At 42.8% G+C, this 144179-nt stretch overlaps 1 protein-coding gene across 1 annotated transcript; it reads left to right on the top strand.

Moving 5' to 3' along the window:
* Positions 1 to 61786: 61786 nt before the first annotated feature.
* On the top strand, positions 61787 to 126671 carry LOC143774474 (zinc metalloproteinase-disintegrin-like VLAIP-B). Its single transcript, XM_077262101.1, has 25 exons — positions 61787 to 61932; positions 68310 to 68389; positions 73536 to 73612; positions 100152 to 100230; positions 100630 to 100706; positions 102304 to 102478; positions 104183 to 104245; positions 106076 to 106147; positions 106364 to 106533; positions 106700 to 106784; positions 108372 to 108502; positions 108714 to 108891; positions 109823 to 109915; positions 110260 to 110455; positions 112286 to 112388; positions 112577 to 112721; positions 115747 to 115827; positions 119220 to 119295; positions 119900 to 119993; positions 120498 to 120585; positions 121461 to 121529; positions 123931 to 123972; positions 124389 to 124421; positions 124521 to 124595; positions 126047 to 126671. The coding sequence occupies exons 1-25, from the start codon at positions 61881 to 61883 to the stop codon at positions 126071 to 126073; spliced, it is 2361 nt and encodes a 786-aa protein (XP_077118216.1). The 5' UTR covers positions 61787 to 61880; the 3' UTR covers positions 126074 to 126671.
* The last annotated feature ends 17508 nt before the right edge of the window (positions 126672 to 144179 follow it).

Below are 144179 nucleotides of genomic sequence, written 5' to 3'. Positions count from 1 at the left end.
GTCCAATCTCGAACTGATTTATATGGCTATCTGACTGCACCCCTAGAAGGATTCACGATCCTATCCAGTAAAAATTGGTAACAAAGTACATAGGGGTAATTCTAACATTTGTCAGTTCTTTATGGAGTTTATGCATTCATTCACTGCTGAGAATATGGAGCGCCCCCACTGCCGCAGGGCCGAGGGGTACCCGGTACCGGGCCTCTGAGTCTCTGTTCTGGGGTTGTCACGGTGGCTAGACCCGGTCCGTGACCCTGCTGGTCAGTGGGAGACGTCCGGTGAGTGAGTGGTGGTGAATGATGGTGTAGTTGTGAAGTGCCGGTCGCAGTAAATAACGAGGACACAGGGGTGCAGTCTCTTTACCTCTTTACTGAAGATCTCTGGGTCCTCAGTCTGGAATCCGGATAACCAGGCTGCGCAAGTCCGGCCGGTCCAATGGCACCTCCAGAGTTCTCTTTGCAGGTGGAAATTTGTGCCTTCCTGCTAGCGCTGTGTGTGTTGTGGTCCTTCCCTGCAGTGCTTACGGAAAGTATCCCACAACTGTTGTGTCTGTTTCTGATGTTCCCTCACAACTCGATTAGATGATGTTCTGCTAATCCTCCGTCCCTCCCGGTGTTATGGTTAGGACGGCACCCGTATGACGGGTAGGCTCGGAGCTCTTCCGGGACCCTAGAGTCGCCCCTCTCCACAGGTTGCCCCCTATGTCTTCTTAGGTGATTGGTGTGAGACAGCCCGCCTATGACTGACTGTCCTGCCGTTGGTTTGAAGTATTGCTTGAAGCTAGATGTATAAATACTTCCTCGGCGTTCCGGCCACCGGTTGTGCGCCTCAGTAGGATGTTGCCTCGGTCTTACAGCACGACTCCTACTGGAATTCTCCTATTTGCTTTGATCTCGTTTCTCACTCAGCACAATCTATCTCGCTTCTTATCCTTTCTTAGGGCACCGCCGCTATACTGCGCAGGCACGGTCCCGTAACCTTCTTCCTTGTTGCTGCACTCCCCCCTGGTTAAATCCAGTACTCTGGGACTGGGAAGAAAACGACAATACAGGTTAGCAAAAAGACATACAATATTTGTGAGTGCAAAACAATAGGCATATTTGAACAGAGCTTCCCTTTATGGGAGGTGAGGACACTTGAACGTTACAAAACATGGTTAAATATCATAGCAACAGGCTATAAATAACTTTTCTTACCCAACCGGGTATTCTACTCAGTGCAAATTCTTGAACAATAATTTAACATTACCTTTAAGGACGTACACTCTAAATCCACTAAAGACCTTCTTATAAGAACATTATAAGGCTAATTAACTTTTCTCTTTCATTCCCCTTCTTTAAGTCTGCAGGACCGCCTGTCCTAACGGCACCAGACCTTCTGCCTCTCTTTTCTATACAGGACCGCCCCTTTCAGCCCGGGCCTACTGCCTTTTCAACTACTATACACAGTATAGAACATAACATTACTTTCAGTTTAAGAGCACTGAGCCATCTCTATATGGCTCCTAGGAGGACTCACTGACTAACCCCATCCGGGTTCACTTTCTGTCCTCGTTCTGTAACACATTATTAAACACTTTCTTTACAATTAACTAACTGGTTACATTTAACGTTTACATATTAACATTATTACTTTCTTTCTTTTCAGACATTATTGCCCTCTAGCGGTCTTAAGGCAATACCACTCTTTAAATGTAACAAGTGAATGTCCCCTTTAAGAGAGGACCAAGTCTTTACGTGGTAGAACATCTTCTCACGCTACCAGTCCGTACTCAGCAAAGGCTCAGGTGCGGTATCTTCGCAAAGAGTCCTTCTTTAAGTAAAACCAGTAGGGAGCACCTTTAAGAAGGTGCAACTATTTACAAGAAGTTTGTATCATGCATTGTTCATGATCCAGCAGTTCTGAGTAACTTGTGCAAAAAGTAGAAAAACAAACAAAAACAATAGGGATCCCGGGTCAGCAAAGGGATCCCTTTAAGAGTTAACCCTAGTCGGGCTGTAGTAGCAGAAACACATGGAGAGACAAACAGTTAACTATATACATTCTCGTGGTTCCGAGGTTTATTCTTGTAGTAGGTTGCAAGGCATCAGTTGGTAGCGAACACTTCCTGGCCTGGGAAGATCTGGGTTCGACTTCTCATTCAATGCGGTATCAATGTCACTAATCGGTCTTTCAGGTATATTCTGGGTTCGAATGTCAATTTTGGTAGTAAGTTCAGTGGTAGAGATAATGCACTCTGTAGTAGTAGTGCTGGGACTCGTCGGTTCAGAGGTAGTCTTAGTCAGGGCAGCAGGTAGCGCTGCTGCAAGATCAGTCACTGGAACGGAGTCAGTAGCGGTGGCACTAGCAGTCACTGGAGTGGTGTCAATCATCAGGGCAGGGTCGTTCTTCCTACCTGCTTCAGATGCGGTTCCTCCGGTGCCGGTCTGCTCCGTCTCCGCTGGGGTCTGGAGCACTAGTTGCGGGGCCTTGTGCTGCGACGCTGTCATCTCTGCTTGCAGCACCTCGCTTTCCGGCAGGGCCTTGCTTTCTGGCTTCGGAGCGCTGGAACTTCTTTCTTGCTCCGGACCAGACGAGGCTGCCGACAGACGTCTGGCGAGGCTCCCGATGATGGTCTTCTTCCACCCGGCCCCAGTGCTCAGCTGCATCCGCCGGGGTTGGTGGATCAGCTCGTCCGCTCCGGTCTGCAGGAGGTCAGCGTCAACTGTGGAAGTCTGGCTGCGGTGCCTCTCCGGGTAGCTGGGGGAGTCCTCGGCTCCCACCCCACGCTCCGGCTCCGGGCGGCTGGCCATGGCGTCCTCCATGTTGCTCGCTCCTTCTTCCTGGTCTCTTTCCCACTCTCTCCTTCGTGGGCGGTGTCGTTTTCTCGGTCTCCGCCCTCCATTGAGGATCAGGAGGCGGATCTCTGCTGCTGACGGACACGTCCTCACAGTGCAGAAATATTTAGACTGGGCGGCCATTATCTTTCGCGCTCTCCAGCTTGTCTACGCCCACTCCACGCCCCTCTTCTTCTCCTGCGCTTCTTCTCAGCGCTGCAATGGCGGCGGTTTTGGCGGTAACTTCTGGCGGCAAGTCGCAACACACAGTTCTCTCAATAAAGCACAGTCTTTGCAATAAGTTACAGTCCAAGTACAATAAATCACCGTTCCAAGGCACACATGACCTGACTCTTCAGGCTTAAGTAGATCCTGTTCGTGACGCCAAGTTGGAGCGCCCCCACTGCCGCAGGGCCGAGGGGTACCTGGTACCGGGCCTCTGAGTCTCTGTTCTTGGGTTGTCACGGTGGCTAGACCCGGTCCGTGACCCTGCTGGTCAGTGGGAGACGTCCGGTGAGTGAGTGGTGGTGAATGATGGTGTAGTTGTGAAGTGCTGGTCGCAGTAAATAACGAGGACACAGGGGTGCAGTCTCTTTACTGAAGATCTCTGGGTCCTCAGTCTGGAATCCGGATAACCAGGCTGCGCAAGTCCGGCCGGTCCAATGGCACCTCCAGAGTTCTCTTTGCAGGTGGAAATCTGTGCCTTCCTGCTAGCGCTGTGTGTGTTGTGGTCCTTCCCTGCAGTGCTTACGGAAAGTACCCCACAACTGTTGTGTCTGTTTCTGATGTTCCCTCACAACTCGATTAGATGATGTTCTGCTAATCCTCCGTCCCTCCCGGTGTTATGGTTAGGACGGCACCCGTATGACGGGTAGGCTCGGAGCTCTTCCGGGACCCTAGAGTCGCCCCTCTCCACAGGTTGCCCCCTATGTCTTCTTAGGTGATTGGTGTGAGACAGCCCGCCTATGACTGACTGTCCTGCCGTTGGTTTGAAGTATTGCTTGAAGCTAGATGTATAAATACTTCCTCGGCGTTCCGGCCACCGGTTGTGCGCCTCAGTAGGATGTTGCCTCGGTCTTACAGCACGACTCCTACTGGAATTCTCCTATTTGCTTTGATCTCGTTTCTCACTCAGCACAATCTATCTCGCTTCTTATCCTTTCTTAGGGCACCGCTGCTATACTGCGCAGGCACGGTCCCGTAACCTTCTTCCTTGTTGCTAGGCCTCCATCAGGGTCCCAAACCTGACAGAGACCCTACCGAATCTTCCCCTGCAACACCCTCTGCCACAAGGTGTTGCCTGGTTCCCATCCAGTCAGCTTTCTCATCTAACTTCCTGCCTGACCCCCAGTCTTACCAGTATGTGAGGAGTGGCCTAATGAATAGAACCCTTAGCTCCCCCTGGAGGCCCGACTGTGAAATGTATTGGTGTCTGTGATACCTGGTCAGATGAACTCCTTCAGTGCCATCAGACGTACCATAGCTCCCCTTAGTGGCGGAGCCACAGTACTGCAACGACCAGGACTCTGGGGCGCTGCAAATATATTGTAAAGGCGCGCTGAACATCATTTGAACCCAGTCTTTGACCTCCTTCACACGTCCAAATAAAACCGGTACTGGAAAAAACAGTGCCGGTGTCATCAGTGTTTTGGATAAGTATGCGGACAACATCTGCAAGGAGTTTGTATGTTCTCCCCGTGTTGGCATGGGTTTCCTCCGAGTTCTCCGGTTTCCTCCCACACTCCAAAGACATACTGATAGGGAATCTAGATTGTGAGCCCCAATGGGGACAGAGATGATAATGTGTGCAAACTGTAAAGCGCTGCGGAATATGTTAGCACTATATAAAAATAAAGATTATTATTAGTATGCCATCAGTGTGCCATCAGTGTTTTTCCAGTATGGATAAAGAAAGAATGAAATTACAAATACTTTCCAATGTTAAAGGGGGTATCTGGGACTTTACAAAAAAGTGTATATAAGCCCTAACAGACAGGTAATTGCAACTTACCTGCCTGTTGTGCACCGAGACGTTCTTCCTCGTCACACACCGCTCCTGCCAGGGATTCCGCTGACTCTGTCGATGTGACAGGGCGGGGCTTCCCAGGTCACATTGATTGACAGCCAGCTCCCCCAGTTAGGCATCGGCGATCCATCTGTCAATCAGAATGACCTTGGAAGTCCTGCCCCATCTAGAGTGGATCGGAAAAGAAGCCTCCACAAAGAATCTCGCACATGTAAACAGCTCACAGAACATGTGAAAAATGGCTACGTCAATGAGTGAACGAGGCCTTTGGCTACATTCACACACGTGCATTTTGGTGCTGTCCAGATTGCACACGGACCAAAGGTAATCAATGTGTTAGCTCGCATGATTATTTTTCCACACGCACCATTGCATGTTTTAGATGAGACTCACCTGTACATTTTGATGGGTGTGCAGACAAAAAAGAAGATGCCATATAAACACCATCCATACGACATCTGGTTTTAAATGATCCACTGCAATTAATAGCATAGAAAACCGTATTTGGCCTAGTAAAAAAATCTAATTATTGGTGTATAAATGTATAAAAAAGAGGACATATGGATGAAAATTTAGATGAAAAATTTTCCTTTTTCTTCCAGATGAAAGACAGACGATATTTGATACCGTACACTTCTGTGAAATAAGATATATATATATATTTATTTAGTGAAAAAGTGAACTAACCAGATCCTCACAGACTTACGGTGAATGAAGCGGCTCCTGTATTGCAAATCACAGGAAACGTTTGTAAGGGGTTATGAAATCTGCTTTCCCACAAGTAGTAGGTGAAGTGGGTAATAGATCTGTTAGTATATACTACATGGCTTCAGAGCTGAATAAGACATACTTGCAGAGATATCAGCTTGTAAAGTTTAGGTTATAATTCATTCTAAGTCCAAGGATGCATTACTAGAGATTTTTCCCTGAGAGTTTGTATATTGTCCCCTTTATTACATTAACCAATCCTAAGCCAAAGGCCTCAGCCACCAATGACCCCGCTACACCTCACCACCACCGGAGCTGCTGCAACCCCTAACCTACTGTCTCCTACCCAATTACCCTGTTGACTGTAGGCCCATGAGAGCAGGATCCTTTCCCCTCTGTCCCAGTCTTTCACTGTTTTTTTGTTTGTTGTAATTTATATTTGTATTTTGTATGTAAACCTTTATCACATTTACAGCACCATGGAATCAGTAGTGCTCAAAAAATAATAACAATTTTGGCAGTTTATTTTTTCATTTTTAGTTCTTACTAGCTCACCCTAGATTGTGATTTCAAAATGACAAGAAAGGTCACACTGTCTGGGTTCATTACATGTCTTGTGAGTGAGTGAAGAATTGCAGAGCATTGAGCACAAGCTCTCTGACTTACAAACACATGTGGTTTGGCAGCTATTGTCGGGCCACAGGTCCTCTTTGGTGACTCCGTGACATTATGTTGTGAGAGGAAAAATGTTCTTGCAAAATAACTTTGTGTTCCTTTTTCTAATAAACCACAGCGTGAAGAAATCGGATTTACGAGGTGAGAAACAGAATACTGTTCATAGGAACCGTACTTTGGGCATAATATGATAACATCAAGATAAGAAGACAGATGGTCTATTATTCTGGAGCAATGTTCACTACTTACTGCGTATATAGGTTTTAGTTTTCTGTCCTCCAAATCATTCATGAAAGTGACAGGTGTAATTCTCCAGGAAATTACATTACTTTTTGTGTTCAACTTATCCTAACACACATATAAAAACTCCTTTATATATTGTTTTATGCGCAGATAAAAACATTATCCCCTATTCCTGAAGGTCAGCAGAAGAAGCAGGGGGATCAGGAGTGCCTAAGGGTACCGTCACACATTGAAATTTTCATCGCTGCGACGGCACGATTCGTGACGTCGCAGCGTCGTATAATCATCGCTCCAGCGTCGTAGACTGCGGTCACACGTTGCAATCACGGCGCTGCGCTCTGCTCTCACTTTCCGGCCGGCACTCAGAGCAGGAAGCAGACGGCAAGGGACCTGAAGGACACCGACGGGTGAGTATGTACGGTTTGTTTTTTTACGTTTACGCTTGTAACCAGGGTAAACATCGGGTTACTAAGCGCGGCCCTGCGCTTAGTTACCCGATGTTTACCCTGGTTACAAGCGAAGACATCGCTGGATCGCTGTCACACACAACGATCCAGCGATGTCAGCGGGTGATCAAGCGACGAAAGAAAGTTCCAAACGATCTGCTACGACGTACGATTCTCAGCAGGATCCCTGATCGCAGTAGCGTGTCAGACACAGCGATATCGTAACGATATCGCTAGAACGTCACGAATCGTAACGTCGTAGCGATGGAAATTTCAATGTGTGACGGTACCCTAAGATCCCTAACTAATCTAAACTTGACATCAGGTCTGCTCCATTAAACATTTTATGGAGCCACCCCCCAGAGTGCCCTACAGGAAAGCATTGGTCACCTTTCTAGATAAACCTTTTCAAGGTGACATCCAACTGGACCGCAGTGTCAGAATTGTGTCCTACCTCTTCAGTGGGGCAGTTGAAGTCCACAACCATCATTATAGTCCTGATCATGTCAAACTGTAGCTGCACAGCGTGGAGTAGCTTCAAGTGCTCACCCTTGTCAGGAGAAGCATACATTGATATGTTTAGCAATCTTCCAAAGACTAGCTGCTGGACAGCGTCAAGTGGAAAAGGACTATCCTTGATCAGAATTGGAACCTCTACGGACCTGTAATCACCACCACTAAAGATGTAGGACTGGACATGAGAATACCTTCTGACCAGATGGGGTAGCGCTATGCAAATCTTCTAATCCGGTCTGGCTGGTTGAATTTCCTTGCCGGTAGACCCTCGGAGGGTATGTCGTACAATATTGGTCTTCAAAGTTCTTTGAAGATGGAGGTCCTTGTTGAAGGCTTAGCATCAAAACTTTATTAATTGCTGACTCAAGAAGTTCTTCCTGAAGTAGGTCTTCATTTTCAAGGTTGAAGTAGTAATATTGAAACAACACTGCAAAGAACTTTTAAGCAACAGACCAAGAGGTGGTCAAGGATCAGGTCTTCCTTGATTCCAACATCGCCTATTATAAAGGTCATGATGCATTTCTTAGTTGCTACTTTTATCTATAAGTGCTCTGTAAAAACTAATGCTAGCTGCTGGAGTTTTGGTAAGGAAATGATTATCAATTAGTGGGAAGCTCAGGGAGAAACTTCAGCTACATAAAGGGCTGTAGAGGCCTACAAGGATGCCTGTAGTTACAGCACAGTGAGCCTCACCCAGACAAAAGGCAAATTATGCCAGAACAGGAATCCAGAAAGAGTGTCAGAAGTATTGTCCTAGAAGTGAGTACAGCTTATTGGGAAGCTGGGAGAGGCCCAATTGGGAACATAGTTGGTAACAAAAGCAGAGCAGAACTATTGGTAGTCGTGAGACTGCACTGGGCTCTACAAGGTCACCCTGATATAGTGGTGGATTGCGAGGTGCCAATCTAGCGTGGAAGATTTAGAGAAAGAAATCTGTTTCTTACCTCACGGGAGCATCTGGAAATATAGCTGCTGCAGCCGCTTTAAAGAAAGTAGCACAGGCTTCTGCTAATATGGAACTGTATGACAGTGAGATTGTTTTGAAGATGAAATGTAAAGTACTGCCATATATACTATTAGAGCAGAGTGAGGTATGACATGGTTATGTTCTAGTTCCTCGGGATTTCATTAGATGCACCTGACTAGCTTTTCAGTACAACCAAGGCCTGTGTTCACTAGGTGTGTCAGTCTGCTGGATAGAGCAGTGTCAAGTGTGTTGCTGAGGAGTGACCAGCCAAAATGCGAGCTATAGCTGACAGAGAGATATGTCTGGGTCACTCTATGAATGGAGACTGCATGGGTTAGCTAGGAAAGCTGAGCAGTCTGTTTGTGGGAGCTGCTAAGAACGGTGTGGGCTGAAGGGGATACCGAGAATAGGAGGATCGCGCCTCTTCTGTTTCTGAAATTTTCACCAGTAAACTGGACTGTAATCTGGGTAAGCCCCACTATGACACATGTGTCCTGCTAAATGAACTGTTTATTTGCTGCGATACCTTTGTGCCTAGAAGAAGCTGTTTTGGGTTTTGAATCCCTTGGAATTTTATGAAAGCAATAAACTGCATGCTAGGACCAAAGCGCATTGCCTGTGTGAACGCTACCTAATGCTTACCTGAGAGCGTGAATCCCTACACTATCTATATGAAAACTGTCAAATGCAAATGTGAGTACTACATAATGTCTGTTATGTCTTTTCAACTTCTACCTCAGTAAAAGACTTTCTGTTGTTAACTTTAATGGTCTCTCCTACTTCCTTGTTCATCTCCTCCATCACACTACAATGCAGGCCATTGCCACCGGCCTCCAAGGAAGCAGTACCGTTAGTGTGAGGGAAGACATTGTCACTGGGTCAAGTGTTTCACAGTTGTTCACGGTTTCCAAATCACCTTCGGCCAAGCAAAACCTTACATGAGCATTCTCATGTATTTAATGGGGAGAGAGGAGAAAGCCACTGCCAGACACATCTGGCAGTTACTTATCTCTTCTGAAAACAAAAAAATCAAATATAAAAATTCCTACTGCCAGATCTTTCTCCCCTGATATCTGTCAAAGGAGAGTTTGGAGGACCCCATACAGATCATTTAGTCAATCAGTGGGATTGCTGTCATGAATCCCCAATGGCTAGGGATAGCACAGGATAAGCAAAGTATAATAAATATCGGACGAGCTCTAGGGTGATGGAACCTGGGCTGACCGCTGCCCTACGCCTGACAAACGCAGCTAGAGATAGCCAGGGAGCGTGCCTACGTTGGTTCTAGACGCCACGCACCAGCCTAAGAGCTAACTAGTACTGCAGAGAAAACAAAGACCTCACTTGCCTCCAGAGGAATTAACCCCAAAGATATAGTTGCCCCCCACATGTATTGACGGTGAAATGAGAGGAAGGCACATACATAGAGATGATGTATATAGCTTTAGCAAATAGAGGCCCGCTGAAAACTAGAAAGCAGAATGACACAAAAGGGGACTGAGCGGTCAGCAAAAAACCCTAATCAAAAAAAACATCCTGAGATTACAAGAACCCATGTGCCAACTCATGGCACATGGGGAGAACCTCAGTCCACTAGAGCAACCAGCTAACAAAGAGACATTCTAAGCAAGCTGGACAAAAAAACAAACAACTGAAAATCAGCACTTAGCTTATCCTGAAAGATCTGGGAGCAGGTAGGCAGGAACCAAACAGAGCACATCTGAACACATTGATAGCCGGCAAGGGAAATGACAGAGAGGCCAGGTAAAATAGGAAACACCCAGCCTCTGATGGACAGATGGAAACCAAAGGCCGCAACCCACCAAAGTCACCCAGTACCAGCAGTAACCACCAGAGGGAGCCCGCAAACAGAATCCACAACAGTACCCCCCCCTTGAGGAGGGGTCACCGAACCCTCACGAGAACCCCCAGGGCGATCAGGGTGAGCTCTATGGAAGGCGCGGACCAAATCAGTCGCATGAACATTGGAGGCGACCACCCAGGAATTGTCCTCCTGACCATAACCCTTCCACTTAACCAAATACTGGAGTTTGCGTCTGGAAACACGAGAATCCAAGATCTTTTCAACAACATACTCCAATTCTCCCTCCACCAGCACCGGAGCAGGAGGCTCGACCGAAAGAACAACAGGCACCTCATACCTCCGCAACAACGACCGATGGAACACATTATGAATAGCGAACGATGCTGGGAGATCCAAACGGAAAGATACAGGGTTAAGAATCTCCGAGATCCTATAAGGACCGATGAACCGAGGCTTGAACTTAGGAGAAGAGACCTTCATAGGGACAAAACGAGAAGACAACCACACCAAGTCCCCAACAAGAAGTCGGGGACCCACGCGGCGACGGCGATTAGCAAACTGCTGAGTCTTCTCCTGAGATAACTTCAAATTGTCCACCACCTGATTCCAAATGTGATGTAGCCTGTCCACCACCACGTCCACTCCAGGACAATCCGAAGACTCCACCTGACCAGAGGAAAAACGAGGATGAAACCCCGAATTACAAAAAAAAGGAGAGACCAACGTGGCCGAACTAGCCCGATTATTAAGAGCAAATTCGGCCAGTGGCAAAAAAGCAACCCAGTCATCCTGATCAGCAGAAACAAAACACCTCAAATAAGTTTCCAAGGTCTGATTAGTTCGCTCCGTCTGGCCATTCGTCTGAGGATGGAATGCAGACGAGAAAGACAAATCAATGCCCATCTTGGCACAAAACGTCCGCCAAAATCTAGACACAAACTGGGATCCCCTGTCAGAAACGATATTCTCCGGAATCCCATGCAAACGAACCACGTTCTGAAAAAACAAAGGAACCAACTCAGAGGAGGAGGGCAACTTAGGCAAGGGCACCAAATGAACCATCTTAGAAAAGCGGTCACACACAACCCAGATAACGGACATTTTCTGTGAAACCGGGAGATCAGAAATAAAATCCATGGAAATGTGCGTCCAAGGCCTCTTCGGGATGGGCAAGGATAACAACAACCCACTAGCCCGTGAACAGCAAGGCTTAGCTCGAGCACACACTTCACAAGACTGCACAAAGGTACGCACATCCCTAGATAAGGAAGGCCACCAAAAAGACCTGGCCACCAAGTCTCTTGTACCAAATATTCCAGGATGACCAGCCAACACAGAAGAATGGACCTCGGAGATGACTCTACTGGTCCAATCATCCGGAACAAACAGTCTTTCTGGTGGACATCAATCCGGTTTATCCACCTGAAACTCCTGCAATGCGCGTCGCAAGTCTGGGGATACGGCGGACAATATTACTCCATCCCTAAGGATACCAGCAGGCCCAGTGTCTCCAGGAGAGTCAGGCACAAAACTCCTGGAAAGAGCATCTGCCTTCACATTCTTTGAACCTGGCAGGTATGAAACCACGAAATTGAAACGAGAAAAAAATAACGACCAACGAGCCTGTCTAGGATTCAAACGCCTGGCAGACTCAAGGTAAATGAGATTCTTGTGATCAGTCAAGACCACCACGCGATGTTTAGCACCCTCAAGCCAATGACGCCACTCCTCAAATGCCCACTTCATGGCCAAAAGCTCCCGATTACCCACATCATAATTGCGCTCGGCGGGCGAGAATTTTCTAGAGAAGAAAGCACATGGCTTCATCACCGAGCCATTAGAACTTCTCTGTGACAAAATCGCCCCCGCTCCAATCTCGGAAGCATCAACCTCCACCTGGAAAGGAAGTGAAACATCTGGTTGACACAACACAGGAGCAGAAGAAAACCGGCGCTTAAGTTCCCGAAAGGCCTCCACGGCCGCAGGAGACCAATCAGCAACATCAGCACCCTTTTTAGTCAAATCAGTCAAAGGTTTAACAATACTAGAAAAATTAGCAATGAACCGACGATAAAAATTAGCAAAGCCCAAGAACTTCTGAAGGCTCTTAACAGATGTAGGTTGTGTCCAGTCACAAATAGCCTGAACCTTAACGGGATCCATCTCAATAGTAGAAGGAGAAAAAATGTACCCCAAAAAAGAAATCTTCTGGACTCCGAAGAGACACTTTGAGCCCTTCACAAACAGAGAATTGGCCTGCAAAACCTGAAACACCTTCCTGACCTGTAGAACATGAGACTCCCAGTCATCAGAAAACACCAAAATATCATCCAAATACACAATCATAAACTTATCCAGATATTCACGGAAAATATTGTGCATAAAGGACTGAAAGACTGACGGAGCATTGGAGAGTCCAAAAGGCATTACCAAATACTCAAAATGGCCCTCAGGCGTATTAAATGCGGTTTTCCACTCATCACCCTGTCTTATCCGCACCAGATTATACGCACCACGAAGATCTATTTTAGTGAACCACCTAGCCCCCTTAATGCGAGCAAACAAATCAGTAAATAATGGCAATGGATACTGGTATTTGACTGTAATCTTATTCAGAAGGCGATAATCTATACAAGGCCTCAGGGAACCATCTTTTTTTGCCACGAAAAAAAAACCTGCTCCCAGAGGGGACGAAGATGGACGAATATGTCCCTTTTCCAAGGACTCCTTAATATAATTCCGCATAGCAGTATGCTCTGGCAGTGACAGATTAAATAAACGACCCTTAGGGAACTTACTGCCAGGAATCAATTCTATAGCACAGTCACACTCTCTATGGGGAGGGAGCGAATTGAGCTTAGGCTCCTCAAAAACATCCCTATAATCCGACAAAAACGCAGGGATCTCCGAAGGAGTAGATGAAGCTATAGAAATCGGAGGTGCATCATCATGAACCCCGTGACATCCCCAGCTTAGCACAGACATTGTTTTCCAGTCCAGGACAGGATTATGAGTTTGTAACCATGGCAGACCAAGCACTAGTACATCATGTAAATTATACAGTACAAGGAAGCGAATCACCTCCTGATGAACGGGAGTCATGCGCATGGTCACTTGTGTCCAATACTGCGGTTTATTCATAGCCAATGGTGTAGAATCAATTCCTTTCAGAGGAATAGGAACTTCCAGAGGCTCTAGACTAAAACCGCAGCGTTTAGCAAATGACCAATCCATAATACTTAGGGCAGCGCCTGAATCCACATAGGCATCGACGGAAATGGAAGACAGTGAAAAAATCAGAGTCACAGACAAAATGAACTTAGACTGCAGAGTATCAATGGCAAAAGATTTATCAACCCTTTTTGTGCGTTTAGAGCATGCTGATATAACATGAGCTGAATCACCACAATAAAAACACAAACCATTTTTCCGCCTATAATTTTGCCGTTCACTTCTGGACTGAATTCTATCACATTGCATAGTCTCAGGTGCCTGTTCAGAAGACACCGCCAACTGGTGCACGGGTTTGCGCTCCCGTAAACGCCGATCAATCTGAATGGCCATAGCCATAGACTCATTCAGACCTGTAGGCGCAGGGAACCCCACCATAATATCCTTAATGGCCTCAGAAAGACCATTTCTGAAGTTTGCAGCCAGGGCGCACTCATTCCACTGAGTAAGCACCGACCATTTCCGAAATTTCTGACAATATATTTCCGCTTCATCATGCCCCTGAGAGAGGGCCAATAAAGCCTTTTCAGCCTGAATCTCTAGGTTAGGTTCCTCATAGAGCAATCCCAATGCCAGAAAAAACGCATCCACACTGAGCAATGCAGGATCCCCTGGTGCCAATGCAAATGCCCAATTCTGAGGGTCGCCCCGTAGGAACGATATAACAATCTTGACCTGTTGAGCAGGGTCTCCAGAGGAGCGAGATTTCAAAGAGAGAAACAATTTACAATTGTTCCTGAAATTCAGGAAGGTAGATCTATCTCCAGAAAAAAACTCTGGAATAGGAATTCTAGGTTCAGACATGGGAGTGTGAACAACGAAATCCTGTATGTTTTGAACCTTTGCTGCGAGATTACTCAGGCTGGAAGCCAAACTCTGGACATCCATGATAAACAGCTAAGATCAGAGCCATTCAAGGGTTAAGAGGAGGTAAGAAGCAGCTAGACAGCAATTAAGGGCTAGGCAGCAAAACTCTGAAGGAAAAAAAAAAAAAAAAAATTTTCCTTGAACACTTCTTTTCCTCCTGCTTCAGCCCAAACAATTAACACTTTGTTGGCCGGCTATACTGTCATGAATCCCCAATGGCTAGGGATAGCACAGGATAAGCAAAGTATAATAAATATCGGACGAGCTCTAGGGTGATGGAACCTGGGCTGACCGCTGCCCTACGCCTGACAAACGCAGCTAGAGATAGCCAGGGAGCGTGCCTACGTTGGTTCTAGACGCCACGCACTAGCCTAAGAGCTAACTAGTACTGCAGAGAAAACAAAGACCTCACTTGCCTCCAGAGGAATTAACCCCAAAGATATAGTTGCCCCCCACATGTATTGACGGTGAAATGAGAGGAAGGCACATACATAGAGATGATGTATATAGCTTTAGCAAATAGAGGCCCGCTGAAAACTAGAAAGCAGAATGACACAAAAGGGGACTGAGCGGTCAGCAAAAAACCCTAATCAAAAAAACCATCCTGAGATTACAAGAACCCATGTGCCAACTCATGGCACATGGGGAGAACCTCAGTCCACTAGAGCAACCAGCTAACAAAGAGACATTCTAAGCAAGCTGGACAAAAAACCAAACAACTGAAAATCAGCACTTAGCTTATCCTGAAAGATCTGGGAGCAGGTAGGCAGGAACCAAACAGAGCACATCTGAACACATTGATAGCCGGCAAGGGAAATGACAGAGAGGCCAGGTAAAATAGGAAACACCCAGCCTCTGATGGACAGATGGAAACCAAAGGCCGCAACCCACCAAAGTCACCCAGTACCAGCAGTAACCACCAGAGGGAGCCCGCAAACAGAATCCACAACAGATCGCCCAACTTTCTCCGAATGTCTAAAGGGGCCTATTTTGGTAGTATTTAGGGATGAGCAAACATGCTCAGTGATTCTCGGATATCACATGACTATATGGATGCTCGGATGTGCTCGGTGAGTATTAGCCAGTGTTCCAATTTGAAACTCAGATTTCTGCCCCGCATGTTTAGCACCTGTTACCCAACCAATAACCATGCAGAGATTTCCGGCCAATGACTGTATTGTCAAAGACATCTTGGTAGTGGCATTACTGTGATTTGCTGTCCGTATTACATCATCAGCGGTATAAAAGGGCAGGCACCGCCATGCTTAGCACACTGATTCCATTGCATAGCTCAGGGACAGTTCTTACTGAAGGGAAAGACTGCTTGTCGAGGGCGGTGTTTGCATAGTTGAATGAACCAGAGTCCTGTAGCGTTGATACTGGTGCTGATTCTGAACCATCATACTAAGGGCTCATTTCCACTGGCGATGAAATCGGACAAATTCAATCTGATAAAAAATCAGATTTAATTCAGACCAATGTTAGTCTATGATTGTTTCTTCATCTGCATTTTTTTTTTCCAGCTCAGATGGGATCACGATCGAGCTGGAAAAAAATCGCAGCATGATAGATAGATTAGCCGGTAATTCATTTGTCTGCTTCTGTAAACTCAATGCAGGAGCCTACAGGATAGAAGACATGGATTACATACAGTAAATACATATAGAATCAGTAGATATATAGATGTCAGTGACCAATCCAATTAGTAGTGTATGTGTGCAAATTATGGGACATGTATGTAATTAATAAAAGATTCTTTTTGGGGGAAAAAATGGCTTGGGTTCCGCCCAATTTTTAAAATCAGAAAAGGGAAAGCTAGCGACTGGGGGCAGATATTAATAGCCTAGGAAAGGACCGTGGTTATTGGCCTCCCCCTGGCTAAAAACATCTACCCCCAGCCGCCCCAGAAATGGTGCATCTCTAAGGCTAGGTTCACATTGCGTTAGGGCAATCCGTTTAGCGCTAGCGCTAGCGGATTGCGCTAACGCAATGTATTTGTAGTGGCTGCGTTAGGGGTCGCGCTAACGTCCCCGCTCTCGCAGATCCCCGATCTGCGAGAGCGGGGAACGGACCTCGGGCGCGCCGCGGACGCTGCAAGCAGCGTCCGAGGCGCGCTACAAAACAACGGCACATCGCTAGCGCGAGCCAAAAAAGGCACGCGCTAGCGATGCGCTGCAGGCGAAATTTACATTGCTGTCAATGGGTGTGCTAACGGACCCATTGCACGGCGTTAATTGTGACATTTTCGCCGTGCAACGCTGTCCGTTAGCGACCACCCACTAACGCAATGTGAACCTAGCCTTAGATGCGAAAATTGCGGCACTTACCGTATATACTCATGTTTTATGCCGAGATTTTCAGCACTTTTTTTGTGCTGAAGACACCCCCTCGGGTTATACATGAGTCATTGTCCAGAAAGCCAGCAGGGGAGGGGGAGCGGGGAGCCAGCGGCTGTAGCGCAGTGACAGCTGTGGCCACTGGCTTCCAGAAGATATCAATACTCACCCTCCGTCTTTTTATCTCCGTGCCTGCATCACTGTCCCGGCGCCAGCAGCTCTTACTGTTCCTGTGATCAGCGGTCACGTGGTACCACTCATTAAGGTAATGAATAAGCACGCGTTTCCACTCCCATAGGCGTGGAGTGCATATTCATTACCTTAATGAGTGTTACCAAGTGACCGCTGAGCACAGGAACAGGAAGCGCTGTCGTCACAAGGACAGAGATGCATGGATGCACGAGGAGGGTGAGTAGGATGGGGGATGTGAGCCATGTGAGACCGTGGGAGTCATGCGGGACCATGAAGCCATGCATTCAACAGGGGGAGCCGCACATACCAGGACAAAACGGGGGAGCCACATGCTAGGACAAGATGGGGTTGCCACACATACTAGGAAAAAATGGGGGAGTCACATACCAGGACAAAATGGGGGAGCCACATACCAGGACAAAATGAGGGAGCCAAACACACCAGGACAAAGCGGGGAGCCACATTCCAGGACAAGACGGGGGAAGCCACACATAGCAAGACAGGATGGGGGAGCTACATACCAGAACAGGACGGGGGAGTCACACATAGCAGGACAGGGATGAGGGGACAATGCATACCCGGCTTATACTCGAGTCAATAAGCTTATCCAGTTTTCTGTGGAAAAATTAGGTGCCTCAGCTTATATGGTAGGCTCTCTCATCTCACTTGCCCTGTAGTGGTGGCAAGTTGGGTAATAGTTGTGGGGTTGATGTCACCTTTGCATTGTAAGGTGACATCAAGCCCGGCTTAGTAATGGAGAGCTGTCAATTAGACACCTATCCATTACTAATCCAATAGTTGTTAAGGGGTTAAATAAAGACACAGCCAGAATAAAATATTTTAATGAAATCAAACACAACACAGTTTCCCATCTTTATTGTACTCCTAATTCTTGCAACGCCCTCGATCTCCAGTAATAAACATAAAATAATAAGCCAACAATATACCATACCTCTCCGTCGATGTGTCCCACGCCGTAAACCATATCTGGGGTATATACAGTTTTCAACCTGGTCGGTGTCAAGATGCAGCATTGGCTGAAAACTACTTGTGAATGAGTAGATGCTGCGATCAGAGCTTCAGTGACTAGTGGTGTCATCACTGAAGCTGCGGTCCCTTACAGCCTGGCCTGGGCTGAATTCTGGAGCATGGGAAAATGCCAAAATGAAGAGCGAGGCTAAGTGCCGGAATTGGCTTATCTTAGAGATGCGCCTTTTCTGGGGCGGCTGATTTTTTAGCCGTGGGGGCAATAAAAATGTCCCCTTCCTTGGCTATTAATATCAGCACACAGTTGTCTGCATAGCCTTTGCTGGTTACTAATTATGGGGGGACCCACGTCATATTTTTTGGGGGGTCCTCCATTTTAATAGGCAGTTAAAGCTAAGTATACAGTTGTGAGCTGATAATAATAGCCTGGGAAGCTCCATGAGTATTACCCCCTTCCCAGGCTATAAACATCCCACGCCATTTTTTCCCATAACAAAATAATTTAATACATGTACAGTAATTTGCACACACACTGTACTAATTGTATTTGTCACATACATCTAGATATCTACCTATTCTATATATATTTACTGTATGTAATCCATCTCTTCCATCCTGTTGGCTCCTGCAGTGAATATACAGAACCCGATAGATGTATTACCGGCTTTTCTTCTATCTATCTATCGCTCTATGCAATATAAATACATATACAGCTCTGGCAAAAAATAAGAGACCACTGAAAAATGTTCAGTGTGTCTGATTTTTCTCTTCATAGGTATATTTTTGAGTAAAATGTAAATTGTTATTTTATTCTATTAACTTGTGACAACATGTCTCCGAATTTCAAAGCAATACATTTTTTTTATATTAGCCCTCAGAAGGGCTGTTAGGCTGGAGACACACTAGCGATTTTAAAATCGGTCCTATTTTGATGCTGGAGAGTCAGACGAGTGTCATGCGGTGTCATGCGTTTTTTCATGTGAGTACAATCCGATTTTTCACACCTAGCACATTATTTTCAAAGGAAATATTCTTCAAAAACCAGTCGTCAGAGTTGGGGAACATTGCCTGAGTAGAAGGAATCAACTGTTTTTTACAGGATAATCTTGTATGCGGCTTGATTCATACGTCCTTAGCAAAGATTAAGCTGCCCAATTCCAGCCTTGCTTAAGCATCCCCAGATCAACACCTGGTCATCTAATGGTTAGACGGAGACCTGGAGAGGCGTACAATTTCACAGTGTCTTGCACCCACTGTGAAATTTGGAGGAGGATCGGTGATGATCTGGGGATGCTTCAGCAAGGCTGGAATTGGGCAGGTTGTTCTTTGCGAAGGACGTATGAATCCAGCCACATACCAGGTTCTCCTGGAAAAACAGTTGATTCCTTCTGCTCAGGCAATGTTCCCCAACTCTGACGACTGGTTTTTGAAGAATATTTTATTTATTGTGAAAATAATGTGTAAATAATTTCTCTATGTAAAAGCTCATGTGAAAATCATATTGCAGTCTGATAGCAATCGCACTGCATTCGGATGTGATTTGCTCCTATCCTCTTGAGTCGAGCACTGAGAGGACACAGATTTCCGTCATCGGATGCCGACACCGGTAATGTGGATCACTGAGGCTGCGGTCGTGTAGAGAGAACCACATATTGTTCACTGTCCTCTTCAGCCATATTTGCAGATCATTGTATCATCTCACCCTTCTGATACACAAGCCTTCCACAAACATCCATCCACATCTCTGTGTAACCAGATCACATTCTTCCATTGTGGTTCTGAAATGTTGCTACACCATGAGTAAACATATGAGTGTTACCTGTAAGGTATCTCTCCTCTCCGAGTGTTTACTGGTATCCAAAACCCATTACTGAAATGATTGTGTTTCCCCATACAAAGGACCCATAATGCACTGCAACAAGCACTTAGTACAGTGATAGGTGCGGGTCCTCGCCATATGCAACGGTGCGTTGTGTGCCGGGAATATCGTTAGCCACGTGTTTCTGTAATGATCACCTAGAAGCAAACAAACATAACTCTCCGTAGAAGAATACTTACATTTTCTTTACCAAACCAAAATGTATTGGGATCCACTGAATTCAGGTTTTTCATTCAGCCCCATTGCCCCCGGTGTATAACCTCCGACCTTTCGTCACCGATGTATAACATCTGGCCACATTGCCCCAAATGTATTCCATCTGGCCCCTCGCTCCCTGGTGTATAACATTTTGCCCCTCGTCCTCCTGTGTATAACATCCAGCCTCTCACCCCCCTGGTGTGTAACACCTGGCCACTCGCCTGCCGTGTATAACATTTGGTCCTTTACCCTATGGTATATAACTTCAGGCCTCTCATCCCCAGGGTACAACATCTGGCTATATTGCCCCAATGTATAACATTTGACCCTCCCTGGTGTATAACATCTTGCCACTTGCCCTCGGTGTATAACACCCGGCCCTTCACCCCCAGTATATAACATCCAGCCCCTTGCCCCCCATGGATAAAATCTGGCCCCATCATCCCCTGGTGTATAACATCCGGCCCATCAGCACCCATTGTATAACATCCAGCCCCTCGCCCAAGGATGTATAAGATCAGGCCACTCGCCCTGAGGTGTATAACATCCAGGCCCTCGCCCAAGGATGTATGACATCTGGCCTCTCACCCCGATGTATAACATCAGGCCACTCGCCCTGAGGTGTATAATATCCAGCCCCCTCGCCATGCCATCTGCCTTTACTAGCATGTGACAAAACGACTGTCAGTAAAGAGTTCACTGAGTTCCAGCTTCAGTCACATCGCTCACACCCGGCACTGACAGCTCGCTCAGCAGTGCATCAGTGCAAAGTCGGCTGTCAGTCAAATTCCTGGGATGTGCTCACAGTATACTGAGCAGCGTCACTATAGCTACAACAGCACACCTGCATGACTGAAAACCGGTGGCTCACAGAAAAAATAAAGTTAATTTTCTCCCTGTAGCTGCACTTTCAGTACTGCTGATGTGCACCTTCATAATGCCATTAAACTGAAGATTAACCCTATATCTGCAGGGTAATAGCAATGTCCGACCTGACAGGTTCCCTTTAAGTCAGTTCTTTGTGTTGGATGTGTTTAATTATTTTATTTTATTTTTTTGCAATGTTTTTTTTTCCTTATCAGAATCCACTGTTGGCTTTTTTAGACTCATACTTCCTGTCGCTACAGACAATTAACACGGGTATACTCATTTGATAAAACAGGTTCCACCATTCCCCTTCACAAATCTCCCTTCAGGATGACCTTTGCACACGCTCATTAGATGCTTCAATACTAAAGGTGGGGTGAGAGTCTGTTCATTGCTGCTAATGCACATGTTAATTTCCTGAAACAACAGGAAGTTAGAGTCTAAAAATGCCCCAGTGGTCAGTGTGAAAATTGCTAAATTTCTAATGTTTATTTTTTCATAAAGATTGTGATATGTTAGTAAAATGGCGAAAATAAAGAAACAATAAATTTAGTATAAAACCAAATTTAAACATAAATGTCATTTTCTATTGATAACAGAGATTTGAATGCTCGTTCCCATTGGATGAGATCACGGAGTCTCTACCTATGACAGCTGCCACAAGATGGCAGAAGTAGGATTTCCTTTTAAGTAATATGTACTTGAATCAAATCATCTGATGAAAAGACTTTATTGCTGACTTCAAGCTTTTATACGAAGTCATACGTCAAGGACAAATGACTTCCTAAAAAGTCTGGAAAGTTAGAAATTCTTGACTGAGGTTAGTGAAGATCTGTGCAGATCTCCAACTTGTTGACTTTGAATAAATACGATAATACAATGACCTTTCCTGGCTTTTATTAAAATGGTTAATTAGTTTAGATAACCCATTTCCCTCTATCCAATTGCAGGAACACCTTAATTTCTGCCTTTATTTACCTTGTAAACTTACTGTGACGCGAGTCACTATAGTAATAATTAGTCCCAAAGTGGAGCGAAAGACGAGTATAACATATAGTAATATAATACTACTTACTGGATAAGTAAAGGGAGGTCAAACGGTCCGAGGTCTGGTCCAGCAAATGGCGCAGTACAACAAAGGGTAGTCAGAGATGAAATCCAATTCATGAGCCGGGGTCAGGAAAACCAGAAAGGCAATATAGTTTACAGGGAGCAGGCAAAATCAAAGTCAGGTCACAAGCAAAGAGTCTAAGTCCAGGAAGGGAATAAAGTCAGGCTGGGTCTGACACAGAGCACAGAGGGATCAGACTTACACAGGCAGCAGCAAGTGTACGATTCACACTGGATGGAGGAGCTAGCATGCTTAAGTAGAGGACTAATCAAGAGAAGAGATTGCAGCCCAGACCCAGCACAACCAAAACAGACTGACAGCCTCCACAGAATAGTAACATAGCAGACAAGGATGGTGTGGAGATCATGACACTTACACTTTAGAAGCTGTTTAATCAGAACGTTAAAATTAGGACAGGCCACCGATTTTTGGTATGAGACTGAGACCCCCGTCTATTAGCATTGCACAGAGCATGCAGCACTTTCATGGGTGCGGCATTATCTTCATTGACTATATCAGAGACTCATATGGAAGAGCAGTTGCACCTCCAATTTACTTCAATGGCAAAAGTGGCAGTACCAGGCTCATTTGTTAGGCCCATTCATGGTGCTGTCAATCAAACATCACTGATCACAAATTTTGTTTTATTTGCTTCCTAAAAGCAAAGTCAATTAAGAATTTTTCAAGTGTTTTACTTCTGTAGAGTCTGTACATCTTTTAACTGGTGGAGGGCTATCCAAAAATGTTACAACTCTATCAGGTCCTGGTTCTGACAGCTCTCACTTTCCCTTCTATCAGTGTTAAAGATAGCAGCTGAAAGAGAGAGGAGGTTATACACGGAACTCCGCAAAGTGGACAGGCACAAAGTATCTCGGAGGACACGGACTATTGACATAAAGATAAAAGCACATGCAGAGGAGGAAAGAACGGTATTGGAGCTGTGCTGATACATGAAGTGAAGACAGCAGATACACACAGAGATCACATCCTGCCTGTATTGCAGAGAGAGACACTCCTGCAAGAGGAAACTGTGAAACATATACCTTGTTGCAATAAATATATTAGGGAGTCTAAAAATTAAGCTTGAAAATTATTACTAAAGGTAATCACTATTATGTGTCCAAATCTATGTCAAAAGTGAACCTCTTAAAGCTTTCCAATTTTTGCCTATGACAGTTCCTTACAATGACCCTCTCCTAAATTATCGAAAGAGGTTGTTTAATTTTTACATATTGATTAACCATTCTTAGGATAACATCCTATACCCATGGCCATCTGTATGGAGCCAGACCACCCAGCTCGGCACACTGTGTAGTGACTGATTTCTACAGCAATGTCCTAGCCCTGGACAACCTGTTTAAATTAAGCTGTCAGATCCTACACGTGCCGTCCCCTTCCATTTCTATGTTGTGCTTCTGTGTTAATCTGCAATCATGGATTTTCTTGTTTGTTTGGAGGGTGTGGGGGGAGACGTGTCTACATGGGGAACACTGGTGGCCCGCCAAGTGCAATATGTTGTACATAAAATGTTATTGTATTTGGAAAAGTAACACAGGTAATTGCTTTAATCTTTCTCTAATTAAGCTGTATGCCTGAAATAGATGCAATTAACATTATTATTTTTATGCTCATCTTGTACAAGTGGGAAATGTGGAATACAATGCGGTTCTCTGAATTGTCCACAGGAATTTAGTAAATGATACATTTGAATGTCATCCATTTATTATTATTATTATTATTATTATGCATTCTCATAGGGTCAATTTTGTGTTCCATGGACATCAGTTGTGATGAGAAACTTCTTCCTGAACCAAGACACCAAGACATTGGACAGGTAAATACATCTCCTCTTATGCTCAGCTTGCACAAAAAGAAAAAAACCTGAATACAAACCCCGAACATGGACTTTTTACTGTACGTCCGGTTTCCTGTTCTGATTCACCAGTCTAATATAAAGGCCAGAACATGAGTACCGCCGCCATTCTGCTCTTATTAGCATAGGGATAGGAAGTAGGTGGAGTGAGGGACAGATTTTGACTGCGCACTGTGCAAAAAAGCCGTATGTGTGCTCTGCAACCCAAACCTGTGGGAGTACTGTGTCAAGAAGCCTCTGAATGTTCTGTGCAACCCATATCTGTGTGAGTATTGTGCCAAAAGCCACTGTGTGTACTCTGCAACCCATATCTGTGGGAGTACTGTGCCTTTTAGCCGCTGTATGTACTCTGCACAGGACCTCCGTGTGTTTTGTTAGTAGCCTGATAAATAAATATTTGGCATCAAATCTTTTTGCCATTTCTAGGCCAAAGAAATAATTATTCTCAACCGGTATGTGTTTTCTTGTAATCTTGGAAATAAATAATTGGCATCAGCCATCTCCTTGCCATTAGTAGGCCAAATAAATATTTTTTCAGGACTGCTGTGTGTTTTCTAGTAGTGTTGAAAATATATAATTGGTATCAGCCATCTTGTTGCCATTTCTAGGACAAAGAACATTTTTCTGAACCGGTGTGTATTTTCTAGAAGTTTGAGAAATAAATAATTGGCATCAGCCATCGCATTGCCAGTAGTAGAGCAAAGAAATAATTTTTCAGGACCGCTGTTTGTTTTTTAGTAGTGTTGCAGATAAACAATTGACCTAAACCATCTCGTTGCCATTTCTAGGCCAAAGAAATATTTTTATGGACAGGTGTGTGTTTTTTAGTAGTCAGGGAAATAAATAATTGGCATCAGCCATCTCGTTGCCATTTCTAATCCTAAGAAATAATTTTTCAGGATGGCTGTGTGTTTTCTAGTACTGTTGCAAATAAATCTACTCTTCCTCCAACTCTTTGCAAGTAGTATGCACAAAAACAACTGCCAAAAATCAGGAGAGCATCAAACTAGGGCTGTGGACGTGGCCTGTTGTGAATTAGACTTTTTTGGCTCCCTCTAGTGGTTACTAGTTATATGACTCTGGGATTTCCTTCCCTCTGTTTGCACCCAGCTGGGTCGTTACTTCAGGGGTGTTGCTATATAAACCTCCTGGAACCTTAGTCCAGTGCCTGGCATCGGTGTTATCAGACACATTCTGTTTGCTCCTGTTTGCTGGTCCTGGTTCGTGCTAAATTAAGCTAAGTCTTGCTTCTTTGTTTTTTGGGTTATTTGTTTGCTATCATTTTTGTCCAGCTTGTACTAAATGTGATTCCTGACCTTGCTGGAAGCTCTAGGGGGCTGGTGTTCTCCCCCCGGGCCGTTAGACGGTTCGGGGGTTCTTGAATTTCCAGTGTGGATATTTTTGATAGGATTTTTTGCTGACCATATAAGTTATCTTTCTATATTCTGCTATTAGCTAGTGGGCCTCTCTTTGCTAAATTCCTAGCTCATTCTTATGTTTGTCTTTTCCTCTTACCTCACCGTTATTATTTGTGGGGGGCTTCTATCCAACTTTTTGGGGTATTTCCTCTGGAGGCAAGAAAGGTCTTTCTTTTCCCTTCTAGGGGTAGTTAGCTCTCCGGCTGGCGCGAGACGTCTAGGATCAACGTAGGAACGTTCCCCGGCTGCTGGTATTTGTGGTGCTAGGATTAGTTATATGGTCAGCCCAGTTACCACTGCCCTATGAGCTGGTTTTCTGTATTTACTGACTTAGCATTATTCCTGAGACCCTCTGCCATTGGGGTCATAACAGTATGCCAGGCCAATATTGAATGTTTAAAGCATTGCAGAAGTGGGATAATAAGAAAGGAAATTCTGAGGTTTTTTTTTTCTTTCCTTCTCTTCCTCCCCTTTACCTTTGAGTGGCGTGTGCTTGCTGCAGACATGAATGTGCAGACCTTGATTACAAGTGTTGACCAGCTGGCAGCTCGTGTGCAGGGTATACAAGATTTTGTTACCAGTAGTCCTATGTCTGAACGTAAAATACCTATTCCGGAATTGTTTTCTGGAGATCGATTTAGGTTTAGGAATTTCAAGAATAATTGTAAATTGTTTCTTTCTCTGAGACCCCGTTCATCTGGAGATTCTGCTCAGCAAGTTAAAATTGTTATTTCTTTTTTGCGGGGCGACCCTCACGATTGGGCTTTCTCGCTAGCGCCAGGAGATCCGGCATTGGCGAATATTGATGCGTTTTTTCTGGCGCTCGGATTGCTTTACGAGGAACCCAATCTTGAAATTCAGGCAGAAAAAGCCTTGCTGGCTATTTCTCAGGGTCAGGATGAAGCTGAAGTGTATTGCCAAAAATTTCGGAAATGGTCCGTGCTTACTCAGTGGAATGAGTGTGCTCTGGCCGCAAATTTCAGAAATGGCCTTTCTGAAACCATTAAGAATGTGATGGTGGGTTTCCCCATTCCTACAAGTCTGAATGATTCTATGGCGCTTGCTATTCAAATTGACCGGCGTTTGCGGGAGCGCAAAACCGCTAATCCTCTGGTGGTGTTGTCTGAACAAACACCTGATTTAATGCAATGTGATAGAATTCAGACTAGAAATGAACGGAAAAATCATAGACGTCAGAATGGGTTGTGTTTTTACTGTGGTGATTCTACACATGTTATATCAGCATGCTCTAGACGTCTAACAAGGGTTGTTAGTCCTGTCGCCATTGGTAATTTGCAACCTAAATTTATTTTGTCTGTGACTTTAATTTGCTCTTTGTCTTCTTACCCTGTTATGGCGTTTGTGGATTCAGGTGCCGCCCTGAGTCTTATGGATCTGTCATTTGCCAAGCGCTGTGGTTTTGTTCTTGAACCGTTAGTAAATCCTATTCCTCTTAGAGGTATTGATGCTACGCCATTGGCGGAAAATAAACCGCAGTTTTGGACGCAGGTGACCATGTGCATGACTCCTGAACATCGGGAGGTGATTCGTTTTCTTGTTCTGCATAAAATGCATGATTTGGTCGTTTTGGGTTTGCCATGGTTACAGACCCACAATCCAGTCTTGGATTGGAAGGCAATGTCTGTGTCAAGTTGGGGCTGTCAGGGAATTCATGCTGATTCCCCGCCGGTGTCTATTGCTTCCTCTACTCCTTGGGAAGTTCCTGAGTATTTGTCTGATTATCAGGATGTATTCAGCGAGTCCAGATCCAGTGCTCTGCCTCCTCATAGGGACTGTGACTGCGCCATAGATTTGATTCCAGGTAGTAAATTTCCTAAGGGAAGATTATTTAATCTGTCAGTACCTGAGCATGCCGCAATGCGTTCATATATCAAGGAGTCTCTGGAGAAGGGGCATATCCGTCCATCCTCTTCCCCTCTTGGTGCGGGATTCTTTTTTGTGGCTAAGAAGGACGGATCTTTGAGACCTTGTATTGACTACTGGCTACTGAATAAAATCACTGTAAAATTTCAGTATCCTTTGCCTCTCTTGTCGGACTTGTTTGCCCGGATTAAGGGTGCCAAGTGGTTCACCAAGATAGATCTTCGTGGTGCATACAACCTTGTGCGCATTAAAGGGAACCTGTCACCACGTTTTTGGAAGATGGGATAAAAATAGAGTTAAATAGGGGCAGAGGTGGGCGTTACATTAGTGTGTGTGTTATGCGTTTATTACCAACCTAAGTTGCCGAAATAACTTTGCAAAGTCTCCGTTTTCGCCTGTCAATCAGGCTGGTCAGGTCGCATGGGCGTTGTCTTCCCCCAGATTTGGCGTAGTTTTCCGTTGGTGGCGTAGTGGTGTGCGCATGCCCAAAGTCCGGAATCCTCTTCCAGGGGATTTAAAATAGCGCGGTGTTCGTTATTGCATTGGTGATCGGTGGGCGCGGCCATCTTCCTTTGGCCGCGCGTGCGCAGAAGCGGCGCTCTGCTGGCCGCGGCTTCAGGAAAATGGCCGCCGCGATATCCATCTGCGCACGCGCGGCATCCCGCGGCCATTTTCCTGAAGCCGCGGCCAGCAGAGCGCCGCTTCTGCGCACGCGCGGCCAAAGGAAGATGGCCGCGCCCACCGATCACCAATGCAATAACGAACACCGCGCTATTTTAAATCCCCTGGAAGAGGATTCCGGACTTTGGGCATGCGCACACCACTACGCCACCAACGGAAAACTACGCCAAATCTGGGTGAAGACACCACGCCCATGTGACCTGACCAGCCTGATTGACAGGCGAAAACGGAGACTTTGCAAAGTTATTTCGGCAACTTAGGTGGGTAATAAACGCATAACACACACACTAATGTAACGCCCACCTCTGCCCCTATTTAACGCTATTTTTATCCCATCTTCCAAAAACGTGGTGACAGGTTCCCTTTAAGCAAGGTGATGAATGGAAGACTGCATTTAATACGCCCGAAGGTCATTTTGAGTACTTGGTGATGCCTTTTGGGCTTTCTAATGCTCCCTCAGTATTTCAGTCCTTTATGCATGATATTTTCCGGAAGTATCTGGATAAATTTATGATTGTTTATCTGGACGATATTCTGGTTTTCTCTGAAGATTGGGACTCACATGTGGAGCAGGTCAGGATGGTGTTTCAGGTTTTGCGTGAGAATGCCTTGTTTGTTAAAGGCTCAAAGTGTCTCTTTGGAGTACAGAAAGTTCCCTTTTTGGGGTTTATTTTTTCCCCTTCTGCTGTGGAGATGGACCCAGTCAAGGTCCGAGCTATTCATGAGTGGACTCAACCCACGTCAGTTAAGAGTCTTCAGAAGTTCTTGGGTTTTGCTAACTTCTACCGTCGTTTTATCGCTAATTTTTCTAACCTTTGACGGATATGACCAAGAAAGGTTCTGATGTTGCTAATTGGGCTCCTGCAGCCGTGGAGGCGTTCCAGGAGTTGAAGCGCCAGTTTACTTTGGCGCCTGTTTTGTGCCAGCCTGATGTCTCACTTCCCTTTCAGGTCGAGGTGGATGCTTCTGAGATTGGGGCAGGGGCCGTTTTGTCACAGAGAGGCCCTGGTTGCTCGGTAATGAGACCATGTGCTTTCTTCTCTAGGAAGTTTTCGCCTGCTGAGCGGAATTATGATGTGGGCAATCGGGAATTACTGGCCATGAAGTGGGCATTTGAGGAGTGGCGTCATTGGCTCGAGGGTGCTAAGCATCGTGTGGTGGTCTTGACTGATCACAAAAATTTGATGTATCTCGAGTCTGCTAAACGCTTGAATCCTGGACAGGCCCGCTGGTCATTGTTTTTCTCCCGTTTTGACTTTGTGGTCTCGTATTTACCAGGTTCAAAGAATGTGAAAGCTGATGCTCTTTCAAGGAGCTTTGTGCCTGACTCTCCTGGAGTCACAGAACCTGTTGGTATTCTTAAAGAAGGAGTTATTTTGTCAGCCATTTCTCCTGATTTGCGACGTGTGTTGCAGAGATTTCAAGCTGGTAGACCTGACTCTTGTCCACCTGACAGACTGTTTGTTCCTGATAAGTGGACCAGCAGAGACATTTCCGAGGTTCATTCCTCGGTGTTGGCAGGTCATCCGGGAATTTTTGGCACCAGAGATCTGGTGGCTAGGTCATTTTGGTGGCCTTCCTTGTCACGGGATGTACTGTCATTTGTGCAGTCCTGTGGGACTTGTGCTCGAGCTAAGCCTTGCTGTTCCCGTGCCAGCGGGTTGCTCTTGCCCTTGCCTGTCCCGAAGAGGCCTTGGACACATATTTCCATGGATTTCATTTCTGATCTCCCGGTGTCTCGGGGTATGTCTGTCATCTGGGTGGTATGTGATCGCTTTTCAAAAATGGTCCATTTGGTGCCTTTGCCTAAGCTGCCTTCCTCTTCCGATCTGGTTCCTGTGTTCCTTCAGAATGTGGTTCGTTTACACGGCATTCCTGAGAATATTGTGTCTGACAGAGGATCCCAGTTTGTTTCCAGGTTCTGGCGATCCTTTTGTGCTAGGATGGGCATTGATTTATCGTTCTCGTCTGCCTTTCATCCTCAGACTAATGGACAAACTGAGCGAACTAATCAGACTCTGGAAGCTTACTTGAGGTGTTTTGTTTCAGCAGATCAGGATGATTGGGTGACCTTCTTGCCGTTGGCTGAGTTTGCCCTAAATAATCGGGCTAGTTCCGCTACTTTGGTTTCGCCATTTTTCTGCAACTCTGGTTTCCATCCTCGTTTTTCCTCGGGACATGTGGAGCCTTCTGACTGTCCTGGAGTAGATTCTGTGGTGGATAGGTTGCAGCAGATCTGGAATCATGTGGTGGACAACTTGAAGTTGTCACAGGAGAAGGCTCAGCGTTTTGCCAACCGCCGCCGCGGTGTGGGTCCCCGACTTCGTGTTGGGGATTTGGTGTGGCTGTCTTCTCTATTTGTTCCTATGAAGGTCTCCTCTCCTAAATTTAAGCCTCGCTTCATCGGTCCTTACAAGATATTGGAAATCCTTAATCCTGTGTCCTTTCGCTTGGATCTTCCGGTTTCGTTTGCCATTCACAACGTGTTCCATAGGTCTTTGTTACGACGCTACGTTGTGCCTGTGGTTCCTTCTGCTGAGCCTCCTGCTCCGGTGTTGGTTGAGGGCGAGTTGGAGTACGTGGTGAAGATCTTGGATTCTCGTCTCTCCAGGCGGAGGCTTCAGTATTTGGTCAAGTGGAAGGGTTATGGTCAGGAGGATAATTCCTGGGTGGTTGCCTCTGATGTGCATGCGGCCGATTTGGTTCGTGCCTTTCACGCTGCTCATCCTGATCGCCCTGGTGGTCTTGGTGAGGGTTCGGTGACCCCTCCTTAAGGGGGGGGTACTGTTGTGAATTAGACTTTTTTGGCTCCCTCTAGTGGTTACTAGTGATATGACTCTGGGATTTCCTTCCCTCTGTTTGCACCCAGCTGGGTCGTTACTTCAGGGGTGTTGCTATATAAACCTCCTGGAACCTTAGTCCAGTGCCTGGCATCGGTGTTATCAGACACATTCTGTTTGCTCCTGTTTGCTGGTCCTGGTTCATGCTAAATTAAGCTAAGTCTTGCTTCTTTGTTTTTTGGGTTATTTGTTTGCTATCATTTTTGTCCAGCTTGTACTAAATGTGATTCCTGACCTTTCTGGAAGCTCTAGGGGGCTGGTGTTCTCCCCCCGGGCCGTTAGACGGTTCGGGGGTTCTTGAATTTCCAGTGTGGATATTTTTGATAGGATTTTTTGCTGACCATATAAGTTATCTTTCTATATTCTGCTATTAGCTAGTGGGCCTCTCTTTGCTAAATTCCTAGCTCATTCTTATGTTTGTCTTTTCCTCTTACCTCACCGTTATTATTTGTGGGGGGCTTCTATCCAACTTTTTGGGGTATTTCCTCTGGAGGCAAGAAAGGTCTTTCTTTTCCCTTCTAGGGGTAGTTAGCTCTCCGGCTGGCGCGAGACGTCTAGGATCAACGTAGGAACGTTCCCCGGCTGCTGGTATTTGTGGTGCTAGGATTAGTTATATGGTCAGCCCAGTTACCACTGCCCTATGAGCTGGTTTTCTGTATTTACTGACTTAGCATTATTCCTGAGACCCTCTGCCATTGGGGTCATAACAGTGGCCATTGTGCTGTTAGCGTAGTTGCTGATGGTTGTGGTGTAGCTGATGCAGGGAGAGGATGTGGTCATTCTGTACCTGCTACGTGACCAAATATAACATCTCCTTCTGGTGTACGCGGACGACATGATGTTATGCGTCCTTTCGTAGGCCCGAATACTGCTGCACGAATGGTGAGGCCACAAGCTGTTGAAAGGTTGTTAGATTGGATGGCTGACAGTGCAAGTAGTTTGAACATTAAGTCATGCAGCAGTCTCTTCTGCTTTTTGATGACTCTGGCTGTGGATTCCATGGGCCATTCACTTGACCCTGATCCAAAAGTGGAAGAGGCTGATATGCACTGATGCTCAACCACTTGTTATGTCAGAAGATGAGTACATGGGAGGGCTAGTGCACATGGTCAGTTGAACACCGTAGGATATGTCAGATGATGACGAAACTCATCAGCAAACTGCAGAGTCTTTCTTAGTGTGCAGACCGGCAAGGAGGGCATTGTTGGGGAGTCGGTGGAAGATGATGCAGGGGATAATAGGGCCCTAGACTCACATGGAGCAGAGGCCATCCTACTGAGTTTGGAGAAGGAGGAGGAGGCAGCCATGCTGCCATGGCAGAACAGCAAAAGAGAAAGCAGGGTGCAAAGGCACTTGGGTGGGCCCTGGCCAATACATCGGCTGCTTCTTCCCACCGCATCGCTGAAATCAGCACACCAAAGACAACTCAAAAGAGCTCAAAGGCATGCCATTTCTTTAGGGAATGTGCTGCTGATGCGCATCTAGTGATTTACATAGTGTGCTGTCAGACCATGAAGTGAGGCATAAATATTCTGAATGTGAGCACCACCTGTATGATGAGGCATCTGAATTTCAAGCACAAGATGCAGTGGAGGACACACCTTCAAAATCATGACATATCTGAAGCTCCTCTTGCTTCCTCTTCTACTGTGGTCTCGGTCTGTGCTTCCCAGCAAAGAGGATGTAACAGCATCACTACCACCACCACTACCAATGTCACATGGAATTGTTCAGCTTTCAATCCTCCAAACCCTTGAGAGAAAGAGGAGATAGCCCCCTAGCCACCCACAAGCAATGATCCTGAATGACAACATTTCCAAGTAGCTGGTCTTTGAAATGCTGCCTTTCTGGCTGGTTGACACAGCCAGTTTTTTAAAAAATGTTGTAACGACTTTTCCGCAGGACGTTGTTCCCAGCCATCACTATCATTCCAGGCGGGCCATCCCTGTCCAAACATGTTGCGGACCAAATCAGGTGTGCACTGCCAATGCCATCAGTGCTAAGATCCACTTTTGTGACTTTTGATGTGATTAACCTATATTCTTAAATCCCTCATATTCTTGCCAGAATTACCATACAACATCATATCAATATATACAGCAATTATACTTCCAATCTAAAAAAAAGTTATTCTTTTGTCCTTGGAGAATATGTTAAAAAAACAATTTCTTCATGTTTGATAGCAGTAATAATAATAATTTTTATTTATATAGCGCCAACATATTCTGCAGCACTTTACAATTAGTGGGGACATGTACAGACAATAAATTCAATACAAGTTAAGACAATTTAAACAGTGAGATTAGGAGTGAGGTCCCTGCTAGCAAACTTACTGACAGAAAATTTTACTTACAGATACTCGGTATCTTGGGTTCAAAATTCTCACCCACCCTTGCAATTTTATTTATAGCATGGTGGGAAAAAACCCATATATTCACTCATGGTAATCCACTTTTTTCTAATATATTCTGGTATGGTCGTTATGTAGACGACCTTCTCCTGGTATGAATAGGGGATGAGCAATCAGTACCAATGTTTCTGATCTATTTAAATTACATAGTTACATAGTTACATAGTTATTAAGGTTGAAGGAAGACTTTAAGTCCATCTAGTTCAACCCATAGCCTAACCTAACATGCCCTAACATGTTGATCAAGAGGAAGGCAAAAAAAAACCATGTGGCAAAGAGTAAGCTCCACATTGGGGAAAAAAATTCCTTCCCGACTCCACAATCAGACTAGTTCCCTGGATCAACACCCTATCAAGGAATCTAGTATATATACCCTGTAACATTATACTTTTCCAGAAAGGTATCCAGTCCCCTCTTAAATTTAAGTAATGAATCACTCATTACAACATCATACGGCAGAGAGTTCCATAGTCTCACTGCTCTTACAGTAAAGAATCCGCGTCTATTATTATGCTTAAACCTTCTTTCCTCCAGACGTAGAGGATGCCCCCTTGCCCCTGTCTCAGGTCTATGATTAAAAAGATCATCAGAAAGGTCTTTGTACTGTCCCCTCATATATTTATACATTAAAATAAGATCACCCCTTAGTCTTCGTTTTTCCAAACTAAACAGCCCCAAGTGTAATAACCTATCTTGGCATTGCAGACCCCCCGGTCCTCTAATAACCTTGGTCGCTCTTCTCTGCACCCGCTCCAGTTCAGCTATGTCTTTCTTATACACCGGAGACCAGAACTGTGCACAGTATTCTAAGTGTGGTCGAACTAGTGACTTGTATAGAGGTAAAATTATGTTCTCCTCATGAGCATCTATGCCTCTTTTAATACATCCCATTATTTTATTTGCCTTTGTAGCAGCTGCCTGACACTGGCCACTGAATATGAGTTTGTCATCCACCCATACACCCAGGTCTTTTTCATTGACGGTTTTGCCCAGAGTTTTAGAATTAAGCACATAGTTATACATCTTATTACTTCTACCCAAGTGCATGACCTTACATTTATCCCCATTAAAGCTCATTTGCCATTTATCAGCCCAAGCTTCTAGTTTACATAAATCATCCTGTAATATAAGATTGTCCTCCCCTGTATTGATTACCCTGCAGACTTTAGTGTCATCTGCAAATATTGAAATTCTACTCTGAATGCCCCCTACAAGGTCATTAATAAATATGTTAAAAAGAAGAGGGCCCAATACTGACCCTTGTGGTACCCCACTGCTAACCGCAACCCAGTCCGAGTGTGCTCCATTAATAACTACCCTTTGTTTCCTATCCCTGAGCCAGCTCTCAACCCACTTACACATATTTTCCCCTATCCCCATTATTCTCATTTTATGTATCAACCTTTTGTGTGGTACCGCATCAAAAGCTTTTGAAAAGTCCATATACACTACATCTACTGGATTCCCTTGGTCCAGTCCGGAACTTACCTATTCATAGAAGCTGATCAAATTAGTCTGACATGAACGGTCCCTAGTAAACCCGTGCTGATACTGGGTCATGAGGTTATTCCTCTTCAGATACTCCAGTACAGCATCCCTTAGAATGCCCTCCAGGATTTTACCCACAGTAGAGGTTAAGCTTACTGGCCTATAATTTCCGAGTTCAGTTTTTGTCCTCTTTTTGAATATTGGCACCACATTTGCTATATGCCAGTCCTGTGGTACAAACCCTGTTATTATGGAGTCTTTAAAGATTAAAAATAATGGTCTATCAATGACTGTACTTAATTCCTGCAGTACTCGGGGGTGTATCCCATCTGGGCCCGGAGATTTGTCAATTTTAGTGATTTTTAGACGCCACCGTACTTCCTGCTGGGTTAGGGTACCGTCACACAGTGGCATTTTTATCGCTACGACGGTACGATCCGTGACGTTCTAGCAATATCGTTACGATCTTGCAGTGTCTGACACGCTACTGCGATCAGACACCCTGCTGAGAATCGTACGTCGTAGCAGATCGTTTGAAACTTTCTTTCGTCGCTGGATCTCCCGCTGTCATCGCTGGATCGTTGTGTGTGACAGCGATCCAGCAATGCGTTCGCTTGTAACCAGGGTAAACATCGAGTTACTAAGCGCAGGGCCGCGCTTAGTAACCTGATGTTTACCCTGGTTACCAGCGTAAACGTAAAAAAAAAAAACAGTACATACTCACCATCTGATGTCCGTCAGGTCCCTTGCCGTCTGCTTCCCGCTCTGACTGTCTGCCGGCCGGAAAGTGAGAGCAGATCACAGCGGTGACGTCACTGCTGTGCTGTGCTCTCACTGTACGGCGGCGCTCAGTCAGAGCGGGAAGCAGACGGCAAGGGACCTGACGGACATCAGATGGTGAGTATGTACTGTTTGGTTTTTTTTACGTTTACGCTGGTAACCAGGGTAAACATCGGGTTACTAAGCGCGGCCCTGCGCTTAGTAACCCGATGTTTACCCTGGTTACCAGCGAACCTCGGCATCGTTGGTCGCTGGAGAGCGGTTTGTGTGACAGCTCCCCAGCGACCACACAACGACTTACCAACGATCACGGCCAGGTCGTATCGCAGGTCGTGATCGTTGGTAAATCGTATAGTGAGACGGTACCCTTAAGCAGGTGACACTTAATGGGGAATTTTTGTTATCACTGATCATATTGTCTGCCATGAAATTCTCTTGTGTAAATACTGATGAAAAAAATTCATTTAGCATATTGGCTTTTTCCTCATCCTCATCCACCATTTCCCGCAGACTATTTTTAAGGGGGCCAACACTATCATTTTTTAGTTTCTTACTATTTATGTAGTTAAAGAATATTTTGGGATTATTTTTACTCTCTCTGGCAATGAGTCTCTCTGTCTCAATTTTTGCTGCCTTGATTTGCTTTTTACAGAATTTATTTAATTTTCTGTATTTATGTAATGCCTCATCACTACCTACTTCCTTTAATTCTCTAAATGCTTTATTTTTGTCACTTATTGCGCCCCTTACAGCTCTATTTAGCCATATTGGTTTCCTCCTATTTCTAGTATGTTTATTCCCATATGGTATATACTGTGCACATGTCCTATCCAGGATGCTAATAAATGTCTCCCATTTTCTTTGTGTATTTTTATGTCTCAGGATATCGTCCCAGTTAATTGCACCAAGATCCTCTCTCATCCGTTGGAAATTTGCCCTCCTGAAGTTTAGTGTCCTTGTCACCCCTCTACTACACATCTTATTAAAGGATACACGAAAACTCATTATTTTGTGATCACTATTCCCCAAGTGACCCCCAACCCTTATATTTGCTATGCGGTCTGGCCTGTTGGTTAATATTAGGTCTAGCAGTGCCCCCCTTCTTGTTGGGTCCTGAACCAGTTGTGAAAGGTAATTGTCTCTCATAGTTGTCAAAAACCGATTACCTTTGCTGGAATTGCAGGTTTCTGTTCCCCAATCTATTTCAGGGTAGTTGAAGTCCCCCATAATAATGCCTTCTCCTTGAGTCGCAGCTTCATCTATTTGCTTTACGAGGATATTCTCCATTGCTTCCATTATTTTTGGAGATTTATAACAAACCCCTATCAGTAATTTATTATTTTTTCCCCCTCCCCTTATCTCCACCCACAGGGACTCTACATTTTCATTAAATTCACCTATATTATTGTAGAGATCAGACTGAAAGAATCCATTGTGTCTTTTCTCCTGAGACATCTGGCTTCTTATCAGGAAACTTAAGTAAGGTTGACATTTCTTTTTATGGACGCATTCCTTCTTGACTGATGTAACCTCTTACCTAAATACCAGAAGCTGTGCCTTATCTCTAATATAGACTGTTTTTGTAAGTGAAATATGAGCGCTTGTGCGCATGTCTGTAAAATGTCTAACTTATTGCTATAAAGGAGGGGTGAGCGCCCAGTGAGGCAGAGATGTGCTCCTGGGCTTTCCCTGTATATGATCACACAACCTTTAGTGCTGCGTGTCATTTCACTTGGATGCCTACTTCTAGTAAGCCAGGGACTGAGAAGGACTTAACATTTCTCTGGCGCACCGAACAGGGACCTGAGGAGAAGAGTATTTACTCGAGATTTACCTGCGGATACGGACAACGGAGATCTGGGATAATGGACGGCAAATGAACTGAAAAACCTGGCCAGGTAAGAGACATTATTAGTTCTCTTTTATCTGCCCTGTATTATCCGAAAGATCTCTATGAGCCGTGTCACGCTGGGTTAGTCTAGTAGTGAGTAGATACCTATAAAACTCGGGTTACCATATTGTATAGACTTATGAGTCCTGTCCCTGGCAGTGTGTGAACAGTGTGAAGGTTGTGGTATGTTGTGAAAGAAGAGCAAAAGTGCGTAGAAAAATAAGCCGAAATAGTTGGGGTATAAGCCTTATACACGGAAGTCAGCCTAACTGGGTCATGTGGTTGCGTTCTTCTTCTCCGCCCATGCTTGACTCTTATTAAGTGCTTAAACCTCCTTCATTTCTGGATAAGGTTTGATAGAATGAGCCCAGGACGCGGAATCATGAGCCTGGGACAAGTATGCTAACTGACACAGAAAGTTTTGTGATCTGTATGGTGTTGCTGGGTCTGTTTGCGTGCATAATAGCACTTAAGTACGTCCTGCATATTAGAAGAAATGGAGCAGACGAGCCTTTCAATATTTTAGCTCCCTAGGAGAGAAGGCAACGAGACATCACCATAGAGTAAGTGATTGTCCAAACGTCACCTAGGGTAGTCATAGCTAATATTGAAAAGAAAAATGGGAAATAAACAGACCAAAACTGTCTTAGGACAAGTGGAAGCAGCAGATATCATACAGGAAAGATGTGGAAAGACAGTCAGAAGGCAGATTAGAAGGGTAAGAGGAAAATTGGGAATTTCAGAAGCACTTATGTTTAGTACAGAATGGGAAAGAGTAAATAAAGAACGAGGTGGAATTATCAAAGAAAATGGGTGGGAAGAAATCATACACTGTATGATAGAGGTCTCAAAAACAGCTAAAGAGGAGAATTGGAAGTACGATCCAGACACTTCCAAATGGATCATGGGGAAGGGAAAAAGTTGTGACATAATCCCGCCACCTTACCTAGATCCAAAAGCCCAATCATTTGTACCATCTGGAAGAGCAGAAGGAGGAAAACAATTTCCAGCCTTGTATCCCAATCTTGGTGGGGTAGGAGGATGGGAATGTTCACACTGTGGACAACAAAATCCAGATTGGAGAAATGATTGCCTAGCCTGTGGTACACCTAGATATGGCGCTGTACTTGCCCCTGTTAGGATAGTGCCAAGACCTTTTAGAGAAGCTGGTGAAGGAGGAGTAATGAACACCAGATATCATCAGACCAGACAATACTTTCCTTGGTCCCCTGCTGAGGGTATGTCCCTCCTGCATAATGCGCCTGATCCCACTCAATACCCCATAAGGTTTGCGCAGTATATACAACAAATCATGCAGACTCATGCTGGGGTCTGGGCGGATGGGGAAGAATTATGTAGAATGAAAATGTCCCCCGGACTTTTTCAGGAATTATTGACACACCTACAGCCCAATAGACCAGTGGCAGAAGGGGGTGCCTTACAGACAGAAGCATCAGGTACCCAGTTCACAGAGGCATTAATAATTTTCATGAGAGGAAAACAGAGGGAAAGGGGGTCTACAGGTGTGATTATGCAGAAATTTGGGCAAAGTATTGAAGAATATAGTCAAGAACTAGAAAATAGCTTTAGGGATGAAGGATTGGATTTGACTGATGCTTCAGTAAGGAGACTTTTTACAAAACAATTAATAGAGGGGCTAGATCCGAAAATCAGAGAAAAATTTAAATCCTCTACTCCAGATTGGAGAACAATTGAACAACCAAATATTGTGAAACAACGATGTTTAGGAATAGCCATGGATATGAGAGAGAATCGTAAGCCTGTTAGAATAGCACAAGCTAATACAGGAGGAAGAGTGAGACACAATTTTCCTTGCCACTACTGTAAAAAGCCAGGTCATTTCCAAAGAGAGTGCAGGAAGAAGTTGGCAGATATAAAGTCAGGCAAATTTGTTCCCAGAAATAACCCTTCCCAAACGGACAACCAGCAGAAATCTACCATCATAGATGGTTCCATACCAGATTCAGATTGACTCGATGTGTTACAAACTTCCCTACCAGCTAGAAGACCTATGATACAGGTGAATGTGGGGGGGAGAGAGATTCCATTTTTGATAGATACAGGTGCAACTTCCTCAATTTTGAATCAAGATTTTCTTCCGAATCCGGAAGATATTTCAGAACAAACAACTTTTGCTGAGGGTTATGATGGGGTAATTCGAACACTGCCATATACTGTGCCCCTAGAGGTCTCATTAGGACCTAAATGTTTTGCATCCAGATTTTTGTATGCCAGAGGTGCCCCAACATGTCTGTTAGGAACTGATGTACTAAAGAAATTAGAAGCTAACATCAAATTTAGGGAAGATGGCACAGTTATGCTGACTATCCCTGATGATGCAGAAACATTAGAACAATATGTCAGAATTCAGGCTTTTGAGGATTATACTGAAGAAAAAGAGTACATCACAGATCTAGACCTCTCAACGGTCCCAGAAACACTGTGGGCACAGGGTGACACTGATGTGGGATTATTGCATATTTCTCCTGTAAAATTATCTGTGCAGCCAGGAGCTGTTCTCCCACAGCTCAGACAATACCCTGTGAGTGCCCAGCAGGAACTAGCGATTACAAAACAGATAGAGGGATATAGAGAGAAAGGAGTTTTGGTAGAGATACAATCACCTGCTAACACTCCTCTGTATCCAGTCAAGAAGAGAACTCTTGATAAGAGTTCTATGCCCAAATATCGTATGGTACATGATCTAAGAGAAATAAACAAAGTTCTAGATCCAATCACCCCAGTTGTACCCAATCCTCATACGTTACTATCACAGATACCAGCCAGTTCTCAAGTGTTTACTGTAATAGATCTTTCAAATGCATTTTTCTCGGTTCCTTTACACCAAGATAGTTGGCATTTGTTTGCATTTACATTTAAGGGCAAACAGTTGGCGTGGACACGCCTTCCACAGGGAATGATACACTCCCCTACTCTTTATTCAAATGCCCTTCAAACAGTCCTTCAGAGGTTTGAACCTGATCCACAGGTAGTAATTTTGCAGTATGTGGATGACCTACTACTTTGCTGCCCAGATCTAGAAACTGCAGAAAGGTCCACTGTGAGTTTACTATGTTTTCTAGAAAAAGAAGGGTGTAAAGTGAATAGACAAAAGCTACAAGTTTGTCAGATCAAAGTGGTCTTTCTAGGTCATTGCATTTCTCAAGGTAAAAAGCATCTTACACCTCAAAGAACTGAAGCAATAAGACAGATGAATGAGCCTAGAAATCATAAACAGCTACGAGCATTTTTAGGAATAGTGTCTCATTGTAGACAATGGATTATACATGCCAGTCAACTAATGCAACCACTGTATGACTGTGTAAAAAGTGAACCTTACCTGTTGACAAAAGAAGGTCAGATTTCGTTCCAACAATTAAAAGATGCCCTTGTTTCAGCTCCAGCGTTAGGGCTACCAGACTACACCAAACCATTTCAGCTTATGGCTGCAGAAGTTGATTCTCATGCTACAGGAGTTCTTACCCAGAAGCATGCAGGGAAACAAAGACCAATTGCATATCTTTCAGCAAGGTTAGATCCAGTAGCTAGAGCAGCGCCAACCTGTGTACGTGTAGTTGTTGCTGTCTCACTATTGTTGGACAAAGCATCAGAAATTGTCCTAGAGTATCCACTCACAGTTCAAACTACGCATGATGTTTATGGGATATTAAACCAGGTCCAACCAAAACACATTTCCATGGCCAGACATTTGCGGCTACAGTGTTCTTTGCTGCTCCCCTCTACTATCACATTTGCAAGGCTTCAGACTCTCAATTTAGCTACACTGCTACCTCTCGAGTCTGAAGGGGGGAATAAGGACACTGATCCACATGCAAATTTTTTCCCTACAGACACACATGATTGTACAGAGCTCATTTTACAAGAAACAGCAGGCTTACCCAATGTATCCGAAACACCACTTCAAAACCCAGATTTAGAGCTGTTTATAGATGGTAGTAGGTTTGCAGATGACACAGGTAACTTCCATACAGGGTATGCAGTTGTGTCAGAATCTGAAACTCTCAAAGCAGAACCACTTCCACCAAAACAGTCTGCACAAGAAGCAGAACTAACAGCATTGATTGAAGCGCTAAAAATAGCTGAGAATCAGACAGCTAATATATACACTGATTCTAGGTATGCACATGGTATTGTGTTTGACTTTGGAGTAATCTGGAGAGCTAGAGGTTACATGACAGCGTCAGGACAACCTGTAAAACATGCTTCTCTGATCAAACAGATCTTAGAGGCTGCACAAGAAACAAAAGAAGTAGCAGTAATTAAGGTAGCTGCACATGTGAGACTCGACACTAGGGAATCTAGGGGAAATGATAGGGCTGATAAAGCAGCCAAAGCAGCAGCAGTCAAACCCTTACAGCAGGTTCATACTGTAAACCCCACAGAAAATACTGAAGATAGACTGAGACAAGCACAGGAAGATGCAGGAGAAGAGGAGAGGGACAGGTGGAAAAAGGAAGGGGCAGAAGAACAAGCAGGAATTTGGAAGAAAGATGGACTAATATGTCTACCTAGAGCCTGGTACCCGATTGTAGTTGGTGGACTACACCACCCTACTCATGTGTCTGCAAATGCAATGACACTACTGGCAAAGCAAGTCTGGTTGGCTCCAGGTTTTGGCAACTACGCAAGAGACTATTGTGCTGCATGCGTTATATGCCTGGCACATAATCCCGGACAGACGACAAAGACCCCTATGAAGCACCACGTCCGACCTCTCTATCCGTTTCAGCAATTACAAATAGACTTTATCCAGCTGCCAAAAAGTAATGGGTATGAGTATGTGTTGGTGTGTGTGGACATGTTCTCAGGGTGGCCAGAGGCCTATCCAGTTCGGAAGGCTTCAGCTAAAAACACTGCTGTAAAGCTAGTTGCCGAACTGATACCCCGTTACGGTCTCCCTGAAGTGATCGAGTCAGATAGGGGTACTCATTTCACTGGAGAAATATTTCAAAATGTACTGAAAATGTTGGGTGTTGAAAGTCAGTTACACACTCCGTACCATCCTCAAAGTTCTGGTAAGGTGGAACGCATGAATGGAACTTTAAAATTAAAAATACAGAAAGCCATGGCTGAAACAGGAAAGCCTTGGACAGAATGCCTTCCACTGGCCCTTTACTCAATACGCAATACCCCAAGGGGTAAGACTAAACTGTCTCCATATGAAATTTTGTTTGGCAGGACTGCCAATTTAGGATGTTATTTTCCACAACAACTTGTGTTAAATATTGAGTCATTGACTTCTTATGTGCAAAATCTTCAGAAACAATTAACTAAGGTGCATGCACAAGTTTTTGCTTCCCTTCCAGATCCTGACAACATTGAAGGAAGTCACAAGTTGGAACCAGGTGATCAAGTCTATGTAAAAAGACACACCAGAAAGGCTCTTGAACCAAGATTTGACGGACCCTTCCAAGTCCTGTTGACAACACCTACATCAGTCAAGCTTGAAGGAAAGGCATCATGGATACATGCAAGCCACTGCAAAAAAGCAGTACAAAACTCATGATATTGATGTTAATAGTATTAACCACGACAAAGGCATGGGAAAGACTAAATTCTCTAACCCCTTTGAACAATAGATTCGTACAACATCATAGAAAATTAGTGCATGACTTGTTAAACAATACACAAACCCTGACAGATTGTTGGATCTGTACCCATTCACCGGTATCAGCCACAAGTATACCTTTTCTAGCAGTCCCCGTGTCAGCAGAAGAAATATTCGCTTGGCCTAATTGTTCAGACAACCTGGCCAACAACCAAACTGGTAATGCTAGGCTGTGGAATACTACAATCGCCATACCAATTGTGGGATGGGTAGAATTTCCTTGGTGGCAGGGTAATCTCTCAGGGAGTAATACACATCTACAATATTTAGCATTCAGGGGAGGAAAATGGGTACCTAGGAATAAGACTGGATTAACTGATCTAGGACAGGTCCCCACTGAAAATCTACAGCTCAGTTTCAGTACAACCGTCCCTTCCTCTGATGCCTTCAAACCTGTAGTATTGGAAAGATACATACACAATAGAAATTGGGAACATTCTGAGTTGTTCCCTCAAGGTAATGAAAGAGATTGTACAAGCAAACCGGGGAACCTGGTTTGTAATGAATCTGATGAGTATGTCAATGGAATGCCTGTATGTGGAAATCCCGCAGCCGGGTACTGTAGCCCTTTGGGACAAAAACCCTCTTGGTGTATGCTTCAGAATGTATCTAGATTTGTGGATTTGGCTCACAGATTGGTATTGCAGCACTCAGCTCTATGGGATCTGCCTGAAGGTACATTTTGGATATGCGGAGAAGGAGCATATAAATGGCTTCCCGTAGGTATAAAGGGTACTTGTACATTAGGACGCCTAACTCCGGCTACTTTCATAATTTCAAATAAACAAGTGAATATGCAAGCCGTGCCCAAGCACACACTGTATAAAAGAGCTGCAGATAACTCACCACGCCCCTCGGGGAGACCACACATAGTGCAAATGGGTATAGCCAATAAAATTGTCAGTTCTATTTTTATTTACCCTATGATTACACAAATGTGGGATAAATTAGTTAGAGCCACGGATTATCTAGATGATCAGATCTGGGATATATTGGATATACTAAACACTAGTATAGCTGTACAGAATCAGCTTATAATAGTCATCAACCAACATACTCTGGTATTGGATTACCTAACTGCCTCACAAGGGGGTATGTGTCAAATCATCGGACCCACCTGCTGTCATTATATAGACCCGAATAGTACTATGAGTATGACATTTAAATTAAAGGACGTACAACGACTCAGAGATCAGTATGACAAAGATAATGACCAGAATAAGGATAACTGGTGGTCAGATACCTTTTCTTTTCTTAACCCAGCCAACTGGTTCAGAGGAATCGGTGGGTGGGTTGCTGGGATTATGCAGAGCATAATACATATAGTTATGATTATTGTAGTCATATACGTACTATTCCAGATTGTGCTCAAGGGTATCTCAGTATGCACAGATAAACTTTGTGTAATAGATGCAAGAGTATAAAGTTTTTTTTTCCTTTATTCTTATGTTATCCTCTAGTGATTCTAATTAATATTACTGTACTAATTTTTGTTTTTATATTTTAGTATACTGCTAAAGAAGAAAATAATTTGCGATAGAAGAATTAATACTAGATTTGATTCTCTTATTAATAATATAAGTGTGTACATGTGTAATACCAAAAATAAAGGCTTTGTCTTTGGCCCTATGGTAATAAAAAAAGAATATGTCAAAGGGGGGAATTGTAGAGATCAGACTGAAAGAATCCATTGTGTCTTTTCTCCTGAGACATCTGGCTTCTTATCAGGAAACTTAAGTAAGGTTGACATTTCTTTTTATGGACGCATTCCTTCTTGACTGATGTAACCTCTTACCTAAATACCAGAAGCTGTGCCTTATCTCTAATATAGACTGTTTTTGTAAGTGAAATATGAGCGCTTGTGCGCATGTCTGTAAAATGTCTAACTTATTGCTATAAAGGAGGGGTGAGCGCGCAGTGAGGCAGAGATGTGCTCCTGGGCTTTCCCTGTATATGATCACACAACCTTTAGTGCTGCGTGTCATTTCACTTGGATGCCTACTTCTAGTAAGCCAGGGACTGAGAAGGACTTAACAATTATCACGCCGGATGGGTTTTAAGGACGATTTTACATACAGACACACCCCACCCCCTCGCTTATCTGTACGGTCATTTCTGAAAAGGCTATAGCCCTGCAAGTTAACAGCCCAGTCATGGCTCTCATCCAGCCATGTTTCAGATATCCCCACCATGTCGTAATTATGCTCCAACAACATTAATTCTAATTCGTCCATTTTGTTGGCGAGGCTTGTCATTAGTATACATGCACTTGATGTTCCTCTCTGTACCTCTATTCTTTCTTAAATTATTAACTGTTCTAACCCCACCCCCCATGCCACCGCCACCCCCAACTTCCTTATTTGTGCCCAGGTCTCTATCTGCACTATCTTCCCCTCCTATAAATTGAATACCCTCCCCCCAATCCCTAGTTTAAACACTCCTCCAACCTTCTAGTCATTTTCTCCCCCAGCACAGCTGCACCTTCCCCATTGAGGTGCAGCCCGTCCCTAGCATAGACCCTGTAGCCCACTGAGAATAGAAATATGAAAAATGAGAGCGTTTAGCGCATAAAAATGGCCAATTTTATGTGTACCTGGTAGCCACTTTACGGCATCTCTCTTATACCAGTTGCAATTAAAACACCTGTGGCTAGGAGGCGGAGTGCTCGGTTAGAAGGCTAAATAATACATTTGAAAAAACTGACCATCACATCCAAACATAGACTAAGTGTGAACAGGTGCTGAACCTAGAGTCACCAACTCTTATATAGTCAAGCAAATAAGGCAGCACACTGCAGCGCTGAAACATGCAAACATGAAATACGAAAATTAAACTGCATTACTGCACTAGAAATATGAAAAATGAGAGCGTTTAGCGCATAAAAATGGCCAATTTTATGTGTAACTGGTAGCCACTTTACGGCATCTCTCTTATACCAGGTCCTAAGCTTTCCTTTCCTCGCTGAGAATAAACATCTCCATCTGAATGGGTACCTATGAAAACCTCTTCTTAGACTAACATTCTCTCTCTCTGTGGAGGGGTAATGGACCTGTTGCAATTAAAACACCTGTGGTTTTTTCAAATGTATTATTTAGCCTTCTGACCGAGCACTGTTTGCATGTTTCAGTGCTGCAGTGTGCTGCCTTATTTGCTTGACTGTATAAGAGTTGGTGACTCTAGGTTCAGCACCTGTTCACACTTAGTCTATGTTTGGATGTGACGGTCAATTTTTTCAAATGTATTATTTATCCTTCTGACCGAGCACTCCCCCTCCTAGCCACAGGTGTTTTAATTGCAACAGGTCCATTACCCCTCCACAGAGAGAGAGAATGTTAGTCTAAGAAGAGGTTTTCATAGGTACCAATTCAGATGGAGACGTTTATTCTCAGCGAGGAAAGGAAAGTGTAGGACCTGGTATAAGAGAGATGCCGTAAAGTGGCTACCAGGTACACATAAAATTGGCCATTTTTATGCGCTAAACGCTCTCAATTTTCATATTTCTAGTGCAGTAATGCAGTTTAATTTTTGTGTTTCATGTTTGCATGTTTCAGCGCTGCAGTGTGCTGCCTTATTTGCTTGACTGTATAAGAGTTGGTGACTCTAGGTTCAGCACCTGTTCACACTTAGTCTATGTTTGGATGTGACAGTCAGTTTTTGCAAATTGCAGTCCAAGGCACAGGTTGCAGGTGATCTTGAAATCTGGGCAGCCTGAAAGCGATTCAGAATCCCCCTAGCCAGGTGGGGTCGGATGCCTTCCTTTCTGCGCTGAATTCTAGGTTCTTGATGCATTAGCTTTCCTCAAGTCTCTCTCTCAGTCTGTCCCTCAGATGGAACACTACCCGCATTGCAGGCATCTTGAGCCTTTTTACAGGTGTCCCTCTTTTGTGGTGACTCTGGGCTCTAATCTGTTGCTCTGCCTTTGGGCATAGTTGTGGCTAGGAGAACTGCAATCTCCTGCCCTCCGGTTTCTGCTGTGGGGCATACAGTTCCCACACAACCTCGGACCCTGATGTCCGGTTTCTTGCACTCAAACCTGGAGTGAGCCCAATCGCAGCTCCGCTCTAGTTTCTCTCTCCTCATGTGCTACCCCTCCCTTCACTGTCTCACACAGACTGACAGTAACTCCTCCTCCAGACCAGAACTTATAGGGAAGCTACCCTGAAGATGGGTCTAGAGCTCCACCTTCTGACCTGGAGTCAGAAAAGAGTTGTATGTAAGTGTTACCTGTTAAAGGGATCCCTTCTCTCTTCCAGGCATGGCATCACCCTTCCCGAGAGGCAGGCAATACCACTGTGACAACCGGATTACTGGTGTGTCACACACTCTCCACTTCTAATAGTTTACAATTCAATTAAATAATTACAAAAAATACTAAAATACTTACTTGTAGTGAATAAAGATAACGTCTTACGACAAGTCCCTATAATGGAGTTAGATGTGTAACTAGAAAGTGTGTGTCGCTCTGCAGTATACATTATGTATGTGAATATGCAGACAATAAGAAAAAGTCTTTTACCCTTCCTCGAGGTTCCATGTATAGCATCAATTCCTTTATAAACTGTGACTCCGATCACATAGTTTATTGTATAGAGTTCCGCAATTGCCATATGAAATATATTGGCTGCACAATAAGAAAATTAAAAAAAAAGAATTACAGAGCATGTTGCTAACATCAAAAGTAGTAACAGTACATATTCAGGTGCGGTGAAATATTTTACTTTAATACATTAGAGTGATTTATCTAGTTTTTCATTCTTTGGAGTAAAAAAAGTAAAAAATTAAAACCGTGGAGGGAATTGACAAAAAGAGTTAACCCTGCAGGAAGCGTATTGGATCCTCCATTTGGATACTAAGTATCCAATGGTATGAATTACAAAAATGATTAGTTTTACATATATTAAATTAATTCAGTAATAATTATCACTTCATGTATGTCAAATAAGTATTTTTTTAGTAAGATATAGCTAAGTCATGTAGTGTTTAAAAATTTCATTTAGCTTCACAGCTTGACACATTTACACATGCACCGAGCTGCACACCAAGTTGCATTACTTTATTTCATTCTTTGTTACCATCAGGTTTGTGGGTCGTTTCTATTGCACATATATATTCCCATTTATGTGTCATTATTTCATCCTATGGCTAAGGGAACTGACGTCTAAAAAATCTAAACTGAGGCCTCCCACACCGACCGGTAAACATCACATCAATAGAGTTTGTTTTGGTTATATTCATTTTTAGAATCAGATGATATGACCAAAATGTCATCCACATAGCGAAAAAACAATCTGATGAATTTCAAATAAAGATTATTAATATTAAATACATATTTTTCATCAAAACCGGCAAAGTACAAATTTGAGAGGGTACATGCAACTGGCGTACCCATCGCAGTGTCTACCTTTTCTAGGTACCGTTTGTCCAAAAAACAGAAAGAGTTGTGGATTAGAATAAAATCCAAACTACTGCATGTCTTAGTGTTCCCTCCCTGTTTTTGGACCTCTTGGCATATGACCCGGGTTGTCTTCTGACCTGTTTTACTGTCTCTCTTCTCGGTTATATCTGCTCCCGTCTGGCTCTGACTTCTGGCTTGTATTTGACCACGTATATTGCTGTGACCTCTGGTACTTCTTGTCCTGACAGTTTCTGACTCGGCTCGTCTGACCACTCTTTCGCCACTTGGTGGCACTTGTGCGGCTGCTCAGTGGTGTCACGCTGTTTGTGCAATCTCTCTTCCCTTACCAGCATCCCCTGGTGGAGGTTGCGCTATACTGCACTGCAGCAGCATTACACTGCAGACGTAGTCCGCGCCCTTGGCAACATAGCCTGAATTTAGGATAGTGCCTCTAACAGCATCAACCCAGAGATCCTGTGGGATCCTCATGTATGAACGTTCTACATCTATAAATACCCATAACGAAGTCTTCCTGCCAATAAACTCCCTTGAGTGCTTGTAAAAATTCTCTTGTGTCTTTGAGATAAGAAGATATATCCTTCAGCAAAGGTCCCAAGAGACAATCTAAGTATTGTGATAGTGGTTCTAAGGAATGTATGCCTGTCACGATTGGGCTGCCCAGGGGGCTGTCAAAGATTTCTGAACTTTTGGGATAAGGTACCAGTTGACTTTTTGGGGGTGAAGGGCGTTTTTTTGGAGATTGTACCTGACTCTACAAAATGATGCAAAAAGGATTGTAGTTTATTCCTGAATTTAACATTTGGATCACAATTGGTTACAGTATCTGTCAACTGTCTAAAGGTCTCAGATGCATGTAGTGTGAGTGTATGGATATACCCACCTACCGCTGCTTTCTCCGATATCCAGCGTCTCTCTTCTGTGTTTCTCTGTGACGTCTCCGGAATTCCGACTAGCCAGCTCGTTTTAGGCGCTATGCGTGACCCGTCTCTTCTAAAGTGAACCTCATTCTGATGCTCCATAGGCTTTCATTGTAAAAGAAACTTCAGGGTCACGTAGAGCGGTGACGTTACAAAGAAGAACGGTGCTGGACACCGGAGAAAACAGCAGTAGATGAGTATATTCATACTTTCATACTACATTACATGCATGTACATACACATTTAATGAAAAAAAAAGTTAGTGGGAGTGCTTCTTTAAGTTGGTTGAAGACCAAGTAATTGCTTAGGACTCCATGCTCCCGTAGTTGGGATCCCAGTTGTGAGACCACCATTACTGAAGCTAACCACATGTCTGGATGACTCTTGTGGCAATGCTCCGTGTCTGGCTATAATGTCACCACACTACAATGTATTTTAATCTCATGTGTCACGCTAACAAAGCTCCAGCTATCATCATGTGTCTCTATTAGCGTGGTGACATTTCGTTATCTTCCATGAAAATCATAAGGATTTATACATGGGATCTCTGCCAGGGCTCAAATTTCAAGGTGGGGAAAAAAAATCATAAGTGCCTGCAGTAAAAAATAGGACTTTCACTGTTCTAGGTGTTCCTGTGTTTATCAATGGTCCAAATTCAAGTACCTCCTCCAGTACTAAAGCATCGTACAAGTCTATGATCATACACTGGTCTTCAACTTTGGAGAGCTCTTCATGAAGACACATCACAAGCTGAGAACCTGTTCAGATCACAGCCTACATGGTGTGACCCCACCTCACCACGGCGATGTGCCATTATTCTGACCTTTGTTGTTGGACCCCATTATTTCTAGCTATACCCCTGTCTAATGGCAATAGATGTCTGTGATTCTTAAAAGACAAGTTGTACTGAGAATTAAATACTGAAATATTAGAGATAGGGCTCATGCACCTAATTCCATTTTGAGCGGTTCCATAACAGTGCTTCAATAGTGGTCCACAAACTCTATTCTAAACCTCTGTAACATACAGAATGACTTGAGATACGCTCTAGTTACACAGTTGTGGATAACTTCTTCACTGGGGTTGGTTAGGTCGTTGGTACACCAGGTGCCCTCCCAAGGCCATGTGACTCTTCTGCGGTTGCATTGCTGTGCTCTATGCCGGAAGAGAGGTAGGCACGGGAAGCACCCGCCTAGGGCGCTATCACCTGCCTCTCGAGGGGGGTGAACTTAAGGGAAAAAAGTGACATTGCTGAATGCTTGCAGCCGCCCGGCACCTTCTGCCTGTCACAGGCATTCGGCACACTGATGGCTGGTGCGCAGGCACGCAAGTGAGCAATATCAGTCACTGACACCGCTCACCCCTCTCTCTGCCTAAATTCAGGCTGTTGCTCCCTCCCAGCACACAATTGTATTCTGCGTCTATCAGATGCGAATACATTTGACATGAACACTGCCTGGGACAGGAAAGATGAGCCATAAGCAACTCCGTGCTCTGCCGGGAACTCCATCAGAATGCAGGCCACTTGCAGCCCGCGCACGCACAATACAGTGGCATCATCGCGCCGTCCAGCGCCCACTGCTGTACCTGATAGAAGAGGAGACAGAGGGTGCACTGGACAGGGAGCCTGGATTAGGTGAGTATAAGCTTTTTTTTGTAAAGGATTGGGGGTTATGGGGAATGGGGGCTATCAAAAGAGCTGGCTGCGGTGTATATGAAGCTGTTGGCCCATATACCCATACTGTGTATAGGGTAGCTGTGGGCCCATCATACTGTTTACAGAGAACTTGTGGGGGCATTATTTTATGTATAGACACCGTATAATGCCCTCACAGCTCCCATATACACAGTATGATGGGCCCACAGCTCCTCTATACACCGTATGATGACCTACAGCTCTACTATATACAGAATAATTGCCCCACAGCTCCCTAAATACAGTATGATGTCCCCAATGCTCCTCCAAAACACAGTCTAATGACCCCCACAGTAGCCCTTACACTGCATTTTGGCCCACACAGTAGTCCTCACACTGTATGATTGCCCCCACAGTACGCCCAAAACTATATAATGTCACTCAAATTGGCCTCCATGCTGTATAATGGCCCCCACACTTTATGAGAACCCCCTTACAATGCATGAGGGGCCCACCCACAATATGAGAGCAGTCCACACTGTATGAGGGCCCCCTACAGTAGTCCTCACACTGTATGATTTCCCCCATAGTAAGTCCCAAACTTTGTAATGGCCCACACATTAGCTAGCACACTGTATACTGTCCCCTACATTAGCCCCTAAACTGTATAATGGCCCCCCCCGCATTAGCCCCCAAACTGTATAATAGATTAGCTCCCAAACTATATAACGGTCCTGTATTAGTCATCAAACTATAGGATTGCCTCTGCATTAGCCCACAAACTATATAATAGGCCTACATTAGCTCCCAACTGTATAACTGCCCTGCATTAGCCCCCAAACTGTATAATGGCCCCCACATTGACTCCCACACTGTCTAATGGACCATACACTTTATTAGGGCCCCCCACATACTGTTTCAGGGTCCCCCACACTGTATGCGGGTCCCCCATTGTTTATGATGCTCCAACAGTCACACCACAAGTTTTAGTAAAAATAAAAGCATCCTATACTCACCTAATCAAGGATTCTGATGCGCCCATAGGCGAGACTTGGGCGGACCAATGCGCTGATGTCATAGTGCTGACTGCTGACGCATACACAAAACATCAGAGTCCTGCGCTGGTGCCTCCGCCACTGTATTACCAAAAGAGAGTGGTAGCGTAGGGGAATCGTGTCTCCCTTCACTACCACACAGCTTAACTATATCTGTGTGCTTTTCTCGCCGTAGTGTAGTTTTGGGTGGGCCCCCCTGAGCACTGGACCTCTGCCTCCCATTAGCTGTTTAAAATGTTATATTACTCTGGAAATAATATTTAAAATGAATGACTGTGGGAAGCTTTACACAGTCACACTAGGGAAAGTAATTGGTCTACGGTTGTGCTGATCTTTTGAAATTATACCTGTTTTGTTGAAAGTTTCCAAGTTTTTTGCATGAATTGCTAAACTCCAAAATTACCAATTGCTCTTTAACACAAGCATAGGCTTATTAGTACCCAAGTGTCCTCATTATATATGGCTATGGGTAATCATAAGGTAACTGTTGGTAACCAACAGCCTGTTTAATAACACACTGCACTGATAGACTATTTGTGTTCTTTAAAATGTAGAAATGGTCCAAAAATTATCCCGGTTTGGAGAGTAGCCAAGTTTAAAAGTGGCCCATGTTTTCCTGCATGTGGAAGCATACAGCAGACACCATTTTCGGAGATAAATAATGGTGGATGGCTATCTTCCAGCATGACCGGATACATGTCATCATTTTTCTAAAGACAGTGGCATCTACTATGTGATATGCCAACGACTGCACCATCAGAAATTTGACCAGGTGGGAATTGAGTTTCCACACAGAGACAGATAACTGATGGCACGACGGAGAAGAAGGAGGAGTAGTCTGAGTAACAGTAGTATTCGAGGATTGCGATAATGATACCGACAGGGTCAAACTGGCCCACCGGGGAACCGGAGTATTCTCCAGTGGGCCCAGGCACTTACACCAGCTGCTGCCTAGGACCCCTGATGCTCCAGGGCCCCCAGCCAGTGGCGTGTCGCTAAAAGAAGCACACCCAGCTGCTATGGGGTCTGTGAGCCTGAAGACAGGAGCCTGTCCCTGCTACTAAAGAGAAATGAATATTCACGCTTCTCCACGCCCACATGGGCATGGAGAGGAGTGAATATTCATTTCAATCGGCGAGTGTGGAGCGATCCCTGCAGGGATCTGAAGCCGTCCTGCTTCCTGCCCGGCGCTACTACTGTCTGGAATATTTGATCAAAGTTTTATGGCTTTCTCTTCCTATCTCTGTTGCTGAGCTGTGAGATCTGGCATCCTCTCACTATCCTGAATCACCCTAAAATGGCACACTGCAAACTCTGGTAAGTATATTACTAGGAGCAGGGAACGTGCATAATTGATGCGTGTAAGCAGTGAAATAAAAGAAAACAAAAACACTGGAGTGGTGCTTTAACTAAGGCTGTTTGTAGCCCGACACTAAAAATGACCTTCACCTAGCATCCAAATGGTAGGAAATGCACTACCAATGTTTCCTGTGCTATAATATTACACAGTAATGTCATTCTGACCACATACACACAGTTTTGTTGTAATGAAAGTTCATCATGGGTCATCCTGTCTGATTTTTTTATTTCCATTTTATATATATATATATATATATATATATATATATATATATATTTTAACTAAATATACTCATCATGTGAACATTCCATCATCCCAGATCAAAGCGCAAACGTCTCACACACCCACACAGTCTATTCTTGATATGGATGTGAAAAACCGTTTTATGACTTACCGTACTATTGACATGTGTTTTCTCTATTGCATAAGAACATCCTGATTTTCTGACTGTCTTACAAAAAGTGGTTTTCATCTTTTATTCAAATTTTATTAAATATTTCACAGCAAAAAAGAAGACATAAAACAAATAATATATTTTTAATACTTACATAAGGTATGCAGATTCGCACTGTCGGACATTGCAAATGAATGTCCAGCTGGGGCCACATGTATGTCACATAATTAATAACGCTTATTCGCCGAGTGCAAGGTGTGCAACAAAATGTGCATGGTCGTCCCTTTCTATGGTCCTGAAATCTCCATGTCATTTAAGACTAGCTAAATATTCAGCAGTTTTTTTATATGTTGCTGGTCTGACAACTTTTGGCCAATCATCGGGGGTCTCAGAATGTGAACCCCAACCAATTACAACGCCTGCTGCAACATCTAAAAAAATTCTGAAGATTTAATTTTTCTTTAACTTCATGTTAGTAAGAATGGACTTCCAATATTTAGTCATATTATGTGTTGCAGTAAGCTGGTCTAATGTTATGTGCCGCAGTAAGCTGATGTAATGCTATGTTACATATCACAGTGAGCTGAAATAATATTAGATGCCTCAGTAAGTTGATATACTATGTGCAGCAATTAACTGATATATTCTTATGTGCCACAGTAAGCTGTCATGGTACTCACCAGAGTAAGACGATATAATGTTATGTGCTGCAGTAAGCTGATATAATGTGTTAGGGCTCCACTGGAGAGATGGATTTACAAAGCTGCAGATCAGGGTGAAGAAACTGGACAAGGGTGATGGACAGATTCTGGAGAGCTATGTGCAAACTTTTGAATGTGGTCCTGGACTTCTCTTCTGCATCCTCAATTCGGCCAGTCTCACACGTCCAGATAATTCCGGTACCGGAAAAATCGGTACCGGAGTTATCCGTGTGTCTGTGTGCTCACGTGGCACATCAGTGTGGCACACGTGTGGCAGCCGTGTGCCGCCCGTGTGCCGGCTGGGTACCACACGGACCATGCAGGAGACAGCGCTAGAGATAAGCGCTGTCCCCTGCATCTGGTGCTGAAGCCGGAATTCATTCCTTCTTCCCAGCAGCGTTCGCTGGAGAGAAGGAATGAAAAATCATTGTTTTTTTATTTTTTTTGTGTTTAAAATAAAGATCCTTGTCACCACCCCCCTCCCACCCCCTGTGAGCCCATAGGGGTGGAGCCGCATATTCATCACTGTAATGAGCGGCACCACGTGACTGCTCACACAGGACAAGCTGCGGCGCTGAGAGGAAGCATCGAGGGAGCCGGGTGAGTATTTTATTTCCAGCGGGCGGACCCATTGGGGGTGGGAGGGGGGTGGTGACAAGGATCTTTATTTTAAACACAAAAAAAATAAAAAAACAATGATTTTTCATTCCTTCTCTCCAGCGAACGCTGCTGGAGAGAAGAAATGAATGGCGGCTTCAGCACCACAAGCTGGGGGGACAGCACTTACTGTAGCGCTGTCTCCTGCACGGCACACGAACGGCACAAGGACAGCATCCGTGTGCGGTACGTGTTTTACAGGGACCCATTGACTTTAATGGGTCCGTGTGATACGTGCGCTCCCACGAACACTGACATGTCTCCGTGTTTTTCAAACGGACACACGGTCCGTGAAAACACGCTGACATGTGCAGAGACACATTGATTTTAATGTGTCTACGTGAGTCAGTGTCTCCGGTACGTGAGAAAACGGTCACCACACGTACCGGAGCCACTGACGTGTGAAACAGGCCTTCAACAGTCAGGTGGATTCAGTCAACCAGGCTCTGTCTATTTTCCTGTGGCATTTCACGAATGTGCACCATGACGACTGGGTCAAGCTTTTGCCCTTGGCGGATTTCTCCTATAATAATCATGTAAGCGAGTCTTCTTCATTGTCTTTGGTCAACAGCCTGGTATCCCTCTTTCGGTATCTCCCACTTCTGGCATTCTTGTGTAAGGGGAAGAAACCAACTAGGCATGTCTCCTCCGTAACAGGTCCAGAATCGTCGGGGCTGTCACTTAAATTATAGGGGGGAAATTTTGTGCGGGATCGTTCCCTGTACTTGAGAGAAGGGGGTGTGGTCAAGCTAAGAGGACGTTCACGCGTGAGGAATCAAACATCTTGGGCGGGAACATCGAGCGTGTGAGACGCCTGTGAGGTAAAATCATCTGTGAGGCAACTGGGCAGAGTAGAGTAGAGCCTGGGACGGCAAAGCGCTTTGACAGGAGACTACCAACTGGGTACCGCTCAGACACCGCTGTCCCCGCTGACATCGCTGCCCTCGTTGAGACCGCTGCCACAGCTGCCCCCGCTGACAGCATTGACCGTGAGAGACAAGGTCTGTGAACGGAACTTATGCACGCATCAATACGGCATGGTGAACTGGGCTGCCCATTGTAAACTGTGTTTGGGCCGTGCTGCACGATTCCGTAGTGTTTGGACACTCATCGCTGAGGATAAGGACGTTTCCCTCTTCATCGCCTCATCGGCTGGACCCAATACTCGCGTCAGGATCCCGAGGAGTCGCCGCAATTGTCAGGACCATGAGAGGACACGCCAATGTCAGGATATACTACCCCATGTTCCTCAGGACTGTGACAGACTCCCACTGCGACGCAATCTAAGCAGCCCCAGTCACAGACAGGAGTTCGATTGTGACTGGCGTCTGAGTGATAAGTTAAATTTAATTGAATTGTCCTTGTTCCTTAAGTTATCTCTGTTAGCCATTTGCTGTATTAGGGAATATTATCCCTCCGTTTTCTCCCTGCATGGAGTCTCGGCTGCATAATAAACCCCTATCAACCTTGGTATGTGTACAGTCCATTACTGCATCCTACCTGCCTGCAGTCTCCTCACACTTGTAGCCAATGCTATCAGTAAGGATTTCTCAAAGATCTGGGAGGACACTAGAGTCACTCTTAAGAAGAACGGATGAAGAAGCATGCATACAAAAGGTGCTTGGACCAACGCTGTTTTCGGCGTAGGGATAAGGTGTGGCTGTCCTCAAAATACATCCACCTCACTATTACATCTGACAAGTTGGGTCCTCACTTTATTAGTCCCTTCAAGGCTGTCAAGCAGATCAATGCCGTATCATACAAGTTGAGGCCTCCTGCTTTGTAACGCGAGCCTTACTCCTTCCACTTTTTCAAGGATCCTGGTACCACACCTTCTTCAGTCTACTCTGACGATGTCTTTGAGCTAAGACTCATTTTGACAATGAAGAGAGGTGAGAGGTAAAACTTTTTTCCATGTGGATTGGAAGGGATTTGAGCCCGAATAGAGATCTTGGTAGCCCAGGCAGAATATTAATGCCCCAATTCTTCTGCAGAAACTCCTTGTGGGCTTGAAGAATGGGGGCACAAGCAGGAGTGTACTGTAACGCCAGCATCCCTACATGATCTCTCTCCCTTCTGACAGAGATGCCGACATATTCACCATCATGGTCGCTTTGTTCCGATCACTGCGTTGCGCAGGTCTCCCGACAACCTATGTTCTCTGCACTCCGGAAATGTCCCCAGCCTATTGCTGGGAGGCATCAGGTACTTACGGTAATTGCCTGAGAAACATCAGTGCTTAGTTATTCCTCAAGCCGCTAAGTCCATTTTCAGGTCCCTGTTCCTGCTCCCGTCCAGTTACTTAGAACCTGAATCTGTTCCTAGTCCATCCTGCCTGAAGCTGATCCTGAGTTCTGAACCCATCCTGTCTGAACCTGCACCATTGTCTGTCCTGTCTAGTGTTCCAGCAATTGCATTGTCTGATCCAGAACCAGTGTACATCCCGTCTAATGTTACAGAATTTGCATTGTCTGAGCCAGCACCAGTGTGTGTCCTATCTAGTGTTGAAGTATTAGCATTGTCTAAACTAACACTAGTATCCTGTCCTGCCAGAGACTCCGAGTCCATGTCTTCGCTCCCGATCCTTGGGGTCAGCTGGTGCAGTGCCGCGGATTGCCTTGGAGTAGTACCTGGTGGCTAACTGCAACTCAAGCCTAATTCCACCATCAGGGGCTGTAAGTAAAACCAGGTAGCCGCTTAGTCATACCCCTCCAGGGTAAGCCGGGCCCGTGGCGCAGTAGGTCCATGATATCAGTAAAGGGATTATCCACTACTGAATACCCCGAGTGTGCTAAATAAAATAAGAAAATAACATACTTACCTTCCAGACTAGCACTGCTCATCTGCTCCCAATTGGTTGTAATGCGGCCTTCACAGTTCTTTCAAAGTTGATGTCCAATCTTATTGGCTGCAGTGCTCACAAGACCTAATGTCACAAGACTGAACAGGGACAAAGAGCTCTGAGCATGGGTTGGGGGGGGGGGGTGCCGGTCCAGGAGGTAAGTATTTAATTATTTTATGTAGTACATTGGGGTTCATTTAAAAAGGGGTTGTCCACTACCAGATTTTGGAGTCTTTGAGAGGTTTGCGTAAAGAGTTATTTCTACTATAGACATTTAATAATAATAATAATAATAATAATAATAATCTGAATTGTGTCTCAACCACTACTGATTCTAGAACCTTCACCTTGTAGGCCACGGTCAGATGAAAATATTTCGGTCAGTGTGTTATCTGCAATGGGCCACACATGGACAGTGCTCTGACTAATGCACGTAATTGTGGTTAGACCCTCCATACTAATTATACTAGTGCTTGACGAACCCACCGATTTTGATGAGTTCGGCCAACAGTCCAATGTGCATGGAGGGTCCGGCGACTGATGGTCAGGGAAAATGTCTATCATGTATGTACAATTTTGGACGACTGTTTGCTTTATTCACCTGGAGATAAGGCGCCGGCAGATGTGTCAGCCAACAGTTTTCTCATAGACAACATAGGAGCGCTCGGCCGGGCGAATCCTCCTGTGTATGGGAGAGTTGGCCAAATGAAAAGCTCAAGTATAGTTTGGCGGACAGCCATCTAATGTGCATGGCCAGCCCTAGGTCATTTGCAAAAAAAATGTACACTAACTCTTTATTTTGTCCATTTTGCAAACAACACAAGTGAATACGGACAAGCACAAGGGACAGCACAAGGATGCAGCAACAACGGCAATTTGGGGAAGTCACTGGCCTGTGAATTAGCACATTTGTCTGGACGTAGCCTAAAGAAGACACAAAAAATGAATTGATTTAAGTTTCTCCTATAGAATTAAATGGGTTTTCCCAAACCGCAAGTTATCCCCTATCACAAAAGATTTCAAGCTGTCATTGATGTTAGAGGGGGCAATACACGGTAACTGTATATTCAACTGATACCCGTACTGATAGCAATACTCCCATCAGCCGCCCCCTGAGCTATAAATAAATAAATGGAAAAAAAACAGCGTGGGTTCCCCTGTATTTTTGAAAACCAGTCATGCAAAACAGACAGCTGGAATCTTCAGCTGTCTGCTTCAGCAAGGTTGGTTATCAAGAAAAGAAGGGTCTCCACACTTTTTTTTTTAAATTATTTAAATAAATAATTTAAAAAAACTGATTGGGGTCCCCCCAATTTTTGACATCAAGCCTTGCTATAGCTCACAGCTGGAGGCAGGTAAAGGGCCATGGATATTGATCCCCCCAGCCTAAAAATAGCAGTCCACAGTCGCCCAGAAAAGGTGCATCTATTAGATTAGATGCTACTATTAAATTTCTCATGATCTGCAGTTAACTCACTGAGCTGAACTGTAGTGAACTCACTAAATTTTTCTCACGGTGCTGAGCTGGGAACGCAGCTTCAGTGACCCGCGGTAACCTCGATGAAGTCACCGATAGTCACTGACGCTGTGATCACAGCAGCTCATCCATCAGTGGTTCTCAGCCTGGACGGTCGCATCTTGGCACCATCCAGACATGGATTACGGCGTGGGACAGAGCGTCGGACAGGGGAGGGATATTGTTGTTTTTTATTTTCTATTTATTACAGGAGACAAAGGATTCAATGGAATTGGTATTAGGTGAGTATAACTGTGTTTGTTATTTTTAAATAAAAATGGAAAAGTGTGTTTTGTTTTTATTTCAAATAAAAGACTTTATTCTGGCTGTGTCTTTATTTACCATACAACTATAGGATTAGTAATGGATAGGTGTCTTAGGCCGGCGTCACACTCGCGTATTGCATCTGATGCGAGAGCATCGGATGCGATATGCTAATGACACTTGGCTCCTGCTCGCAGCAGAGCAGGAGCCGAGTGTCATGCGTCTGTGCTCCGATTCTCTCGCACAGGGAGGATCGGAGCACATCTGCGGAGGAGGCGGAGAAATGAATTTCTCCATCTCCTCCATTGTTGGGGTCCGCTTATAACACACAGCACTCGGATGATATCCGAGTGGTGTGCGCTGTCTCACACGCACCCATAGGCTCATATGGGTGCGAGTGAGCTGAGAGTTTTCCTCGGTCCGAGACAATCGCAGCATGCTGCGATTGTCTCGGATCTAAGAAAACGGCCGACAAAAAGTCGGCTGCTGGGAGCTGCCCCATATGTTAATATTGGTCCGAGTGCAATGCGATTTTTTATCGCATTGCACTCGGCCGTTTAAAACGCCAGTGTGACGCCGGCCTTATAGTCTTCTCTCCATTACTTATGGGTGGGATTGATGTCACCTGATAATACAAAGGTGACATCAACTCCACAAATATGAACCCCACTTGCCACCGCTACAGGGCAAGTGGGATGAGCCGGGCAAAGCACCAGAACTGGGGCATCTAATAGATGTGCCTTTTTTGGGTGGCTGTGGGCTGCTATTTTTAGGCTGGGGGGGCTAATATCCATGGCTTCTTACCAGCCTGAGAATACCAGTCCCCAGCTGTCTGCTTTAGCTTGGCTGGTTGTCAAAAATAAGGGAACCCCACGCCGTTTTTTAAAATTATTTATTTACTGTACCGCTGCTTCCCGGGTGCCAGTACATGACACACTGGTGACACTTGGATGTCCTCTGTGTGTTATTGGTATACATGTTAGCAGGATGTTTTGCTGCCCATTCTGCTGTTAAAAAATGGACGTCAGAGTGTTTTGCCCATGGACACATGGTCCATGGAAACACACTGCCATGTGCACAGATCCATTTACTTGAAGGGGTCTACGTGTGTAAGTGTCTCTGGTACGTGAGGAAACAGTCACCACATATACCGGAGACTTTGACGTTTGAAAGACCCTTAGGCTGTGTGCCCATAATGAGTTTTTGGTGAGTTTTTTTATGCTGTGTATTTTCACTGTGGCAAAACAGTTCCAGCAATGTGGATGGGATTTATAGACATCTCCGGCCCACTGTACATTTTTTTCCCTCAGTGTAATCTGACCTGCAGTGGGAGTTTCAAATCATCAGTCTCTCTTGCACTGAGTTTTATGCGCGGATTTTCCCCACAGACTTACATTAGATGCGTAAACGCATAAAAAAACACATGTAATCCTCACCTCATTGTTTCAATAAAGTTTTGTCAAAACAAAAAATCAGGAAGTATAAAGAACAGAGCAGCTTTATTTAAAGCATGACACACCAAACAGAGACAAAAAGTGCGATAACAAGGCAATGAGCAAACACAAGTAATCTAATTTAAATAAGTGCAGAAAATGTGCAACATCAAAAGCTCATTGTGGGAACGTAGCCAAAATATAACATTCTAAAGACCTCCGCTCTGCAGCAAATACTCAACTCCCTGATTTATCCACGTAGTGGTATCCTGACAATTTTGCAAACATGTCACGTGTGTCACCCAGCTTTCCTGACAATGCTCTCTAGCTTTGCAGAGATCGAGTTTTAGAACATTTAGTTTTGCTAGAAAAGCTGTAATAGAGCTGTCACCCAGCTTTCCTATAGTCCTGAATGGCAAAAAAATCCATGCAGGACTCTAGGAAAGCTGGATTAAAGTTATATTACAGCTTTTCTAACAAAATTAAATGTTCTAAAACTAGATCTCTTCAAAGCTAGAGAGTATTGTCAGGACTCCAGGAAAGCTGGGTGACACACCTGACATGTTTGCAGAATTGCCAGGCTGTATATTGGAGTCCTCTGGATACCACTACCCCCAATATCCCCTACATGGAGCACTGTATAAATACCAATAACACGGGATTGTTTTCTAGGGAGCGGAGTCTATGCTGCTCACATCACCTGAACATGACAATGTAACAGGGCAGGACTGGGATAGAAAGTACAGTAGGGGCAGCTACAAGCAGAAAGCTGTCACTTCCGTCTGGGCAGAGCTGAGTAACCTGTTTGCTCTTGTGAGTCTATAAATTCCTGATCCAGTGCACACAATGCTCAGTGTCTACTGGAAGGTGTGAGATCTAGGACCATGCTGAGGACTGGGCTGCTCCTGCTGGCACTGCTGCACTGCCAGCTACTAGGTGAGTCCTGGCACTGGGGGGCCAGTCATGGTAGGATCTATAGGAGGGGGCTCGGCGGTGGACACTCTGCACTTCTCCTTTAAGGGCTGATACTAAGTAACTAGGATTGCTTTCAATAGTTTTGTAAAGTTTCTAAGCCCAGATGTTACTTCTGGTGGAATGGGACACAGTCCTGTACTGAGCCAGGTGACTGGGCTCATCTAGTCCAGGCGGACAAAAGAATGAGCTCCTGTCCCCATGTACAATGGTGGCTTTTTCAGGTGGACAGAAATGACAGCTTGGAGCGCTGCGCCTGCGTCTGATCAGAGTGTGACCATAATGTTATAATGCAATTCTCCTGAATGATGAGATGATGGAATAGAAAATGTCTCCATTCTGCCGGTCTGTGAAAGTCGGACTGCACTCAGATGTCATCCGAGTGCAGTCCGATGTGTTCCACGGATTCATTAACATGCATGGCCCAATAATCAGATCCAAGTCGGGCATGCTGCGATTTTTATTTTTCCTCTGACCCGGCTCGATCCAAAGAAAAAAATCGGACATGTGCACGACCCCATAGATTAACATGAGTGCGATACAATGTTTTCTCGGATCACACATGGACCAAAAATACGGTCATCAGAATGAGCCCTAATGATGATTAGTCTGTATCATTGATTGCAAGCTCTTGGGAAACAAACTTATCACTATACAGACCGGTCTGTGAATCGATGCTTAACTCAGCGAGTTCATCTGCCCGTTCTACTAATATTGGGCACAATAACTAATGCTCGCTTATGTGCCACCACCATATAAGCCATAATATCAATAACTAATGCTCGCTTATGTGCCACCACCATATAAGCCATAATATCAATAACTAATGCTCGCTTATGTGCCACCACCATATAAGCCATAATATCAATAACTAATGCTCGCTTATGTGCCACCATATAAGCCGTAATATCAATAACTAATGCTCGCTTATGTGCCACCACCATATAAGCCATAATATCAATAACTAATGCTCGCTTATGTGCCACCATATAAGCCGTAATATCAATAACTAATGCTCGCTTATGTGCCACCATATAAGCCGTAATATCAATAACTAATGCTCGCTTATGTGCCACCATATAAGCCATAATATCAATAACTAATGCTCGCTTATGTGCCACCATATAAGCCATAATATCAATAACTAATGCTCGCTTATGTGCCACCACCATATAAGCCATAATATCAATAACTAATGCTCGCTTATGTGCCACCATATAAGCCGTAATATCAATAACTAATGCTCGCTTATGTGCCACCATATAAGCCGTAATATCAATAACTAATGCTCGCTTATGTGCCACCACCATATAAGCCGTAATATCAATAACTAATGCTCGCTTATGTGCCGCCATATAAGCCGTAATATCAATAACTAATGCTCGCTTATGTGCCACCATATAAGCCGTAATATCAATAACTAATGCTCGCTTATGTGCCACCATATAAGCCGTAATATCAATAACTAATGCTCGCTTATGTGCCACCATATAAGCCGTAATATCAATAACTAATGCTCGCTTATGTGCCGCCATATAAGCCGTAATATCAATAACTAATGCTCGCTTATGTGCCACCACCATATAAGCCGTAATATCAATAACTAATGCTCGCTTATGTGCCGCCATATAAGCCGTAATATCAATAACTAATGCTCGCTTATGTGCCACCATATAAGCCGTAATATCAATAACTAATGCTCGCTTATGTGCCACCATATAAGCCGTAATATCAATAACTAATGCTCGCTTATGTGCCGCCATATAAGCCGTAATATCAATAACTAATGCTCGCTTATGTGCCACCATATAAGCCGTAATATCAATGCTTCTATATGTCTGTAATACAGCAGGCAGCGCCCCTCACCAGCCTTTGTATAATATTACAGGTCCACAACCAAAAATCAGTCATTTTTGTGGTTCTGTTCCAAAATCATCTCCTGTCCTGCAGTCACCATCAGACCTAATTATCATTCCAGGAATAATTGGGATTTTTGTAACGAGCCCGAAAATTAAGAAACCTGTGATCCTCAGAGCTTCCAATCTAAGTTCCCCTCGGCTGGATGTGTCGGTGTACGTCTGCCCGGTACTGCCCCCTGTACGGCGCTCTCACCTGTGCACAGAGTAGTGTCCCCAGGATGACGGAGCCTCGTACTAATACTGATTCATGGGCAGCGGTGGCACAGAAATAGCTGGCAGGCGAGTCATGGCAAGCGCTAGATTGGGACGCTCTTCTATTCTGTGGGATTGGGGCTTTCCTTACAATCAGGATTCACTGCCCAGGAATGAAGAATGACTGGGATTTAGGATGTGATTGGGAGATGCAGTGCTGAGCGCTGGGAATATGGGCCCTCGGGGGCCACTGGGAATATGGGCCCTCGGGGGCCGCTGGGAATATGGGCCCTCGGGGGCCACTCGGAATATGGGCCCTCGGGGGCCGCTGGGAATATGGGCCCTCGGGGGCCACTCGGAATATGGGCCCTCGGGGGCCGCTGGGAATATGGGCCCTCGGGGGCCACTGGGAATATGGGCCCTCGGGGGCCACTGGGAATATGGGCCCTCGGGGGCCACTGGGAATATGGGCCCTCGGGGGCCACTCGGAATATGGGCCCTCGGGGGCCGCTGGGAATATGGGCCCTCGGGGGCCGCTGGGAATATGGGCCCTCGGGGGCTACTGGGAATATGGGCCTTCAGGAGGACCACTGGGAATATGGGCCCTCGGGGGCCGCTGGGAATATGGGCCTTCAGGAGGACCACTGGGAATATGCGTCCACTGGGAATATGGGCCCTCGGGAGCCACTGGGAATATGGGCCCTCGGGGGCCGCTGGGAATATGGGCCTTCAGGAGGACCACTGGGAATATGTGTCCACTGGGAATATGGGCCCTCGGGGGCTACTGGGAATATGGGCCCTTGGGAGCTACTGGGAATATGGGCCCTTGGGGGCCACTGGGAATATGGGCCCTCGGGGACGGCTGCTTGTAGATACAGTCTGAGTACATGCAGGAATGCCGTACATACATCAGGGTCCTGTAAGGAGGATGGGGGCAGATACTATCAGTATGTGAAGTGTCATTTTACCGGTCGGCGGAGAAGGAATTTCTTGTACATTGCTATATAGGAAGATGTTGCAATATTTACAGCAAATGTTGCTGCTCCGATCAGCATCGCTCCAGGCGATGTCACATCATTACAGAGCTTGTATGACTGGAAAAAAAGGCACATGTCACTCAGGTTCATCCGAGGGAGGGGAGAGGATGAAAGGGGATGGGGTATAGGTGCAGAAAAACTCATGATCCAGGCTGCTCTGTAAGAGCAAATTGTTCCTTCCGTCAACTGGATCGACGATCAGAACAAGAACGTTGGTCATGAAAATATCATAAATATTTATGTACTTCTAAATAAGCATCTATGCCTTTCCTGAACCCACGGACGGTTCCCGCTGTGATCAGCTCCTGTGTATTTATTACACAGACTATTAGTTTTTATGGTAAAGAAGCCTTGTCTCCTCTACAGTGAAGTGTGGACAGAGTGTCCTCTTTGTCTTTTGAGTTTGGAAGAAACATCTTCTGACTATATTTTTGTATGGGCCGTTTATCTACATCTACAAGTTAATCCTGTCCCCCTTTTCAAGACTAAATCTATTTAATTATTGTAATCTTTCAATATGTGACGCTCTCCATGCCCTTTGTCTGTTTTGTGGCTCTTCTTTGTACCTTTCCCTATCTCCAGGGCATCCTTTCTATAAACTTGTTCTCAGAACTGAACTACATGTTCCAGATGACGTCGCACTAGCGCTTTATAAATTGGTAGTGTTGCATTCCTGTCCTTCATGTCCATATACATAATAATATCCTGCTGGCTTTACAAGGCCGCTGATTGACATTGTGCTTTTATTTAGTTTGTGATCTACAGGGACACCCAGATACTTCTCTACAACGGACTCTCCTTGTTTTACTCCCCCAAGAACATATGGCGCCTGCAATTTATTAGGAGTCACATTACAATTTAGTAATTTTTGGCAGCCATCAAGGGGTACATTGTGGCTAACAAATCTGCAAAATAAGTTGATCTGTTGGTAAAATATGTCCATACATTATAAAGGTCAATAATAACCTTTAATAAGTGTTTTTTTTCTTGGTTTTTACATCCAGTTGTATTGCTGTACTATGAGCTCAGCGATGACTATGAAAATGTGAGTTTGCCGATAAGTTTTTCATCTTTTTTTGATAGTTTCCTGCTCCATTAGCTTTATACTCACTTTTATCTGACTGATATCACGAGAAACTGATGATCTATCATGTTGTCATAATGGAAGCAGGGGTCATATCTTGTCAGACTGGTGATGTAATAGATGTATCAAGGTCAGGGTGCAGAACATCATATATTCATAGCCATAGTATGAGGGATTGGCGTACGGCCATATGGTGTAGATAATATGGTGAATGAGAAATCTTTATATAGTTGCAATACAAAATTATTCACTTCTTTTGAATATTAGGTTTATTAGCAAAAATCACAGACTTTCTGCTTTTCCAATTAATCAATCAAAAGAACAAAGTAAATGACTCAAGACAATTAATACAACAAGTGGTTTCTCCAAATTAAGCACAAAATGTCAGTTTTACTGTCTACTGAAATCTCAGAATTATTCACCCTTTATGACAAGTGTCTTCAGTACGTAGTAGAGCCCCTCTGGTTGTCATCTGCTGCTCACATGATGTATAACCAGACACCAGCTTCTGACAGAATTCTCGAGGGATCTTGGCATGGATGATGACCTCCAGTTCACTAATATTCTAGGGTTGTTAAGCGAGTGGTCCAAAAAGTTAGAAGAAATCATTGTCTTCTACAAACAAGGAAAAGGATTGACTGTTCCTAGAGATACAGCAAGAAGCAGCGTTCATATGTTCAAAACTATAGGGACACTGGTTACACTACCTAGACATGGCAGGAAGTGGAAGCTGTCACCGACTGATATCATTCATGAGGGTGGCAGATGGTCAAACTCTTGTGTGATTGCCAAAGACCTGTACCAAGGTGTGGTGGCATCACATATTGAGGTTTCAGTTTGCACAGAAAGGCACAAACTAAATGCTGAAGGTTTCTATGCCCAAACACCAAGGTGTCATCTCTACTGACCCAAAACACAAGACAAGGTAGCTCCAGTATGCTCAGTCCTTTATAAGTAAGCCACATAGGTTTTGGGATTCTGTTCTGTGCTACGATAACTAACACTGGAAGTTTTCAGGCTTATGGATCAGAGGTATGTCTAGATGAGGAAGAATGAAGCATTCATAGAAAAGAACACCATTCAGTGAAGCATAGTGGGGACTTGGTGTTACCTACAGTGAGGCATGCGGGTGTCTTAGTAATGCCTACAATAAAGCATGCTGATGGCTTTGTAATGCTTGCAGTGAAGCATGCTGGTGGCTGAATAATGCCTACAGTGAACCATGGTGATGGCTTGAAGATACTTTCAGTAAAGCAAGGCAGTGAATCAGTGATGCCTTCTGTAAAGCATAGTGGTGGATTGATGATGTCCATAGTGAAGCATTTTGGTGTCTCGGTGATGAACTGTAGCTGCTTTGCTTCCTCTGGAACTGGAGACCTTCAGCGTGTAGTGGGCAAGATGAATTCAACCAAGTGTCAGGAGATCGTAAAAGAAAACATCATATCTTCCATGAGGAAGCTGAAGCTTGGACATCACCGGACCTTTCAATAGAAAAATGATCCCAAGCATACCTCACAGTCTACCAAGGTTTTGTCTCAGAAGTCCTGAAAGATCCTGGAGTGCCCTTCAGTCACCTCACCTAATCTACATATAAAAATATTTCATTGAATGTGAAGAAAGATGCTGCAGAGCAGAAACCCAATAATATTCGTGAACTAGAGGCTTTCACCCTTGAGGATTGGGCTAAGATTCCTCAGGACGCTGCTAGAAGCTGGTGGTTTCTGTTTGCAGCAGGTCATAACAGCCAGGGGTGCTCTACTAAACACTAAAGACACTGGTCATGAAGAAGTGACATGATTAACCTGTCACTCTCCGCAAGGAGAGACGATACTTCTTGGATCCCATGAAGAAGTGAATATTTCTGAGTCTTCAGTAAAAGGGTGTTTTTTGTAATACATTTGGAGAAACCACTCGTTTTATTATTTGTGTTCAGCTATTTATTGCTGACAGCATAACGTTTGTACATTTTGCAAATAATCTGAATTTACCATGGGGGTAATATAACTTTGATTATAACTGTCTCTATAGTCACACTGGCAGGAAACATTTTCTTATCAGTCCAGCCATTGTAAGCGCCTGATTAAAATGTTTACATTTCTTTTGTCACAGCGTTTAATGTACCTGAGGGGCAGAAATACGAGGTGGTGGTCCCTGAGAAAATCCATTCCCAGCACAAGCGTGATACGCAGGTAATTGACATATGCGTCCACTTCTGCTGTCCACATTGAAAGATCTCAGCGCAAGGCCATGTTCACACATTCAGTATTTTACATCGGTATTTGTAAGCCAAAACTAGGAGTGGGTGAAAAATCCAGAAGTGGTGTCCTGTTTCTATTATACTTTTCCTCTGACTCCTGATTTTGACTTAGAAATACTGAGGTAAAATACTGAACATATGAACGTGGCCTAGAGTGGTTATCTGCTCTTGTACCCTATCTGACAAGGCCCCCCCGAAGGCTGTACAGGCTTCAGGTTGAGATTTCATCTTAGACAGACTTTGAGATTTAGAAAAAGTTAATTTGACAAATTAACGCACCACCTTAGAGGATTAAAGTAACTTAAAAGGATTGTCAGGAAAGTCTGCGTCACTGTATGTGACTGGAAACCTGTGAATCTTCACAGTGCACACTGTCTGGATCCCCCGATGTCGGTGGTGAAATCGATGGGTCATGTAACTGCAAGGATGTGATATGTGTACTCCCAGCCACATTCCGACTAGACTTGTGCGCTCATGCTCAATTCACTTGCGTTGAGTCTAGCCAGAATGTGGACGGGGGAGTATACATATCACATACTTGCAGTCACGTGACCACTGTCTCATTCTCGGCATTGTAAAATCATGACAGCGCGTGAAACATGGCGCTGGGCAGTAGCCATGGGTGAGGTATTCGTTTCTATCACCCCGGCACGGTAGATGAAAGTGGTGGTCAAGGCTGGATGTTTCGACTGTGAGGGCGCTACACCCATCAGGCCGCATGTAACCTATGTTGCTGGTTTGCCAGGACCAGATGTTTCACAGTTCAATGAGGGAAACCACCACTCAAAAATAAACTCTTTACTGAATGGGAACTTGGTAGGAAATGTATATAAGACATAGCGGGCACACAGTCCCATGAACGTTTCCTTTATAACTTAAAGCATTTTACACACAGTGTCCTTCTTTCGTTTCTGTATTGTTCTCTGTCCTCTGTTTCTCACTAGTTCACCACAACACAGTGTTAACCTAACAGTCAATTCTGCGTCTTTTCCCTAAGGTACCAACATGGCCGAACTCCCGCATGGGGCAATCTATTCATCTCCCACACTACATCCTGTTTAGGCCCATTACCTTCAAGAGTTATTAAATCTCGTGGCTCTTCATTCTTTCCCATGACCCGTCTCCGGAAGCTCACTATATTCTCTTAGTCACTTCTGCTCCAGATCTCACTATCCCTTTTCTTTGGTCTCCTCTTACTTAGTGTCACACCAGGATGCTTTGCTGCTTACCTTAGACCTTTAGATCCACTTGCAAACCAGCCCCTATCTGACTTACTGACAGGAATTTGTCACTTTTCCTGCAACTCAGCCTCTCCTACTCTGGGCTAGTCCTAAATGTTAACTCTAACAGTCCCTACTGTCAAACTACACAAACTATCACTATTGCTAACACTTTTAACGCATATCACAAGTCGCACTGCACATCACAGTTCACATTGCATCACATAACATTGTACAACAATAAACTTGTTTCTTCAAGAAAGAAACGTGGACAACATGTCCATATCATTTCACACGCACTGTGAGGATTCACAGTTTTTTCAGTCAAATGGAATGACTGCAGACTTTAGTGGAAAGCCTGGACAACCCCTTTAACATTGACTCAAGTCATTAGCTGATGTGAAGTTAGTTATCAAATTGCACTTTGTTATGCAGTGGGATCCCTGGGTTATCTGCATTAAGGTAAACTTTGGTACATCTGCATTTATAACAATATGATATGAGCAGTGGACCTTATATCTGCGTATCATACTGCACATATGGTGCAGTGGTGGTCACCAAGATGTGTTCTTAGGGATGAACTTGAGCCACTTGGAGACAATTTGGAACATTACCGAATATGTGCGTAAAAGTGCCTTTATTTTTCTCATTGGGGCAACAAGGATGTAGGCAGTTGGATTTTCTTGTGCTTTGCATAAAGTTGCTGCTCCATACATGCAGAATCCAGTTATTCTCTAACCTCAGAAGGTCCCAAGTCCGGATAATTCCACTTCTGGATTGCTTTCCACACAGCAGGTAGCTTTCTCTATTGGCAGATGACGTGATGTGTGTGAATGAAGTCATGAGTGGAAACAGAAAGCTCTGTTCAGCACAAACAGGAGGTGGATTGACCGGAACTTGCGCCAACAGCAAAACTTATGCTATCAAGAAGACATCCACTAACAACACAAAAAGAACCTTGTTTGTGTTTATTTATATAGCTCCATCATATTCCACAGCTCTTTAAAGGTATTGTCATCACTGACCCCATTGGGACTCAGCCTAAATTTCAGATCAGTATATATTTTAGAGTGTGGGAAGAAACTGCAGGAAACCCACACAAACATGAGAAGAACATACAAACTCCTTGCAGATGTTGTCCTTGGTCGGATTTGAACACAGGAGCCCAGCGCTGCAAAGTAACAGTGCTTACTACTGAGCCACCTAACATTTTATCACTTACCCAATGACAGCCTGGGAACCTTTAATTTTTGTAAATTGTGCACTGCTTACTCCTTCGTGAGATGGTTCGGTTTCAGTTGTGTTTTCTAGAGGTTTGTGAAAAATCATTGTGAAGCAAGAATTGTAAAATGTGGTCAACTTAAAGAGAACCTGTCATGTGAAAAAAACACACTATTCGCTATTAACCTGAAAATATGGGTTAATCCAGGGTCGGATTGGGTTGCCTGGGGCCCACAGAATGAGTTGACTCTAGGGGCCCACCCTACAGCTATGTGCAGATATCTAGTAGCCGTTATCCCCGTTATAGTGGAGCGTTGACAGGAAAACACAGGCAGTTCCTACACATCTACTGTGCGCCCCCATAACTGGGATGTACAATTACGGTAGTTTGCATTAAAGGGTTCTTTGGTGAAAACAAGTTATCACCGATCCACAGGTTAGGTAGGTGATAACTTATTGATCGGTGGAATCCAACCATTGGAAACTGCACTGAAGAATGAGGAACTTTTAAGATTGAGCGGCAGGGCGAATATCTGACCGCAGTTCCATGCATCCTCTTTGGGGCTTCCAGGAAAAGCCAAGTGCTGCTACTTAGGGAATGAATGGATCAGTGGTCGAGTTGAATATGCCGCTCCATTCTAATGGGCAATTTTGCCATTCAGTACAGGTCCCAGCAGTCGGACACCCACTAATCAATATCTTGTTCACTTATCCTTATGCCACATTCACACAGTATTTGGTTAGTATTTTCTATCTGTATTTGCAAGCCAAAATCAGGGGGTGGAACAATCAGAGGAAAAGTACCGTATAATAGAAACACGTCACCACTTCTGTATTTTTCACCAACTTCTGGTTCTGTCTCGCAAATGCTGAATATGACCTTAGGACCCATCAAATGTCATGACCTGACGTCAGTGTGTGGCACATTACAGTGACGTTGAAAGCCACCAATGTATCACAGTACGCGAGTGTGAGGATGAGGCCCCTGATCGGTCGGCGGCCATTGAACGCCATTGGTGTGCGCCACACACTGATGTCAGCACATAGCAGTGACGTTCACTGGCAATCAGCTTACCAGAGGCCGCACTCTAACGCTCGGTCTTTGATAGGCTGGAAGCCATTTAAACGTCACCAGTATGTGTTGCAGGCTGAAAGGTGCAGCCTCTGATAGGCCCATGGTCATTGTAACAACCGTGGTTACCGGCAGGTCCTTTCTATATCCAGAATGGGGGCACACTGATCGTCCGGTGTCCTGCTTGGCCAGTCTGACCCTAGGTTAATCTGCAGGCTAATAGAGTTTTGAACCTGCCCGGCACCTGCACTTAGAGCCTCGCTGTTGGGAGGAAATTAACATCATTCTTCACCGGTAGCGTTCCGGATTCAGTTACAGGGATGACTCTAGCGTGGTTTCAGTCACCACTCTGTGTATAGAGAGTTGCTGTAGCTGTGCCCCTGGCCCTGACTGACAGCAGCTCAGCCTTTTTCGCATGACAGGTTCCCTTTAAAGAATCCAGACCTTCAACAGTCCTGATATACTGGTCCATCAGAGGATCCTCCAGAGAGCCCAGGTCTTTTTTCTCAGCTGGTGAGGTGGATCCTAGAAGTCTTTTGGTCCAGATGATCAGTTGTAATACAGCATGGACAGATGATGTAGATGTAGCAGGGTGGTCAGGTTGAAAAAAGGGGCTGTAGACCCTGGATGGAAATTGAAGAAGTTGAATTGTAGTTTACTAGGAAGCCGGAGGCTCAGTGAAAAGGAGATTAACGAGGCAAAATTGAAGTAATGGCACAAGGTCCTAGTGATGAAGTGGAGCAAAGTATGTCACTGGGTCCTGGGCAGCAGAGCTGGGTAAGTCCGGAGGCTCATTGGATAGCAAAGCAAAGCTGAACATTGGAGCAGAGCCAGACAACGTTGTTGTGGTGGATATGTCAAGCGGCTCAATGTAGAGATGGGACAGTGGTGTCCAATGGATAGGTATCCGGCTCTAATGCGGTGTCCACCTCTTGTCAGAGGTGGACACCTATCCAGTGGACACCACTGGCTACTTGCATGATAGTTTTCCAGTGGATTCCGGATCTATACTGCATTGTATTACCCTACCATACCTGGAATATAGGCCCTTAGAACAACCACTGTGTGGAATATATGTCCTTCATTTAGCCCTCCTATTAGGAGGCTCTCTACACATACGTCATCCCATACTGGGAGATCTTTATAGTTTTATTATTTTGAATAACAGCAGTCGGCACACTGATGAAGGTCTATACATGACCGAAACGTCTGTACATATACTGGACTGCATTAAAGTTTTTCACGGATTACCCTAGTTGAGTGTCAAGTTCTATTTCTATTTACATATTGGTTTGGGAACCTACTTGTGCACCTCCATAGTTGTGCCACGGTACACTCTTTACTTAAAATGTGTGACCATTACTTTGTGTGGCCCTGTTTAGGTGACCTCTTTATGGTTGACACCTTATAGTCATCCTGTAACTTCTCCGTCCTACATTATGATAACGAGTCATGGTGGATCTTCAATGCTTTCTGCCTCCATCCCTGACTATAATGTGGGCAGCTGTACTTTTTTTCCTGACATTTGTTCTTCTTATAATCTGTTTTTTCTTTGTTCTTCCCAGAGCAAGTATCCATATCTGGTCAAGTACAGGTTACATGTGGAAGGAAAACCTCTAGTCCTACATCTGGAGAAAACAGAGTGAGTCTCCCTATTATTACCTTGTATTACCGCCACCACAGAGGACAACCTCTGCCAGGACTGTAACTATCCAGCTCCGTGTCGGTCTACATTTCTGGATCAATATTTGCAGTATATCCTATGTGGACATTTTCATAGCTTCACTGCCAACCGGCTTTGTTTTATTGACTGACCTAAACCTGTCCTTACATGCTGTGATAATTCCTCGTGATGTAACCAGTAGGGCTGAAAATCAGGTTTTGCATAATACCAAATACTTCTGAGGATCACACAAAAAACTTGTAGCATGTTGGAAAATCAGTCTTGGAGTATTCGTTCTTCCTGATAACAGGGGTTAGAAAGGTCTTCAAAGTGAATCGTCGCCTTTTATCATCATTTCGTACAGAAGATCAATATTCTCGGCTAATCATTTTCTTAATAAACCTTTATAGCTATAAGTTCTGATATCATTGCAGTTGAAGGCAGGCCAATGTACTGGGGAAAAGCCGGGGTTTGGAAGCCATTTACGTGCTATATATACTTTTTTCGTGTTGCCACACCTTTCCCCAAAAATACCAAAGAAGGCGTTTAAAGTGTCCTATGTCCTCCAAAATGGTATCAACAAGAAGAAAAGCTCTGCAAACAGAAACCATCAATCTCCCAGGTCCATAGATGGAAAAATAAAAACGTAGAGAGTCTTTGAAAATGTCAAAAACAAAAAATGTTTTTACAAATTTCACAATTTTTCACACCTCCTAAAATAATAATAAAAAAAAAATTTGGCATCTCTGTAATCATGCCGACCTGCAGAATCATGCTGCCCCGTCAATTTTACTATATATATGAAGCTTAACCATAAAACAATGGTGGAATTCTGTATTTATTTTTTCATCATTTCACCGCACTCGGAATTTTTTTCCCCATTTTTCAGTACAGTATATGGTAAAGTGAATGATGTCATCCATAACTATAACTCATCCTGCAAAATAAAATCAGGCCCCCATACAACAATGTGGAAGGAAAATGAAAAACTTTATTGATCTTGGAACAAAGGGAGGAAAAAGAACATGAGCTCTGACTGGTTGCTATGGGCAACTAGGACAGTCTTACTATTAGCCAGCTGTAATATATCTGCCCCGGATATATATAATATGGAGCCGAGAACTATAACCGCCTCACTCAGTACTGTACACATAAAAAGCTGATAACAGATTGTAGGAATTTACAGTGTCGCCTCTGTGAACCCTTATCATCTGCGGTATTAATAATTAACCCTCATGGCGAGGGGTTTACCAGTCTATCATAGCTTGCCTACAAGTTATTCATGATTTATGGATCTCTCCTGTGACTAGGCCTCAGGCTCCAGAACCTGATATATGAAACCTACACTTCCCGTCATGCCTCAGCTACTAGCCTTCATATACTTATGTCCGACATACACCTACCATAGTCTACGTTCACATTTGCGGTCTGCGCCGCAGCGTCGGGCGCCGCAGCGTCGCCGCATGCATCATGCGCCCCTATATTTAACATGGGGCGCATGGACATGCGTCGCACTTGCATTTTGCGCCGCATGCGTCACTGCGGCGCCCGCGTCCGGGCGCAGAGGACGCAGCAAGTTGCATTTTTGCTGCATCCAAAATCAATGAAAAAAAGGACGCATGCGGCGCAAAACGCAGCGTTGTGCATGCGTTTTGCTGCGTTTTTGTTTGCGTTGTGCGTTGCGGCGCCGATGTGAACGTAGCCTTAGATGGCTGTTGACCGCACAATGGGTCGGACGATCAGTTAGCCGGCAGCCATCTCGTCAGGCTCCCCCATAAACATACGTGCGGCGTGCGCTCCTGTGTTCTCTATGTTCTCTATGTTTGGTGATGGGGTATTATATGGACACTGTACATTAGTATTAATCGCTTTGTAATATTCAGACCCTGCACATTGGCATTATTTAGGCACTGTATATTGGTATTATTCAGGTACTGTATGCTGGTATTATTCAGGTACTGTACATTGGTATTATTCAGGCACTGTATATTGGTATTATTCAGGCACTGTATATTGGTATTATTCAGGTACTGTACATTGGTATTATTCAGGTACAGTACATTGGTATTATTCAGGTACTGTATATTGGTATTATTCAGGTACAGTACATTGGTATTATTCAGGTACTGTATATTGGTATTATTCAGGTACAGTACATTGGTATTATTCAGGTACTGTATATTGGTATTATTCAGGTACAGTACATTGGTATTATTCAGGTACTGTACATTGGTATTATTCAGGTACTGTATATTGGTATTATTCAGGTACTGTATGCTGGTATTATTCAGGTACTGTACATTGGTATTATTTAGGCACTGTATATTGGTATTATTCAGGTACAGTACATTGGTATTATTCAGGTACTGTATATTGGCATTATTTAGGCACTGTATATTGGTATTATTCAGGTACTGTATGCTGGTATTATTCAGGTACTGTACATTGGTATTATTCAGGCACTGTATATTGGTATTATTCAGGCACTGTATATTGGTATTATTCAGGTACTGTATATTGGTATTATTCAGGTACAGTACATTGGTATTATTCAGGTACTGTATATTGGTATTATTCAGGTACAGTACATTGGTATTATTCAGGTACTGTATATTGGTATTATTCAGGTACAGTACATTGGTATTATTCAGGTACTGTATATTGGTATTATTCAGGTACAGTACATTGGTATTATTCAGGTACTGTATATTGGTATTATTCAGGTACTGTACATTGGTATTATTCAGGTACTGTATATTGGTATTATTCAGGTACTGTATATTGGTATTATTCAGGTACTGTACATTGGTATTATTCAGGCACTGTATATTGGTATTATTCAGGCACTGTATATTGGTATTATTCAGGTACTGTACATTGGTATTATTCAGGTACTGTACATTGGTATTATTCAGGTACTGTATATTGGTATTATTCAGGAACAGTACATTGGTATTATTCAGGCACTGTATATTGGTATTATTCAGGCACTGTATATTGGTATTATTCAGGTACTGTACATTGGTATTATTCAGGTACTGTACATTGGTATTATTCAGGTACTGTATATTGGTATTATTCAGGTACAGTACATTGGTATTATTCAGGTACTGTACATTGGTATTATTCAGGTACTGTATATTGGTATTATTCAGGTACTGTATATTGGTATTATTCAGGTACTGTACATTGGTATTATTCAGGTACTGTACATTGGTATTATTCAGGTACTGTATATTGGTATTATTCAGGTACAGTACATTGGTATTATTCAGGTACTGTATATTGGTATTATTCAGGCACTGTATATTGGTATTATTCAGGCACTGTATATTGGTATTATTCAGGTACTGTATGCTGGTATTATTCAGGTACTGTATATTGGTATTATTCAGGTACAGTACATTGGTATTATTCAGGTACTGTATATTGGTATTATTCAGGTACAGTACATTGGTATTATTCAGGTACTGTATATTGGTATTATTCAGGCACTGTATATTGGTATTATTCAGGTACTGTATGCTGGTATTATTCAGGTACTGTACATTGGTATTATTCAGGCACTGTATATTGGTATTATTCAGGCACTGTATATTGGTATTATTCAGGTACTGTATATTGGTATTATTCAGGTACAGTACATTGGTATTATTCAGGTACTGTATATTGGTATTATTCAGATACAGTACATTGGTATTATTTAGGTACTGTACATTGGTATTATTCAGGTACTGTATATTGGTATTATTCAGGTACAGTACATTGGTATTATTCAGGTACTGTATATTGGTATTATTCAGGTACATTACATTGGTATTATTCAGGTACTGTATATTGGTATTATTCAGGTACTGTATATTGGTATTATTCAGGCACTGTATATTGGTATTATTCAGGTACTGTACATTGGTATTATTCAGGCACTGTACATTGGTATTATTCAGGTACTGTACATTGGTATTATTCAGGTACTGTATATTGATATTATTCAGGTACAGTACATTGGTATTATTCAGGTACTGTATATTGGTATTATTCAGGTACTGTATATTGGTATTATTCAGGTACAGTACATTGGTATTATTCAGGTACTGTACATTGGTATTATTCAGGTACTGTATATTGGTATTATTCAGGTACTGTATATTGGTATTATTCAGGTACTGTACATTGGTATTATTCAGGTACTGTACATTGGTATTATTCAGGCACTGTATATTGGTATTATTCAGGCACTGTATATTGGTATTATTCAGGTACTGTATGCTGGTATTATTCAGGTACTGTATATTGGTATTATTCAGGTACAGTACATTGGTATTATTCAGGTACTGTATATTGGTATTATTCAGGTACAGTACATTGGTATTATTCAGGTACTGTATATTGGTATTATTCAGGCACTGTATATTGGTATTATTCAGGTACTGTATGCTGGTATTATTCAGGTACTGTACATTGGTATTATTCAGGCACTGTATATTGGTATTATTCAGGCACTGTATATTGGTATTATTCAGGTACAGTACATTGGTATTATTCAGGTACTGTATATTGGTATTATTCAGATACAGTACATTGGTATTATTTAGGTACTGTACATTGGTATTATTCAGGTACTGTATATTGGTATTATTCAGGTACAGTACATTGGTATTATTCAGGTACTGTATATTGGTATTATTCAGGTACATTACATTGGTATTATTCAGGTACTGTATATTGGTATTATTCAGGTACTGTATATTGGTATTATTCAGGCACTGTATATTGGTATTATTCAGGTACTGTACATTGGTATTATTCAGGCACTGTACATTGGTATTATTCAGGTACTGTACATTGGTATTATTCAGGTACTGTATATTGGTATTATTCAGGTACAGTACATTGGTATTATTCAGGTACTGTATATTGGTATTATTCAGGTACAGTACATTGGTATTATTCAGGCACTGTATATTGGTATTATTCAGGTACTGTATATTGGTATTATTCAGGTACTGTATATTGGTATTATTCAGGCACTGTATATTGGTATTATTCAGGTACTGTACATTGGTATTATTCAGGTACTGTACATTGGTATTATTCAGGTACTGTATATTGGTATTATTCAGGTACAGTACATTGGTATTATTCAGGTACTGTATATTGGTATTATTCAGGTACAGTACATTGGTATTATTCAGGTACTGTATATTGGTATTATTCAGGTACTGTATATTGGTATTATTCAGGCACTGTATATTGGTATTATTCAGGTACTGTATGCTGGTATTATTCAGGTACTGTACATTGGTATTATTCAGGCACTGTATATTGGTATTATTCAGGCACTGTATATTGGTATTATTCAGGCACTGTATATTGGTATTATTCAGGTACTGTATATTGGTATTATTCAGGTACAGTACATTGGTATTATTCAGGTACTGTATATTGGTATTATTCAGGTACAGTACATTGGTATTATTCAGGTACTGTACATTGGTATTATTCAGGTACAGTACATTGGTATTATTTAGGTACTCTATATTTGTATTATTCAAGTACTGTATATTGGTATTATTCAGGTACTGTACATTGGTATTATTTAGGCACTGTATATTTGTATTATTCAAGTACTGTACATTGGTATTATTCAGTTACTGTACATTGGTATTATTTAGGCACTGTATATTGGTATTATTCAGGTACTGTATATTGGTATTATTCAGGTACTGTATATTGGTATTATTCAGGTACAGTACATTGGTATTATTCAGGTACTGTACATTGGTATTATTCAGGTACTGTATATTGGTATTATTCAGGTACTGTATATTGGTATTATTCAGGTACAGTACATTGGTATTATTCAGGTACTGTATATTGGTATTATTCAGGTACTGTATATTGGTATTATTTAGGTACTGTATATTGGTATTATTCAGTTACTGTACATTGGTATTATTTAGGCACTGTATATTGGTATTATTCAGGTACAGTACATTGGTATTATTCAGGTACAGTACATTGGTATTATTTAGGCACTGTATATTGGTATTATTCAGGCACTGTATATTGGTATTATTCAGGTACTGTACATTGGTATTATTCAGGTACTGTACATTGGTATTATTCAGGTACTGTATATTGGTATTATTCAGGTACAGTACATTGGTATTATTCAGGTACTGTATATTGGTATTATTCAGGTACTGTATATTGGTATTATTTAGGTACTGTATATTGGTATTATTCAGGTACTGTATATTGGTATTATTCAGGTACAGTACATTGGTATTATTCAGGTACAGTACATTGGTATTATTCAGGTACTGTATATTTGTATTATTCAAGTACTGTATATTGGTATTATTCAGGTACTGTATATTGGTATTATTCAGGTACTGTATATTGGTATTATTCAGGTACAGTACATTGGTATTATTCAGGTACTGTATATTGGTATTATATAGGCACTGTAGATTGGTATCATTTAGGCACTGTACATTGGTATTAGGCATTGTATATTGGTATTATCAACCCCTTAATGACAGCCAATACGTCTTTTAACTGACCTGAGATATAAGAGAATAGCCTCCCCATACAGGTGACAATCCAGCAGCTGTCGGCTGTACATTATAGCTGACAACTTGCTGCATCAGCCACGATCAGTATTTGCACCTTCCAAATCTGTTTAACCCCTTAGATGCTGCTGTCAATAGTGACTACATCATTATAAATGGTTAACAGAGTGTGGGGGCTTCCTCTTTATCCCAACTGATGCCCTCAAATCATGATTGTGTGGTCCTGATGTTGGCGATGACAATTCATAACCAAATAGCGACCTTAGAGTCTGACGGCTGTAGTAATCGGTTCAGAAGTTAGAGACATTTAGGTGGTAAAAATACACATTTTCATTCCTGTTATGCCACTTTGCATTAATTCCTGTAAAGCACCTGAAGAGTTAATAAACTACCTGACAGCAGTTTTCAATATGTCGGGGGTGCTTTTTTTAAAATGGTATCACGTTTGGGGGTTTCCCAATATGTGAGACCCCTAAAGTAACTTCAAACATGGATAAGTGCCGAAAAAAATAAATTTTGGAAATTTCTTGAAAAAAATGAAAAATTGCTGCTACATTTATAAACCTCCTAAAATGCTAACAAAATAAAATAACATTTTACAAATGGTCCTGATGTAAAGCCGACATGTGGGAAATGTTATTTATTAATGTTTTGCTGTGGTGTGACCATCTGGATTAAAGGGATAATCATTCAAATTTAGAAAATTGAAAATTTTTTAACATTTTTCTCAAATTTGTGATATTTTTTATAAATAAACACAAAATATATTGACCTAAATTTACCATTATCATAAAGTATAATGTGTCATGAAAAAACAGCCTCAAAATCACTGGGATTTGTTGAAGCGTTGCAGAGTTATTACCACATAAAGTGACACTGGTCAGATTTAAAAAAATTGGCTCCGTCACTAAGTATGCTGGTATTATTTAGGCACTGTAAGTTGGTATTTAGGCACTGTGTATTGGTATTATTTAGGCACTGTAGATTGGTATTATTAAGGCACTGTATATTGGTATTTAGGCATTGTATATTGGTATTATTTAGGTACTGTATATTGGTATTATTAAGGCACTGTATATTGGTATTTAGGCATTATGTATTGGTATTATTTAGGTACTGTATATTGGTATTATTAAGGCACTGTATATTGGTATTTAGGCATTGTATATTGGTATTATTTAGGTACTGTATATTGGTATTATTAAGGCACTGTATATTGGTATTTAGGCATTATGTATTGGTATTATTTAGGCACTGTATATTGGTATTATTAAGGCACTGTATATTGGTATTAGGCATTGTATATTGGTATTATTAAGGCACTGTATGCTGGTATTATTTAGGCACTGTAAGTTGGTATTTAGGCATTGTGTATTGGTATTATTTAGGCACTGTATATTAGATTATTTAGGCACTGTATATTGGTATTATTTAGGCACTGTAGATTGGTATTATTAAGGCACTGTATATTGGTATTATTTAGGCACTGTAGATTGGTATTATTAAGGCACTGTATATTGGTATTTAGGCACTGTATATTGGTATTATTTAGGCACTGTAGATTGGTATTATTAAGGCACTGTATATTGGTATTATTTAGGCACTGTATATTGGTATTATTTAGGCACCATATATTGGCGTTATTTAGCCACTGTACATTGGTATTATTAAGGCACTTAGAACAACTTACAAAAGATCACCCCAATCGTGAACAGATATATGTTAATATTTATAAATATAAAAAGATAACCATGAATATACCAACATTTATTCACCAGGGTGTCCTTTGAAGAAAGGAACTGGAAACCACTTAAACCAAGAACCAAAACCAATCACCAAAGCCACAGATGCACCAAAGAGACCAATTGGATAAATAATGATCTTTTATTAGTTTTTAGCAGTGATACAGTATATAAATATTAATAAAAATACAAAAAGAGTCACAAAATATCATTAAAAGAAGTGTATGACATGAACGGTATATATAAAAATAGATATGCAGGTACCCACAAGCACAGTACTAAAAATTATAAAATATATCTGTGCAAGGTATATAATCTCCCCTATTCCTGAGAATTTGATAAATTCCAATAAAAATCAAGTGAAAAAAATATTTTCAAAAACAGTGTACAATATGTGCAAAAATGTGCAAAGAATATTAAAGTGCCAATAAGAAAGGAATTGATATTTAAACAGCAGGATTACTCCTGTCCTGCACAGTGTTGCGCCCACAAAGTGCCAAGTGCTAAGGAAAATTCCCAGGAACTCAAACAGTTATATGTCTAATTACTATACCTTGGGGTGCCGTACCGTCCTGCCTACACACACGCCCGACACGCGTTTCAGAACTAAATTCCTTCGTCAAGGGAGATTATATACCTTGCACAGATATATTTTATAATTTTTAGTACTGTGCTTGTGGGTACCTGCATATCTATTTTTATATATATACCGTTCATGTCATTATTTATCCAATTGGTCTCTTTGGTGCATCTGTGGCTTTGGTGATTGGTTTTGATTATTAAGGCACTGTATATTGGTATTTATGCACAGTATATTGGTATTATTAAGACACTGTATATTGGTATTATTAAGGCACTGTACATTGGTATTATTTAGGCACTGTATATTGGTATTTATGCACAGTATATTGGTATTATTAAGACACTGTATATTGGTATTAAGGCACTGTACATTGGTATTTAGGCATTGTATATTGGTATTATTAAGGCACTGTATATTGGTATTATTAAGACACTGTATATTGGTATTAAGGCACTGTACATTGGTATTTAGGCATTGTATATTGGTATTATTAAGACACTGTATATTGGTATTATTAAGGCACTGTACATTGGTATTTAGGCATTGTATTTTGGTATTATTTAGGCACTGTATATTGGTATTATTAAGGCACTGTATATTGGTATTAGGCATTGTATATTGGTAATATTATTGCACTGTATGCTGGTATTATTTAGGCACTGTACGTTGGTATTATTTAGGCACTGTATGTTGGTATTATTTGGGCACTGTATGTTGGTATTTGGTATTATTTGCCACTGTAATATTTGGGCATTGACTATCCATATTATTTGGGCACTGTATATGGCATTATTTGACTGGGATTTTTTGGGGTACATCTTATCTGAGCGCTATATGCTCCTATGATTTGTGCTCTGTATTTTAATAATATATCAGCCTTGTATGGTGGCATAGTTCTGTAATATTTGGGATGTATATTGATATTTTTGAGTGCTATAAACTAGTGTTCATCAGATGGCTTTGTTTGGTACATATTTGGGTACTGTATGCTGGTAACTGTTTCACTGTAAATTGGAATTACAGATATTTGTTTTGCATTATTTGGCTGTGATTTTTTGGTACATATTTTTGAGCCCTATGTGTTGATATTATTTTGCTTTGTATATTGGTATTATTTTAGCACTGCACAGAGATTTTTTAGCTATAATGTGTATTTGATATGTTACTGTGTGTATTTGATGTCTGTATTGTGTGTTTGTCTGTATTGTGTATTTGATTTCTGTGTCTGGCATTTATTCTGTGTATTGTACATTTGATGTTTGTATTATGTATTTTTATTATCTTTGTATTGTCTATTTGTTGACTGTATGTGCAATCTGTTGTGTATTGTGTTTTTGATGTCTGTATTATGGTGTGTTTTTTTTTTGAGTGGCACGCCAGGCGGACAGGTTTCAACTGAATAGCCAGCGTAAGGGCACAGAAAAATGGACGTATTTCTCATGTGAGGATTGCATTGCAGTGTACGGACTGGCCTGGCAATCCTCCTGACCTGAGTATGACAGCTTGATGTATTTCTATGCTGTTGACACACCCAGGTCACAAGATACAAAGGTCAGTCTGAGGATTGCGATGCGATCCTCCCACAAGAAATCAGGCCGTCTGTCTACATCCTTGCCAAACAGTTCTACTGCACCACCCTGATCTCCTCACTATCCAACAACCCCAAGAAACTTTTTGACACCTTTCACTCCCTCCTCAGGCTAAAAGCACAAGCCCCTATCACAGACATTTGTGCTTATGACCTGGTCTCCCACTTTATAGAGAAAATAGATAATATCCATCAGGAAATCTGCTCCCAGCCACCAAGTGCAGTGACTCCCATCCCTCCCTGCATTTCCCCTGGCTCACTCTCCACATTCGATCCCATCACAGAAGAAGTCTCCGAGCTCCTCTCTTCTTCTTATCCGACTACATGCACTACTGACCCCATTCCCTCACATCTCCTCCAGTCTCTCTCTCCAGTTGTCACAACTCACCTAACTACAATCTTTAATCTCTCCTTCTCCTCTGGTATTTTCCCCTCCTCCTTCAAACACTCTATCATTACTCCATTATTAAAGAAACCCGTCGTTGACCTATCCTGCACAAAACAACTACAGACCAGTCTCCAATCTCCCCTTCATCGCTAAACTCTTGGAGCGCCTGATCTACTCCCGCCTTACCCAATACCTCTCCACTCATTCCCTCCTAGACCCTTTGAGGCCGGTTTCCACCCCCTACATTTGACAGAAACTGCACTCATCAAAGTGACCAATGACCTTCTGACAGCAAAATGTAATGGTGACCACTCTCTGCTCATTCTTCTCGACCTTTCTGCAGCTTCGACACTGTTGACCACCCTCTCCTACTCTTTAGGCTCCAGTCACTAAGCATTAAGGACACTGCTCTCTCCCGGTTCTCTTGCTATCTTTCTGACCGCTCCTTCAGTGTTCTGATTGCTGGCTCCACTTCATCTCTTCCTCTCACTGTTGGGGTACCTCAGGGCTCATTCCTTGGCCCCCTTCTCTTTTCCATCTACACGGCCCTAATTGGATAGACCATCAGCAGATTTGGCTTTCAGCACCATCCTTATGCTGATGATACACAACATCCCCTGACCTTACTCCCACTGTACTATGGAACGCCACTGACTGTCTGTCTGCAGTCTCCAACATCATGTCCGCTCTCTACCTGAAACTCAACCTTTCCAAAACCGAACTTCTTTTACTCTCGCCATCTACTAACCTCCCTAAATCTGACATTTCCCACTCCGTGGGTGGCTCCAAAATAATGCCCCAGCAGCAGGCGCGCTGTCGGGGTGTTATGTTTGACACCAATCTCTCCTTCACCTCCCATATGCAATCTCTTGCCCGCTCTTGCCACTTACACCTAAAGAACATCTCTAGAATCCGCCCTTTTCTCACCATGGAAACAACAAAACCCTCACTGTCGCCCTGATCCACTCCTGCCTGGACTACTGCAATGCTCTATTAATTGGCCTCCCCCTTACTCGACTTTCCCCTCTCCAGTCCATCCTTAATGCAGCAGCCAAGGTCATCCACCTGGCTAATCGTTACTCGGACGCATCCACTCTTCGCCAGTTGTTACACTGGCTGCCCATTCATTATAGGATCCAATTCAAAGTACTTGTTCTCACCCACAAAGCTCTCCACAGTGCGGCACCCCCTTACATCTCCTCCCTCATTTCTCTCTATCGGCCTAGCCAATCGCTGCGCTCTGCAAATGACTTTCGACTAACCTCTGCACTAATCCGTACCTCCCACTCCCTACTGCAAGACTTCCCCCGCGTTGCACCAATCCTCTGGAATGCTCTACCCCAAGAAATTAGGACCAACCACAACTTGCATAGTTTTAGGCGCTCCCTCAAAACATATTTGTTCAGAGCGGCCTATCACGTTCCCTAATCAAAGTAATTTTATGTGTAAGTGTGTGTATGTGTAACCCATTCACTATCTCCACCTACCCCCCACCCCCTGAAGATGGCTGGACCATCATTGTAAATAGACACCTGTACTTTGTATCTCCCCCACCTCATTGTAGATTGTAAGCTCTCACGAGTAGGGTTGCTTTATTTTGCTTTAATCATTATATTATTGTTAACGCTGTTACTTATGGCTGTTGTGTTTGAAACTGTTTAATTGTAAAGCGCTGCAGAATATGTTGGCTCTATATAAATAAAAATTATTATTATTTATTATTATATCCTAAGCATAATGTCCTGTACCAGCATCGGCAGCAGGGCGTTGCGCAATGAGGCGGTATGTATTGACAGCATACAACGTTGATTCCGGGTGGCTCTTTCACAGGTGCCACATCAGTGCACGAAAGAAAGGACTGGGAATCTACTTGCGTATTATGCCAAGAAATCTTGATGGAAAGTACAGCTAATGGAATTTGATATAGTGCTGGAAGATGCACCCCAGGTCGGAAGGCACTCAACAAGTTACTTGGGGAGAGCCGCTGGTCTACCTAAGTATGATCCTTGCTCATGACACATCAGGATCAAAGCCTCAATGACATCTTTTGCTGCTATTGCTTGGCCAAAAGGAAAGATCAAAAGCTATCATAAAGTTTGGAATTTGGAAATCATGAAACAAGGCAAACTTGACATCATCAAAGCCACAATGGACAGAGCAGAGTTAGCGAATTAAGATGGACTCAATCTGGACATTTCCAGTCAAATGAACATTGGGTCTATTATTTTGGCAATGATGACCTAAGAAGAAACTGTGTCGCTTTTATTCTCAACTAAGGATTGACCGGAACTGGCCTGAAGTCCATGATAGTTAGCTCGATATGCCTAAAAGGTTCATGTCGGTTTTTGAAGTCTACTCACCAACAACAGATGCCAAGGAGGAGGACATTGAACTATTCTACGATCAAGTTCAAAAAGAAATTGATAAAGACATCAAAACAAGACTTACTCATTATCATGGGAGACATGAATGGCATAGTGGGCCACGGCAAATATGGAACCATTGCTGGAAAATTTGGACTTGGTGAGCAAAACGAGGCTGGAGGAAGATTCATTGATATTGTGCAACAAATGAACTATCCATCATAACACCTTCTTCCAAAGTCACAAACGGAGACTCTACACATGGACATCACTGAATGGGGCCTATAAGAATCTGATTGACTACAAATGTATTCTTCATAAATGGAGGTCAACATTATAGATCATTATAGTGAAAACAAGGCCATGAGTTGGTTGTGGAATTGGTCATGAACTTCTGACAGCAAAGTTTAGAGCCAAACGGTGCAAATGGACTACACTGTGTTCCAAATTATTATGCAAATAATATTTCCTCATATTTTCTCTAAATTACCTATCTGAATTGCAGTCATTGTTATTTTCCAGGGAAATGTAATGGTGTGCACTCAGACCTTGGCGAGGTGCTGGTGTAATAGACCAAAGGTCTCAACTATGGTAAGATTTAGAATTCACCGCACACTCTTAAGTAGCATAAAGTATAGTGAGAATTTATTGTATACACAATCTGGGAGCGGAACAGAATATACAGCTTATGCGATCTTTTTACAACGTTTCGGCTCAACCAGAGCCTTTATCACGTGCTCGCTGTGAACAAAAGAAACATACGCAGAGCAAAACAAAAATAAATACAGGTAATAAACATTGACAAAAATAAAACAAAAACATGATACAGAAACATCAGTGAAACAAGTCGTCCAGGATTAGTGATAGATCTCGTGGGTCCACTCATCGCTTCCGCCATATATAAATGCCAGTGGAAAAGACAAAAGGCGATAAACGAGACGAGTCAGAATGAAGCATCAAGACATGGTGACACAGGGTAACGTAACGATCTTGAGTGCCCTGTGGGTAAAAGTGACACTGTGAATAGTGCGTCAGTACAAGAGACAAATAGCCAGCGGGCCAACCTGATGGGCACTTCATTGGTCTGTTTCTTCATTTACACTGGTTGTCTTTTTCTACAGTGTAGGATTTTCATTTGAACCTTCCTCTACCTAAATACTGTGTATACTGAAATAAGGTAATGACTACGCCACCTCAGTGTAAAGTAAATGGGGATTATTCACAGATCATACGCTTAAGGGGACAGATGGTTCTGGTCACTGTGTTGCACCCTATCAGGTTAGCCCGCTGGCTATTTGTCTCTTGTACTGACGCACTATTCACAGTGTCACTTTTACCCACAGGGCACTCAAGATCGTTACGTTACCCTGTGTCACCATGTCTTGATGCTTCATTCTGACTCGTCTCGTTTATCGCCTTTTGTCTTTTCCACTGGCATTTATATATGGCGGAAGCGATGAGTGGACCCACGAGATATATCACTAATCCTGGACGACTTGTTTCACTGATGTTTCTGTATCATGTTTTTGTTTTATTTTTGTCAATGTTTATTACCTGTATTTATTTTTGTTTTGCTCTGCGCATGTTTCTTTTGTTCACAGCGATCACGTGATAAAGGCTCTGGTTGAGCCGAAACGTTGTAAAAAGATCGCATAAGCTGTATATTCTGTTCCGCTCCCAGATTGTGTATACAATAAATTCTCACTATACTTTATGCTACTTAAGAGTGTGCGGTGAATTCTAAATCTTACCATTGTTATTTTCCAGTCATCTACTATTCTAGTATAATTGCAATGCTTTGGAACAATCTGCCTATGAAAACAGTATCTTTTAAAAAAAAAAAAAAACACTCAAAATGCATGTTCCAAATTATTATGCACAGCAGAGTTTTCAACTTTTTTTTTATTATTTTGAACAAAAAAATGGTCAATTGTGAAGTTATAAGCATTATCAGCTTATTACAGAATGAAATCAAACAGTTTTCAAGTGAAAACTTTATTCTAGGTGATGTTACCTTTGCACATAGGACCCCTTGTTCGAAAGAAGCTTCTGAACTCTCTCGTCCATTGAATTTGTCAGTTTTTGGATGGTTTCTGCTTCAATTGTTTTGCATGTGGACAGAATCCCCTCCCAGAGCTGTTGCTTAGGTGTGAACTGCCTCCCGCCATCATAGACATTCCTTTTGATGATGCTCCAGAGGTTCTCAATGGGGTTGAGGTCAGGGGAAGATGGTGGCCACACCATAAGTTTGTCCTCTTTTATGCCCATAGCAGCCAGAGATGCAGATGTGTTTTTTGCAGCATGAGACGGTGCATTATCATGCATGAAAATGATGTTGCTGCGGACAGCACGGTTCTTCCTCTTGAACCATGGCAGGAAGTATTGTTTTAGAAACTCCACATAGATTATGGAGTTCATCTTTACCCCTCAGGGATCATAAAGGGGCCGACAATCTCTCTCCCCATGATTCCAGCCCAAAACATTACTCCACCTCCTCCTTGTTGGCGCCTTAGCCGTGTTTTCATGGGGTGTCCATCAACCAGCCATCCTCCACTCTATCCATCTGGACCATCGAGCGTTGCACGGCACTCATCGGTGAACAAACAGTTTGGAAGTCAGTCTTCATGTATCGTTTGGCCCACTGGAGCTGTTTCTGCTTGTGTGCAGTGGATAGAGGTGGTCAACAGGATGGCTTACGCACAGCTGCAAACCTCTGAAGGACCCTGCATCTTGTTGTTCTGGGGACGTTGGAGGCACCAGCAGCTTCAAAAACTTGTCTGCTGCTATGACCAGGCATTTTTGCAGCGGCTCTTTTAACCTTACGCAATTGCCTGTTGGAAAGAATCCTCAATTTTTCCTTATCAGCATGCACACGTGTGTGCTGGGAATCAGCTACATACTTCTTGATTGTGCGATGATCACGAAGAAGTGTCTTGGCAATGTTGATTGTAGTCATGCCTTGACCTAAATACTCCACAATTTGTTGCTTCTCAGCAGCCGACACATCCTTTTTCTTTCCCATTTTGGCAAAAAATGTAGGCTGCTTAACCCCTTCACCCCCAAGGGTGGTTTGCACATTAATGACCAGGCCAATTTTTACAATTCTGACCACTGTCCCTTTATGAGGTTATAACTCTTGAACGCTTCAACGGATCCTGGTGATTCTGACAATGTTTTCTCATGACATATTGTACTTCATGATAGTGGTAAAATTTCTTTGATATTACCTGCGTTTATTTGTGAAAAAAACGGGAATTTGGCGAAAATTTTGAAAATTTCGCAATTTTCCAACTTTGAATTTTTATGCAATTAAATAACAGAGATATGTCACACAAAATACTTAATAGGTAATATTTCCCACATGTCTACTTTACATCAGCACAATTTTGAAACCAACATTTTTTTTTGTTAGGGAGTTATATGGGTTAAGGCTATGTGCACACTTTGCGGATTCCACTGCGGATTTTTCCGCAGCGGAATTCCAAAATCCGCAGTGAAAACCCGTTGCGGTTTTTACTGTGGATTTATCGCGGTTTTTACTGCGGTTTCTTATGCGGATTTACATCTGCATTTTCCTATTGGAGCAGGTGAAAATCCGCAGAAAAGAAGTGACATGCTGCGGAATGTAATCCGCAGCGTTTCCGCGCAGCGTGTGCACAGCGTTTTTTGTTTCCCATAGGTTTACATTGTACTGTAAACTCATGGGAAACTGCTGCGGATCCGCAGCGGTCAAATCCGCTGTGGATCTGCAGCAAAATCCGCAAAGTGTGCACATAGCCTAAAAGTTGACCAGCAATTTCTCATTTTTACAACACCATCTTTTTTAGGGACCACATCTCATTTGAAGTCATTTTGAGGGGTCTATATGATAGAAAATACCCAACTGTGACACCATTCTAAAAACTGCACCCCTCAAGGTGCTCAAAACCACATTCAAGAAGTTTATTAACCCTTCAGGTGTTTCACAGGAATTTTTGGAATGTTTAAATAAAAATGAACATTTAACTTTTTTTCACACAAAATTTATTTCAGCTCCAATTTGTTTTATTTTACCAAGGGTAACAGGAGAAAATGGACCCCAAAAGTTGTTGTACAATTTGTCCTGAGTACGCTGATACCCCATATGTGGGGGTAAACCACTGTTTGGGCGCATGACAGAGCTCGGAAGCGAAGGAGCGCCATTTGACTTTTCAATGCAAAATTGACTGGAATTGAGAAGGGACGCCATGTTGCGTTTGGAGAGCCCCTGATGTGCCTAATCATTGAAACTCCCCACAAGTGACACCATTTTGGAAAGTAGACCCCCTAAGGAACTTATCTAGAGGTGTGGTGAGCACTTTGACCCACCAAGTGCTTCACAGAAGTTTATAATGCAGAACCGTAAAAATAAAAAATCATATTTTTTCACAAAAATTATCTTTTCACCCCCAATTTTCTATTTTTCCAAGGGTAAGAGAAGAAATTGGACCCCAAAAGTTGTTGTACAATTTGTCCTGAGTACGCTGATACCTCATATGTAGGGGTAAACCACTGTTTGGGCGCATGGGAGAGCTCAGAAGGGAAGGAGCGCCGTTTGACTTTTCACTGCAAAATTGACAGGAATTGAGATGGGACGCCATGTTGCGTTTGGAGAGCCACTGATGTGCCTAAACATCGAAACCCCCCACAAGTGACACCATTTTGGAAAGTAGACCCCCTAAGGAACTTATCTAGAGTTGTGGTGAGCACTTTGACCCACCAAGTGCTTCACAGAAGTTTATAATGCAGAGCCGTAAAAATAAAACAAAAATGTTTTCCCACAAAAATTATTTTTTAGCCCCCAGTTTTGTATTTTCCCGACGGTAATAGGAGAAATTGGACCCCAAAAGTTGTTGTCCAATTTGTTCTGAGTACGCTGATACCCCATATGTGGGGGGGAACCACCGTTTGGGTGCATGGGAGGGCTCGGAAGGGATGGAGCGCCATTTGGAATGCAGACTTAGATGGATTGGTCTGCAGGCATCACATTGGGTTTGCAGAGCCCCTAATGTACCTAAACAGTAGTAACCCCCCACAGGTGACCCAATATTGGAAACTAGACCTCCCAAGAAACTTATCTAGTTGTGTTGTAAGAGCTTTGAACCCCCAAGTGTTTCACTACAGTTCATAACGCAGAGCCGTGCAAAAAAATGTTTCCATGATAATTATTTTTTAGCCCCAGTTTTGTAATTTCCCAAGGGTAACAGGAGAAATTGGACCTCAAAAGTTGTTCTGCAATGTGTCCTGAGTACGCTGATACCCCATATGTTGGGGTAAACCCCTGTTTGGGCGCACGGGAGAGCTCAGAATTGGCTGGAATTGAGATCGGATGCCATGTCGCGTTTGGAGAGCCCCTGATGTGCCTAAACAGTGGAAACCCCCCAATTATAACTGAAACCCTAATCCAAACACACTCCTAACCCTAATCCCAATGGTAACCCTAACCACACTCTAACCCAGACTCACCCCTAACCCTAATCCTAACCCTATTCCCAACCGTAAATGTAATCCAAACCCTAACCCTAACTTTAGCCCCAACCCTAACTGTAACCTTAACCCTAGCCCTAACCCTAGCCCTAACCCTAGCCCTAACCCTAGCCCTAACCCTAACCCTAGCTCTAACCCTAGCTCTAACCCTAGCCCTAACCCTAGCCCTAACCCTAGCCCTAACCCTAGCACTAGCCCTAACCCTAGCCCTAACCCTAATTCTATCCCTAACCCTAACCCTAGCCCGAACCCTAACCCTAACCCTAGCCCTAACCCTAATGGGAAAATGGAAATAAATACATTTTTTAAATTTTTTATTTTTTCCCTAACTAAGGGAGTGATGAAGGGGGGTTTGATTTACTTTTATAGCGGGTTTTTTAGCGGATTTTTATGATTGGCAGCCGTCACACACTGAAAGACGCTTTTTATTGCAAAAAATATTTTTTGCGTTACCACATTTTGAGAGCTATAATTTTTCCATATTTGAGTCCACAGAGTCATGTGAGGTCTTGTTTTTTGCGGGACGAGTTGACGTTTTTATTGGTAACATGTTTGGGCACGGGAGATTTTTTGATCGCTTTTTATTTCGATTTTTGTGAGGCAGAATGACCAAAAACCAGCTATTCATGAATTTCTTTTGGGGGAGGCGTTTATACCATTCCCCGTTTGGTAAAATTGATAAAGCAGTTTTATTCTTCGGGTCAGTACGATTACAGCGAAACCTCATTTATATCATTTTTTTATGTTTTGGCGCTTTTATACGATACAAACTATTTTATAGAAAAAATAATAATTTTTGCATCGCTTTATTCTGAGGACTATAACTTTTTTTATTTTTTTGCTGATGATGCTGTATGGCAGCTCGTTTTTTGCAGGACAAGATGATGTTTTCAGCGGTACCATGGCTATTTATATCCGTCTTTTTGATCGCGTGTTATTCCACTTTTTGTTTGGCGGTATGAGAATAAAGCGTTGTTTTTTGCCTCTGTTTTTTTTTTTTTTTTTTTACGGTATTCACTGAAGGGATTAACCAATGATATAGTTTTATAGGTGGGGTCGTTACGGACGCGGCGATACTAAATATGTGTACTTTTATTGTTTGATTTTTTTTATTTAGATAAAGAAATGTTTTTACGGGAATAATATATATATTTTTCTTTATTTAGGAATTTCTTTTTAATTTTTTTTACACATGTGGAAATTTTTTTTTTTACTTTGTCTCAGGGGGGGACATCACAGATTGCTGATCTGACAGTTTGCACAGCACTCTGTCAGATCACCGAACTGAGTTCCAGCGCTGGAGGTTTACCAAGCGCCTGCTCTGAGCAGGCACTTGGTAAGCCACCTACCTCCCTGCAGGACCCGGATGCCGCGGCCATTTTGGATCCGGGCCTGCTGCAGAGAGGAGAGGTAAGGTCACATCGCGTTGCTCCGGGGGTCTCAGGGAAGCCCGCAGGGAGCCCCCTCCCTGCGCGATGCTTCCCTGTACCACCGGCACACCGCGATTATGTTTGATCGCGGTGTGCCGGGGGTTAATGTGCCGGGGGCGGTCCGTGACCACTCCTGGCACATAGTGCCAGATGTCAGCTGCGATAGGCAGCCGACACCCGGCCGCGATTGGCCGCGCTCCCCCCGTGAGCGTGGCCGATCGCGCTGGATGTACTATTCCATCCTTGGGAATTAGGGCCCACCCCACATGGACGGAATAGTACGTCCAATGGCAGAAAGGGGTTAATAATGTGGAACAGCCTTCTTAAGTAGTCTTGCCTTTATTTGGACACACCTGCCAAACTAATTTGCACAGGTATCTGCAATTGCTTTCAGTGATATAAAGAGCCCTGACACACTTCACCATCAATGAGTTTAAATGACAAACAAAAAAATTCTAACCTTATCACTCCTAAAGTCTTTGTGCATAATAATTTGGAACACAGTGTAGATAGACAACAGGCTGTTTCCAACTTCAATTTGACCAACATACCTAAAGTTTTTTGGAACAGTCTGCACTACTGATTTACATTACTGGACATGGATGAAAGAAAGCCTGAAAATTATGGACACATATAAAAACTATTATTACTGAAGAAGCCAGTGAAACAATAAACAAGTGGCAGAAAAGATCCCCCAGAGCCATGGTTAACAGAAGAGAGCCTACATATCAATGAAGAAAGACGAATGACAAAGACAAAAGGTAACAAGCAGGACACAGACAACATCAGTAAAAGTCTAAAGAGAGTAATTTTAGCAGGCAAATAACTTAATTAACTAAAGATATGTGTATGGAGATAGAAAGCGAACATCTGAGGGGCAGGACCAGGGAGGCATACCTAAAGATCAAAGAGATAGAATGAAAATTTGAACCAAGAGTGGGCATGTTGAAAGACTTGAAAGACACCAACAAGAACAAACTAACTGAGCCACAAAAGCTTATTGAAAGATGGAAAGAGAACATTGATCACCTCTACAAGAATGACTTGGTGATATGGGAAGAAACTGAGACAGGAAATGCTAGAGAGCCAGACATATCTGAAAGACAAAGTTGTTGCTGTGATAAAGCTTCTGTCAAACAACATAGTGCTTGGACGTGACAATATTCCAATAGAGCTAACAAATTCTTCTGAAGCAGCTGTGGATGTCATCTCATGGCTGTGGCAGATATGGACAACTGGTAAATGGTCTAAGGACTGGACAAGCTCCGTATTTATTCCTATTCCAAACAATGGAGATGCTACCAACTGTGGAAACTATCATACTATTGCACAACAAAGACTGTTACAACCTTACTTTGACAAAGAGCTGCCAAAGGAACAAGCATGATTCAGAGAAAGCAGGGGAACAAGAGGAACATGGATAATTGAATAGGCCAAAGAATATAACAAGGAGATCTATTTTGCTTCATCAACTACAGCAAAACCTTTGACTTTGTTGATCACAGAAACTTTGGAATGCCATTATGGAAATGGGTGTGCCAAACCATCTGATCAGCCTCATTAGGAACCTTTAAATCGATCTAGAAGCAACAGGCCAAACGGAACACGACGAAACGGCATGATTTAAAGTAGAGCGTGGCGTCAGACAAGGCTGCATCTTGTCACCATTTCTCTGCAAGTTATATGCAGAAGCTATTTTTAGGAAGGCTTGACTTGCCGAAAAAGAAGAAATCAAAATTGCTGGACCAATCATCAACAATCTTAAATATGCAGACGATACGTCATTGACAGAAACAAGCGTAGATGGAATGAAGGACATGTTACGCGGTGTCAAGATGGAAAGCTCGGGCATGGGACTCCTACTCAATATGAGGAAGACAAAGATATTGACTACGGCCAGGTACGACCGGAACATATTTGAGATGGACGGCGACAAACTGCAAGTTGTAAAGGACTTCAACCTAGATTGACTGGATGGTGTTTGAATGATGCATCAGTTTTCAAGATACTCACCTTTATACATCTTCAGACACAGATGAAACAGTATAAAAGAATAGAAGATGAACATTAGTGTGGACTTTGGGCTCACTGTTTGGGTGAGACAATTATAGTGTTATATATATTTATATTTATTTATTTATTTTTATTTTAATCTCATAATTAGGAGTTTCCTTTGGCTTACATAGTTTTTTTTTACTCACTTCCTCACCATATAAGCAAAAGTATTTTTTATACATTTCTTATATTTATTATATATAATATTTATTGTAAATATTTATATATTAATATTATCACCGATTTTATTATTATCATTGTTTTTTTCACATTAGGCAACAAACATTTACAATGGTGATTTATTTATTTTTACTAGCACAGTTAGTGTTTTACACTACATCGTTATTATTAATTTCAAGTTCATCATATAGTGATTCATTTTTCATAGATTCTTTTACATTTCTGTACAATTGCTGAACGGTATTTATATAGTATACAACACTATCACTGGCTAGCTATTTTATTAGTTAATTATATTCCCTTAGGGTTAATTTCTATGCAAGCCCACGACGCTGTATATGGTGAATATTATTTAGGTAAAGTAAGCCCAAATAAAATAATCTTAATTACACCTAGGGACTTTATTTAACTTTAAATAAATTTATCTCTGTTCTGCTACTTAGTTGTCAGCATCTGTTTGGTTTTAAACACATTGTGTCTTACCCGGTTTCTATTGGCAGTACGCATGCGCTGATTTCCCAGACCCCGGCTGACTTCCGGAAGTGCCATAGATGTGACCGCTTGCGTGGAAACAAGCGGTTCACTGAGTTCCGGGGGCGTGGCTTATACATCATGCGGCGATAGAGCCAATCCTCTCACTGGGAACACTTTCCACCTCTATTGGTCAGGCACTTACATAAATAGATCACAACTCTCCCAGGAAGAAGCCAGTGGTAAAACGCGCGTCGGGGTGAGGAGACGGCTTTCCAGACCTTCCCAGTTATATCTTTAAACTCCTTTATTTGCAGGCATTTACTGTATCTAATTGTCTTATGGTTATCTAACCACCCTTCACTGATGACCATTCTTTGGTCTATAGGGCTACTACTTAAATACTAGTGCCATCTGCTATACCGCTTTGCCTTGTAGCACAATAAATTATTAGCTATTGATATACTGAGCATATACATTTACTAGGACTTTATTTAACTATCTGGGCACTTTAGCAATATACTAGACTGAGGGCATTGAGCACCAGGCACTTTATTTCTTCTTATATTTACAACCTGATTACTATTGTTGCCATTTGAGGTTAACTGCATTTCATGACAATTATTTTTATTGCAAGGTAACGCCCTCTGTATTATATTCCTCCTATTTTTAATATACTTATATTCTTGTTATTATTAGTCTGGGTGTCCTCTATGTGAGGCATTCTGCTGTATTATAATTATGCAATTAGTTTTAATCATCAATAAAAGTTAATTTTTAATCTAATGGATCTCTTCGTTTCACCATGAATATATATATATATATATATATATTTTTTCATGGGGTTGGTGGTCATTATATTGACGTGAAGTGCCATTAATTACTGCTTTGGACAAAAATTTTGTGATTTACAATAAGGAAACAAGACAGAAGCAGAATCAATGCGTTCTGGTGCTAGAAAAGGATGTAATCAATACCACTGATGGCAAGAAGAACAAACAAATAAAGCCAGACATGTCACTAAAAGCAAGGATCACCAAGCTATGGCTTGCCTGCTTTGGACACATCATACAAAGATGGGAAATCAGTGGAGGGCGCCATCATGGTCAAAAGAAGGAACAAGGCGAAGAGGAAGACCGGCAAAACAATGGTTTCATACTATCAAGATAATGGCGGAGAAGAAACTGGTGGACCTGTTTAAGCTTGCACAAGATCAATCTTCCTAAAGATTGTTCATCCAGCAAGTCATCAAGGCTCAAGAACAAGCCGAAAGCCATTAAATTAATAAATTTACCACCAGATCTGCCTCCTCACCACCAACCGATCTGCCGCCTCACCACCACCCGATCTGCCGCCTCACCACCACCCGATCTGCCACCTCATCGCCACCTGATCTGCCGCCTCACCACCACCCGATCTGCCACCTCATCACCACCCGATCTGCCGCCTCACCACCACCCGATCTGCCACCTCATCACCACCCGAGCTGCCGCCTCACCACCACCCGATCTGCCACCTCATCGCCACCTGATCTGCCGCCTCACCACCACCCGATCTGCCACCTCATCACCACCCGATCTGCCGCCTCACCACCACCCGATCTGCCACCTCATCACCACCCGAGCTGCCGCCTCACCACCATCCGATCTGCCACCTCATCACCACCCGATCTGCCGCCTCACCACCACCTGATCTGCCGCCTCACCACCACTAGAGCTGCCGCCTCACCACCACCCGATCTGCTGCTTCACCACCACCAGAGCTGCCGCCTCACCACCACCAGAGCTGCCGCCTCACCACCACCAGAGCTGCCACATCCTGACCTTCTGTCTCTACCCCATTATCCCATAGAATGTAAGTCTGCAAGGACAGGGTCCTCTCCCCTCTGTACCAGTCTGTCTTTGTGAATTTGTTTACTGTAAACGATATCTATAACCCTGTATGTAACCCCTTTCTCATGTACAGCACCATGGGATTAATGGTGCTATATAAATAATAATAATAATAATAATAATAATAGTAAATAAATTAGGTAAATTAGCTTATTTGCATTTTTAACTGTTTTTGAGTGTGTTATTTTTACATTAGTTTTTATTGTGTTTTTGATAATGCGGTTTTGTTTCTATTTGGTATGTCATGGTTTAAATAAAGCTGTTTTGTTTTTGATACTTCCTGGTATTTGGCTTTGACAAAACTTTAACGACACAATCATGTGCGGAATACATGCGTTTTTCATGCATTTCCACAACAGAAACGTATTAGAAGCACATTTTTTTTTTTACCTGCAGATTTTCTGCATCTAAAGCAATTCTATAATGAAAATCCACAAACAAAAAAAGTTGTCACGTTGCGGATTTCAAAAACGCACCAGAGGTCAATTTATGGAGCATAAAGAAAAGCACAATGGGCATGAGAGTTCTATAAATCTCATCCACTTTGCTTGAACTGTAATGCCACGTTCACACTATCAGTATTTGGTCAGTATTTTACCTCAGTATTTGTAGCCAAAACCAGGAGTGGGTGAATCAGAGGAGAAGTATAATAGAAACACGTCACCACTTCTTTATTTTTCACCCACTCCTGGTTATGGCTTACAAATACTAAGGTAAAATACTGAGGTAAAATACTGAGGTAAAATACTGATCTGTTTCAAAATCCAAGTCAAAAATTATGTGTGCACTTTTCCAAGGGTATTTTTACATACTGAATTTTGGAACGGATTTTTATGGATGAAAAATCCACGTAAATGAAGACACTTCCAAAGAATTATATTCCCGATTCATTACTGAGTTTGTTTAAAATCCGCAACATGTCATCCGCACCTAAATATAGCAAAGTTTTGTCAAAGCCAAATACCAGGAAGTATCGAAAACAAAACTTTATTTAAAATATAACATAACAACAAGAGACAAAAGCCGCAGCGTCAAAAACACAATAAAAATGCATGTAAAAAAAAGCACTAAAAACTCAATTAAAAAACGCAAGTAGCCTAATTTAAATAATAAATGCCAAAACTCTGCAACATCAAGAGCTCATGTGAATGTAGCCTTACGTGAACTTTTCTGGCTGAAAAATCCACTGGGGAAAAAAGTTTGAAAAAATAAAGGCATGATCTATTATTGCTTTTGAACCCTTTTTTGTAGAATTGTGTTTTTCACCTATTTGTTAATTTGCCGCTTATTCTTTTAATTTGTGTGTTTTTTGTTTTTTTTGCTCATCATTGTGGGAAGGGTTTGGAGTTTCTAGACGTTTTCGTCTGATTCATCAAATGCAACGTTTTAAAAAGTCGCTAAAGTTTTGTGTGTAAATTTATTCCAATCCTCCTCTGCATGTTCACGCAGATTTTGTAATATTTTAGCAGAACATGCAACTCATTTTACTGTAAAAAGGTTAAAAAACTATTTTTTAATTGCACAAAATTTATAAACCACACGCGACATTTTAGAAAATTTGGCCAAAAAACATCAATGAATACCACAAGAAAAAGAAAAGAAAAATAACTTAAATAAATTTGTCAGTTGCATTTTTGTATTTATTTTTTATTACATTTTTGGATTGTGATTTGAGGCTTGCATTGTATTATTAGTTGCTGAGCGCGTTATTATATAGTGATTACTCCTTCCTGTTTTCTGCAGAGACCTAATATCTGATGATTTTACAGTGACCCTTTATGGGAACGATGGGACTCCGATAACGACCAAACCAAAGGATCAGGTATATAATATTTGGCAGAAGACACTTGGCATAAACCAGGGTCATGGACATTCGGACTAGCCTCATGCCGCCCACTGACCTAAATGTGGACACATGGAGCTTACATCCCTAGTGCTCACTTAGGGAATTGTGTCACACATACATTGCACCACTTGGTCCTTCTTTTTTTGTGATTTGCACCATTTTTACACTATATTACTTACACATTCATGCATTTACAAATAACTCTTTTCAGGTGGAGCCTGAAGTTCCAAGATCTCAATGCTAAACCCACCGAGTGCCATTTATAACTGTAGCTCCTTTGGCGCCATTACTTCTGCCCACTCCATAACTACACCTTTAGAATATCTTCTTTTTGTCCATACCCCATAATATAACGCCGTCATGAATGTCTTGCAGGACCACTGCTGCTACCAGGGTCATGTGAAGGAAGACGATGGCTCCACGCTCAGCATTTGCACATGTAAAGGACTCCGGTAAGGAGAGATAAAACTACGATATGTAAGTGATAACTGTCTGAGCCGTCCAGGCTTCAAATAGCTGCGCTCTCTTCAGTGGTAATTTATAGATAATTATGTGTACTTATAGCTAATTTCGAAGTCCTAAGCACTTGTTTTCTGTTCTGAGATGATGATTAGAGAGCGCTGACCAACATGTACTGTGACACTTTCATCTTCCATACCGCCATGTTACATTATTGTACAACCTATGATGGCAGACTGCAAAGAGCGCCATGAAATATGTTGGAACTTGCCGTACCGGAAGCCATGTGCTAACACCATTGATATTTTTCATAAAAGTGTGTGATTAGAAACCCAAGCTCCTATGTCCCCTATGTGGAAGCAGTAATTTTGTTCCTAAGGGCTCATTCAGATGTCAGTGTTTCACATACGCTTTGTAGTCATATTTTCCCACAGATAGAACCGGTACCTGGTATAATCCATTGTCAAGTTAAAAAAAAGACTTCCAATTTATATCTCATTCATGGATCAAACTCGGTGAGTCACTTCTCATGGACAAGCCGTGAGGTGATGAAGGCAAGGAGTCAAGGTCAAATGCCAGGAGATTACGTCAAAGACAAAGGGGATAAGACAAATGAATAGTCAAAGGCAAAGTCCGGGGTCAGACAACTAAGGTCAGAGGTAAAAGAGATAATGTAAATGAGTAGTCAAAAATGCCTGGCACCGAGCAAGGCTATGACTGGCAATTGTCTGACCATTGTCAGCCAGCTAAACAGCCAGGTAATCACCCTGAACATGTTACACCTGAAGGAAACCTAGCAAGGGTGGACAGATTGGGCAGCTGCACTGTCACTCACAATGCTGACAGCCCAGCATACCCCTGCCTTTGATTGGATGGCTGGACTATCACTAAAAATACTGACAATCCAGCATGCCCCTGTTCCTACAGGGTGGTTGAGCTGTCACTCACAGCATCCTTAGGGCACCATGAGTGATGGAGTCGTGACACTCTATCACTCAATGATGGACACAACTGTGTAGCGTTTATTTCCAGTAATGGCCACATTGTATTTCCCAGCGTAAATGGGTTAATATACAAAAATGTACAGTAGCTATACTACCTAATCCTTGGACATCAGTTACGAGTGCCACCTTGGTCTGGTTGGTAACTGGATATATTGTCTAGTAGTCTTACCATGGTGTCTAAGGTGTTTTGAACTTTCCATGCTACAAACAAGACAGGTTTTAGTCAGGTGCTGAAAGGCCAATTGCCATATACCCAAAGGATGAGACTAATGAAAGCAGCCTGAGAGTGTAGAGTAAAATTCAAAAGTAAAGGGAATCTGTCATACGTGACGGAAATGTCAGAGACTCATCGGTCAGGCAGCAATTACCCTGCTGTCAGTTCCTCTTTCAAAGCTGTGGAAAACACAGTGTTATGTAGGAAAAGTATGGCGGCAGCATTACTTTACTGTAAGGAAGGATTATATAGTGTAATTCAGGTATAAACATTTTCGGTAAAATATTTCTGGAGGTTGTCACTCCTGGAGAAGGTCAAATGTTTGTTATAGTGGGGGACATGTTTCACTAGTGTCTTTCTTCCTTTTGGCAGTGGTCTCATCCACACCCGAAACCGCAGATTCTTGATTGAGCCGCTCAATCAGACAGATGAAGGAGATCACGCCATATTTGAGACCAAAGAAGACATTCCACTAACGTGCGGGGTGGTAAATAATACTTGGACGGAAGGAAGAAATTTCAAATCCTCACGATCCAGCAATTCTGAGGTAAGATAGTGGGATCTTGGCAGTACGTTCATATACTTTATATATCTATTGGCCAAAACATTTTTGGGCTGATCTTTCAACCAGCAGCTATCTCGCCCGACTCTCCCAAACACAGCAGCACTCATTCTGCCGAACGCTCCTGTCTTCTCTGAGAGAGCCGCTGTCTGTCTCTCGTGGTGGCTTACGTCTTAGAAAACAAAATGGCAGTACAAAATCGGACATGCATATCCTTATCTACCCCAATGAAAAGTCAGATTCTCCATTGGCTGAAACAGTCGATATCAGCAGGTTAAGATGATATTAGTGTATTGTATGTGGGGAATTTAACTTTCAAAGGTTTCAGTGAGACATTTTAACCTTTTTGCTGCGAAAGTTCTCTAGTAGGGTTGAGCGAAACGGGTCGTTGAGAGAGAGAGAGAGAGAGAGAGAAAAATAAATAAATAAATAAATAAAATAATAATAATACACTGGGTTTCGTGTTTCGGCCGAAACCCGACTTTTCACTGTGGTCGGCCGATTTCACTCGACTCGACTTTTAAGACAGTCGGGTTTCACAAAACCCGACTCGACCCTAAAAAACTAAAGGTCGCTCAACCCTATTCTCTAGCATTGCCTCTTGTCAGTATGAGTGCGATTGGAGGAGTACACCCAAACCGAATAGCATTTTTAACCCATCTGTTCGTATCGATTTCCCTGAAAGAAATAAAAGACATCTGACTAATCTAAAAGCCTGTTCTTTCCATAGAAAAAAAAACATGTACTGCATGTCCATTCCTCTGATGTAAATAGGCATCTTAATAGCTTGTCAGACAAAATGTGTCCCTTTTCCCTGGTGAATTCAATAACTCAATAGAATACGATTACTCTAGAGTATCCATGATGCTGCAGATGTCCCTCACCAGTCCTGTCAAATAAAGCAAGACTCCTCTCGTGCTGCACGTGTCTATCTGAGGCAGAGCTCAATTTTGCACTGTTGATGCTTCTCATCAAAAAATCCTTTTAGTTTATGGTGCGTTCCCATTTGTTAATAATTACATATTTTTGCTTTACCTCTTTATTCCTTAAAGGGAACTTGTCTGAGTATACAAAGCGGCGGCTGTAACTGTTCCCCGGCCCTGAGTAACACTGGCTCTGTAATCGGGCCGCCTGTAAGTCAGGACCGGGGGCGCGGTTACCACCGGTGCTCTCTATATTCAGAGAGGTGACTGAAACAGCGCAGCCCCCATGATGGTAACCGGAACGCTGCCTGGGGTAATAAAGTTCATTTTCTCCCCGCAGCGTTCAGGTAAGTGCGGCGCTGGGCAGGGTAGTAATGCTATTAACCTGCATGTTAACCCCATATCTGCAGGTTAATAGCATTTTTTTTACTAGTAACGGGTTCACTTTTAAGAATTGTATTTAATCAGATACCTTAGTTTTCAACCCTACGGTGGATGCAGGAAGGAACTTCCTAGAATATTGGCAGTATACATATATATGCAGTGATCTCCTGCCATGTGGCCAATTGAAGGATTTAATTTTTTGGTGATTTTCTTGATTATTATTAATAATAAAAAGAAGAAGAAATGAATTACACTAAATATATAATATAAGAGAAATCAAATAAGGACAAGCTCATGCTATGAATACTAACAATCCCTTTGTATATTTCTGCTTGAAATATGTGTGTCTTTTATATTTCACTTTCCGTTTTATATTTTCCAGAAACAGAACTTTCTAAAATCTGAGAAATATGTTGAGCTGTACATTGTGACAGATAAAACCATGGTAAGTAGGATAAGCAGCACAGTAGCTCAGTGGTTAGCAGGGCAGCGCTGGGGTCCTGGGTTCAAATCCCACCAAGGACAACATCTGCAAGGAGTTTGTATGTTCTCCCCATGTTTGTGTGGGTTTCCTCCAAGTACTCTGGTTTCCTCCCACACTCCAAAAGACATACAGATAGGGAATCTAGATTGTGAGCCCCAATGGGGACAGCGATGATAATATCTGTAAAGCACTGTGGAATTAATGGCGCTATATAAGTGAGTAAAATAAATAAATAAAATGGGCATATACCGTACCAGTACTGTGTATAGGCTGGAGTTACAATAATGTGTTATTCCTATGATATCAAGTTATCAGCTATCGACAAGATAGGTGATAGTTTGCTGACCACATGAGATCCCACCGTGAGAATTCCATTGGAATGGAATGATGGCTCCACTTGTCCTCCACATCCTCCTTTGCTCCACTCATTGTCTGTAGGACTGCCTGAGCACTAACAATGAAGAACAATATGGAAGTGGTCAACAGCTTTGTTTCTTTTGGGTCCCTCATCGATCAGTGGTGGTATGACAGCAGAGATCAAGCATCGATTAGCACTGGGGCATGCAGCCAAGGTGAACATGGACCAAAAATGGAAGTTCAAGCGCATATCAGTCACCATCAAACAAGGACTGATCACCGCCATCGTGTTACTGATTGTGACATATGGCGGTGAGACACTCATTAAAGCAGATGTAAGAAAAATTAATGCTGTGGCTATGGAAAAGACTTCTACATATCCTATGGAGAGCTAGGATCACCATCAAAGATGTTCTTGATCCTATAAGCGCAGAGATGTCCTTGGATGGTATGATCACCAGACGAAAATTGACCTATTTTGGATAAGTGATGAGAGCAAATTCACTAGAAAGGGAGATGCTACTCAGAATGGTCACTGGTAAAATGGACAGGTGAGACGAAAGGTCCGTTGACTGGACACCATCTAGCATGATACAGGAATGAACATCAAGTAATTGAAAGAAGCCGTGGAAAACAAGGAAGCCTGGTGAGTACTTGCCTTCAGAGTATCCAGAGGGTTGGACATGACTGAATGGATAGAATCTTCATCAAGACTGCGGCTCCAGGGTCCCATTGACAAAAATTGGAGCAGCCATCCTTTTATTCCAACTGGACACTCCAAAGGGGTTGTCCAGGAAAAATAAAACTTTACCCATGGAACTGTGATATTTAAAGGATAACAAACTCAGCCATTCTCGCCTACTGGCACCGTCCTAGATCCAGCGAAGGTCGATCCGAAGTCTGCGCAGAGACAGAAGATGGTAAAGTCACCTTTCCACCAGTAATTCAACCATTGCAGCCTGTGTTTGGTGACTGGATATATTATGATGACGCGCTGCCCCAAGTCAACTGACTGCTGGAGCCAATCACAGGTCATAGAGGTCCGATGGAAAGGTGACACCACTTCCTGTCTCTGTAGACCATGGAGCTGCCTGCGTGGACCCACAAGGGTCTCAGTAAATGTGTATGACTGAGTTTATTTTTTATATCTCGTCCCTTGAGTAAAATTTTATTTTGCCTGGACAATGCCTTAAAGACTCCCATTCTCAGGATCAGTGGGTCCAACAGTGAGCAGCAAACTACCATCTATTCTGTGATAGATGGATGGGACAACCCTTTATGCCAAAATGCTCCTCTAGAGCAGGTTCCTTGAGCATGTCCTACATTTCAGCATTGAAGTCTTTAATGCGTAATATTACGCATGCAAAGGTTAAAATATATCTAGCAATGTTCTTGAAAATATCATAGTAATGCTGTTTTTTTCATTCATTTTAGTTCACGAAGTATAACCGCAGCACAGAAATAATTAAGCAGAGGATATTTGAAATTGTTAATTATGCCAACGTGGTGAGTATATGTAAAAACCTGCAGCTTATTTTAATCTGAAGTTTTCTTTACAAAATTTCAGAATGATTTTGACACATATCGCCACAAGGGGTTAGTTCCTCAGGGCATTTCTGCTGTGGAACACATTGCAAAAATGGTGCAGTTTCGTTCCTTATTGTACCCAGTTGTATTTCAATCAGTATTGACATAACTTTGATAAATCATGTCTTCTTCAAGGTCTACAAACCCTTAACCATCTATTTGGCACTGATCGGCTTGGAAATCTGGGAGAACAAGGACCAGTTTGAGGTGTCTACCTCGGCCTCGGTAAACCTTGATCTCTTCTCCAACTGGAGGAAAACCAACCTTCTGCCAAGACAAGCTCATGACAATGCCCAGTTCATAACGTAAGACTCTTTGTCTTCCGCGTCACGGTTTATATTCTCTTTAGCTGCTATTTTAACATCTCTACCATCAAACTTTTTCAAACATTCTTCTGTATTTTATGAGTAAGCAATAATTTTCAAGATCTGTAAAAAAACAAAATGTCACCAGTAATTGTTCTTTTCACAGGAACACTGATTTTGATGGCACTACAGTTGGACTGGCATTTGTTGGCACCATGTGCAGCCAGACCCACTCCACTGGAGTCATTCAGGTGAGTGGAATATTGTCGCTTTTTCCTTAGTAGCTTTATCCCATCAATTTTACCTTTTCTCAGATTAGAGCCCGCTTCATAAATCAGACCGAAGATGGGAAATACGGCCTTTGTCCTTTTTTTTCATATGTTGTAGTTATTTTTATTTTAATTTTAAGAAGTTTCCTGTGGACGGCCATATTGTAGACAAACACTTAATGTAATTCAGTATCCTCACCATACCAATCTGCTACCACTTGCTTGCAAGCCATTCCTGCTCTTTGTTCTTCTGACTCCCAATGATGGGATGTTGACACGTGTGACTACTAAAACATCTGGCTGCAGTGGGCCCAGTCATAAATGAAGACTAATTTTAAAACTGTCTTGTTTACTGATGAGTGCTGTGTAACCATGAATGGTCCAGATGGATGGAGTAATGGATGGCCACAATGTCCCTAAGAAGGCTGCAACATCAGCATGGAGGTGGTGGAGTCATGTTTTTTTGTCTGGAATCATGAGGAAGAAGGTAGTAGGCCCCTGAAGGTGTGAAAACGACCTTGGCAAAGAACATTGAGCTTCTGACTGACTACTTTTTCCATGGTACAAAAAGAACCGTGCCATCCATAGCAAAATCATTTTCATGCATGACAATGCAAAGAAACCTAAGTCATTGACTGCTACGAACATAAAAGTTGAGAAACTCATGGTGTGGTCATCATCCTCCCCTGAAATCAACCCTATTGACAACCTTTGGAGTATTCTCAAACAAAAGGTTTATGAGGGTGGGAGGCCGTTCACATCCAAACAGCAGCTCTATTCCGACTTCATGCAAAGAAATACAAGCAGAAACTCTCCAAAAACTCACAAGTTCAATGGATGCAAGAATTGTGAAGGGGATATCAAAGAAGGGGTCCTTTGTTAAAATGTTGCTGGACCTGTTAAGATATTTTTGACTGAAAAAGCTGTTGATTTTAGTAAAGGTGACCACTTAATAAATGACCAGATTCAGTTCTTTACAACCTATAAAATGTTTGGAAACTCTGTTGTGCACAATAATTGGAAACTGGCCATTTTGACTTTTTTTAAGCTTGGATGAAATACTGTTATCATTGGAGGTTTGTCCAATAAAATGTGAATACATTGTACTCATCTAGAAGTTTTCTGTGCAAAATGCAGCATTTCCACCCATTGAGAACTTAACCTCAAGTTTTACCTCCAGCAATACATTAATCATTAATTTCTCCTTCCCTGTATTAATGAAATGACTTTGCTGTCCCAGTCTATACAGCAAAGCGGACAAGTGAGCTTCAGATGACAGAAATCAATTCTGTCTGCAACATTTAGGCCACGTTCACACGGTCAGTATTTGCTCAGTATTATACATCAGAATTTGAAAATCAAAACCAGGAGTGGGTGAAAAATACGTAAGTGGTAAGTGATTCTATTATACTTTTCCTCCGATTGTTCGACTCCTGATTCAGGCTTCCAAATGCTGATGTAGAGTACTGACCAAATATTCAACATGTGAACTTGACCTTAAAGTAATGGAAAAAAAATACCACCAAAATCGCTCACTCTTCAATTATTTTAATGTGCTTCTTTCGACAGGACCACAGTACGGTGGCCATTTCTGTGGGGGCCACAATTGCTCATGAGATGGGACACAACTTTGGAATGAGCCATGACACCAGCGCGTGTTCCTGCTCTGCAGATTCCTGCATCATGGCACCAACTCTCAGGTGAAGAAGCTAACTGGAACTTTAGAGTACAGAACAAGTGCAGACCGCTTGAGCTAAGCTACAACTTGCGCTAATATGAGGCAGAGAGCCAGCTAAATAGCCAGCTAATCACTTGAATTGGAGACACATGGAGGAAACCCTGGCACTCTTCGGCCCTGATGGCCTTTTTTATTTTTTCATTCCCTAATTTATTTTTTGTCCTCTCTTACAGCTATAAAACTCCGTACCTATTTAGTTCCTGCAGCCTCACCAACTTTCAGGACTTCATTTATGACAAGATGCCGCAGTGCTTGAAAGATAAACCATCAAATCTAAATGTTTTGTCGCCTGCGGTGTGCGGAAATAAATTCATAGAGATGGGTGAAGAATGTGACTGTGGCACCGTGCAGGTAAGAACTGACCATTCTTAAAATATATATATATTATAGAATTTATCATAGATTGTGGACAATTTACAAACTGTCCATCATTAATGGGCTGCACTTCTTTAGCAAATATATGGATTATTTTTTTATGTATTGCGCCGTGATATCCGGCAACTACTCACATCATTGTCCTGGCTAATTTTCATTGGACAGCCAATATTCCATCCATATTGAAAAAATACACATATAGAAAACTGTTAGAACTGCAGTCAGACTCTGAGTAGTTTAAGAGGCACAGTTGTCACACTAAAAAAAAAAGTCTAAATATGTAACGCTTCCAGTGTTATAAATGCGACTCAGGCAGGCACATAACAAACGAACTAGCAAGTAAAAGAGCACATAATAGTATGTAATTACCTCAGGAGTTGTTACTGGGGACCCACAACACCCATCACATGTTTCGCACTGAAATGCTTCATCCCGGGAACAACTCCTGAGGTAATTACAGAGTCTGACTGTGGTTCTTCCCGTCGTCTATATGTGTATTTTTTCAATATGGATGGTATATTTATCCACTGCTAAGAATTTTCAATTGCTATATCTACATCGCTAACATAAGAATACTTGCGTATATTGCCCTATATATAATTTTTGGTTGCCCTAATTGTTTGGGACTATAAGTCTGCATAAGTGGGGGCTATATCAATGTTTGATATTAAGAGCACATATTAATGCATATTCGTTATCCGGGTGTACCCACCTTCTGTCCGTACCTGTGGTGTTCTCATTTTATATATCTGATATTATAACGTCTTGAATAAACTTTACATATTTTTAAATGTTTATCTAGGCCTTTCCTATGGCTTTATGGCCACGCATAGAGAGGATAATTAGTTTGTTGTATTTAAAATAATAATTAATAGCTCTCTTTCAAGGTATCTTTACTATTTGGCAGGAATGCACCAATCCTTGTTGTGAGGCCACCACATGTAAATTCAAGGCTAAGGCCGAGTGTGCAGACGGTGAATGCTGTGATGATAAGTGTAAGGTGAGTGAAGCTTCGTATATTGGAAATACATCAGTTTCCTATTACACTCCATGACTATGTGGGGGGAATGGGGGTGTTATTTGTATACCTACTGTATGTCTGATGAATGGGACGGGGGTATGAGCTACGTACAGTATAGAGGGCTTTACACTATGGAGCACTGCACATCGGTCCTCCATGGTGGTACCTGTGCTCAACAGGATAAGAATGATCCCATGATGGTGGTATGGCTGAGGCTTGACCTACATATACCATGGATGCATTAATTTGCATTTTTGCAAAATTGTGTAAACATGTAGTTTATTCACCACTGTGTTCCCGGGTTGACAGTTGTTTCTTGGCAGATTAAGAAAGCAGGTACTGTGTGTCGACCCGTCAAAGATGACTGTGACCTGGCCGATATGTGCGACGGAAAATCTGCACAATGTACCCAAGATCGCTTTATATACAATGGTCACCCATGTAATGATGGCCAAGGAATCTGTTATAATGGACAGTGTCCAATGCTGGAAAGCCAGTGCACTCAGCTATGGGGAGCAAGTAAGTGAACCCTACAGATCAGTACTGCATTTACATATCAGATTTTAGTTTGCTTTAGATTTTACCCGTCATACAATTCACACCTTGGATTAGAGAATCATGGTTGCTTTCTTGCTTTCTGTCAAAAAGTGCCAATAAATCCTGACTTGGTACAATAAATCTTGACCTGCCTAAGATTAGAGATGAGGGAACCCGTGATGTTCAGGTGCGGCAGGTTTGGCCGAACATTTAAAAAAAGTTCAGTTCGGGTACCAGAACGATACCCAAACTCGAGCCTGGACCCCATTCAGATGAATGGGGGGCCTGAACATCCATTGTTTCCCACGCTATCATCTGCATGACAAAAAGGTTATAACCGGTCACAGGTGTCGGGCTGATGAAAGTACTACTCTCATCATCCTACACCTGCTCTCGCTGATAGCAGAGAGAGCAAGAGAAGCTGATGAGAGTATTCAGCAGCCAGCAACTATGCAATAAATAAATAATTTAAAAAAAATGACTTGGGTTCCCCTATATTTTTCATAACCAGCACACGTAAAGCTCAAGGCTGCGGGCTGCAGCCCCCAGCTGTTTGTCTGCTTTATATTGGCTGGTTATCAAAAATAGAGACGTCCCCACACCATATTTTTAAATTATTTAAATAATTTAAAACAATGACATGGTGTCCCCCCATATTTTACAACCAGTCAAGCTAAAGCAGACACCTGAGGGCTGGTATTCTCAGACTGGGAAAGGTCCATGGAATTTGGCTCTCCCCAGCCTAAAAATAGCAGTCCACTGCCGCCCCAGAAAAGGCGCTCCTATTAGATGCTCCAATTCTCTCACTTTACCTGGCTTTTCCCACTTGCCCTGTAGCGGTGGCAAGCAAGGTTCATATTTGTGGGGTTGATGTCACCTTTGTATTATCCAGTGACATCAAGCCAACGGCTTAGTAATAGAGAGGCGTCTATGAGAATACTAAGCTTATTAATCCTATAGTAATATTGTAAATAAACACACAGCAAGTATAAAGTCTTTTATTTTAAATAAAAGAACAAAAATACACTTTTCCTTTTTTATTTAAAAATAACAAACACAGTTATTCTCACCTAATGCCCATTCCAGTGAAGCCATGGTCTCCTGTAATAAAATTAAAAATAACCATATCCCTCACCTGTCCATTGTTCTGTCCCACACCGTAATGCATGTGTGAGGATAAACAGTCTTCAACCTGGATGGTGCCAAGATGAAACCATCCAGGCTGAGAACCACTGAGGAATGACCTACTGCAAGAGCAGTATCAGTAACTAGAGGTGACGCCATCAAGGTTACTGCTGGAGACTGAGGCTGTGTAGGATGGAGGGATGGATGTGATGGCAAGTGGGGTCGATGTCAGCTGTTTTATGGCCATTGACATCAAGTCCACAGGTTAGTAATGGAGAGGCGTCTATAAGACGCCTACATTACTAACCCCATAGTCAGATGGTAATACAGACACAGCAAGAATAAAGTCCTTTATTTGAAATAAATCTCCACACCCTCTTTTACACATTTATTAAAAAAATGAAAATTAAAAAGCAAAGTTATACTCACTTGCCCGATGAGAAGATAATCCATTGATGCCCATGTCCCCTGTAAAAGACAAAAAATAATAAAACTCCATATTCCTCCCCTGTCCGACGAGAAGATAATCCATATCTGTCCCACGACAATCAGGATGATTAATATCCTGTAGAGCTTTGTATGGCTTTTAAATTTCTCAAAGTAAACTGGACACTCTCCACAAGGAGGAACTTTACCCCTAAGGCACATGTTGTATGACATCTTTATCTGGACTCTCTTTATTTCTAGGTGCAGTGGTTGGAGAAGAAAGTTGTTTCGATATAAATCGAAGGGGTGTCAACTACGGATACTGCAAGAAGGTGGACAACACCTTTGTTGCATGTGAGCGAAGGTGAGAACTAAGTCCCAGAACATTTCAACTCAAGGCCCACAGTATATAGTTGTAGACCCTCACTAATCGGAATCGTGATAAGATATTACGGATTATCAGACAAGAGTGTAATATGTAAAAGTAACAATCGAGTGCTACACGGAGGGCAACCCGAAATAATGTACTAATGTAGTATTTGTTTAATGCAGCGACATTAAGTGTGGAGTGCTCTACTGCTTTGGAGGTAATGACAGTCCCAGCATTTATGCTAATGTCGCCAAGTTTACAAGATGTAAAGGGGTACTTTCTGACGCCGGGATGGTTCAAAATGGAACCAAATGTGATGAAGGAAAAGTAAGTGCAAGACATGAAATTGAAAGGAATGTAACAATGTTATTATTTGTCATTTAAACTACTCTTTGTAGACTAGATCATTCATTTTTGTATTAAAGGGAACCTGTCACCCCACCCCCACCCCCAGGCGTTTTTAACTAAAAGAGCCACCTTGGGCAGCAGTAATGCTGCATTCTGACAAGGTGGCTCTTTTAGTTCTGGGTGCTGTAACTAGAGAAATAATCAGATTTATAATTTGTCCAAAATACCGCCTGCTACAGTGTGTGCATCCTCAGGTGATCCCTCCTCCGTGCAATCGCCTGGAACCTTGCCAAATCCTCACAGCTGGTGTGTGTGTGTAGGAGGCGGTGGGAGAGGGTGAGAGGCTTAGACACGCAATGCGCATGCCCAGGAATCCCAGCCCCATAGTATGAATAAATCATAAGACACTGCGGGGCTGGGATTCACAGGCAGGGCGTACGTACGCACAGAGGACAGATGGCCAGTGCTCACTGCGCCTGCCTAAGGCGCCAAGAAGATGTGAGTGATGGCTGTGTGGCGTCTAAAGCAGGGGAAAAGGCCTGCCTCCTTATCTGAAGACCAGGTATTCTGGACAAATTATAAAACTGATTATTTCTGCAGTTACAGCACCCAGAACTAAAAGAGCCACCTTGTCAGAATGCAGCATTACTGGTGCATAAGGTGGCTCTTTTAGTTTGAAACGACTGGGGGGGGGGGTGACAGGTTCCCTTTAAGGAGATTCCACACATCACAATCCCTCTTAAGTAGACTGGTCGATCACAGCGATCAGCTGTGAACTTTATTAATCTGGCAGCAAGTATTGAATAGTCCTACAGCACTCCCGCAGGAGAAAAGAAGAATTACCCAATATTCATTGAAAGAAATGGACTGTCCTTATTACTCACAGACAAGTCAGATCCCCATAATTAGAATCATAGAATCGAAGAATCATAGAATGCTATAGTGAGAAGGGAGATCCTGGGTCATCTGGTCCAACCTCCTGCTCAAAGCAGGATTCACTAAATCATCTCAGACAGATGTCTGTCCAGCCTCTGATTGAAAACTTCCATGGAACTCACCACCTCTCGTGGCAGCCTGTTCCACTCATTGATCACCCTCACTGTCAAAAAGTTTTTTCTAATATCTAATCTGTGTCTCCTCCCATTCAGTTTCATCCCATTGCTTCTAGTCTTTCTTTGTGCAAATGAGAACAAAGATGATCTTTCTACAATGTGACAGCCCTTGAGATATTTGTAGACAGCTATTAAGTCCCCTCTCAGTCTCCTTTTTTGCATGCTAAACATTCCCAAATCCTGTAACCGCTCCTCACAGGACATGGTTTGCTGACCGCTCACCATTCTGGTCACTCTTCGCTGAACTTGCTCGAGTTTGTTGATGTCTTTTTTAAAGTGTGGTGCCCAAAACTGGACACAGTATTCCAGATGAGGTCTGACCAAGGAGGAGTAGAGGGCAATAATGACTTCACGTGATCTAGACTCTATGCTTCTCTTAATACATCCCAGAATTGCATTTGCCCTATTTGCTGTTGCATCACACTGTTGACTCATGTTCAGTCTGTGATTTATTAGTATACCCAAGTCTTTTTCACATGTGCTGTTGCTTAGCCCTATTCCTCCCATTCTGTATATGCTTTTTTCATTTTTATTGCCCAGATGTAGTACTTTGCATTTTTCCCTGTTAAAAACCATCCTGTTAGTTGCTGCCCACTGCTCCAGTTTATTTATATCTTTTTGAATCCTCTCTCTCTCTTCTCTAGTATTAGCTATCCCTCCTAGCTTTGTGTCATCAGCAAATTTAATCAGTTTACCCTCAATTCATTTATCTAAATAATTGATAAAGATGTTGAGCAATACAGGGCCCAGGACAGAACCCTGTGGTACCCCACTTGAGACATTCTTCCAACTGGATGTGCAGCCATTTACGACCACTCTTTGGGTCCGTATTAACCTTTTCCCATTGTGGACAATTTTCACAGTTGCACTTTTGTTTTTTCTCCTTCTCTTCTTCCGAGATGCGCTACACTGTTTCCAACAGCAGAGCCACATGAGGATTGTTTTTTGTGAGTTGTAGTTTTAAATGCAATAATTCATTTTACAATATAATATTACTGAAAAATGGGGGGGGGGGGATTTCAAAAGAGGTGAAAAGAGGAAAAAAATAGTTTTGCTTTGTTTTGTTTTTGCAGTGTTTATTGTGTGCTAAAAATGGCAACATGATTCGCCATGTCAGGATGATTACAGCAATACCAAACCTATTTTTTTTAAATTATTTCAGTGGCAAAAAAATCTCATAATTTTCTATTTCCATTGATGGCCTGTATTTTGACTGGCAAGATGACTTTTTTTATTGATACCATTTTGGTATATCTATAATGTTTAATTTGCCTTTTATTGCATTTTTTGGGGGGTGGTGCAGTGGATAAAACACATTTCTAATGTTTTTATTTTTTTTTCATCCTTCACAGTGCGCACTGTGAGGGTTAATGTTATATTTTATTGCATCAGACTCTTGCAGATGCAGTGATACCAAATATGCTAATTAGTTTTTATTTATTTTTAAGGGGGAAGTATTCAAATTGATATATAAATAATATATAATTTTTTTTCAATAACTTTTTATTTTATTTTTTAGTCTTTTTAGGGATCTTGAACCAGCAATCATTTGACTGCTTGTTCTATATACTGCGATACCAATGTATTGCAATATATCGTCAAAATTACGTTCTCCAATGAAGGCAATGACCATCAACACCTGGATGAGAGCCAGTGTACGTGCGCACTGTCAATTGTGCCATATTAATGCCGCTCTCAGTGATTGCGGCATTTAAATGATTAAACAGCAGCAACTGGAGCTGGCTCCGGTCACTACTGTTACAGGCAGATGTCTTCTGTGAGGAAAGTTATCGGAGATATTATCCTTGGCCACATGAACCCTTCTAAGATATCATAGCTCAGGATCTCACATGTACTATTACAAAGCAATGACAATTATCTGTCTGTTCTAGGTCTGCGCTGACGGGAAATGTATCAGCATCAACAGCGCCTACCGGTCAGAAAACTGCTCTTCTAGATGCCCTGGACATGGGGTAAGTGCAGATAGTCAATAGAAAAGAGAAGGCTTCATAACAAATATTAAAATGGGTCCCCCATTGTGGTGTTGGGGTTTTGCCGCCCAGGACAGAAGAGCCTAATATTTGTTATCCTCTACACGTCCTTTCCTATATGCATGGGTCAGTTCCTCAAACTTTATCTACAGAGGAAAGTCCTACGCAGCTTCTCACCTCCCAATAAAAAAGGTGAAAGGTTTATAAAGGGTTGGACAGTCTCCATAATGGCCCTCAGATCCATTAGATGAAAGCTGGCTGAACCCACACACTATTTGATGGGTTGGGGGGCATGCAACTCTCACCCGAAAGGTGATGTCGCCTGAATTCTTTTGTCTTCCGGTGAGATTAGCCACACTCAGACGTCTATATTAGCGGCTGACCAGGATGAACACGCATGAACGCTTGGTTTAGCCGAGCGCTCAGGAGCATGGGGGAATTGGGGGAGACAGCTGCCTGACCGGTCACCAGGATGGAAGTGCCATGTTCTGCCTCTTGCAGTATTTATAAAAATATACAAAAGATGTTTCAAAAAGGGACAAATAATATAGTATGTGCTGTCACATAAAATAAAAAGGGATAAGAAAAGTACTAAACCTTTGTCATGGAATTGCCACAGATCTCAGTGGAGGGAAGCACTCCTTTTAGGAAAATGGCGAATGCATCTTCCAGGGCTCACAAGGATTATTATTCAAAATCTATATTTATCAGATAAGTGACGCCCCACATCTCCCTTGGATGACCTCAGATTGGGGCTGGTCAATGGGATGCGGCTAGGTGTCAAAACATTATGGGGTTCACAATTTTCAGGATATCTCCCCACCTGAAGGTCCCAAGCCAGAGATATTAACCCCTTTCTGACCTCAGACGGGATAGTACGTCTGAGGTCAGATCCCTCGCTTTGATGTGGGCTCCGCGGTGAGCCCGCATCAAAGCCGGGACATGTCAGCTGTTTTGAACAGCTGACATGTGCCCACAATAGCGGCGGGTGGAATCACGATACACCCGCCACTATTAACGAATTAAATGCTGCTGTCAAACTCTGACAGCGGCATTTAACTAGCGCTTCCGGCCATCGTGCCGGAAATGAGCGCATCGTTGACCCCCGCCACGTGATCAAGGGTCAACGATGCATCGGCATGACAGAGGTCTATCGAAGACTTCTATGGTTGTTGATGCCGGCTTGCTGTGAGCGCCACCCTGTGGTCGGCGCTCATAGCAGTTCAACAATTCTACTACATAGGAGCGATCTATGCTTTGCTCCTATGTAGCAGGGCCGATCGAGTTGTGCCAGCTTCTAGCCTCCCATGGAGGCTATTGAAACATGGCAAAAGTAAAAAAAAAATGTTTTAAAAAAATATGAAAAAAATAAAAAAATATAAAAGTTTAAGTCACCCTCCTTTCGCCCCATTCAAAATAAAACAATAAAAAAAAAATCAAACCTACACATATTTGGTATCGCCGCATTCAAATCTCCCGATCTATCAATAAAAAAAAGGATTAACCTGATCACTAAACGGTGTAGCGAGAAAAAAATTTGAAATGCCAGAATTGTGGGTTTTTTTGGTCGCTGCGACATTGCATTAAAATGTAATAGCGTACGATCAAAAGATAGTATCTGCACCAAAATGATATAATTAAAAACATCAGCTCAGCACGCAAAAAATAAGCCCTCACCCAACCCGAGATCACGAAAAATGGAGACGGTACGGGTGTCGGAAAATTGCACAATTTTTTTTTTTTTTTTAGCAAAGTTTGGAATTTTTTTTTACCACTTAGATAAAAAAGAACTTAGACATGTTTGGTGTCTATGAACTCATAATGACCTGGAGAATCAAAATGGCAGGTCAGTTTTAGCATTTAGTGAACCTAGCAAGAAAGCCAAACAAAAAACAAGTGTGGGATTGCACTTTTTTTTGCAATTTCACCGCACTTGGAATTTTTTTTCCTGTTTTCTAGTACACGACATGCTAAAACCAATGGTGTCGTTCAAAAGTAGAACTTGTCCTGCAAAAAATAAGCCCTCACATGGCCATATTGATGGAAAAATAAAAAAGTTATGGCTAATGCAAAACCGAAAAAGGCTAGGGCCATGAAGGGGTTAATCCCATATTACCTATCATGATTTTAGCTTTCCATAGATGAGAAACATGGCATATATATTGAATATCAATTTCTCCAATATTAATTTCGAGCTGATGAGGTGACCGCCCAGTGATGTAAGTAAATGATTCATTCCCCACTTTGTCACGACGCCGAAAATTTGTCTCCTACAACTGTAGGACCTATGCCGTTCACAAAAAAAAAACAATATTAATCGCTGGAATCTGGCTCCACAAAGTCTGCTATCATTCCTTTGAAGAGCAAACGAGTTTCCTCTGGGGGTTATAGCTTGATCGCTTCTCACCCTCTTGTGCACACTGAGCCCAGACGTCATGGCTGTTCTTCAGCAGATAACTTACTTCAATTACCTGTGCACAGCAGGGGGTCACAGCTGAATAGGGGTCAAATGTAGTGTTCTTTTCCCAAATGATAATAAAGCCTTTAATGCTCAATATGCAGAGGACATGTCCATTCTTGTAAGGATTTTGATTCCATTTCTCCACTACATCTATGACAACCTTCTTTGCACATTTTGGTTTTTTTGGTCAATTTTATATCCTACTGTTCCGTATGTCTTTTTATTGGGTGCGCCCAATATGTTCTTTACCAAAGGGGAAATGCTCACAGGATTCACTGGGGATGTGTCTTTAGTCTGCTCTAGGAGCAATGCCCCTTCATAAAGATAGCAAATAGGTTGAATGATATAAATGGCCTGTATATTTGTCTATATCCATTATGGCAGATTTACAAACCCTACTCCCCATTCCTCATTCCACTCCAGTCTCCAAAAAATGTAGTACTCTAGAAATGTGAATAAGATAAGATACCGTTTTCGCCACTTCTTTTGACCTACTTTTAGGTACCTTTTAAGGGTGCTCTTTTAGCAGCTTATTTTCACTGAAAACAAAATGAATGGGGGTTCCGATTGCACATGCCTGATCCCCCTTATATCATTATTCAGGGGAAGATCCCATGCACATAAGGAGGTTGGTTGTTCCAGCCAAAATGGTTGGGTCGTGTCACCTTTTGTCTAATGTGCACAGGGCCTTTACTGCTATCAATCATATATTGTGTAGTCAGACATTAACCCAATCCTGTGACATTTCATGGACACTAAAATGTGCCCGCACTTCTTGACATGGAGATCAATTACTGGTCATCTAGCCGTAGTTAACACTTTCTCCAGAGTTATACAACTCTCATTCCTGGCTGTACAGATAGGAAATATATAAACATCAGACTTTATTGACAAGTTGTTTGCTTTCCTTCAGGTTTGTGACCATGAACTTCTATGTCAATGTCAAGAAGGATGGGCACCGCCGAACTGTGACTCCGTTTCAGAAACAAGTAAGTGTTTATAAAAATCCCTTTAGGTCTTTTAGGATATTATTTTTTTGAAAGCCTCGTGTTTGTCCCTGGCCTGTGCATGATATTACAGGTCACTGCCATTCAGGTGAATAGGGCTGAGTTGCAAAACCAGGCACAGCCTTGGGTCAACAGTGGCACTTACCATGACTGGAAGTGAGGGCACATCTGTTAGATATTTACCTCTGCAAGAAGAGAATCAAGGGAGAATGAGGGAGACACAGGTCTGGTGTTTGAGGTTAGGGCAGAGAAGGATGCCACACACCCACCATCAGTTATTTTTTAGATTGGAGTGCCCCTTTAATGCCCATCTTTAGGAATGTCAGTGGACCATTCAGAATGTCTGTGTCTTTTCTGGTGTACCGAGGTTTTCCATAATAAGATAAACGTTCAGCCATGTGAGAAGTTCTTCTTCGACCTCCGAGCCCTCAGTAGCTACGCCCCTTCATTGTAATGTGGGGGCGACATAATATCAGAATTTGATGTGATGATGAAGAATCAGTATAACCCTCTATAGTTGCAAAAAGTAGGAAGCCGAAGCCTAATATCACTCTGCCGGTCTTCAATATTTCTCCTGTTGTTTCAGACATTGTCATCATTGTGGTGGTCATCCTTATCGCCCTTCTTCTTCTGGCCGGTCTTATCCTTATGCTTGTGTTCCGAAAGAGGTGTAGAAAGAGGTATGCCTTTTCGGAAATGTAATGCTATATGACGCCTATTCATGTCGGCCCTATTCATATCGGGACGAGAAGTGAAAATTTATGTGGCCGGACAAGCAATGTATGAAGGACTCCTAACCATGGGTTATATTCTGCGAGCTAAGACATTAGGGTGCAAGAATGTCCCCATCACTAAAGCGCCAGGAAAAAAAACAATGGTGGTATTTCGAGGCACCACCATGATATCACTTATTCATGCGGTTCTTAACCCCTTCCCGCTTTGCCCCATTTTTCAATTTTGCATTCTCTTTTATATGTTTCCTCCTCTTCTTCCAAGAGCCATTACTTTTTTTGAAGGTTTTTTTTTTTTTTGTGCAAGGACGTAGAATGTACTATAACATCCTTTGTCAGGAAGGACAATTAAAGCCTTTCTCTTCCAGTGGATATGGGAAATAAAGGATTTATAGATATATTACCGACAGATTCTGTGTTTCTGATTCCGTTTTCATGGGTCATTTTTTCCAGGGGATCTACAGTCCGAGTAAGTGGGGCAACAAATCCATCCTTCCATCAGGCTCAAGTGAAGTCTGACTCCAAAGTGTCAACCCCCGAGGTAAGAGAAACTGTGGGTGCAGACCCGATGATGGAGACGTAGGGTTTATTTTTGTATCCCGGTTGGAGGCCCCAGTGGTATCCATTTACAAAAATATAGATATAGAGAATTATGTGCCCCAGCTCATCATTATATTGACCCTTAAAAGGTTTTTGTAGAAGGTGTCCTTAAGGCAATTATCATAATGCATCCCATCCTTTTGTTTACCTGGTCGCATCCCTTCTTCAGCTTTCCTAAGTCCAATATACTCCAAGATGTGGTCACACTACCGATAAAAGGATGATTCTAAAAACCTTAAAAAAAAATTACAGTTAAAGTTTTAGTTTAATTGATAAAAATCAGCATATAACAAAAGAAAAATGGTAAAGAAGTGCCAAAAATACATTTACCTAAGTACCGATATGTCACATTAATGTCATGGGGTTTGATCTTCATTTTATGTGTCCAAGTATTTACTTTTGCTTCTGCCTATAGACATTGAGTGCTGCTGCTACAACAATCAATAATAGATTGTTATTAGAATTTATGGGGTTTTTTTAGTATTTTTTTCATAACATCTTCTAAAGGAAATTTGGGGAAAACCAAATTTTTATTAGTACACTCATGATGCAGAGCAGCATTCTCCTGCCATAAATAAGGTCCATGGACTAAGGCCATTTGCTAACGTCACAGGACAGCGAACAAAAAAATATGATGGAGCCAACAGGACCCTCAACTACCATGGCTTTTTAATAGTATTGGTCTTCACATGTGGGGCAAATAGACTGGGCGTAAGCTCAACACCCGGATGTGACTGTGACCCCTGCACCTATTTTAGTTATACTTCTGAATTTGAAGGATATTAAAAAATGTTGTAAATTTTTTTCTCTAAACAGCTAAGCACTAGAAATGTGTATCCACCACCACCTCCACCGGTAAATGCAAAGAAACCACATGTGTCACAGGTACCTATTTTTCCTTTAGGAATTTTAATATGGAGTCATTTAGTCGTAGTGTAGCATATTGAAATAAGAGTTCATGCTGTGGAGCAGGAGCCCTCAAATGAGGAACATTTGCACCGTCAAGACCATTTTTTCTTTAGATGGCCCATGTCTGTTTGCAAAGAGCAAACATACATCCACACATGACATATGTTGTTTATGGATTAAAAGGCTTTCCTGGGTTTTACATTGATGGCCTGTGATACACTTGGGTCATTAATGTATGGTTCATGAGGTCCCTCTCCCACAGAACTCTATAAATCCACAAAATGATGAAGAAGCTACTTAGTGGGGGTCTTCATGGTAGAAACCAAGCTGGTGATGTGGCTTTTCCAAATGATTGGCCAACTTATTAAAATCCTACATTTGCTTTAGAGTTGACTTCCATTGAATCACTTGGGCTTACTATAGCAGCACCAACCAATATGAGGTTACTCCTGACAGTTCCGGTCCTCTACTGGGCCAGCCCGATTGTGAAAGAATTTTGTATACACTACGATTCCAAAGTTTAGGGTCACCCAGACAATTTTGTGTTTTCCATGATAACTCATACTTTTATTAATCAAATGAGTTGCCAAATGAATTTAAATTCTAGTCCAGACATTGACAAGGTTCGAAAAACAGATTTTTATTTGAACTAATAATTTTCTCCTTCAAACTTTGCTTTCGTCAAAGAATGCTCCCTCTGCAGCAATTACAGCATTGCAGACCTTTGGCATTCTAGCAGTTAATTTGCTGACGTAATCTGGAGAAATTTCACCCCATGCTTCCAGAAGCCCCTCCCACAAGTTGGTTTTGCTTGATGGGCACTTTTTGTGTACCATACGGTCAAGCTGCTCCCACAACAGCTCAATAGGGTTGAGATCTGGTGACTGCGCTGGCCACTCCATTACAGATAGAATACCAGCTGCCTGCTTCTTCCCTAAATAGTTCTTGCATAATTTGGAGGTGTGCTTTGGGTCATTGTCCTGTTGTCGTATGAAATTGGCTCCAATCACGCGCTGTCCACAGGGTATGGCATGGCGTTGCAAAATGGAGTGGTAGCCTTCCTTATTCAAATTCTCTTTACCCTTGTACAAATCTCCCACATTACCAGCACCAAAGCAACCCCAGACCATCACATTACCTCCACCATGCTTGACACATGGCATCAGGCACTCTTCCAGCATCTTTTCAGTTGTTCTGCATCTCACAAATGTTCTTCTGTGTGATCCAAACGCCTCAAACTTGGATTCGTCTGACCATAACACTTTTTTTTAATCTTCCTCTGTCCAATGTCTGTGTTCTTTTGCCCATATTAATCTTTTCCTTTTATTAGCCAGTCTCAGATATGGCTTTTTCTTTGCCACTCTACCCTGAAGGCCAGCATCCCGGAGTCGCCTCTTCACTGTAGACGGTGACACTGGCATTTTGCGTGTACTATATAATGAAGCTGCCAGTTGAGGACCTGTGAGGCGTCAATTTCTCCAACTACAGACTTTATTGTACTTGTCATATTGCTCAGTTGTGCAGCGGGGCCTCACACTTCTCTTTCTACTCTGGTTAGAGCCTGTTTGTGCTCTCCTCTGAAGGGAGTAGGACACACCGTTGTAGGAAATCTTCAGTTTCTTGGTAATTTCTCGCATAGAATAGCTTTCATCTCTAAGAACAAGAATAGACTGCCGAGTTTCACATCACAGTTCTTTTTTTCTGGCCATTTTGAGAGTTTAATGGAACCAACAGATGTAATGCTGCAGAATCTCAACTAGCTCAAAGGAAGGTCAGGTTTATAGGTTATCTAATCAGCTGTGCTAACATACTTGCACAAGGGTTTTCAAGGGTATTCTAACCATCCATTAGCCTTCTTACACAGTTAACAAATACAAAGTACCATAAGAACACTGGAGTGATGGTTGTTCGAAATGTGCCTCTATACACCTATGAAGATATTGCATTACAAACCAGTTGTTTGCAGCTAGAATAGTCATTTACCACATTAACACTGTATAGAGTGTATTTCCCAATCATTTAATGTTAGCTTCATTGGAAAAAAACTGTACTTTTCTTTCAAAAATAAGGAAATTTCTAAGTGACCCTAAACTTTGGAACGGTAGTGTATATCCAGAATTAAAGGGGTTCTACCAGGTTGGTAAGATATCACCTATCCACACGAAAGGTAGTAACTTGCCAATCACTAGGGGTCCCACTACCAGGTCCCCCACCAATTCTGAAACCTTTGAACAACCTTTTCAAGTAAAGTGTATACAGACTTTGTGTTCATCAGTGATTTCAGTAGAAAAATCACTATTCTTTTAAGTTATCTGTTAAATTGTTTTGATATTTTTTTAGGAGCACTGATATTTATTGCTTTTTTTATTCTTTACAGCTGGCAAGTCGAGATGGATATAAAGGTCCACAGTTCTCTACGGTAAGGACATAATGTGGTACGCATGATTAGAAAAAGTACTTATTGAAAAAATTTTGTAGAGCACTTTCCTCCTGATCTTATATATTTTTTACCTTGGAGATGGCTCATAGTGGGGCTTGATTAAGAGGAAGAGTTTTTGTATTTGGGAAGGGCTTGCAGAGAGTTGCCTTACAGCAACTTGAATTAATGTCTGAGGATTGAGAGTGGATAGAATAAAAAAAAATTGAATTTTGGAAAATACATTTTTTGTGTATATGTGAAATTTGTAGAAAATTCTATTTGCTTCTCTCTAGTGATCGTGGATCGTGGACATTATTAGTAAAATCGAAAGAGATTAGATAAAGATCAATGGGTAAAAATGTTTTATTTATAAGTATTTTTACTTATACAAATGTATTTTTTTTTTTTCCTTATAGACGACTTCAGTTGAGTTCACTAAAAAATCTCCGGTAAGAAACAAAAATATCTTTGTCTACATGAGATGTTGTGTGCTTGACAATGCAGAGGTGGAGTAGATAGATATTAACCATATCGTTGCCTTGTTTCAGGCATTACAGAGGCCAACTAATGCTCCACCACCTGTACCAAGCACTAAGCCTGCTCTGCCCACTCCTCCACCCAAGGTATGAGATCTCCAGGGCTCACTCAATGGCGCTGATCTGTAAGAGTGTACTATGTCCAAACCCCATGATCTGACATCGATAATTTATCCTAAAGACAGGCCTTCAATGTTGTAGTCCTAAAGAACACCTTTAAATTAAAAAAAACTAAACCCTGCTACATTAAAATCTCTTATTAAAAAGTTTTAGGGAATAGTTATCAAGCATTTTTCAGAATATTTTTCAAGCCCTTCCTAACATCTGCCACACTTGTATGACATATATTGGGTGCGGGTGCATGGAGAGAACTAAGGAACTGAGCTCGTTCCATTCCCAAGGGATGTTGGCTGTGTTCCACAGCCGACATCTGCCCCTATCAGCAGCAATCAGAGCTGACTCTGATCGTTTCTGTATAACTACTACATTTCTTAGGTCAGTTTCTCACTGCAATTCAAGTGGTTTGCAGGTTCAAGTCCTCACGAGTACTGAAAAAAGTAACAAATTTTTTTTCAAGAATCCCACTTTTTCCCTGATTAAAAAGAAAGAAATTAAAAATATAAACATACTTCATATCGCCACATCCACAAAAGTCCAATCTATTAAAATATAACATTACTTAATCCAAATGGTAAACACTTGAATGCAAAAAAACTAAAATCTAAATCAGAATTGCTGTTTTTTGGTCGTTGCATCTCCCCCAAAAGGCTATAAAAAAACGATCAAAATTGCGCATTTCCCCCAATATGGTACAAATAAAAACCAAAGTTTTTAATGCAAAAATACAAATCTCTCATACATCTGCATAAAAGTACAAAAAATTACGGGTCTCAGACAATGGAATTACAAAGCAAAAAGTTCTGATTTTTTTTTTAGCAATTAAAGTATGAAAAAACAAACAAAAAAAAAGAAAGCGCAAAAAATAATTGCGAAATTGGTGTTTTTCACCATTTCATTCTATTAGGATTTTTTTGCCTGGTTTTTTAAGTAAATTATATGACTAAATGAATGGTGTCATGCAAAACTAAAACTTAAATGAAAAACTAAAGTAAAAAGTTATTGCTTTTGGAACAAGAGAAGGAAAAAAACATAAGCGAAAAAACAAAAACTGGCCACGGTTGGAATAAATAAAAGTGGAGTCACCTTGGAGTTGCACTTTTTAAAGGGGTTGTCTCAGGAATACATTAAAAGGCTAGGATATACCATCATTGTCTGATCAGAGGGATCTGATCAATAGAGCAAAGTGTCAGCGCCACTCGATGGACTTCCCTTTAGAATCAATGGCCTACAGTGCAGCCATTAGAAAAAGCCAAGTGGACCTGTCAGGAGAAGACAAAGTCGCTCTGCACTTTATTAGCGTGCCACGGCCGCTTCATTCAATAAATGGTTGAAGGTTACCAAAGTCGTCTGTCATCGCAAACTATATATTAAAGTAATATAAATAATATTGTAGATTACATGTTGTTTTCTAATTTCAGGCACTGAAACCTCCTGTCAAGACCTAATATGAATGATGCGGGAGGAGAGTGGAGGACACCCTTCTGTAGGAGATCTTTTTGTATGTTTGTATATTTCTATGTTTGTATCATTTTTATATATTGTTTTCTTCAATGACTTCAATAGTTCTGACTGCACAAAAAAAAAAGATGGGGAAAATGTGCGCCCTTTACATAGCTGTACATTTAGGTTACAGAGACCTCATTTATTATGCCCCCTGTGCAACTGATACCATCGAATCTCCTATAGCTACACTCCTGCCCTATGTATGTGGGGCTTGTGATGAAGGGACGTCAGACATCATGAATGTACAGCAGGGACATCAGAAGATGGCAGGGGCTCACGGATTTTACTACACCCTACGTCTTCTGACTACAACTGACGCTAAAGACTAAGCAAAAGTTGCTGCATTTTCACCACTGCTTACAGATATTTTCAGGATTGTAAATATATTGTATGTTTTGTTTTTTTACTGAAAGGCACATTTTTACTGTACAAGATGAAGTAATTAGTGGAGCAAGAAAATTATTTTGTGTGTGTGCTTATGTACTCCACAGTCACCACTTTTTAGTAACTCCTTTAAAGAAGACTTAACATTTGCTCAAATTATTTTTTATTTAAATACCTTGTAAAAAAATCCCAGAGTTCTACCCATTCTGCTGCTCTTTTCCATTTGTCCCTGCGTTGCTCCATTGCAGAGATATTGACATTTGTTCTTTTCTGGAGAGCAGTATGTGAAATCTCTGCTTTGCCGCCCAACTGGGCGTTTCTTCAGCGTCTTCTCTAAGGGTGTGTTTTACCCCAGCATCCCAAATGCTACCAATCAAAGCTTAGTACCTGCTCTAGCTGTCTATCAGGTGCTGCTGAGCTGTGATTAGCAGCATCTGAGAGGGAGGAATGAAAGCTTGCAGCTCCAGAGAAGACTCTGAAGAAAAGTCCAGAGATTTCCCATGCTGCGCTCCAGAAGACAAAAATGTAAGTATCACTGCAATGTGTGCGATGCTGCATAAAATGGAAAAAAGCGTCAGAAAGAATCAATGAAGCTCATGGATTCTTACAAGGTACAGTTCAATGTTTTGAGTAAGTACAAGGTCCTATTAAAGGGGTTGTGATCTTGAGAACTCCTTACAATTTCTCTTATTTTAGGACACGTAGACAGGGTACTCAGTGAAGAATCCCTCTCAGTGAAGTCCATGTGCCAAAAAAAAGAGCTGCTACAGCAAAAATGAGAACTCATAGCAACTGTCTCAGGCAAAATCAGTTGATCAGATTCTCAGCTGACCTCAAAGTTAATCAAATTTATGATAAAATTAATTAATGATCCAATTTCTTCAAACATGATACAAAACTGATCCCATCACCTTGAAAGTTTTTGTTGAATAATTCCTAATGATAAAATCATTGGCTGCACTTCTACGGAGACATCAATGAGCAGATATGAGCTCTTTGATGAACCTGAGAGTAATTGTTAAGATTCCCAACAGCACCTCCAGAGGCGAAATGGAGTAGTACACCCTTTGCAGTGAAATTAATAGGCTGCACATGTAAGGTCTAATTATGCCAAATCCTCCACAAAAATAAAGAAAGAATCACTCTCCTTAGCCACACTCCATTATGGCTAATAAAACATTTCGGTTAAGATATAATGATAGTGTGATTTTCAAGAATAAGACTCCCTTGAATCAATATGTAAAAAAAAAAGCCAAAAAGACTTGTGTGTACAAGACCTTAACACACTCCATATTCTTTACTGGCATGTTCACTACAAAGTCTTAACAGAATAATTCCTACTTTTCCTGGAAAACCACTGGGTGACTCCCGAATAAAGGGAAGGCCTCCAAGACTTCTGGAAGAGTTGTCAACTCCGAGGAGCTGCCGAAGCCTCTGAAAACCTCTTGGAAGGCAGAGGAGGTTTGGGAGGGGAATGGAGGGATTTGGAAAGGCGTGAAGGTGGTGTGCAAAAGGGGCAGTCCTGGTAAGGGGTCTCCTACACTGACTTCCCGCACAGCCTCGCCTCAAAGTTGGCCAATATGCGTTATCGTGACAATCAGGTTGGTGCCTGCGACTGTTTCTGTATATACAGCTTGTACATAGGTTAATTTAATTACTGTTATGACGAGGTTTTGGTGCTGCTTGTTACTGTGATTTGGGCATTTGTAATATTTATAAGTCTCATTGTCATATTCTCCAGCACAAAGCTTCGGATTGGAAGGCCGTGTTTTTGTAAACATTTTTATACATCGTTCTTTTAATACTTTGTAATTGGAGTTGAAATTTCTAAATTAAATGGAAATAAAAAAATGATTTATTTTACCTTGTCTGTTACAGCAATTTTTTATTAGGATGAAATAAACCTTTTTTTTTTTTAAACTTTGATAATTAGCATAATGTGTACAATACATAGGAGTTTTAATGACATCCAAGCCAAAATCCAAAAGGCATTACTATGGTGTGGGCAGCAATGTTTTCCTTCTTTCTGGTAAGATTTTGGAAGCATCTGTGGGAATTTGTGCCCCCTCATCCAGATGGGCATTTGTGAGGTCAGACACTGATGTTGGAGAAGAGGCCGGACTCACAATTTCAGTTCTACTTAATCCCAGAGGTGTTGGACGAGGTTGAGGTCCAGGCTCGGTCATGTTCTTCCACCAGCCTTGTCTTTATGAGTCTTGTGCACTGGGCACAGTCATGGGGAACAGAAAATCATCTTCCCCAAACTGTTCCCACACAGCTGGAAGCTACATTTGTCCAAAATGTCTTGTATGCTGAAGAATTAAGATTTCCCTTCATTGGCAGAGAGAGGCCTCGGCCGACCCATGAATAACACCCCCATAGCATTATCCCTCCTACGTTGGGCACAATACAGTCAGGCAAATAACGTTCTCCTGGAATCACCAAATCCAGACTCTTTCATCAGATGCCAGATACAGAAGTGTTATCCGTAACTGCACAGGACATGTTTCCTCCAGAATCCAGCGGTGGCAGCTTTACACCACTCTATCCAACACTTAGCATTGTGCTTGGTGATGTAAGGCTGCAGGCAGCTGCTCGGCCATGAAGCTCCCGGAGGGGTGCGCAGTTGGTGTTGCTGATGAGGAGGTTTTACAGTTCAGAAGTCAGCAGAGTGTTGGTGACTTTTCTGCCTTCTGCTCCTCAGCACTCGGTGACTCTATAACGTTACGTGGTCTCCACTTCGTGGCTGAGTTGCTGCGATTCCTTCCACTTCTCAATAATGTCATTCACAGGTGATGTGGGGAGGTAATTCAGGAGGGAAAAAATGTCATGACTGGACTTCTTACTCTGGTGGTTCCTATTACAGGATCACGCTGGTATCAGTCATCACCAGCCATTTTGTCATGTTAGTAAAGGCAGACGGCATGGCGAGGGCAAGATGTTATACACAAGGGGTGACGGGCCGTATATTATTCATGAGGGAGTGAGGGGGCTGGCTGGATGTTATACAACGGAGGTGAGAACATGGAGGTTATACAGTGGAGGCGAGGGGCAGGACGTTATATACCAGTGACAATGCCGCTGGATGAAAAACTGAATTCAATGATTACGTCGTGAGTTTTTGACTTTGCGTATTTTTGAAAAAATGCAAGTATCCGATCTTACTTAATGGGTGCAGAAATGCTGTATAAAATCTTTAACCTCAAAAACTCACCAAAAAGCTCATCGTGGGAACATAGCCTAAAGGTCTTCAACAAAGCAAATGACGCTGGACTATCAGAGTCTGGTTTCCTTGGCAAGATCCTCTGCTTTGAGGCCATGTGCACACGTTCAGCATTTTTCGCGTTTGTTTCGCGTTTTTTCGCTATAAAAACGTGATAAAAACGCGAAAAAAACACTAACATATGCCTCCCATTATTTTCAGTGTATTCGGCATTTTTTGTGCAAATGTAGCCTTTTTTTCCGCGAAAAAATCGCATCGCGGAAAAAAAAGCAACATGTTCATTAAAATGCGGAATTGCAGGGGATTCCGCACACCTAGGAGTGCATTGATCTGCTTACTTCCCGCACGGGGCTGTGCACACCATGCGGGAAGTAAGCAGATTATGTGCGGTTGGTACCCAGGGTGGAGGAGAGGAGACTCTCCTCCACGCACTGGGCACCATATAAGTGGTCCAAAAAAAAGAATTAAAACAAAAAATAGTCTTCCCGCCTCTCCGCTGCATGCTGCCCCTTCGGTTTCTATAGCTGGTGTGCGGTGGAGGACCTGCGATGACGTCACGGTCTTGTGATTGGTCGAGACCGGTCATGTGACCGCTCACGTGACCGTGACGTCATGGAAGGTCCTGAACCACATCGGCATCAATAGGAACGGACGCCTGCAGGTGAGTATAACCATTTTTTTTATTATTTTTAAACATTCTATCTTTTACTATAGATGCTGCATAAGCAGCATCTATAGTAAAAAGATGGTCACACTTGTCAAACGCTATGTTTGACAAGTGTGACCAACCTGTCAGTCAGTTTTCCAAGCGATGCTACAGATCGCTTGGAAAACTTTAGCATTCTGCAAGCTAATTACGCTTGCAGAATGCTAAAAAAACGCAAAAAAAACGGGAAAAAAACGCAAAAAAAAATGCGGGTTTCTTGCAGAAAATTTCCGGTTTTCTTCAGGAAATTTCTGCAAGAAATCCGGACGTGTGCACATACCCTGACAGAGTTCAGAAGATAAGAGACGTAGAGTTTGTTAATGCCTCCTTTTTTTAGGATACCTGTTATGATCCGGTGACTTTGGAGCCGCATGAACTTTCTCTGGAGTAGGTGGAAACTGTACTGACCACAAAACCTGAACTAACACCGCAACTAGAAGTAGCTGTGGGGTGTGCCTAACAAACCCTAGACACCTTGACACAGCCGGAGGACTAAATACCCCTATAGATAGAAATAGGAATACTACCTTGCCTCAGAGCAGAACCCCAAAGGATAGGCAGCCCCCCACGAATATTGACTGTGAGTAGGAGAAGAAAAGACACACGCAGGCAGAAAACAGGATTCAGCAAAAGAGGCCACTCTAGCTAAATAGGGAAAGATAGGACAGAATACTAAGCGGTCAGTATTAAAACTCTAAAAATATCCACAGCAGAAAATACAAAAAGTTCCACTATCTAACTAAAGACATGGAATGTATATCTGCCACTCCAGAGAATCCAACAAGACTGAGAAAATACTGACACAATCTAAGCTGGACAAAAAACACTGAATAGCACAGAATTATTAAGCACACAGCATGTGTGCCACAGAAACAAAACCAGACACTTATCTTTGCTGATTTGGCAGAAGGCAGAAGGAACCCAAACAAGGACCAAAACCTCCCAACAACCATGGACAACTGGCAAGGACTAATGAATCCTGCACGCCTAAATACCCCAGTCAGAACTGCAATCAGCAGATACACCTAACCAGGACTGCAACTCAGGGACAACTGCATTACCACCTACAACCACCGGAGGGAGCCCAAAAGCAGAATTCACAACAGATACCATATGTGGCTTCCAGAATCTGCTCTACTCTTCCCCAACTATGATATTAGGTCATATTGCTATCTAAGGTCTATCCCGTATAGTTATTTTCTGTACATTGAAGGCAAAGGTCAGGCGTAATCCATGATTTATACCCACTATATATCGGTAGGCCCCTATGGGCCCAATGCATGACAAAAGTGTCCTTTACCTGAGGTCTGGTTAGGACAGAAGCGCATGATAGGGCAATACTGGAAGATAAATAGGAGAAGGTGAGAGTGATGGCAGTGGTCACCTGGGGGGTTGTGTATGGACACAACACCTATAAAAGCCTTCTAATCTGCGGCTTCGGCCCCATGGCTGGAGGAAAAATTATTCCACATACCAATTCACGTGGACAGATCACAGTACCTGGGCTACACTTGCGGAAATGAAGAATCCTCGATGGTATAAAATAGAGGTTTTTATTAACCAATGCGTTTTGGCGCCTTGGCATTTTTGGAGTCTACCATAATTTCCTATGCAGAATTTTTTACAATGGGAGATAATGGGTGCACAGTGCGATACGTTGCAGCCTTCAATTGGGCATATACATTAGGAAAGGTTTTGTTATGGGCTCACCTGGTGAGACGGATGCTCTAGTCTTAGCCATAGGTCAGGGTGAGCAGCATGGACCAAAGGAGATGGTAAAGCGGGCAGGACTTGCTGTTTAGGGGCCTTAAGTAAAGGGCAAAGTAAAACATTCATATATATTACAAATACATAATATGGCGCTGTACAGAAAATGCGTTTCCATATCGAGCATCCACAGGTGTATTATGGAGTTTGGGGGAAGACTGGTCATGTACTGGATGGACATCTGATAAGACGGAATACAGAAACGCTGCAGACCATCAGTCTGATTGGTTGCGATGGTGACGTGACCTCTGGAAGACCCAGTGCCAACATTGGAGATGCCGCAGTCCGTGTATGTTTTTCTTACTTTATAAAAGCCACTTTGGCTGATAAGAAGTTGTTGTCCAATAGTGCACCACACAATTAAGTATCATAATTCACAGATGTTCTCAGAAGCAAGATACGTACTTTTCAAAAAACAAAAAAAGGTATGTGGAGGTAGGCTTTCTAAACTAGACAACTTTTCAAAATTAAGTTACCTCTAATAAAAAAAAATAATTTATATTTTGGGGATGATGACATTGGCACAATCATATGCTAAAGTCTATTAGAAGATTAAGGTCAATATAAAAAAAAAGTCCGGGAGAAACAGCACAGAACTGACAGGTACAATTAAATTTTGCTAGAGAATATGCCCCCAAATCATTCTTTTCCAGTATCTGATCATCTGATGTAAATTAGTGCTCAGAAAATGACACTGTATAATCTACAATAGCTGATGAAGTAACAGGATTTCTAACATGCACCCTAATTTTTTGGCCTATTTGTTAAGTTGTGCCCAGTTGCAGAAATTCTGGGTCTTACGGAATCTTAGCCAATATTATATTTATGCCAGTAATAATGGCTGAGGGATAAAATGTATGAAAAAAACCTCTCTGTAATAAGTACAAATTCACAAGCCACCTACTGCATTAACTACCAGCAACAATCACCATACATGTAGCATAAGCTAACTCTGACAATGAGTGCTAGCCAGTTTATATAGGAGATGGGAGCAGCCAACAGTGCACAGTTGAGAGTCTTAGCTCCAGGAGCTCTAAACAGAGCAGATTAACCCCTGCACTGCCCAAAGAAGTTTATGGAGGAGGGGGACACAGGAGATCTCATGAAACACAGGGAGAAATGTATGAATACACACACACACACACACATATATATATATATATATATATATATATATATATATATACAGTACAGTTTGGACACACCTCATTTAAAGATTTTTCTGTATTTTCATGACTATGAAAATTGTACATTCACACTGAAGGCATCAAAACTATGAACTAACACTTGTGGAATTATATACTTAACAAAAAAGTGTGAAATAACTGAAATTATGTCTTATATTCTAGGTTCTTCAAAGTAGCCACCTTTTGCTTTGATGACTGCTTTGCACACTCTTGGCATTCTCTTGATAAGCTTCAAGAGGTAGTCATCGGCAATGGTTTTCACTTCACAGGTGTGCCCTGTCAGGTTTAATAAGTGGGATTTCTTGCCTTATAAATGGGGTTGGGACCATCAGTTGTGTTGAGCAGAAGTCTGGTGGATACACAGCTGATAGTCCTACTGAATAGACTGTTAGCTGCTTTTTTCTTGCCATAATACAAATTCTATGTAAAGAAAAATGAGTGGCCATCATTACTTTAAGGAATGAAAGTCAGTCAGTCCCAAAAATTGGGAAAACTTTAAAAGTGTCCCCAAGTGCAGTGGCAAAAACCATCAAGTGCTACAAAGAAACTGGCTCACATGAGGACCGCCCCAGGAAAGGAAGACCAAGAGTCACCCTGCTTCTGAGGATAAGTTTATCCGAGTCACCAGCCTCAGAACTCACAGGTTAACAGCAGCTCAGATTAGGGACCAGGTCAATTCCACACAGAGTTCTAGCAGCAGACACATCTCTACAACAACTGTTAAGAGGAGACTTTGTGCAGCAGGCTTTCATGGTAAAATAGCTGCTAGGAAACCACTGGTAAGGACAGGCAACAAGCAGAAGAGACTTGTTTGGGCTAAAGAACATAAGGAATGAACATTAGACCAGTGGAAATCTGTGCTTTGGTCTGATGAGTCCAAATTTGAGATCTTTGGTTCCAACCACCGTGTCTTTGTGCGACGCAGAAAAGGTGAACGGATGGACTCTACATGCCTAGTTCCCACCGTGAAGCATGGAGGAGGAGATGTGATGGTGTGGGGGTGCTTTGATGGTGACACTGTTGGGGATTTATTCAAAATTGAAGGCATACTAAACCAGCATGGCTACCACAGCATCTTGCAGTGGCATGCTATTCCATCCAGTTTGCGTTTAGTTGGACCATCATTTATTTTTCAACAGGACAATGACCCCAAACACACCTCCAGGCTGTGTAAGGGCTATTTGACCAAGAAGGAGAGGGACGGGGTGCTACCCCAGATGACCTGATAGTTTGGGGTGAGCTGGACCGCAGAGTGAAGGCAAAAGGGCCAACAAGTGCTAAGCATCTCTGGGAACTCCTTCAAGATTGTTGGAAGACCATTCCCGGTGACTACCTCTTGAAGCTCATCAAAAGAATGCCAAGAGTGTGCAAAGTAGTCATCAAAGCAAACGGTGGCTACTTTGAAGAACCTAGAATATAAGACATATTTTCAGTTGTTTCACACTTTTTTGTTAAGTATATAATTCCACATGTGTTAATTCATAGTTTTGATGCCTTCAGTGTGAATGTACAATTTTCATAGTCATGAAAATACAGAAAAGACTTTAAATGAGAAGGTGTGTCCAAACTTTTGGTCTGTACTGTATATATATATATATATATATATATATATATATATATATATATATATACATATATATATAGTGGGGAAAAAAGTATTTATTAAGCCACCAATTGTGCAAGTTCTCCCACTTAAAAAGATGAGAGGCCTGTAATTGACATCATAGGTAGACCACAACTATGAGAGTCACAATGAGAAAACAAATCCAGAAAATCACCTTGTCTGATTTGGCAAGATTTATTTTTCAAATTATGGTGGAAAATAAGTAGTTGGTCACAGGGGCGTAACTACCGCGGTCGCAGGGGTCGCAATTGCGACGGGGCCCGCAGTGCTTAGGGGCCCACCCAGTCCAGCAGACTGGGCGGGCTCCTAAGAACTCTAAGCTACAAAATGGGCCGCCGGCCCTTTATATAATTCTTCCTTACAGGCCCTGCTGCGCGTGCACTCGCGATCACGGGTGGGACTGCACTTGACCCGCAGCAGAGCCCCTCCACCGCAGAGAGCCGCACACCACTACTATCTATAGCTGCCACTGCTCTGTGCGCACAGGACGTGTGATGAGGTCACAGGAGGGGAGGAGTTGGAGTCACATCACATGATCAAGGGCTTCCGTGTAGTGCAGGACAGTAGTGCAGTGCTGTTTGTCATCATGCCGGAGGAGGGTAAGCTTTTGTGTGAGGTCAGGAGGGGTTTGGGTGGATGTAGCAGAGCAGTGTGTGTATGAGGTGTACGGAGCGGAGCCGGGTGTGTATGAGGTGTACGGAGCAGAGCCGGGTGTGCATGAGGTGTACGGAGCAGAGCTGGGTGTGTACGAGGTGTACGGAGCGGAGCCGGGTGTGTACGAGGTGTACGGAGCGGAGCCGGGTGTGTACGAGGTGTACGGAGCGGAGCCGGGTGTGTACGAGGTGTACGGAGCGGAGCCGGGTGTGTACGAGGTGTACGGAGCGGAGCCGGGTGTGTACGAGGTGTACGGAGCGGAGCCGGGTGTGTACGAGGTGTACGGAGCGGAGCCGGGTGTGTTCGAGGTGTACGGAGCGGAGCCGTGTGTGTACGAGGTGTACGGAGCGGAGCCGTGTGTGTACGAGGTGTACGGAGCGGAGCCGTGTGTGTACAAGGTGTACGGAGCGGAGCCGTGTGTGTACGAGGTGTACGGAGCGGAGCCGTGTGTGTACGAGGTGTATGGAGCGGAGCCGTGTGTGTACGAGGTGTACGGAGCGGAGCCGTGTGTGTACGAGGTGTACGGAGCGGAGTCGGGTGTGTACGGAGCGGAGTCGGGTGTGTACGAGGTGTCGCATCTCTGCTTCAGGAAAATGGCCGCCGCGATCTCCATCTGTGCACGCGCGGCATCCTGCGGCCATTTTCCTGAAGCCGCGGCCAGCAGAGCGCCGCTTCTGCGCACGCGCGGCCAAAGGAAGATGGCCGCCCCCACCGATCACCAATGAAATGTCGCACATCACGCTATTTTCACTCCCCTGTGCAGTGGATTCGGGACCTTGGGCATGCGCACACCACTACGCCACCAACGGAAAACTAAGCAAGATCTGGGGGAAGACACCACGCCCATCTGACCAGACCAGCCTGATTGACAGGCGAAAACGACTACTTTGGTAACGTATTTCGGCAGCATAGGTGGGGAATCGGGGTCCACAAAATACACTGTTGTAATGCACAGCTCAGGCCCTATTTAACAGTATTTTTATCTCATACGGAAAAAACGGGGTGACAGGTTCCCTTTAAGAGAAAGCCAAAATAACCCCGGGACAGAAGGCGAGAGCAGGGGGGAGGTGCGGGACAGAGCCGCTTTAGGCTAGTTTCACACTAGCGTTAACTGCAATACGTCGCAAATGCGTCGTTTTGCCGAAAATACGCATCCAGCAAAAGTTCTTGCTGGATACGTTTTTTCGTCATAGACTAACATTAGCGACGCATTTGCGACGCATTGCCAAACGTCGCGTCCGTTTTGCGACGCTTGGGCGTGTGGTAGTGGACCGTCAGGAGAAAAAAACCTTACATGTAACGTTTTTTGCTCCCGACGGTCCACTTTTTCCGACCGCGCATGCGCGGCCGGAACTCCGCCCCCACCTCCCCGCACTTCCCCGCACCTCACAATGGGGCAGCGGATGCGTGGGAAAAATGCATCCGCTGCCCCCGTTGTGCGGCGGAGACCACACTAGTGTCGGGAACGTCGGCCCGACGCACAGCGACGGGTTGTTCCCGACGCTAGTGTGAAACTAGCCTTAGTCAGGAGAAGCTGAGGAGCTGCAGCCGGTTTACATCAGCCACCCCTGTACCAGAGAGGAGATTGTGAGTTGTGTATATGAGCTGGTATCTCTGGTGTGTGTGTGTGTGGTATCTGTAGTGTGTGTGTGATAACTGTAGTATGTGTGTGATATCTGTAGTATGATGTGTGTGTGTGTGATATCTGTAGTGTGTGTATGTGTGTGTGTGTGTGATATCTGTAGTGTGTGTATGTGTGTGTGTGATATCTGTAGTGTGTGTGTGTGTGTTATCTGTAGTGTGTGTGTGTGTGATATCTGTAGTATGATGTGTGTGTGTGTGATATCTGTAGTATGTCTGTTTGTGTGTGTGATATCTGTAGTGTGTGTGTGTGATAACTGTAGTATGTGTGTGATATCTGTAATATGATGTGTGTGTGATATCTGTAGTGTGTGTAATAACTGGTGTGTGTGATATCTGTAGTATGATGTGTGTGTGTGATATCTGTAGTGTGTGTGTGATATCTGTAGTATGTGTGTGTGTGAGGCAGCGGCGTAACTACTACGGTCGCAGCTGCAAGCGGCTCTGGCAGGTCAGGGGGCCGTGAGTCCCCTTGAGCCTGTCTCCCTTATGCTTGTGTCCCCATGTGCCAGTCTCCCTTGCCCATTAGTCCCTGTGTGTCCCCATGTGCCTGTCTCCCTTGTCCCCTTATGCTTGTGTCCCTTGTCCCCGTGTGCCAGTCTCCCTTGCCCATTAGTCCCTGTGTGTCCCCTTGAGCCTGTCTCCCTTATGCTTGTGTCCCCGTGTGCCAGTCTCCCTTGCCCATTACTCCCTGTGTGTCCCCATGTGCCTGTCTCCTATGTCCCCTTGTGCTTGTGTCAGTCTCCTTTGTCCCCTTGTGCTTGTGTCAGTCTCCTTTGTCCCCTTGTGCTTGTGTCAGTCTCCTTTGCCCACTAGTCCCTGTGTGTCAGTCTCCCTTTCCCACTTGTCCCTGTGTGTCCCCTTGTGCTTGTATCCCTTGTCCCCTTGTGTCAGTCTCTTGCTCACTAGTCCCTATGTGTCCCCTTGTGCCTGTCTCCCTTGTCCCCTTGTGCTTGTCCCTTGTCCCCGTGTGTCAGTCTCCCTTGCCCACTTGTGTCAGTCTCCCTTGCCCACTAGACCCCTTGTATCCTTCTCCCCTGCCTCCTAGCCCCCATGTGTCCCCTAGTGCCTGTCTTCCTTGCCCCCTTGTTCCCTCTCCTCTGCCCCCTCGTCACCATTTGCTCGTGTCTTTGTCACTGCCCCTGTATGGAGGGGCTGCATTATACTATGAGGGGGGCTGCATTGTATTCTATGGGGCTTACATTGAATTTTATGGCAGGGGGGGCCCCATTTGGAAGTTCGCACCGGGGCCCATAACTTTGTAGTTACGCCACTGGTTGGTCACCTAAAAACATGCAAGATTTCTGGCTCTCACAGACCTGTAACTTCTCCTTTAAGAGGCTCCTCTGTCCTCCACTCATTACCTGCAGTAATGGCACCTGTTTGTTATCAGTATAAAAGACACCTGTCCACAACCTCAAACAGTCACACTCCAAACTCCACTGGTGAAGACAAAAGTGCTGTCGAAGGACACCAGAAACAAAATTGTAGCCCTGCACCAGGCTGGGAAGACTGAATCTTCAATAGGCAAGCTGCTTGGTGTGATGAAATCAACTGTGGGAGCAATAATAAGAAAATGGAAATGGAATGTATATAAAGTGATAAAACTCACAATTAGATTAAATTTTTGCACAGGTGTAATATAATGCAGATTAGGAGGACGCCATACTGGCCTTTCGCAAATCTCCAATGCACATGTCTACACCCCAAACAACAGAAGAGACAGAGATCCAGACCTAATAAATCAATTGAATGCAAGCGTACAATGTTGGGAAAGGGAAAAAGTGGCAGAATACCAGCGCTATATCAAAAACTGGTAAGTTATAAATAGAAAAAAAGTAGACCATAAAGAAAATCTACAATTAGGACATAATGACGTATTGAGAATCATTAAAAAATGTTACCCCCACCCAAAAAAAACAAAAAAAAACCCTGTTCCTATTAAAGGAACCTGGACGGTGCCATGTTGCAACTGTCCAGGCTGAAAACCATGAGAGAACCATGATCTTATTGAGTTCACTGCAGTTCATCGTCCCGGCTCACAGTGAAGTGCTGTTGGTTTTCAGCAGGTTTCTCTCCATTATTTGATGTCAGAGCTCATAAAACAGCTGACATCAAACACAAAAATATTACCCCAATTGCCACCACTACTGGGCAAGTGGGAAGAGGAGGCAAAGTGCAAGAATTGGCGCATCTAATAGATGCATATTTTCTGGGATGGCTGTTGGCTGCTATTTTTAGGCTGTTGAGAGCAATACCCATGTCCCCTTACCAGACTGAAAATACCAGTCCCCAGCTGACTGCTTTAGCTTGTCAAAAATTGAGTTGTTTTTTTAAATATTTATTTAAATAATTTATAAAAACAGCATATGGAACCCTCTATTCTTGATGCCCAGCCATGATAAAGCTGACAGCTGAGGGTTGCAACCCACAGCTGTCAGTTTTCCCTGTTCTGGTTATCTAAAATAGAAGAGATGCCATGTCATTTTTTATTAATTTATAGCACAGGCGCCATCTGATGAATATTCCCATCAGCAGCGCCTGCTCTTGCTGTTATCAGTGACAACATGTGTAAGCTCATGGGAGCAGTACACTCCCACCAGCCGATGCCTGTGACCGGAGGTAAGCTTTTTACCTCCGATCACAGCTGCTGTCATCTGATAGCAGGGAACCACAGCTCTCTGACCGGTGGTAATAATCTTACCGTCGATCAATGTCTTTGTTTGCCGTGCTGTCATGCAGATGATAGCGTGGCAAACCGTGGATGTTCGGGCCCCCCATTCATCTGAATGGGGTCCACATCCAGGTTTGGGCACCGTTTGCAGTGACGCTGCTACCATGAGGCGACTTGAGCTCTTTGGCTCAGGCGGCAGAAGAGAGGGGGCGGCAGATTCTGTAACTGGATTTGCGCTGCTAGGTTTTTTTTTTTGCTTTTTTTAAACTCCAGGGTCAAGTGCCCGCCCCCCCTCCTCCCTCCCTCCTTCCCACCCCCCCTCCCTGAAGACGTAATACTCACCTTCCTCCAGCGGTGGCTGCAACTGTGTCTCAGCGTCGGCAGTGCGTCCTGTCTTCAGCGGTCACATAATACCGTCATTAAGGTCATGAATATGCGCATATTCATCACCTTAATGAGCGCTACCACGTGACCGCTGAAGACAGGAAGGAAGATGCTGCAGAGATGCCAGGAAGTTCTGCGCCGCCCGGTGAGAGGTGAGTATGACAGGGAAAAAGTATGGGGGAGCCATGCACGCAGGGGAGAAGGTTGGGGGAGCCACGCACGCAGGGGAGAAGGTTGGGGGAGCCACGCAAGCAGGGGAGAAGGATGGGGGAGCCACGCACGCAGGGGAGAAGGATGGGGTAGCCACGCACGCAGGGGAGAAGGATGGGGGAGCCACGCACGCAGGGGAGAAGGATGGGGGAGCCACGCACGCAGGGGAGAAGGTTGGAGGAGCCACGCAAGCAGGGGAGAAGGATGGGGGAGCCACGCACGCAGGGGAGAAGGATGGGGGAGCCACGCACGCAGGGGAGAAGGATGGGGGAGCCACGCACGCAGGGGAGAAGGATGGGGAGCCACGCACGCAGGGGAGAAGGATGGGGGAGCCATGCACGCAGGGTGGGAGGATGGGGGAGCCATGCACGCAGGGTGGGAGGATGGGGGAGCCACGCACGCAGGGTGGGAGGATGGGGAGCCAGGCACGCAGGGTGGGAGGATGGGGGAGCCATGCACGCAGGGTGGGAGGATGGAGTATAAATATGGAGTATAAATACTAGGCCCTATAGGGGAGACACAGTGTGTATACAAAGGAGAGGTCAGTGTGAAGAGCATGTACCATAAGAGGGACAGTGTGGGGGTCATATTTTGTGCAGACAATATAGTGAGGGGCAATTTATTATACAGGAGCATTATAATGACACTTATATCTTTAAGGGCGTCTTGTGGAGACTTTCTGCAAAAGAGCAGAGAAGATGGAAGTCTGCAGAGACGGCTGTGGATGAGAAAACTCATCATGGGGTCTGGACAAGATGAAGAAAAGAAGAACGACTCCAGAGACAACGTCATCTATAAGGTACCTGGATGTAAATGTTATTTGTGATACTAATTCTCATGTTTTTATTTATGTTAGGAGCATTAAAGGGGATGTCCAGGTTTGTGATGAGTCTGCAGTCATTCTATGTGACTGCAGACTTCTGAGTTCTCACAGTGCGCCCTGCACACTGTCAGGATTCTCTCATGCTGGGGATTTACATACATGCGGTCACGTGCTGACTAGACATGTGTGACCTCACTCTATGAAAATGAACTAAGCGAGGTCGGGCACGTCTAGTTGGAATGTGGTCAGAAGTATACAAATCGCATGCTTGTGCTGACATGACCGTCCACCGGCAAGGGAGAATCCTAAAAGTGTGCGGTGCATTAGCTGTGAGAATTCAGAAGCTGCGATGTCAGGATTCAGCTCTGCAGGTTCCAGTCGTCACATGGACACGTCACTCATATGCGATTTTCATACTCATGGTTCTGTGACAACGAGCTTCTCTTCTGCTTCTCTCAGTTTTTCACTGAACATTGAGAGCATTAGGGAGAGGAGCTCGTGGGTACATGACTGAGTGTGCAAATCGCATACGTTCTGGGGGGGGGGGGGGCGCCAAACTGAATTCTTGCCCCTGGTGCCAGAAACCCTAGATACTCCTCTGCTGGTATGCTACTGTGAGCGGCGATCACCGGGTTCGGTGGAGGGATGTGTGTGCACAGGCAGTGAGGCAGGGACTGTGTGTGTGTGTGTGTGTGTGTGGGGGGGGGGGGGGCGCCATTTTTCCTTTCGCCTCGGGCAGCAGAGAGGCTAGGTTCACCCCTGACCGTTTGAGTACTCAAACGTAACTTTTTTTTAGATGCTCTGCCAAATTCGCCAGACCCAAACATCCATGGGTTTGCCCATCACTAATCTGGAGAAAAAGAAAAAACTAAAGGAATGGGGGGAGGGAATAAGAAGATGGGGGAAGTGTTTCCGGAATTGCTTGTTGGTGAATCATTCTATTTCAAAATTCCTTAGTGTGTGAATCCAAAACTGATCTGAAAGGCACATTTTTTTTGTTTTATATATTGTGTGCATATATATATATATATATATATATATATATATATATATATATATATATATATATATATATATATATATATGTGCATCACCAAATCCTATGCAGCGGGTGCAAAGCTATTTTGACACGAAAAAGAAAGGAGGAAGAACTGCGATTAAATGTTAAAAAAAATTAAGGTCTCTATATTAGCCATGTGGCTAATATAGAGATGCAATATTAATTATTTGTTGTAGCCACTTGAGTCTCTGGTGTTTTATATCGCCCTATATTTTATTTATTGTTGCACTCAATTGATACTTAATTCTTGCCTCATTATACAGTAGATGTCCAAAAACATTTATACGGCCACTAGGAGTCACTGTTGTCTCATACACTATCTTGCCTATGACATCATTAGATCATTATATGGCTTTTTATGAGACAGGTCATGGATTATAGGGGATATTTCGTGCTGTTACTCTTACACAAATTTTTAATTGTTTTTACTATGTGTCTCTAAATAAAGTTTGTTTTCTTTTCATTATTTCGACTATTGTTGTTTCCATTTTCTTGTTTTTTTTTATATAGTTAGAAGTGCTCTTCATACCTACTGGTCTGCTATAGATTTTTAATATTGGAGTTCACATATTCATTAATAGCAGTGCGCTGACGCACCGTGTACGTATATTTTGATATAATTTTTTACTATGGGTCTAAGAACTAACAGGCAGTAAAGGAAATAATTATTTGATCCCTTGCTGATTTTGTAAGTTTGCCCACTGACAAAGACATGAGCAGTCTATAATATTAAGGGTAGGTTAATTTTAACATTGACAGATAGAATATCAAAAATAAAATCCAGAAAATCACATTGTATAAATTATAGAAATGTATTTGCATTTTGCAGTGAGAAATAAGTATTTGATCCCCTACCAACCATTAAGAGTTCTGCCTCCTACAGACCAGTTAGAATCTCCTAATAAACTCATTACCTGCACTAAAGACAGCTGTCTTACATAGTCACCTTTATAAAAGTCTCATGTCCACAGACTCAATTAATCAGTCAGACTCTAACCTCTACAACATGGGCAAAACCAAAGAGCTTTCTAAGGATGTCAGGGACAAGATCATAGACCTGCACAAAGCTGGAATGGGCTACAAATCCATAAGCATAGGGATGAGGGGACCATATATACCAGGATTGACCACATTTTTTGCTTCAATTTCTTTTCCTAGTTTCCTCCTCTAAAAACTAGGTGCGTCTTATGGTACAGTGCATCTTATAGTCTGAAAAATACGATATTTGGTATCGTTGCGTTCATAAACGCCTAATCTGTCAAAATATCAAGTAAATTAGTCCGTTTTGGTAAACAGCGTAATGAGAAAAATAATAAAAACGTCAAAATTACGGTTTGATGATGGCCGCAACATTGCAATAAAATGCAATTAAGGGTGTTTTAAACGTTGTATCTACCCCCAAATAGTATCAATAAAAACAACAGCTCGACGTGTTAAAAAAATACCTCACCTAGCCCCAGATTCAGAAATACGGAGTTGCTACGAGTCTCGGAAAATGGTGCCATTTTTTTCTTCCTACAATCTATGGATTTTTTTTTATACATCACTTAAATAAAAAAAACCTACACGTGTTTAGTATCTGCAAATTCGTAATGACCTGGAGAATCATAAAGGCAGGTCAGTTTTAGCATTTAGTGAACATGGTAAAAATCTACTATATAATTGTCTAAGGGTCACTTCCGTCTGTCTGTCCTTCTGTCTTTCTGTCACG

This window comes from Ranitomeya variabilis, chromosome 5 (genome assembly GCF_051348905.1).
Source record: "Ranitomeya variabilis isolate aRanVar5 chromosome 5, aRanVar5.hap1, whole genome shotgun sequence".
NCBI lineage: Eukaryota > Metazoa > Chordata > Amphibia > Anura > Dendrobatidae > Ranitomeya > Ranitomeya variabilis.
Note: the sequence above shows the minus strand (reverse complement) of the source record. Positions and strands in the feature narration are given on the sequence as shown.

Excerpts from the sequence above, each read along its gene's own strand:
- LOC143774474 (XM_077262101.1), top strand. The coding sequence starts at position 61,881 with ATGCTGAGGACTGGGCTGCTCCTGCTGGCACTGCTGCACTGCCAGCTA. Across the intron at positions 104,246-106,075 it reads TTGTGACAGATAAAACCATG|TTCACGAAGTATAACCGCAG; the intron begins GTAAGTAGGATA and ends CATTCATTTTAG. Across the intron at positions 106,148-106,363 it reads TTGTTAATTATGCCAACGTG|GTCTACAAACCCTTAACCAT; the intron begins GTGAGTATATGT and ends GTCTTCTTCAAG.